This window comes from Rhinolophus sinicus, chromosome 17 (assembly GCF_057876585.1).
Source record: "Rhinolophus sinicus isolate RSI-liver-muscle chromosome 17, RSI-T2T, whole genome shotgun sequence".
Classification (NCBI taxonomy): Eukaryota; Metazoa; Chordata; class Mammalia; order Chiroptera; family Rhinolophidae; genus Rhinolophus; species Rhinolophus sinicus.
In genome coordinates this window covers 104,246,233-104,390,411 of record NC_142517.1, presented here as the reverse complement: position 1 = coordinate 104,390,411, position 144,179 = coordinate 104,246,233, and the positions used below count along the sequence as shown (strand labels likewise).

Genomic DNA, 144,179 nt, shown 5'->3' with positions numbered 1-144,179 from the left:
ACCTCAGGGACGGATTCCTTAATAACATCCTTCAGAATGTGGCCAGTGCCACTTCATAAACCAGGCAGAAAGCAAGTAGCCTTAGTCCTCTGGGTCTGAGGACTCTGCTAGGAATGGCCAAATCTCAGCCTCCAGAATTCCAAGCATGTCTACCGTGCCTGCACTCTGCCAAATTCTTTGAACTTGACTTCTTGTTTCCCTGATTGTCCAGTTATAAGATCAAGAACTTGCATGATGAAAACCTAGCTTCTGCCCTCCCACATCCCCTCACGACCTGATGCACACTTACTTACAGCCTCTCCCCATCACAAGTGTATGTATGTGTCTGTGTTTCAACTGCAAAGTCCACCTATCACTGCAGGTTACCATGACATTCACCCTTCTCTACTGAGAGTCAAAGTGAGGACTGTAAGACTTGTGTACAGCAAATGTTTCTTTGGGATTTTCAAAATAGCCAGATAACATTCATCTTTGTCTGAAAGAGCCCCAATCCTGAAACAAAATCCTTCCTGCCTTTTTATGTTTCCAGCTGTCTGCTGAACATCCCTATTTGGACATTCCACTGGCACAAAGTCCCAATGTCTAACTCAACAAATCCAGGTCCCATTCACAATTTCCTCATCTCTGTTAATGATACTGCTGCTCTCTAACTCACATAGCCTCAGACGTTTTCTATTCTCTTTCCACCTCCCACAACACACAGCTTGACACCATTTTTTTTCCCTTCAGATTTTCTCTCCATCTAATCTTTCCCGTTCTCACTGTCACCTCACTAATGCACTTCCGAAATGTACCCTAACTGTGCTGTTTGAACTGTTTCCTCCCTGTAAACTCTCCCTGCCCCCAGTACTACATACACCACTATATACCACAGCTAGATTCCTCATACTCAGATATCCTTTTGATTACTTCATCCCCAAACTCAAAGATTTCAAAAGCAATTTGGAAACAATCCAAATCTCTTAACCTAGAATTCAAATTTCTTTGCTATCAAACCAGTCACCTCTACCTATATCCTATATCCAACCAATTTGGTTTGCTTTGTTATCTCCCAAAGACTTTGTCATTTTTATTCTCTAGAGTTTGGGTAAGAATCACTGTCTTCATTTGGGTTCTTCCAAAGGCTAAACCTGAGCAAAGATTTAAAGACCAGCTGTTTGTTGGCAGTTTGAAGGAAAAGGGATAGTAGAGGGTGAAAAGGGAAGGCAGCCAGTAATCAATGCATCACTAAATCCACCACAGCAGGCGACTAGAGCTTACCTTTGTTCAAATTATCTTCCTCTCTAAAAAGCTGTTTTCCAAACCTCTCCTCCCTACCCTGAGTTAATGTCTGTCAGACTCAGGTGCCACCTCTCACAGGAAGCCCAACTGAGATACCTCACCCCACCATGTGCAAGCTTAGGTGTCGCTATTCCATGCTCTCTTTAACTTTTAAAATACCTTTCATTTTTACAGTGTTTCATTGGTTTTGTTTATTGGGGGAAGGTACGAGCCAATTCTTTTTCATCACTGTATACTAAATAACTGGCTTGCGTTTATTCATTCATCTGTTTATTCAGAAAACACTGTGTGCCTATTTTGTTCTAGATGTTGGGCAAACAAATATATCGGTGAAAAAACAAGCATCCCAATTTTATGGAGATTTTACTCTTATAAACATATAATAGTGATAAGTGGTAGAGAGAAAATGAATCTGGAAAGTTAATTAGATAGGACAAAGAAAGAGAGGCCATGCTGAAACTATGAATAGAACATCCTGGAAAGGCCTCACTGAGAAGGTGATGCTTAAGAAAATATCTAAAAGTGATGAGGGAAAGAACTGGTTGTTCTTATGGGGAACTGTGTTCTTGGAAGAAAAACACAGAAGTGCAAACACCCTGAGGCCAGAACCTATCTGAAGCATTGTAAGAAGGCAAAGGGCCAGTAAGCAGGAGTTCAGGGCCTATGAGTAAGATTGGGGGGACAGGGGGGTGAATCCCAAGAGGTAAAAGGAGGGGGAAGAGAGGGGTAAACTGATAAGCAGCCAGTGTGATTAGTGCAGAACCTGGTAACAACTTTGGCCTTGAGGACATTATGCTATAAGTAAAATATGAGATATGACAATTAAGTTTGGAAACTCATTCTAGAAAAAGTGCTACATAACTCATTGATGAATATCACTACAGTCACCTTCGAAGTACTCTCTTTGGGAAGCTATGCACCTACACCAGTGCCTAGCCCACCCATCAAAGCAATTTTGGAATTCTTTCTGGAATGGCCATCAGAGCTATCCTCGTATTACCCTTGATGTACTGAATGTCATCAAATGTCTTCCTTTCAATATTTCCTTTATCTTCGGGTAAAGAAAGAAGTCATTGGAGGCCAGATCAGGTGCGTAAGGAGGGTGTTCCAATACAGTTATTTGTTTACTGGCGAAAAATTCCTTCACAGACAGTGCCCTGTGAGCTGGTGCATTTCGTGATGTAAGAACCATGAATTGTTGGCAAAAAGTTCAGGTGGTCTAACTTTTTCACGCAACTTTTTCAGCACTTCCAAATAGTAAACTTGGTTAATTGTTTGTCCAGTTGGTACAAATTCATAATGAATAATCCCTCTGATATCAAAGTGGTTAGTAACATCGTTGCAACAACATTTGTGAACTTAATTTGCAGACCTCGTAAGCCAGTCACATGAGGATAAATCTGCATGATTCCACTTATATTTAAGTCAAACTCATAGAAGCCAAATAATAGAATGTTGGTTGCCATTGTCTGCGAGTAGCGAAGACGAGGTAGCTGCTAATCAACTGTTATAAATTCAAGGTTGCAGTTCAGAGAAAACTCAACGAGATGCAAGAAAACACAGAAAGGCAGTTTAATGGACTCAAAAACACAATCAAAGAAGAACATAAATATTTTACCAAAGAGAGTGCAATTTAAAAAAGAAACAAATAGAATTTCTGGAGATTAAGAACTCAATAGAAGAAATTAAGAACGAATTTGCCAGCTAAGGGAGTAGAGTTGACAAGATGGAGAAAAGAATCAGTGACATCGAAGGTAGAAACCTGGAAATGACACAGATGGAAGAAGAAAGAGACTTGAGACTTAAAAGAAATGACAGAACTCTACAAGAACTTTCTGACTCCATCAGAAAGAGCAATATAAGAATAATGGGCATACCAGAAGGAGAAGAAAGAGAGAAGGGAACAGAGAGTATATTCAAACAAATAGTCGATGAGAACTTCCCAAACTTGTGGAAAGAACTGGACCTTCGAATTCAAGAAGCAAATAGAACACCTAATTACCTCAACCTCAATAGGCCTTCTCCAAGGCACATTGTATTGAAGCTGTCTAAAATCAATGACAAAGAAAGAATCCTCAAGGCAGCCAGGGAAAAGAAGACATTAACCTACAAAGGAAAGCCCATTAGATTATCATCAGATTTTTCACCAGAAACTCTACAAGCCTGGAGGGAGTGGAACCAAATATACAAGCTATTGAAAGAGAGAAATTATGAGCCAAGAATAATATACCCAGCAAAGATATCCTTTAGAAATGAAGGAAGAATAAAGACCTTTCCAGACATACAGAAGCTGAGGGAATTTTCTAATACGCGACCTGAACTACAAGAAACACTAATGTAGGCTATTCAACCACCATCAACAGGGACAATTTGTGGAAACCAAGACATAAAAAAGGGGAGAGTAAAGGCCTGAATCAGAATATGGGAATGGAGAAAGTAAGCATGCTGAAGAAAATGGAGTACTCTAAATATCAAACTTTCTTTTACATAAACTTAAGGGTAACCACTCAAAAAAAATCCAGAACTGAAATATATACTGTACTAACTCAAAGTGAAAGGGTGGAAATTGACACTCCAAGAAACTGATATCCAGAGAAAATCAGGTGTAGCCATAATGATATCAGATGAAACAAACTTCAGGGTGAAAAAAGTAACAAGAGATAAAGATGGACATTTCATAATGGTAAAGGGGACTATACAACAAGAAGACATAACAGTCATCAATATTTATGCCCCCAGTCAGGGAGCACCAAAATATACCAAGCAACTACTGTGAGAACTAAAGGGAGAAATTAACCAAAGCACCATTATACTAGGGGACCTAAAAACAGCATTGACAGCTATGGATAGATCATCCAGACAGAAAATAAATAACGAAAATGACACAGCCCTAAATGTGTCAGCCCTAAATGACACATTAGACGAAATGGACATAATTGACATACATAGAGCACTTCATCCTAAAACATCAGACTATACATTATTTTCTAGTGTACATGGAACATTCTCAAGGATAGACCATATATTGGGACATAAAACTAACCTCAGCAAATTTAAGAAGACTGAAATCATACCGAGCATATACTCTGATCACAACGCTTTGAAATTGGATATCAACTGCAAAAAGAAAGCAGGAAAAGGTTCTGGGAAAATGGCGGAGTGAGGTGAGCCTCTGTAAAGCTCCCCTGGAATTTACAAAGAATCGAACAACAAAAACTCCACAAAGGACTCCCTGCACAGCAGACAGGCAAGACGAAGAGGCCCACTACCGACTGAAATCACCTACAGGTGGGAGATTCGCGCGAGTGGGGGGAGGAGGAAAGGGAGAAGTGTGCGGAGACGGAGCTGCGCGGGCACGGGACGCAGACCTAGCTCAGTGCTCCGAGCTCGCTGCTTCCCGAAACTACCACGGCTGTGGGAGAGGGAAGAACTTGGACTGCTAGGTCTCTGCCTGGGCTCCACAGGGCTGAGGGGACAGCATATAACATGGCTGAACCCAACGCTCACGGCAGAGACCTCGGAGAAAAGACTGATGGAAAAAGGCTGAAAACGGTGGTATAAGCACACACTGCCGAGCAGAGAACGGAGCCTTAGGCACTGGGACTAGCCGCCCTCTCCCTCCCCTCCCAGAGCTCGCCCTGCCCCCACCTGCCCGGTGCTAGAAGCAAAACAGTAGCAGTGTCAGATCAAAACAACAGAAAATTTGCTATATTTGAGAACTGTGGCCCACAGACACAAATTCACAGCCCAACTAGTTCCGGCAAAGGGGAGAGAGCTGTGGAAGCAGGACCGGCTGTGGTGGTGGTCGCCGCCATTGCTCTGGGCCACCTCTCACAACTCACCCCGCCCCTGGCCCCACCTATCTGGGCGGATCCCTGCAGGAGTAAACAGAACTGCTGAAACATACGGGCTCTGAATCAGGAGCTGGAAGAGCTTTGGAACATCAAAAGCTCTCCGCTAACCCACCGGGACACTGCGCCCTGTGACCTAGACGAACTATTAACAGAGGAGAAGCCCGTCTCCCAGGGAATCCCCACACTGTGAGAGAAGCTAGAGTAGTGCAGAGAAAACATAGCACTACCTTGTGAGAGAGGAAAAAAAAAAGCCTGCAGTTGGAGAAAAAGTAAAACATCCTACCAACAAGTACTGGAAAACAAAAGAAAGACCATTTCCTATCAACTTGTTGCAGAAGTCACTCCTGTAGATGTCTAGGAAGAGAAATAGTAAACCAGTAATTGCCATGAATAACCAAGGCAACAAGATAGCTCAGAAAGAAAGTGAAAAATCTCCAGAAAAGGTACTTAAAGATACAGAAATATGTGACTTAAATGACAAAGAATTCAAGATTACAGTTCTGAAAAAACTCAACGAGATACAAGAAAACACAGATAGGCAGTTAAATGAACTCAGAAACTCAATTAAAGAACAGCATGAGCATTTTACAAAAGAGATTGAAATTTTAAAAAAGAACCAAATAGAATTTCTGGAGATTAAGAACTCAATAGAAGAAATTAAGAATGAAATAACCAGCTTAGGTAGTAGAGTTGACCAGATGGAGGAAAGAATCAGTGACATCGAGATAGAAACCTGGAAATGACACAGATAGAAGAAGAAAGAGACTTGAGACTTAAAAGAAATGAAAGAACTCTACAAGAACTTTCTGACTCCATCAGAAAGAGCAATATAAGAATAATGGGCATACCAGAAGGAGAAGAAAGAGAGAAGGGAACAGAGAATATTTTCAAACAAATTGTCGATGAGAACTTCCCAAATTTGTGGACAGAACTGGACCCTCGAATCCAAGAAGCAAATAGAACACCTAGTTACCTCAATCCCAGCAGGCCTTCTCCAAGGCACATTGTATTGAAGCTGTCTAAAATCAATGACAAAGAAAGAATCCTCAAGGCAGCCAGGGAAAAGAAGACAGTAACTTACAAAGGAAAGCCCATTAGATTATCGTCAGATTTTTCAGCAGAAACTCTACAAGCCAGGAGGGAGTGGAACCAAATATTCAAACTATTGAAAGAGAGAAATCATGAGCCAAGAATAATATATCCAGCAAAGATATCCTTTAGATATGAAGGAGGAATAAAGACCTTTCCAGACATACAGAAGCTGAGGGAATTTTCTAATACACGACCTGCACTACAAGAAATACTAAAGGAGGCTATTCGACCACCATCAACAGGGACAATTTGTGGCAACCAAAACTCAAAAAGGGGGAGAGTAAAGGCTGAAGATAATGGAATACTCTAAATATCAAACTTTCTTTTACATAAACTTAAGGGTAACCACTCAAAAAAAATCCAGAACTGAAATATAAACTGAAATAAAAGAAGAAACAGAGGGAAACATCATGAAATACCACCACACAGAAATAATAGACAACAACAAAAAGGCAAAGAAACAATGGAGACACAGCCTTACCAGAAAACTAAAGATAGAATGATAGGAAATCTTCACATATCAATAATCACCCTAAATGTAAATGGACTAAACTCACCAATAAAAAGGCACAGAGTAGCAGATTGGATCAAAAAACTAAACCCAACCATATGCTGTCTCCAAGAGACCCATGTCAGCTACAAGGACAAGCATAGACTCAAAGTGAAAGGGTGGAAATTGACACTCCAAGCAAATGGTGCCCAGAGAAAATCAGGTGTAGCCATAATGATATCAGATGAAACAGACTTCAAGGTGAAAAAGATAACAAGAGACAAAGATGGGCATTTCACAATGGTGAAGGGGACTGTACAACAAGAAGACATAACAGTCATCAATATTTATGCCCCCAATCAGGGAGCACCGAAATACACCAAGCAACTACTAACAGATCTAAAGGGAGAAATTGACCAAAACACAATTATACTAGGGGACTTAAATACATCATTGACAGCTATGGATAGATCATCCAAACAGAAAATAAATAACGAAATAGTAGCCCTAAATGACACATTAGATGAAATGGACATAATTGACATTTATAGAGCACTTCATCATAAAACATCAGACTATACATTCTTTTCTAGTGTGCATGGAACATTCTCAAGGATAGACCATATATTGGGACATAAAATCAGTCTCAACAAATTTAAGAAGATTGAAATCATACCATACATATTCTCTGATCACAAGGCTTTGAAATTGGATATCAACTGTAAAAAAAAAGCGGGAAAAAACACAAATACATGGAGACTAAACAACATACTTTTAAAGAAGGACTGGATCAAAGAAGAAATTAGAGGAGAGATCAAAAGATACATAGAAACAAATGACAATGAAAATACATCCTACCTAAATTTTTGGGATGCAGCGAAAGCAGTTTTAAGAGGGAAATTTATCTCATTACAGGCCTATCTCAAGAAACAAGAAAAATCCCAAATAAATAACCTCATGTTACACCTTAAAGAACTAGAAAAAGAAGAACAAGTAAAACCCAAGGTCAGCAGAAGAAAGGAAATAACAAAAATTAGAGCAGAAATAAATGAAATAGAGAACAGAAAGACACTAGAAAAAATTAATGTGACAAAGAGCTGGTTCTTTGAGAAGATTAACAAAATTGACAAACCCTTGGCTAGACTTACTAAGATAAAAAGAGAGAAGACACTGATTAACAAAATCAGAAACGTAAAAGGGGAAGTTATCACGGACACCACAGAAATACAAAGGATCATACAAAAATACTATGAAGGACTATATGCCACCAAATTCAACAACCTAGAAGAAATGGATAAGTTCTTAGAAACATATAGCCTTCCAAGGCTGAACCATGAAGAACTGGAAAATCTAAACAGACCGATTACCAGTAACGAAATTGAATCAGTCATCCAAAACCTTCCCAAAAGCAAAAGTCCGGGACCAGATGGCTTCACTAGTGAATTCTACCAAACCTTCAAAGAGGATCTAATACCAATCCTGCACAAACTCTTCCAAAAAATTGAAGAAGAAACAGTACTCCCCAACTCATTTTATGAGGTCAACATTACCCTGATACCAAAACCTGGTAAGAACAGCACAAAAAAAGAAAACTACAGACCAATATCTCTGATGAATACCGATGCAAAAATCCTAAATAAAATTCTAGCAAATCGAATACAACAATGCTTTAAAAAGATTATTCATCACGACCAAGTGGGGTTCATCCCCGGGGCACAAGAATGGTTCAACATATGCAAATCCATCAATGTGATACATCATATAAACAAAATAAAGGACAAAAATCATATGATTATATCAATTGATGCAGAAAAAGCATTTGACAAGATACAACATCCATTTATGATTAAAACACTTAATAAAATAGGTATTCAAGGAAAATACCTTAACAAAATAAAGGCCATATATGACAAGCCCTCTGCTAATCCCATAATTAATGGAGAAAAACTGAAGCCCTTTGCTCTACGTTCAGGAACACGACAGGGATGTCCTGTATCACCTCTGCTTTTCAACATCGTGTTGGAAGTCCTTGCCAGAGCAATCAGGCAAGAGAAAGAAATAAAAGGCATCTGATCTCACTTATATGCGGAATCTAAAGAAAAGAATAAGTGAATGAACTAATCAGAGACAGTTTTGGAAACATGGAGGAAAAACAGAGGGTTGCTAGAAGGGTGGGGGGGTGGGGATAAGGGGAAGGTGAGAGGTTTTGGGAACGTACAGAGGGATAGTGGATGGGGGGAGGGGGGGTTCACACAGTGTGAGGGATATAAATGATAAACGTCTAAGTTTTGCTTTGTCTTGTGCACCTGAAACTAATTAAGAAACAAATAAATAAAAAAAAAAAAAGAAAAGAACTAAGGGGGGCGGGGAATGGGGGGTGGGAGATGATGGTAAGGGGGATCGAATATATGGTGATGGAAGGAGAACTGACTCTGTGTGATGAACACACAATGGGATTTATAGATGATGTAATACAGAATTGTACACCTGAAATCTATGTAATTTTACTAACAATTGTCACCCCAATAAATTTAATAAAATAAAATTAAAAAAAAAAGAAATGACATACTGTGAAAAGAAAAAAGGCATCCAAATTGGGAATGAAGAAGTTAAATTATCACTCTTTGCAGATGACATGATGCTATATATAGAAAACCCTAAAGACTCCACCAAAAAGCTATTAGAAACAATCAACGAATACAGTAAAGTTGCTGGCTACAAAATCAACGCACAAAAGTCCATTGCCTTCCTATATACTAACAATGAAGTCTGAGAAAAAGAAATACAAAAAACAATTCCTTTTGCAATTGCAACAAAAAGAATAAAATACCTAGGAATAAACTTAACCAAGGATGTGAAAGACCTATATGCTGAAAACTATAAGACATTTTTAAAAGAAATTGAAGAAGACACAAAGAAATGGAAAGACATTCCGTGCTCATGGATTGGAAGAATCAACATAGTTAAAGTGGCCATATTACCCAAAGCAATATACAGATTTAATGCAATCCCCATCAAAATCCCAATGGCATATTTTAAAGAAATAGAACAAAAAATCATCAGATTTGTTTGGAACCACAAAAGACCCCAAATAGCCAAAGCAATCTTAAGAAAAAAGAACAATAATGGAGGTATCACACTTCCTGACTTTGGCTTCTACTACAGGGCCACAATAATCAAAACAGCATGGTATTGGCAGAAAAACAGACACATAGACCAATGGAATAGAATTGAGAACCCAGAAATAAAACCACATAAATATGGACAGATAATTTTTGACAAAGAAGCTAAAAACATACGATGGAGAAAAGACACCCTCTTCAATAAATGGTGCTGGAAGAACTGGAAAGCGACATGCAAAAGAATGAAACTGGACTGCTATCTGTCACCATGTACCAAAATTAATTCAAAATGGATCAAAGACTTAAGCATAAGACCTGACACAATAAACTGCATAGAAGTAAACATAGGTACTAAACTTATGGACCTTGGGTTCAAAGAGCATTTTATGAATTTGACTGCAAAGGCAAGGGAAGTAAAAGCTAAAATAAACGAATGGGGAAGTAAAAGCTAAAATAAACGAACGGGACTATATGAAACTTAAAAGCTTCTGCACAGCAAAAGAAACCATTGACAAAATAAAGAGGCAACCAAGTGAATGGGAGATTTTTGCAAACAATGCCTCCGATAAGGGGCTAATATCCAAAATATACAAGGAACTCATGCCACTCAACAACACAAAAGCAAACAACCCAATTGAAAAATGGGCAGAGGACTTGAAGAGACATTTCTCCAAAGAGGACATACAAATGGCAAATAGACATATGAAAAAATGCTCAACATCACTAATCATCAGAGAAATGCAAATCAAAACCACAATGAGTTATCACCTCACTTCAGTTAGAATGGCTATCATCAACAAGACAAATAGTAACAAGTATTGGAGAGGCTGTGGAGAAAAAGGAACCCTCATACACTGTTGGTGGGAATGCAGACTGGTGCAGCCGTTATGGAAGGCGGTGTGGAGGTTCCTCAAAAAATTACGAATAGAATTGCCATATGACCCAGCAATCCCTCTCCTGGGTATCTACCCAAAAAATCTGAAAACATTTAGAGATAAAGACACGTGTGCTCCAATGTTCATTGCAGCTTTGTTTATGGTGGCCAAGACATGAAAACAACCAAAATGTCCTTCGATAGATGAATGGATGAAGAAGTTGTGGTATATATACACAATGGAATACTATTCGGCGGTAAGAAAACATGATATAGGAACATTTGTGACAACATGGATGGATCTTGAGAGTGTAATGCTGAGCGAAATAAGTCAGACAGAAAAAGCAGAGAACCATGTGATTTCACTGATATGTGGTATATAAACCAAAAACAACAAAAGAACAAGACAAACAAATGAGAAACAGAAACTCATAGACACAGACAATGGTTTGGTGGTTGCCAGAGGGTAAGGGGGGTGGGGGGTGGGGGGTGGGGGGTGGGGGGTGGGAGATGAGGGTAAGGGGGATCAAATATATGGTGATGGAAGGAGAACTGACTCTGGGTGATGAACACACAATGAGATTTATAGATTATGTAATACAGAATTGTACACCTGAAATCTATGTAATTTTACTAACAATTGTCACCCCAATAAATTTAATAAAGAAAAAAAAAAGAAAGCAGGAAAAAACACAAATACATGGAGAATAAACAACATACTTTTAAAGAACGAATGGGTCAAAGAAGAAATTAGAGGAGAGATCAAAAGATACATAGAAACAAATGACAATGAAAATACATCCTACCTAAATTTTTGGGATGCAGCGAAAGCAGTTTTAAGAGGGAAATTTATCTCATTACAGGCCTATCTCAAGAAACAAGAAAAATCCCAAATAACTAACCTCATGTTACACCTTAAAGAACTAGAAAAAGAAGAACAAGTGAAACCAAGGTCAGCAGAAGAAAGGAAATAACAAAAATCAGAGCAGAACTAAATGAAATAGAGAAAAAAAAGACAATAGAAAAAAATTAATGTGACAAAGAGCTGGTTCTTTGAGAAGATTAACAAAATTGACAAACACTTGGCTAGACTCACTAAGATAAAAAGAGAGAAGACACTAATTAACAAAATCAGAAATGAAAAAGGAGAAGTTGTCACGGATGCCACAGAAATACAATGGATTATCCAAGAATACTATGAAGGACGATATGGCACCAAATTCAATAATTTAGAAAATGGACAAGTTCTTAGAAACACATAGCCTTCCTAGGCTGAACCATGAAGACCTGGAAAATCTAAACAGACCTATCACCAGTAATGGAATTGAATCAGTCATCCAAACCCTTCCGAAAAGCAAAAGTCCGGAACCAGATGGCGTCACTAGCGGATGGATGCGAATTCTACCAAACCTTCAAAGAGGATCTAATACCAATCCTGCTCAAACTCTTCCAAATAATTGAAGAAGAGACAGTACTTCCTAACTCATTTTACAAGGCCAACATTACCCTAATACCAAAATCTGGCAGAGACAACACAATAAAAGAGAACTAAAGACCAATAACTCTGATGAATACAGATGCAAAAGTCCTAAACAAAATTCTAGCAAATTAAGTGCAACAATGCATTAAAAAGATTATTCATCACGAACAAGTGGGGTTCATCCCAGGGCCACAAGGATGGTTCAACATATGCAAATCCATCAATGTGATACATCACATAAACAAAATAAAGGACAAAAATCATATGATTATATCAATTGATGCAGGAAAAGCATTTGGCAAGATACAACATCCATTTATGATTAAAACACTTAATAAAATAGGTATAGAAGGAAAATACCTCAACATAATAAAGGCCATATATGACAAACCCTCAGCTAATCTCATAATTAATGGTGAAAAACTGAAGCCCTTTGCTCTACGTTCAGGAACACGACAGGGCTGTCCCCTATCACCTCTGCTTTTCGACATAGTGTTGGAAGTCCTCGCCAGAGCAATCAGGAAAGAAAAAGAAATAAAAGGCTTCCAAATTGAGAATGAAGAAGTTAAATTGTCACTCTTTGCAGATGACATGATGCTATATATAGAAAACCCTAAAGACTCCACCAAAAAGCTATTAGAAACAATCAACGAATACAGTAAAGTTGCTGGCTACAAAATCAACGTACAAAAGTCCATTGCCTTCTTATATACTAACAATGAAATCTCAGAAAAAGAAATAAAAATAAAACAATTCCTTTTGCAATTGCATCAAAAAGAATAAAATACCTGGGAATAAACTTAACTAAGGATGTGAAAGACCTATATGCTGAAAACTATAAGACATTTTTAAAAGAAATTGAAGAAGACACAAAGAAATGGAAAGACATTCCGTTCTCTTTGATTGGAAAAATCAACATAGTTAAAATGACCATATTACCCAAAGCAATATACAGATTTAATGCAATCCCCATCAAAATCCCAATGGCATTTTTTAAAGAAATAGAACAAAAAATCATCAGATTTGTTTGGAACCACAAAAGACCCTGAATAGTCAAAGCAATCTTAAAGAAAAAAGTACAATACTGGAGGTATCACACTTCCTGACTTTAGCTTGTACTACAGGGCTACAATAATCAAAACAGCATGGTATTGGCAGGAAAACAGACATATAGACCAATGGAATAGAATTGAGAACCCAGAAATAAAACCACATAAATATGGACACATAATTTTTGACAAAGAAGCAAAAAAATATACAATGGAGAAAAGACAGCCTCTTCAATAAATGGTGCTGGCAGAATTGGATAGCCACATGCAAAAGAATGAAACTGGACTGCTATCTGTCACCACGTACCAAAATTAATTCAAAATGGGTCAAAGACTTAAGCATAAGACCTGACACAATAAACTACATAGAAGAAAATATAGGTACTAAACTTATGGACCTTGGGTTCAAAGAGCATTTTATGAATTTGACTGCAAAGGCAATGGAAGTGAAAGCTAAAATAAACGAACGGGACTATATGAAACTTAAAAGCTTCTGCACAGCAAAAGAAACCATTGACAAAATAAAGAGGCAACCAACTGAATGGGAGAAGATTTTTGCAAACAGTGCCTCTGATAAGGGGCTAATATTCAAAATATACAAGGAACTCATGCCACTCAACAACACAAAAGCAAACAACCCAATTGAAAAATGGGCAGAGGACCTGAAGAGACATTTCTCCAAAGAGGATATACAAATGGCAAATAAACATATGAAAAAATGCTCAACATCACTAATCATCAGAGAAATGCAAATCAAAACCACAATGAGATATCACCTCACCCCAGTTAGAATGGCTATCATCAACAAGACAGATAGTAACAAGTGTTGGAGAGGCTGTGGAGAAAAAGGAACACTCATACACTGTTGGTGGGAATGCAGACTGGTGCAGCTGCTATGGAAGGCGGTGTGGAGGTTCCTCAAACAATTACAAATAGAATTATCATATGACCCAGCAAACCCTCTCCTGGGTATCTACCCAAAAAATCTGAAAACATTTATCCATAAAGACACGTGTGCTCCAATGTTCATTGCAGCTTTATTTATGCCAAGACATGGAAACAACCAAAATGTCCTTCGATAGATGAATGGATGAAGAAGTTGTGGTATATATACACAATGGCATACTATTCGGTGATAAGAAAAGATGAAATAGGACCATTTATGACAACATGGATGGATCTTGAGAGTGTAATGCTGAGCGAAATAAGTCAGAGAGAAAAAGCAGAGAACCATATGATTTCACTGATATGTGGTATATGAACCAAAAACAACAAAAGAACCAGACAAACAAATGAGAAACAAAAACTCATAGACACAGACAATAGTTTAGTGGTTACTACAGGGTAAGTGGGGGGGAGGGTGATAGATGAGGGTAAAGGGGATCAAATATATGGTGATGGAAGGAAAACTGTCTCTGGGTGTTGAGCACACACTGGGATTTATAGATGATGTAATACAGAATTATACACCTGAAATCTATGTAACTTTACTAACAATTGTCACCCCAATAAACTTTAATGGAAAAAAAAAAAAATTTGGTTATGCCAGATGAATAATGTGGATGGAAAAGGGGCCATAGGCTGAATGTGACAAGCTCAGGGTAGGCGAGCTTGGGAGGCCCTACAAACTCAGAGACTGAAAGTATCCACAGAGCGTAGTATTCACATCCTAGGCCTGTAACCCCTTTCACAAAGTTGAATGTTTACCTTAAGGGAGCCTGTCTATTGTCTTTTTGCATCTAAGATAACACACCTTTGGAATGTGAGATCAATACCTTTTTGACCCCCTCATGGCACAACCTCCCACCAGAGTTGGAGACCACAGAACCCCACATTGTTATTTTTTCCTCTGAATAACACCTCCTAGTGCTATAAATGTTAATTGTTAACTATTCTGGGCCCACCAATGTAAAAGAAGTATGTGTCTCTCTGTTTTACTCTTTATTTCCTCCACTTTGCTTTCTCCCACCCCCTTAATCTACCACCAGTGAATTTCAAGTAACCCCCCTTGTGTCTCTTCCTTTGATTCTAATGTATAAAATAAGCTGTAAAATTGCAATTCTCTGGAGCATTTTCTTAATCTGTTCAGATTTTGCTTCCTGGCAATTGTCATCAGTTTGGCTCAAACTTGTATAAGACTTTTTCTTAGGCTGGGACATTCTTTCATCAACAGTAAGTTGTAGATCTGCTGTACAACATTGTGTCTATAGATAACAATACTGTATTAACAACACTTAAAAAGTTGTTCTTACCTTAATTGAGAGAGAGAGAGAGAGAGAGAGAGAGAGAGAGAGAGACTTGGAGGGTTGTAATCAGTGCAGTGACCTGATCTTATGCAGGGTTTGAAAAGGGTCAGAGTCTAGATGCTGGGTTAGACTTTTTAAAACGTATGACAAGAGGTGGTCTGGAGCAAGATAAAGATCTGAGTCAACAAACCTCCACCATTTTAGGAAGTCACGCCCTCCTGTGGAAGAACATGCACCACTTTTCCCACCAAATCAATATGTAACTCCCTCACCCCACCCAGCAGACTATAAGTCCTTGGGACAAGAGCTCTCTCTCTCTCTCTGACCTTCGCTCTCTCGCTCTCTCCCTCTTTCTCTCCTCCTTTCTTTCTCCCCCTTTCTCTCTTTCTCTCTCTTTTACTCTCCCCCACCTCAGCTAGGCCCATTCTATTCTGACAATGTGTCACTAATAAACCTGCTTGCATGTTAATCAGCTTGCTGACCTTTGATTCTTCACTGAGTCAGCAAAAAGAACCGAGACTCTTGTAACAATTTCAACATGGTTGGTAGCAGTAAAAGCAAGTCAGTTTCTAAAATAGATTTTGATTGTAGAGCCAACAAAATTTGATGGTATGAATGTGGGTGTAAGATTAAAACAAGGAGTCAAGGTTATTTATTCAATGAATAGTTTTTGAATGAATGAGAGGCCTTGGGAACACATGTAATAGTCCTGGAGTGGAGAGGGAGAGAGAGGTTAAATGAAATAGATGAGAAGGAAAAACAAAACCAAACAGCCAAGAGCCAAAACTCGGAGAAGACAGACCCTTGGGGATGGGGTGGGCGGGTGGGGGAGACAGCAAAGGAAACCGATAAAGTCACACAAATAAGAATAATTCTATAGTGGAGACACTTGGGAAACAGGAGTAAGCCTAAGAAAAGGTCACTGGGAACAGGAGTTGAAGATCTAAACCTTAGCTGGGAGCAGAAACCACAGTAACTGTAACATGCAGACTGAAGGTGAAGGTGTCATCGTGGCAAAGCAGAACTTTCACTCTGTGACTCTTCATCTAAATCAGGCCTCCCTCCCCTGCAGTTGTCAGGGTGCCCTTTCTAATTGTAGGGTGAGCAAGTTGCCCCCCAGCTGAAGGTACCTTCTACACCTGAGAGGCTTGTAGCAGACTCCGTGAGCCCCTGCAGTATTTTGTTTTGTTTTGTTTTGTTTTTAAATCCTTTAAGCCACAACTTGAGGGGAACAGTGACTTTTTCAAGAGTTGGATAACCGAACAAAATCGGTATGAGAGAATAAAGCAAACTGCTTAACATATGGTAAGCAAAATAGCTTTCTTCACCCAACAAAAACAGTTATTTATCATAAGGGAAATGTGCATGGGTTATCTTCTGCACTTTTTTTTACTCCTCTGGTTTCTTATTGTCTTCAGGAAAAGACAATGCTTTATTTAGAAATTCTGGTTCTCATTCAGCACTTCCAGCCAAAGCCCCATTTTTTTAAACCTTCATTATATGTTTTAGTCATCTGAGCATGATTGTATAGAATCATCCCTCAGTAGATCTGGATTGTGAAACCCTTGTACCTAGCAAAATTATGTCAGCTGTAAAACTAAACTCAGACAAGTTCCAAGTATGAGAATCAGTCCAGGAGAGTAAAGCAAGCCAGAGCGCACACAGTATTCCAAAGATGATCCTAACAGATGTGTGTGACTAGTTGCACTGATTTGGACAGAGCTGTTCAGGCCATGAGTCACCCTACGAGGTCAGCAGCAGAAGTTTGTGGCTTCTGCATTTGGTCTTCCAAACATATTTTACCAAAGTTGTAAGCTATGACCTATTTGTTGGCATAGGTGACACCACAGTAACATTATGACTAACCCCAATACGGTGTCAAAGTTTTCTCGTTCAATAGTCGTTGCTAATGATTTTTTGTGGCTCTCTGACTTTGTGGTCCCTCCCTCTCCTGCTTCTCTGGACTATTTAACTTTAATTCCTTTACCTGGAATCATCTCTGCCCAGAGACAGATTGGTCCTGAAGCTAAGAAGGTTTACGTGTCATTGTCCCTCACTTGCAAGGGCCTCTGAGTGTTGGGAGTAGCTGGGAGTTGTACAATATCTTAGGTTGGGAAGAACGCTGGGTTGTAATTAAAAACAATTACTGAGAAGGCATTTCCTAGAAACTATCTAAGAGGACCTTAGGGAAAAAAGAGGCCAGAGCCCCAAGGATACAGTAAATTGCTAGACTTTCTTTTCTCTTCCTGAATAAGCACTCACTTTATTTTATATTTGTAACTCCCATCTTTTTTTTCTTAAAGATTCCTTAAAATGACATAAACTTCAGACCCCAGTAAAATTTAATTAGCTCCTTATGCTACCTCAGAAATCTAGACCCAATCCTTTCCACATGTATTGAGAATATAAGGAGCTTGTGTTCAACAGTTCCCAGGTGCAGCATGGAGTCGGACCTTCCTGAGTCAACTCTGAGCATAGGTTCCAGTGATGGCGTTGTTACCGTGATTCCTCTGGGACTGAGCGCTTCTTTATATACCTGAGCTTCGGCATCTTAATCGTTGTCTTAGATCCCTGTCTGGTCGTCTAGTGCATCTCAGACTGAGATCTTTCCCTGTCTGCTCATAAATCTGCAGAGAACGGAGTTTTACAACTTCAACCTCTGAACCTCCTCCAGACCTCCTGCTGGTACGACCTTACCGCCAGCCACTGGGTCCTTCCTTACGTGACCTGCCCTGAGTGGCTGGTCCCCTGGCTCTGGCCATCCCTGCTCTGACAGAGCTGAGTATGGCAGAACTATACTTCAAATACATTGATTGCAAGTGTTAGATTCAACCAGAATACTATGAGTTAGAGAATTGTATAATGATGTCATTTAGTGAGCTGTCTATGGATGCTAACAGGAAGTGAAGCCTAGCCTAAGAAAACACACAGATCCATTATGTAATAAAACAGATGTAAACAACTCTAACATTAGATGTTATAAAAAGAACAGAGAGGATAAAATAATAGAAAATTCTAAAGCTTTGGCTTTAAAGAAATTGATATTATTCAGGCATATGCCGTAAAAGTATCGGTGTGGTTTTTAATCCATCGTTCCTAAAATCTGGAAAATAAATTCTGTGACATATACTGAAGGAAATATTTCTGCACTATAACTGAAAGGAAGGAGAATTTACTTTACAGGGTGTGCCAATAGAGAAAAGCATGGCATCGGCCAACATGGCGCGCCGTGCCCCGTCTCTCAATACAGCACCCAGAATTATAAGTATTGTCTTCTTTGAAGCATTTTCCATTACAGGTTTCCAAAAGGGATGGTTAGCATCAGGTATAATTTTCTGTATTATAGGCCCTCATAATGCACAGAGCCCCTTCCTAGTTTTTGAAGCTAGCCATAATGATCATGCAGCCCATTTGCTGACTGCTTCCAAGGCTCTTTGTATCTTATGGGAAATGTTCACTGAATTCCCTGTAGGCATCACATTTGCAGAGTTCTCTGACATCATTACATCATTCTGGTATCTAAAGGTAGCCATTTGGTGACTGCCCTCTAATTTATCTTTTACTTCAATCACAGTGTTTCTCTTAATTACTGCTCTAGTGTTACTTTGTTAATGTGTGGCCTTCTTTTTTTTTCCAGTTGTTAATATGATTCTTAAAAATCACAATTAAAGATACAATAAATTTTAGCACAAAGTGGAAACACTATTTAGGTGCAAAGGAATATTAGTATTTTTTTTTTGAAATGTTTTAGATATAGACTATAAACTTAAAGATTAAGTTTGTAAACAAAAATTGTTTTCCCCTTATAAATTTAAAAATCTCTCAACGTGAGAAATATTATCAAATCAATTACTCTTGTCAACCTAGAGAATCCCCTTTTTAAAAACTTATTTGAGCCAAAAAGAGGATACACTTAGAAGCAAGATCTCAAGAGAATGAGATAAATGCCCCAGAAAATAACAGTTTTGTGGCTTCTTTTATGCATTTGAAATTAAGCGGGGAACATAAGGAAGATTATAGGGACGTGGGAGAAAGCAGGGCAGGGATCTGATTACAGGAGAGTTAATAAGACTATGTGCTCTTTTGAGGGCTTATTTCAAAGGTGTGTTAACCTTGATGCTCAGAAACAACAGGCAAGTCTCACTTAAAGCAAAGATAAACCTTTTACCATGTTTCCCTAAAAATAAGACCTAGCTGGACAATCAGCTCTCATGCGTCTTTTGGAGAAAAAATTAACATAAGACCCAGTATGATATGATATGATATGATATGATATGATATGATATGATATGATATGATATGATATGATATGATATGATATGATATGATATTAATTTTTGCTCCAAAAGACGCATGAGAGCTGATTGTCCGGCTAGGTCTTACTTTGGGGGAGACACGGTAGTAAAGAAGTTATAGGCCTGGGATGTGACTACCCACCATGACCTGCCCTGACTTAAATTTATGATCAGATCACCCTGTGAGGTTACTTTCCATAGAACCCCTTTTTCATCCACAGTATTATGCCTCTCTTTGAATTCTTCAGTTTTTCAATAATTCTAATGGATTGCCTAAATCAAAACAAATGTTACAAGTAGTATCCATATAGCAAAATTGCCCCAAATCACAAAAGTGGAAAATCCCTTTTTCTCTTTATAGCAGCCATGGTTTCCTCAAAGTAGGTACACAGTTGTTTATTCACTCAATCAACAAATAGTTCCTGTGTAGGCACCATTTCTAGATACTACTTTATCTTCGATATTCCAGGATGAATTAGATAATTCCCCACTTGAAATACCTCCATGCTTGTATAAGTCCTTGTGCTAAATAGTAAACTAAATTCTATGCATTTCGTTAGTCTCCTATATACCTACATAAAAATTTAGCAAAGAAAAATGGATGTTCTGAATGTTGGATACTAGATTATTTTGGAGAAATCTTAACGTCCCAGGTAAAATAATTCGAATCATGCTCTAAAGATAATATCTTTGTCATTTGTTGTTTTATAAGGATAAGGTATGTTGATTTTGGCATATAGTTAAGTAATAGAAGTATGAAATATGTGCTTTCATGCCTTTGTTTTTTTGGTCTCTGTCAATTCTCAGTATCAATCTTTTTGGAAAGTATCGTGCAGACCAAGGAAGTAATTTTGATACTTCGGTTACCTAAAAAAATAACAATTACCAAATATGTCATTATTTTTATTGAAAAAATAAAACAAGGGGGAGACCAGTTAGCTCAGTTGGTTAGAATGAGATGCTCAGAACACAAGAGTTGCCAGTTCGATCCCCGCATGGGCCAGTGTGAGCTGCAACCTTCACAACTAGAGTGAATCAACTACTTGACTTGGAGCTGATAGGTCCTGGAAAAACACACTTAAAATAAATAAAAGTTTTTTAAAAATAAAAAATAAAAATAAATAAAACAATAAAGGTAAGTAATTAGAGTTTGAATGTGGTTTTTACTCTTGACCAATAGAGCATGTCACCTAACTTTTTGTAATTTTCTTCTCTGTCACAAAACTGATTTTCATTTTTAAAGTATAATCTGAAAATAATTCAACAATGGCAATATGGCACTATGCTTATCTCAAATCTTTGACTCAGGCCAACCTGGGTTCCAATCCTAATTCTATCACTTAATACCTATGAAACCTTGACATGGTTTCTTAACCTCTTGAACTGGCTGAAATTTTTAAAATTTACTATTGAACATCTGAAGGTGTCCAGAAGTAAGGAGGTCCCCAGACATAGTGTGTTAGGTCTCCAGCTCTATTTCTTTCTGATGCTCTTGGCTTGCCCTACTCTGCAGAGCTCTTGGACTGGTAAAATCATGTGTGCAAGAGTTCTGGGCATTATATTAAAGGAAGATATTAAAAAACAAACAAAAAAACGGAACTGCTTTTTTCGTGTCTTTGCCCGGAAGCTACTCCAAAAACATGTCAAAAGACTTCCCCTGGTGTCATTGGCCAGACTGAGGTCACATGGTCATTCTTAAACCAATCATCGTGTGGAAAGAGATTGCCACTCATATTTAGCTGGTCAGACTTTTTCCCTAGAGCCATGGATAGAGTCAACTTTCTCTGACTTACATGGCAAGGAGTTTGTTTTGTAAATGTCAACAAATTTGAAAGCCATTAGGAAGAATGAGCAAATAGTTGATGGCCAACATAGGTCCTTCACTCTCATTTCCTTTCTTTCATGCTTTCTGCTTTTCCTAGAATTAATAATTATGTTTAAACAAATCTAAATGTTATGCTTTCAGTGTGGTGTCTTGTATTTATCTGATATGGATCCTTGAGTCCATGCTCCTCTGTTTCATATTCTGCAGAGAATAAATCTCCATGCTGCTGAGGGGCAGGTAAGGAGGAAGTGAAGGGAGGGATAATTTTCTGGCCGTGCCAGTAGGGGAACTGAGGCCCACGTACTTCCTTTACAGACCTTACGTAAGTCCGACTGTTGTAGCGCTACCACTTACGCTTACATTCCAAAGTATTTGGTAGCTCCAAATAATGAGCCTTTCTCTAAGAGCAACAATTGTTTTCTTTCTCACTGGAATCCTTGCCTTCAGGCACTCTGGGTTCAACTTCCTCCACCTTGCAAAGAGAGTTACCGAGGATCTATCGATTTCACCTCTTCCTATAAATGAATGATATTATCCACTCCAACCTATTCATATTGCCTCTCAGGTTTACCTATTTGGATTTCATCCCTTCACTTAATTTTAGCCGGATTCCTGGAGAAAGTAGACATAAACACATGTGTTTAATCACTATGTTTAACTAGGTGTCTGTCTTACCTATATTAAGCCTCTGTTTCTCCATCAGTAAAATAAGAATATACCTATCTCATGGTATGGTTCATGGGTTAAAGGAATGAAGCACCAAAATTGCTAGTATATTGCCTAATATATAGTAAACAGCAAGTTAATATTTATTGCTACTATTTTTATTATTAAGGTTATACAACAAATACATGAGGTGTGATCAAAAAATACAGTGAATGTTTAAATACAAAATTTACTACAGTAAAAGACACATTGCCATTAATCCCCCTTAAAATACTCCCCCTCTCTTCAAACACACTTATCCCATCGTTCTCACTACTTTCTAAACCAGTTCTGGAAGTCCTCTTGCGTGTCTTTACCTCATCCTCCATAAAGACAACGCTCCGTCTCACACTTCGCTTCTGATGGCGATTTCTCTCAAATAAAAACATTACGGTGTGTCCTTATCCATCTTATTCACTGGATCTGGCACCATGCGACTTCTGGCTCTTCCCCAAAGTCAAAATGATTCAGGACATTGAGGCTGCCAGACAGTGCAACTAAAGACACTCCCGAAAGAGGACTTCCAGAACTGCTTCAGTAAGTGGCAAGAATGATGGGATAAGGTATTCGAAGTGAGGGGGAGCATTTTGAAGGAGATTAATGGAAATGTGTCTTTTACTGTAATAATTTTTTTGTTTAAACATTCACCGTATTTTGTGATCACACCTTGTAAATACATTTGTATATAAAAAATATTCATAGGAAAATATATTTAATTCTCTCTATATTAAAAATTCCATAAGAATAGAAATGTTGCCTGTTCTTTTAAATATTAATATATACATCTAATTAAATTGAATTGAATTTTTAATACTTGCATTACAAGATCCTACTAATTTAGTAAATTAAATATCTTTGGTATGAAAATCATGTATTTCACAGATGGAGACATACCAACCTATTGGGCTATAATCATAAGAATGGAAGCTTAGAGACCCCAGAAAATAATTATCTCTTTGTTGTGGTTATAAATAATTATATTTTTTATAATCCTTTCCTAAGGGGAAACTATTGACTTTAATAGAATAATTTAGGGTAAGGAGGGACTAATGAGACTTGAAAATGGATTTATAAATATCTCTAATTCTGAAATTAGTTCATCAAAAACTGAGGGACTTCCCTAGTTTTGTCTGATAGAAACCAGCATCACTTGAGGAAGTATAAAATCCAAGCGATCAACATATTATTAAAGGCATATTCTTTAAAAACTGTATCATCAAGACGAACTTAGCCACTAAAGAATGAATTTGGTAGTGTCTTGACATTCCATAAAAAAGGGAATCAGTTAATCATTTTATCAGTAAAGGGCTTCCCTAATCCCTGCTGCTGCAAATGCCTGGCATTTCCTTCACATCCCTGCCTCTCGCTTGCTGTCTCAGAATGTTCTCAGACGACTTCCTGAAACGTGGGTGGCATTTTCCTTTGAATCAGGGCTGGGCCTCATTCATGTTTCTATTTCCCAAAGCCCTGGCATGATGCCTTGAAAATTGCAAGTATGCAATGAATATCTAGTGAAGGAATGCATTTACTTCTTTCCCTTCTTCTGTTACATATAAAGAACCAATTCATTGGTTCCCTTTTTCTAAGCAAGGTTTCCATAATTGATATATACTTGTTTTACTTACTATGCTGAGATTAATAAAACAGGATATTGACTCTTATTTTGTAATTTAGACCACTCACCTCCCACCGCTTATCTAAAAACTTTCCTGTTTTTAATTGAGTTTCTCTTTTGCATCCTTATATCTGAATCTTCACTTCTCCACTTCTTTTTGTTCAGACACTGCAGAGCTGGTATTAAGCCTGTCGTCTTGTGCTATCATTTTGGGAAGAGTGACTATGGAACATTGTACCTTTTCAGTCCAGTGAAGGATGTTACTTTGTAGTCTTATATTGTGACTTCTTGTGAATCTTATCAGAAAACTGGTATTAAAAATTATTTAAAAACAACTGTGATGTATTATCAGGTATGAAATAATAATATGTAAAAAGAACCAAAATGTTTTCTATAGGAGTATCTCTCCCATTTGGTAATAGAAGTCAATAGGAAAACAAAAGGTCACATAGAGGCAACTTTATAAAACTGTAACTGGTCGATAAAGTCTTCTGATTTTAATGAAATATATACCAGTACTTCATAAAGTCGATCAGTCTTGACTGGGCATCATTAATAACGTGATGTCATGATGAACTTCTCAGAAGACAGTCGTTGTCATATCAACAATAAAATATTTGTCATTTCACCAAAGTTTCCAATTATGAATATTTTAAGGACAATAAGTTATTTTGAAGGACTAAATTAAGTTTAACTTTGGGCCATGGTAATTTATTTTAACATATGCTTACTTTCTTATTGTGTAGATAAGTAGGTCTCTGTGTGCCTGTACCCGTCCTTAGACATATGATGATATAATTAATTGCAATTACGGGGCTAGAAATTTCAAAAAATGAGTACACTTTGTTGGATTAAATTTGAAAGCATAAAAAGTATTTGAAGAAATCATTTTTAAATGAACAATTTTCATTTATTTTTAAAATAATTGTTTCCCACATGCATATCTGCAAAGTCCGTGTGCCTTAGTGACAGACTATCAGCACATGCACGGTGATGCTGAAGAAAGCATCTTAAAATTTGGTTATTCATAGAAAATGAATCATTATGTGTGCTCTTTTGTGCCTGGCTTCTTTCACTCAACGTAATATTTTCAGGATTGATCCAAGTGGCTGCCTGTATCAGTTGCTCCTTTTGCGTTGCTGAGGGATAGTGTATTGGGCACTAAATCAGAAAAGTAGTGATTGGTGGGATAAGAGGGGGAGTGACTGGAAAGCAACATTAGAGAGTTTTCTGTGGCAGTGGAAATGCTCTGTATCTTAATTGGTGCACTCTTTACATAGGTTATATAATTGAGAACATGTAAGATTTGCACATTTGATTGTGTATACATAATTGTACTTCAATAAAATTTAAACTTGAGCTAAAGGAATGAGGTGATCTGGAGAGAAGTTTTTAAGAAGTTTTTGTAGATAGTTTGTGCTTCTTTTATCTATCCATAGAAACATTATTTGTGGTTCCCACTAAACTGCTCTGCTTTATTCGTGTTTCCCCTTGAAGAATAAAGTTTGCTAAAGGTGTTTTAAATCAATAATAGATGACTCCCAAAAAACATCTGGATGAAAACATCTTTTATTAAAATCATTTTTGATGCTTTATTAAACAGCAAATGTATTACTTCATTTGTAAAGCTTTGGGCATTTGTGTACATCCTGAGTCCTGGTAATAGAGTGTGTTGAATTAGAAAGAAGCATTTCCAGTCCTCCTGGAACAAGAGGAATGAAAAGCATGGTAAATGTCAGGAAAGAAGGGAACACAAAGTTCCTGGAGGTGGGTGAATAGAGAGCTAACCTAGTCAGGCAAGGCTTTGATGAGAAAATGATTAAACAAAGACCTGACAGGTGAGTGGGATTTCACTGGATGGAGGAGGAGTTGGGAAGGGGGTTTTCTGGGGGTTTGAAGGTCATGAGCAGGAGAGCGAACAAAATTGCTGACCAGTAGTGAGCAAGGGGTGTGTGAGAGGAGATGGGACTAGAGAGAGGATGGAGGATGGGAGGGGCCATGCTGGCAGAGGAGACTACACAGAGCATTGAAGGCTCAGGTGAAGATCTGACCTTTGGCCTTTGGTTGCCATCAAGACAATCCAAGTTAATCTTGTATCCTTCTTGTCAATTGTAGCTGAGACTTTTATATGTCCATCTATAAAAGGAATCAATGTGGCTTTTTGCTGCATCATTTGAAGAAAGTTTGTTTATATCTCATGACAGTGTGAAGAGATTGTTGTTGAACATGAAATATAGGTTTCACATTTCCCTGAATCATCGCAAGGCTCTGCTAATACAATTTCACGTCACTGATGGTGTTGCTGATCTTTTTGTGCAGTTCAGCAATAAAACATTTAGACTCTCTTCAAAGGATGTAGCTGATTGTAAGAAGTATGATGATTCCATAATGATGTCAAAGGTCACCTTTTGTGCCTTGAGATCATATGCTTCTTCAGTGAGTTCTCACCAGAAATTGCCTTGGCTCTCCTCCCGGGCCCTGACACTTGGCAGGGCCAGGGTTACACCAAGGTTTCCTCCTGCCTTGCAGCCTGAACTCTAACTCCTGACCAACTTTCCCCATAAAAAACTTATAGTCATTCTGAAATACGAGTTAAGTTGATGCAGCATTTTTTAATACTTTCATAGAATCATATGGAAATACGATAGAGATATGATTGAGAGATGGATATGTTGTCTTGGGTTGTCACAGAAATAAGAGCCCACCATATATTTTTTTAAAGTTATATCAACGCAATTCTGTTTTAGGGAACTTTGGGTGCTAGCTCCAGGAAGAGACTTTCGATCAGCTATGAGTTTTCAACCTTATAAATGGTACAACTCGCGGTCTATCCTTTTAAGCCACAAGCTAAATTTGAAATAGTCACATTGATTTTAAGCTATAGCGGACTTGCAAGAACATCGATAATGACTTTTCTAAAAGAGAAAAAAAAAAACATTAACCTGCTGTTCAGTTTAATAAGATGGAGAATTCTAAGACGTGATTATTATCATTTTTATAAGACAATGTTTTTTTTTTCATTGTTTACTCTTCATATGAGCTAAGGAAGGACTATATGAATGAACAATATTCAACAATGATAAAAAATGTTAAGTTCTTCCATGGGCAGTTTCAGGAGTTCAAAACTCATCTTTGATTGTTCGACCCATTATAAAATAAGGCTACGTGCTCCGGGAAGCGTCTCTGCTATTCCTGTAACGGTTTATAGAGATCTTAACTTCATTGCTCAAGATCTAAATGCCCAATCTCAATCTCAAAAGAATCCTTCGTTTTCCACTTAAGAGAAAAAGTGGAAGCCATCAGTATAAGGGTTTGAACTACCTTACCTCCCTGTCTCCACAGCTCCGACTGTCAAAGTACCTTCCCTCTTGGCTGACACTTATCCCTCAGTCAGGTCTCTCCACCTGTTCTCTGGGTCAAGTCGCTGCAACTCACTCACATGCTGCATGTACCTTGTCAGTCTCTTCTCTCTAGACCTTCAACCCCTCTCTAACTTTGCACTTTCCTGAAAGCACCTCTACACACTGCCAACTCTATTATAATAAAAATCAAAAGACCCTCTTCTTTGGCCCTACACATTCATCCACCCAATTTCTGGGCCAGAGACTCTCAAACTTTTGGAACACTTTACATCCTTAAAAATTATCGAAAATCCTGCTGTAGACTGAATGTTTGTTTCTCCCAAATTCATTTCTCCATATGCCAAAACCATAACCCCCAGTGTGACTTGGAGGTGGAGGAGCCTTTGGTAGGTTATTAGGTTTAGGTAAGGTCCTGAGGGTGGAACCTTCATGGTGGGATTAGTGCTCTTATAAACCTCTCCTCTGCCAAGTGAGGATAGTACAAAAAGGCAGCCATCTGCAAACCAGGCAGAGGGGCCCCACCAACCCCTTGATCTTGGACTTCCAAGCCTTTAAGACTGAGAGAAATAAATATTTACTGTTTAAGTCACCCAGTCTAAGATATTTTGTTATAGCAGCATGAACTGCCTAGAACAGGTCCCAAGACCTTTTGCTTATGTGGGTTATATGCATTGCTATTTATTGCATTCAAAATTAAAGCAAATTTTTTATTGATACTTATTTATTTTTGTATTGATACTTATTTTAATGTACCAGTGAAAAGCCCACTACATGTTAACATAAATAACAAATTTTATGAAAAATAGCTATATTTTCCATAATAAAAAAAAATACTGTATTTTACCATGTATAATGCACACCCACATTTTTGGCCTAAACTTTCAGGAAAAAAAAAATCTTTCATTTTAATTTTTTAATTCAAATTTTTATTTGTTTACGTTTAGGTACTTTTTTTTTGTATTATAAAGGAATTTTAGAAATTTTATGTAATAAATAATTACAAAATATAAGAACAGATATAAGGTACAAGAAATTTTATGTACCGGTAACAAATTTACAATATTTACGCATCATAGAAGGCCAAGAACTCTTCGTCGTTGCAAGTTCGTCGTAAGTTCAACAAAATTGATAATTGTATTCCAGGGTATTATTTTGTGTGCAGATATCGTTACTGATTTCTAGAGTTACACTTTTAATTCATAAGCATAAATAAAAGAATTAAAAACATTTATATAGATACAGAATTAGTACTACCCATGTATAATGTGCCTCCTTATTTTCCCCTCAAATTTGGGCCAAAAAGTGCACATTGTATATGGCAAAATGCAGTAATAAGAAAAGTGGAAAGTTTTTTTAGTATTTGGCTTAATAGAAAACTTCTGGATTCTCATAATCTTCTTCAGCATTCAATCTGTTGTGATGTTTTTCCTTTGGGTTGAAGTATATAAAGAATCTCATACAAATACATCCTCAAAAAAGACAGAATTATTGTAATAGTGATTTCAGATAATTGTAACTATTCTTCTTAAATGCCACACTAAAATTTAAAAAGCGCTACTTTCTGAAAGGTTAGTTGCAAAGTGAAACCTGAAACTATGTCAATGAACACTGGATATGCTGTTACATTAAAACCCATTCCTTTGAATGTATCTTTTACCCATGTATGATGTAACATTGTGCTTTTTAAAAAATATACATTGATTCATTGAATTATGCAGGTCTTCCAAATACACAGTGGAAAGATTATGACTGAAAAAAGTCAAATAAACTCAAACATTATTATGACACTAGTATTGACTATTTCTGGACAATAGGGTCTAGTGGTTAAGAAAGAAAGCAGGAGCTGGTGTATGACTCCAGGTTATGACTATCAGCTCTGCCACTTTGGGAAAAATCTGTGCATCCATTTATTATGGCGACAATCAAAATACCTTCATCGTTAAGACTGCTGCTATGTTGGAATGACACAATACATGTAACATACTGGCATACAGTAAATAACCAAGAATGACAGTACTTTTTACCTTTAGTTCCTAATTTTCTCCTGTGCTTTCCATTTCTATCCACGTTCTTTGCTTTTACTTTGTCTCCTCTTCTGAGCTCTGACATCCAGGGTATATGGCTCCTTGGGTCAAGCCTGTAGAAAATGTTCAGAGATTAGAATCTTCAGCTAAATCCAAATGTGAGTGCCAGGAGACAGGAGGGCAGGCTTTTTTAGAAAGTGAAAAGATTTCTAGAATTTGGAAGACAAACAAAAAGAGTTCTTTAATCCCAAGGATCCAAAATTTTCACAGGTAAAGGATATAATTTATAAAGAGAAATCTAATCCTATGGCCTCCTTCAACATCTCTGTAACAAGAAGCAGAGTTTCTCCTTCAGGCTGCGTGGGTTGATGAAACACTTGGGAAAGCATTGTGTCAGCATGAGGAGAATGGTTGTGTTTGGCTCCTGGGCCATAGAAAAATAGCTGACTTCAGCTTTCTGTCAGAAGTCTGATTCAAGTTGTGTTCAAGTTTCCTGTTTTGTTGCTATTGCTGTATAACAAAGTACCTCCAAATTTGGCAGCGCAATTTAAAACAACCATTTCATTAAGCTCACAGATTCTACCATCAGCACTGCAGACCCAGTGTTGTATGAACAGCCTGAGTCTTCTTCTCCACGTCTAGGGCCTCAGCAGGGACAATTTGAAGGCTGGGGGAACTGTACAGAGCTGAAATCACCTGAAGGCTCATTCACTCTCACTATTTGGCTCATGGTTGTTCCATGAGGTTGAGGCTAACTCACAGCATGACAGCCTCAATGTGGTCAGACTTCACATGGTGGCTGAGGGCTCCAAGCATGAGTATTCCAGAAAACAAGTTAGAAACTGTGTTGCCTTTCATGACCCAACTTCACACGTCACCTAGTATCGCTCCCCCCATACTGACTTCGTGGAAACAGTTTGTCACAAGACTGCCTGTATTCAGGGGGTGAGGACAGAGACCCCACCACTCAATAGTATCAAAGAATTCTGTGGCCTTGTTTTAAACCCACCTGAGTTCCAGACAAGGAAATTATTCCCTGGAGGTTAAGGTGAAGAACAGTCTAAGCCTGTGAGCTTGGACCCAAGGATGAAGAATGAACAGAAGCAAGAAAGCCTCCAGAGCCCAGTGAATCAGAAGTAGACCTGGACAGTTCAGGATTTGGCTGGATCGGGCTTGAAAAGGACCCCAGTTTCTTTGCTAGCAGAGCTGGGTATAAAGAGATTGAATGAGAAAACTTGGCAAGGAAAATAAAGTAGAAATAAAGAAAATAAAATCCATCATAATTTAGCCACCCAGAAATACCCAGAGTTTACATGTTAATGTGTTTCTTTCAGTGTTGTCTGAATGTTTGTGAGAACGCTCCCATGTGAGTTCGTCTGTGTGCACACGCGTATGTGTGGGATGTATGTGAAATGACATTACAATCATACCATATAATCAGTTTTGTGTTCTGTCCTTCAACCCAAGAAGTGGTTTGCTTCTCGGCATCCTGCTCTGAACAGATTTATATTTCAGCTTTATTCACTTCCACTTAGTCGGTCAGTCTGGATAGAGTTCCCTTGTGCCTAAATGTCTGCGCCCAGTGCAAACAACCCAGCACTGAGTTTTGTTGTTACCAATTTAAAGAAGCCTTTCCAACCTAGAGATGAACAAAGTCACTAATTATTCCTGTCCATAAATGTAAGGGACAAGACTCAAATACAATAAAGCTTCTGCCCTACAGACCAGACCTCCATTATCTTCAATTCATGTGCCATTTTTGATACAACAGCAAGAAAGATAGGAAAAAGTTGCTATAAACCAATATCGCTCCTCCCTTCCAGTAATTACTGACATGGCCCAGGTTGACCATTTGACCAGCTGAGATCTCTATGTTCTCTCCTTATAACAAAAGGCCAAACAATTCAGTAAATTCCTATCTCCTCCACTAATAGCTTCATGTACCAACAACCAGCTGTTCTGAGATGAAAAGGAGTCTAACTAACATCTCCCAGGCTCCTGTGCCTACTTGTGAAACACCTTTTGGATTTCTAACCTCAGCCACCAGGCAGAGCAGATGCAGAAAATCTCTCTGCAGAACAAATTGGTGAGGATAAATTAGCCCCAGATTTGTATCCCAGGAAAGAAGCTAGAGCCACAAGTAAATATTTCTTGCCAGATGGCTTAGAAGAACCTAAGAGCAGGGAGTCAAGCTGAGTATATATATATATATATATATATATATATATATATATATATATATATATATATATATATATATATAACGGTATTTTTAAACAAAACAAAAAATTTTATGGCCAATGGATATTTTCAAATAAGTGGTGTCTTCTAGGGACACAATTACTCTAATGATTTAAAGTCTTCTTTTGAAATTACCTTTATAGAGGCCATCATATTATTTTGCCTATAGTCAATGGCATTTATTCAACATGTATCTAGTCATTGTTATGGGCAGTAAGATATAGTGATAAATATGATGCACAAAATCCCTGCCGTTTCACAAATTATTATAAACAAACAAACAAATAATATTTCTGAGGGTGCTAATTACTGACAGGAAGAAGAGAGTAATTTGGGGGACTGGAAGTATTTTAGATAGACGGGTCAGGGCATGGCTCTCTGAGGTGGTGAACTCTGAAGAAAAGGAGTAAGCTGCCTTAAGATCTGGGAGAAACAAAGGACCCTGATCTAGGACCCGGAGAAGGAACAAAGTTGCATTCTGACATATGGGTAAATGGAAAGTTACTGGAGCATTTTCAGAAGGGAATGACTTAATTTGGTAAATCTTTGAGAGTGGACTTAAGATAAGTGGGTGAATGTGGTGAGTGATTCAACTGAGTCATAGAGTTTGTGGTACAGACTGAGTTTTCTAGTTTGGGCGTCATTTTAAAAGATGATTTCCAAAACTGTGTTAGCAACAGAGACCTTAGAAGTTTCCTACACATTGGCCTCCTGTAGTGGGGGCGTCCGGCGGGGTCTCTGCTCCCGCTCCCCACAAGAGAACGCAGGACATGGTGAGGCCAAAAAGGAACACCCACGGAGCCATAGATAGGGGAGTCATACTAGTATATTCTTGCTGGCGACACTATACTCTCACTGGAGGCTGGAGCCGCACTGTCCGCAACCCACCTTCCTAACTGCAATCCACTCTTGCTAGCTCAGCCACCATCTTCTTGCTAGCCCCCATTTTTTTCTGCTAGCATAGCCACAGCTGTTATATTAGTGGCCAATGGCTCACTGGTTACAGCTGACGGCCAACTAGCCACAGCTGACGGCCATCCAATCACAGTTGATGGCCATTTACTACCTGAGCCAACACCTTTCTATGTGAGGCCGAGAGCCTGGAAACTGCTTTCTGGGGCTCTGTCCCCACACCTCCCCCAAACTAGGTTGTTAGAAATAGTAAATATCTCATTATCAATGGATATGAGGGCAGCTACGTTTGTAAAGAATTCAGTGTATTTAAGAATTGAACAAATGAATTATAGGTAGGTCAATAATATGGTTACTTATGATAGGGTAGGTAGATAGATAGAAATGAGCAGGAGAAGGAGAGACTTAGCCCAACTCAGAAAGCCCCTTGTTGCAGCTCCTACTTAGTTCCAGACTCCTGGCAGCTGCCCTCACTTAGGGCCCCAATACCTTACTGGCCCAACAGGATTCCAGGCTCACACATGCCCCCCAATGAAAGGGACGTGTTGTTAGAAACCAGAGAAGAGAGAAGACATCCCACTTATCAGAGTATATATCCTGCTTATCAGGACCATTTTAGTGAGCTTCTCAAACAAATCCCAAAAAGAAAATTGACAGAAACTCCTTTGAGAACCAAAAGCGAAGACTGGGTACCTCAACAGGAGGGAGAGAGATAGAGAGAAGGGAGAGGAGGACGCAATTCTACCCATAGAAATAAAAGCCTTCATGCAATGTAAGGAGAAGCCTTTTGTCCTCTTGGGATCGGTCCGCTCCACATCTGCCTCCACTAATAAACTTCTTACCACCCTGTACCTGCACAAAACACTGTCTCTTGACTGAATTCTTTTCTTGAGAAGACAAAGAGCCAAAGAATATTATCATAACCCGGTAGCGTTTACATTGTTTTTCTTTTTTGGAGGAGAGGACTAAATATGCTGTTTGATTTTTTTTTTTTAATTCTTCGTGGAAACTGTAACAGTGTACTTGATTCTGCAGCTTGTCGAAATGATCACACATTCAGGCTTCGAGGAGCCTGATGTAATGCAGTGTCCTTGAACTCTGAAAACATAAATGGGTTCTGGTTCGTAAGGGGAACTTAAGCGAGCGAATCTTCTTAGACATGTGGAAACATGGCATCCATACACATTTTTTCCATTTCATTTACGTTACCACTCAGACTTTGGGGATCTTCCCATAAGTCTGTCTGTGACTCATCCTTGGTTCAGATGACTTAATCTAACCAAGGGAAGGGAACATGCGTATTCCACAAATCCAGGATCTCCAGTTAGCATGTCAGGGGCTAATCTTGTGGCTTGGCACTTTTCATCCTTTCTTCTTCCTTAAAAATCTCAGTGCTCATATTTGGTCTGCTAACTGGCATTTCTTTTATCACATAAGGGTATTTCTGGGTCAGCTTGCTTTGATAGTTCAGAGGGGACTATATGAGAGCCTGGCTAAGTTTCCTTGTATATGCCAAACAAGCTCAGTACCTACTTTGCCTTCTTGTCTTTTACCCGGTAAAAATGGTAACGTTTACCCAGTAAAATGGTAATAGTCCAATCTTATCCTCATCCATTATCTCATTGGAATTCTCACAATAACAGTTATCAAAACAAGTAGGCATTATGGCTTTAATTTTACAGAAGCACAAGTGGAGAAGCATAATGGTTTCGTTTCTAGAGTAAAGGGCGGCTGCCGGACTCCACATGAATTCTGGACCTCACCAAGTGTAGTGCTCTCTTTCTGATAGGTAACAGGTCTCTGCAGAAAACATCCAGTAATCACTAGATGTGTTCCCCACCCCCAACTGAATATTAGACACTCTCACAGTTTAAGCCTTCATTGTTCTCTTTTCTTAAATGTGTTATCTATAGTGGTGATTTGTGTGGTTAATGGAGAATTCTAGAGAACAGGAGTTTACCAGTTGGCAGAGATAATAGTCTTTCTTTCTCTTCAATAGACCATTTACTGACTCTGGTTTATGTTTGAAACTGACACTGAAAGCAGCAGTTAGGAGATAAATTTATCCAAATTTCTAGTTTAACACTGACAGGTTATACTGCAAAGCTTACATTTCCCCATGAATTAAAGCAAGATATCTGAAGAAAGGGTCCTGATATTCTCTCTCTCTCTCTCTCTCTCTCTCTCTCTCTCTCTCTCTCTCGTACGCGCACACACAGGCCAACTCATCTGTGGTTTTTTTTGGTTTAGACCTTTTCTGTGTGGTGTAAATTCTCAGAGTAGGTTGGTTTAGTTGTTTAAAGGGAGGAAGGATTGAGGGTGGGTGGGAGCGATAGGAGCAGAGGTTGGCAGTGATTTGCTTAATTGTTGAGTTGGGTTGGGGAATCCAGCAAAGACACTGAGCCAGTTGTTATAAAACCTAGGACTACTGGGGAATAGAGATCAGTAAAGATGACTTGAAGATGTTTTATTGGGCATTAGCAAGGTGATCGCTCTTTGCTTCCTCCTCAAGTATCCAATTGTGGGGACAAAGCCCCAGAAAGTAGTTTACAGGCTCTCGGCCTCACGTGGAGGGGTGCTGGCTCAGGTGGTGGATGGCCGTCGGCTGTGGCCGGTTAGCCGATTGGCCGCTAGTATAACTGCTGTGGCTGCGGAAGAGAGGAGAGGAACAGAGTCGAGGAGAGTGGATGCGAGTTGTCGGTTGGTCGGTTGGCAGAAAGGCGGACGGCAGGTCGCGCGTCCAGTGAACCCAGCCTCCAGTGAGACCGTAGTGGTATGACTCCCCTACCTATGGCTCCGTGGGTGTTCCTTTTTGTCCTCACCATATCCTGCGTTCTTATGTGGGGAGCGGGACCAGAGACCCCGCAGGCCGACCCGCACGACAAATGGCGCTGTCGGCAGGATCTCCTGCACAACACCAAGCGCCTAAAGCTCCTTTACATACAGAGATCTATATTAATCTTCTGTGATTTTTGGAGTACCATTTGTGTTTGGTTTGTAGGGTTGCCAGATTTCACAAGTGAAAAAGACGGGAAGCCCAGTTAAATGTGTTTTTCACATAAGCAATGAATAATTTTTGTGTGTGCAAGTCTCCAATATTGCGTGGGACAATCTTTTGTTATAAATTGGTATCTGTGATTCCATTTTAACCAGGCATTCTGTATTTCATTTAGCAACCCTATTCATTTGGCAGATAAAAGCAAGAATGTTTGTTTTATCACCTTACATGCAAACTGGAGGAAAGTTTCCTGGAGGCTTTCAGGCAGTAACCACTATTCCCCAAATTGGCTGCACATTAGAATCACCTGAGGAACTCTGGATGCTGGCACTCTCGCTCTGGGTTCCTGCCAGACCGCGGGCTCACAAAGCATTCCAGGTGATGTGACATGCAAAACCGAGAAGTCAACGACTGGTGTCCAATGGTTCTTTCTCATCCTGCTCTACACAAAACAAAGACCAAGGGACTTTTAAAAGTACCCATGCCCAGATCCCACCCCAGAGCAATTAATTAGTGTCTGCAGACCGGCCTCCTACATTGCAGTTAAGGAAAAGTTCTCAGTAGATTGTAATGTTTCTTCAAGTTTAGGAAGCCCTAAATTATAGCCAAAAATATGGCATCCTAGGGAGGGCCAGCTATAGGAAACTTTAAAAAGTTTACTTTAATTTTTTTTTAAAGTGTGAGATTAATATTTATTATAATGAATTCAAGCAATAAAGAAGCATCTAAAATAAAGATGAACTTCTTTCCCCAATTCTACTTTCCACAGGTACCCACTGTTAAAAGCTTCTCTGTTTTTCCTATGCCGTGCATACAGGGAGGAGGAGACAATCAACTAGAGACAAATGATATGTGTCAGTTACCTTTTAAAGAAGTTGCCACACTTCACGTTTTTTTTTTGTTTGTTTGTTTTTGTTTTTTTTTAAGATTTTATTGGGGAAGGGGAACAGGACTTTATTGGAGAACAGTGTGTACTTCTGGGACTTTTCCAAGTCATGTTGTTGTCCTTTCAATCTTGGTTGCAGGAGGTGCAGCCCACCATCTCTTGTGGGAGTCGAACAGGCAACCTTGTGGTTGAGAGCCTGCGCTCCAACCAACTGAGCCATCTGGCCCTGGCCATGTGGGAATCAAACCAGCAGCCTTGTGCGTTAGGAGCACGGAGCTCCAACCGCCTGAGCCACCAGGCCGGCTGCCATACTTCACTTTTAATGGATCAGAACTTTACCACGCCACCATGTCAAGGAAATGTGTTTATTTCAGGCTTCACTGTGAGTCAGTGAAATCAGAAGCTGTCGTAACAAGAGCAAAGAAGGAGAGAAGAGACTTGAGGGGACAAAACACACTCTACCACAACCATTTCCCACTGCTGACATTCCCACATAATGGCAGTGGCTTTGGAGAACTCTCCTAGCCATCCCTCATTCACCTGCCTCAGGGACAGGGATGATTTACCCAGCTAGTGAGTTTGAATAAAGGAGCTGGGCATAAGTAGTCCATTCCCTTCTTTTTGTCTCTTTTTGGAGAGGCAGCCTGTCTGCCATGAGCACACCCACCTGGCTCCTCCATGAGGTAAGTTTTGTAGGGCCTGCCTCCAACAGAGGTTTGTCTGGTCTTCCAGTTCTCCCTGAGACAGGAAGGGTAACTCAGATTCTACACCATTCTGTAAAGTTATTTTGGCAGAGGACACTGCATGTCCTTAAAACAGCCTTATAAGGATAAAATCATTTGTGTCTCCCTCCTTTGTCTATCTTGCAATTGATTTTATTCTCAGAGTAATCTATCAAAACACCAGTAATATTAATACAATTCTATAGTCTCACTTTGAAAGTTACACAGCTATCAGTGAAGAAAATAGCATAAGCTGTCTCTGATTTCCATGTCCAGGCAGGTCCTGTGGCCACACCTCAAACAAGTGGCATGAATGCATCCTAAACAGAAACGCACAAAGCCATGTAGAATGGGGAGAGATATACAAACACAGGAAACAGAGAGAAAAATATAAATTCCTAACTAGTAGAAAATAATAATAATAGCAAAGCAACTCAAAGGGACAAAATAGACACTTAGCATTGCCCGGAATAATGCTCATAGCTGACTCTCATCCCATCTGCCAGATCCCTGAATAAAATATTCCCATATCCGCAGCCATGTCATCTGTTTCTGTCATCTGTCGGGCCAACAGACATACTACGTTACATCTACCCAAGAGTTGTATTCAATTGCCCATTACATTAGCTGTGTTTTCCTTTCCTGCTCAGGACAGGGGGTGATTGTCTTCTTTCAGATGATTCTCCTTTTGAATTGACAATTACATTTTCCTCAAAGCAGGAATATCTATCAAACAATGAACAGTGTTTCACCAAACAACAATGAAACCTAAATATACATATTTTAATAAATAAATTGAACTCAGATGTGAGTGGTGATTACAGAAAATACCATTGCATAAATGGATGAATGAAATAAACTTCTATGTTATCCATCCATAACACACAAACACCTTAAATGTTTCTGTTGTTGTTTTACCACATAGTAATTTAGTTTTTTTATAGTGAGATGCCTGTGAAATTAGTCTGAGAAAGATTTTACAAGCATATGCATAACAAAGATTTAGAGCACTAAAAAGAAATTGAAACTAGGTTTTCAGTTTTTAAAATTTTCTTAAAATTTCAATGTTATGAAAGATGTTGCATTAACGTGTTTTAAATCACTGCTAAGTTTTGGGTGTGGTGGAAGGAATTTGGAATTCAATAGTGGAGATTTTTACTCTTACTTCTGGTTCTACTACTAATTCCCGATGTGACTTTGAGCACAGGACCTGGGTCTGTCTGAATTTCTTCATATGTATATTAGAATGTAGAGCAGATAGTCTTTAATGCCCTTTCTAACTCTAAAATCCTTTGATTCTATTCGTTAAAATTTACAGATTAGTACCAATATGTTCTTCTTAGCTGAAAGAGAAAAATGTACAGTTTACTGAAAAAATCCACGAGCTGCTGCTGCCCCCTATAGTAGACTGGCACGGAGGGGGGGGGCTGCAAAACCAGGTAAATATTTTGTCTTTCTAATTGCTTCTCTCTGCAGTCCTCTATGTGCCTATTGCTGCATAATCAAGGGTTTTTAAAACTGTCTAATTTCTAGCTGTCTGTTTTTAATCTGTCAAATGAAAACTATTGAAACAAATAAAATATATTTAATTCCTGTTAGCTAGGACAATTTGAGCAAACATGTTCTTAAAACTGTTCAAGGAAAGGATTGTTTCTGTAATTTCCCAAAATAAATTTATCTGAGCCTGGATAGCAGAAGAGCTGGCACCATTTTAAATGAGTCTCTTTTCACCTAACAACAGTATTAGAAACATTAAACATAGTTTAAGGGAATCTGGAATTCAATAATATGATGATAGGAAGATAACATATGCTACCTCAAATATAAAATAAAAATTTAGTTGTAAATTAGGTCTACCAAATAGTAGTGATTTACAAGTTCAAAATTATTTTAAATTTTGTATTTATGTTAAAGCTTATCCCCTGAATATTTCATAATAAAATTGTGTTCCATTTTTTTTAAAAAACTAGATTATTTCCATTGCTGGCAATGTTGCAAACTAGATCATCTTAAAAACCTTTTTCTATAGAACACCTAGAAAATCTGGCTAAAATATAACCAAAAGTTATTTAAATGTAAAAGTGTAGCTCCTAAGAGAGTAAGAGAATTTAGTAGGGGTCAAAACCAGGAACAATCTGAAATGTTGGACTATGAAGCCCAGGCTAAGACTTTCTTCGGCATCCCAGGTAGGAGATACCCATCTCCATTGGCTAAGGGTTTAGATTTCACCTACAAGATGAGGTAGAAGATGAGGTTTTGTGCTTAAGCAAGATAGACTGTTGAAACAGATTCCCAATAAAATGGGAACCCTTAAAGAGACACACTCCAGGGTAAATTCACCTACTGGCTAACAGATCAAAAAACATCTAGACTGGTTTGGCCTGTACCATAGGTAGAGAAACAATTTTTCACTGAGAATTCATAACCCAGAATTGTTCTCAATTGTTTTGGGGTTCATATTTAAAATACACTCGATTTGGGAAGCACCAAACTGACAGAATAACATAAAAGTGGTCTTCAGTTGGAAACACCATTGGGGTACCCACAGAAGCTAAGCAAACCTCTCAGAGAGCACACACCCTCACACAAGACCTTTTTGGAGCCCCATGGGCTTCCCGGCCAAAATCCTAAACTTAGAACATGTGAGGTAACACACCACCATTTTACTTTATTTCTATTTCCCTATATTTCTGTGTTAACACACAAAATACATATCGCGCAGAGATAAAAGCAGCACAGGGCATAGGGATTTAAGGTGTAGCCTGCAGAGCCACCTTCAGATAACGGTTTTGTGGAATAAGCTAGCTGGGTTACTTTGTGCAAGATACCCAAATCTCTTTTTTTGCATCTGAAAATGAGAATAGTTACAGTAATCTATATTATAATGTGAGAATTAGATCGATTAATAGACGGAAATTCCTTAGACAGAATCTTGTCTACCTTGCAGGAAGCACTAAAGAATTAGCTGGTATCATCATTGTCACCATCGTTGTTATTATAGGTAGTTGGTCACCTTATCCCACCTAGCTCATGATTAGGTTGGCTTTCCTCCATAATGCTCAGGTGTATAGCCTAGCCATCTGGCCTGGAATTAAATCTTGAGGTAAACCTAGCAACTACACATCTGAAAATTATAGGATTTCACACAACTGGCTCCTGTGTTGAAAAGCAGCCAAACTAAGACCTGTAGGAAAATGGAATGGACAAGCACAAAGCTAGCTCTAACTACAGAATGTTTTTAGAAATTGCTGTTTACTTTTTGTTTAGATATTATGGGCAGAGGCACTACCATCACCCCAGCCTTAGCACTTACCCCCGTCCACCACACATACTAGTGAATGCTCACCACCAACCACTCTGAACAACCAGGGAGGACAGTGGCTGCTTGACCAAGTCTCGAGCTGGAAAGCATTAGCTGAGCTCCAGCTGTGCTGCTCTCCCTCTCCCTAGCGCTTTCATATGTCTCACCTTTTACTCAATCCTTCAGTTCTTCATTACAATTACAGCAGACAGAAGAAAATCCTTTTCATTTGTCTCCTTGAACACCTAGCATGGTTTCAGATACAGTAGGGCTTTTTTATTCATTTTCAACAAATGTTCGTTGAGCATCATAGATGTATCACTCTCCTGGGCTCAGCGTTTACTGTAATAAACAACCAATCCCTACTTTGCTTGATGAACATGTATTTGAGATGTATTTTGAGATGTGTAGTTGCTAGGTTTACCTCAAGATTTAATTCCAGGCCAGATGGCTATGCATCTGAGCATGTATGGAGAAAATAAACCACCTGATCACGAGAAAGGTGGTATAATTTGAGCTTCCAATTGTATTTACCATGCATTCAGCCTGCAGACAAGACTGTAAAGTGCATCATGCATCTTATTCCCTCCAGCAGCGCCAAGAAGTTCACCTGGGCATATGACACAACCAGCCAGCCTAAACTGCTGATTAAATGGGACAGAAATACATAGCCTGTGAGAGGCTGCTAGTGACACGGCCTTTCCTGAATGGGCCAACATCCCACTGAACACACATGTCCTCAAAGACCACAATGTGTTTTGTTTGTTTAAATGTCTGTCTCATACATTAGCCTGGGAACCCTGAAGGTATAGATTATGTATTTTTCACCTTTGCATTCCCTCTGCCTTCAGAAAGAGCTCAAGTGCCTGAGGTTAGTCGATGCTCCATAAAGTAATCATTGATAGAGTCGAATAGTGGAGAGGAAGGTAAGATTTTTTTTTGACTGGCAACTATAACAAATATTTCGGTAACATATCCAGACTATGCTGTTAGTCATTAGGCAGATACTGTGTCGCCAAGGGCTATTATTACCCTCGCTAAGTGTTATCATGCTCCTCACACATTGTGCTGCCTCACTTTGACTACACCTGGAATGCAGCATCCTGTTTTTCTCTTTTCTGGGGGTTATAAACTTAAGAGGCCTAGGGGCAAATGGGAAATGCATTCTGGGTAGATCAATCAAGTTATGGGAAAATACCCATTTTCAATATTAGCTATCACTACCCAAAAAGCTGAAGTTGGTATTAGTTTGCTAAATCCAGACCTATGGGTTTCCCAAGCTTGCATCTTTCAATATAAATTAAACCTTGAATACTGGGTGTGGAGGCGAAGGGGGAGGGGGGGGGGTGCGGGAAGGCCTGAAAAGTAGCCAGCTGTCCCAACACAAGCAGAATGCCATTTTCTGTAATCACTTATTCTATACTTGAACTTAACATCTAGTTGGTTAAAAATTCAGATACTAAACTAGTCAGGCAACCAGGTTTTTGTGTAATTTCTGGCAAATCTGGTCATTAAAAAAAGCACTGTTTTAAAATGCATCCTTCACTGACATTACAAATTCTAGCAGCTTTCCTCCATGATATACTGGCATTGAAATCATACTTAAAATTTAAATGTGTTCTATATAAGTGGATTAAAAATAAGCATTTATAAATAGCATATATGTATCAGAAAGCTAGTTACTACTATGCAACACTACAGAAATGACTTTATTGTATTAAACTTATATAAGACATTTCTTGATAATTTGAAATTACTTCAAAAGTCCCTTTGGAAAAAAGTATCCTAAGACTGTCAGTGCATTTAGGCTTCTACAACAAAAATACCGTAGACTGGGTTGCTTATAAGACAACAAAATTTATTTCTCAGAGTTCTAGAAGTTTTAGATCAAAGCCCTAGCAGGTTCTGTGTCTGGTGAGACCCACTTCCTGGTTCCCAGAGGGGTGTCATCTGTGTCCTCACATGGCAGACGGGGAAAGGGAGTTTGCTGGGTTCCCTTCATAAGGGCACTTAGCCCATTCATAAGGGCTCTACTTTCTAACCACCTCCTAAAGGCCTCACTGTCAAATACCATCACATTGGGGGTTCGATTTCAACATTTGAATTTCGGGTGACACACACATTGTCTAAAGCATCCCGCCCCTGGTCAGGACAAAATTCATGTTCTTCTCACATGCAAGATATACGCATTCCATCTTAACAGCCAAAATGTCTTGTTTCAGGAACAACTCAAAAGCCTAAGTCCAAAGTCTCATATGTATATCATCTAAGTTGGATATGAGTGAGACTCAAGATATGACTCAGCCTGAGGCAAACTGCTCTCTGGCTGTGAACCTGTGAACCAAACAAATTAGGTGCTTCCAAAATACAATGGTGGGACAGGCATAGCATCAATATTCTCATTTCAAAAGGGAGAAAGAAGAAAGGAGTGACAGGTCCTAGGTAAGTCCAAGACCCAACAGGACAGACACTGTTAAACCTTAGGGCTCAAAAATAAGCTTTGACTCAATGCTCCGCCTTCCGGGCCCACTGGGGTGGCCTTATCACCCACAGGGCTGGCCAACATGTTCCTGCAGCCCCTACGCCTGGGTCCCATGGCTCTCCAGGGAGAGGGTTCTGAGCCCAAGGCTCCCCCAGGTAGCTGTCCTTTGAAATCTAGGTGGAGGCAGCCATATCCCCTTGGCCTGTGCAGTCTGCATTCCAGTGGAGAAGGGGTCATAGGGACACCACCAGAGTTGGCAGCCTGTGCCCTCTGGAGGGGTGGCCACTGAAGCTCGTGCCACACCAGGGCCCACCAGAGCTGCATGTGGGGTGGCGGAAGAGCATGGCCCCAGAGTGCAGAGCAGAAACCCCATGTGAGGGAGCACCAGGGATGTGCGGAGGTTGCCACAGGGGCTGGTGGCCCCCCTGAACGGCTCCACCCCCCAACCCCAGGACCTTGATAGGGGGCCTGGAATGAGTGGCAGCTCTGCTGATCACTGAATGGCCTTGGGGTCATTTCCCCATTATCCTGGAGAACAGCACTGGGATTCCCTTGGGACGCTGATCCATGTCAATCTCCTTGGCCACTCCCTGAGTCTTGTCATTTGTCCGCAATATGGATAGGATGAGAATTTTCCAAATCTTTAAATTCTGCTTCCTTTCTTGCTTAATTAATTCCATCTGTAAGTCATTTCTCTCTGCTCGCATTTTGCTATCAGCAGTCAGGGGGAGCCAAAGCGCATCTTAGACACTTAGAACTCACTTTAGCGAAACATCCAGTTTCATTGCTTGGAAGTTCTGCCTTTCACAAAATACTAGAATGCGGACACAATTCAGCCACGCTCTTTGCTACTTTATCACAAAGATGCCTCTCCTCCAGTTTCAGGAACCCGTTGCTTATTTCCAGCTGAGACCTCGTCAGAATGGCCTTCACTGCCCATATTTCTATCAAGATTCTGTTCGGGATTACTTAGTCTCTGAAAAGATTTAGCTACAGCTCTTCTCCTCTCTTTTCTTTCCGAGCTCTCACCAGAATCATCTTTAAAATTCTGTTCATGGCCATCTAGGCTTTTTCTAGAATGTACCTCAAAATTCTTCCAGTCTCTACCAGTTACCTAGTTTCAAGGCCACCTCCATATTTTTAGGTATTTGTTACAGTAGCACCTCCCTTCTCAGTGCCAATTTCTGTCTTAAACCGTTTGGGCTGCTTTAACAAAAATACCATAGATGCGTTTGTTTAACCAAAAAGCTTTTATTTCTGGAGGAGGGGAAGTCCACAGTCAAGGTGCTGGCAGATTATAAGGGCACTAATCCCATTTGTGAGGGCTCCACCCACATGACCTGTCACCTCCCAAAGGCCTCACCTACAAATACCATCACATTAGGGTAATTCATAAACTTTGGGGCAAATACAAACTTTCAGCCTACAGTAAAGACTCAATCATAAGTCAAAAAAAAACAAAAAAAACAACTATTATTTTACTGTAAGCCATATTATATTTATTTAAAAGCCAAAAACAATATGATGATGCATGAAGACACAAATTTCAGAGAATATCTTATTTTTTAATCAGTATCATCAATTTTACATAATGAAATACCATTAAGAAATATAGAACTTATAATATGAACTGTAGTATAAAAATATGGCACATGGTATTATTAAAGAAAAAGAAATTATAACTATAAGACACATGTTAATATCACAAAAACTTTAAACAGAAATTTAAAATGTCATACGTTGAAAATAATTTTTTCTTAGTATTATGCAGTAGATCTTGGAATGAGATGGAGGCAAGTAAAAATGAAAAGTTTATATAGATAAATTTTCTGAATACTATTTCTCATTTTCTATAGAAAATGTCAGACATTATTATAAGAAATAATACGTATGTCTAAAACTGCAACTGCATTTTCAAATATAAGGTAATTAGTATTTTAGAAAGCAGCAGCTTTTACATTTTTCTTTAAAAGCTAGTAGTCACGCATAAAAATGAACATTATAAGAAACTGAGTAAAACAACTTTTGCCATGAAAAAATGAATATAATTAAAAAGTGAGGCACCTTTCTTTCATTTCAATAAGAACTGTGGGTAGGGGCCCTCATCTCAGAATAAACAAATCTAAGGACACTCATGTTTATTTAACACTCCATGTTTACTTAACATGGAGCAGAAGAATACATTCCATCCTCTGTACTGCGTTGAAAGAACACGGTCCATGCTCTGATAGGAAGCTAAAGTGCACAGAAGCAACTGTAGATTGATCAGAGTGCATTCACTAACACATTATGCTGTTAATTAGTTAATACAAACAAGTACAATTTATACTTTAACTACGTTGATCCAATACAAATAAGTACAATTTATACTTTAACTACGTAGATCCTATACAATCTGTACTAATAAGCTATAGATCCCAGATAAGTAGCATGTTTACTGTTTTATTATTTTCTTTGTATAAGTACAGATTTATTTAAAAAGCAGCAAAGCAATATTAAGCAGTGTCAGAATTTATAGTTTGGGCATTTACAAAGTGCCACACAGACTATCATATTTCAAAATTTAAAAACAAAATTGCAACTCTTGCAATTAAAACACCACAGTGAATATCAGGGATCTTCTTGAAAGAAAAAAACAGTTATCTTCTCAGTGTCACATCAAACGAGATACAAAGTTTCAACAGGCAATATCAGAGATTTGGCCAAACATATTTTATACATAAGGCATCTGTGACCAAGCGAGGTTAAATGTATTAAATGCAAGCTGTTTATAAGGGCACTGATGTCTCTAAGTTGCTAAAAGATCTAGAATGACCATGGCCTTGTTCACCTCTCTTCTTGACAGTCGGACCTTGTCTTCATATAAGGCAGTGCCTGATTGTCCATACTAGTGAATAAAGAAACAGGCATGGAAAACATAAACCTTACAATAAAAAAAGTTTTATAACACAATCACATTGTCCATTCAAACTTTTATGAATTTTACAAAATGAGGCTTTGATAGATGTACACAAGTGAAATTTTCTGTACAATAAAACATAGTATTTTGGTCTGCCTTTCTTTTGTTTTAAAAAATGAAGAATATCATTCTTTTTACCTCAAATCAAATTTGTCTTAGGTAACAGTATGTCGATTGACGTTACCTGTTAATATGAGAGCTCTGGGATTCATTTTCCCCTATCTCATGCTAAAGTGTTTTCAAGCTCCTTGTATCTGTATTTATTTGGTTAATGAATCATAGCTTTTTCAGCATGACTGAAAGTCATAGCTTTTTCCTAGTCTAAGGAATAGACAAATAGACAGTCAATTGAAACACACATCAGATTGTGTTCTTACTCTCTCAGCCTACCTGTCAAAACTAACACCAATAAAAATAATCTGTAAAAGCAGATAAATGTACTTGCAAATAATTGAGGGTTGACTGTAAGCCCAATCCCACTTTTCTAAACATTTTTTTAACCATACTTCCTGATTTGCTGTGTCCATTTATCTTGATGAATGTTGTACTGGAGATCTTTCAAAATACATGAAGTCCTGAAATTGGAAAAAGAATTTTATATATATAATTGTATGTATATAAGTAGATAATTAGATGCAATGTATAAAATACTATCCTTTATAATTTATCTGGCAATTCTTCCATTCCAGTTAAGCATAAATTCTGGGGGTCCCCCAAAAATGTATCCAAGTGGACACTTTGGTCAACATTGCTCAGGCAGTAGTTTGCCATAATCAGAAGTATCTGGACACTGATGGTAACCACTTTGAGCACCTCTTGTAATTGCACAAGTCAAATGTGATTTGTATTCATCTTTTGTTGTCAGTATATATTGAATATACAATTTTAATACAGTTTTCCTTTCTTAAAATGTCTATAAATTTTTTTGGCATCCTCTGTAAATTTACAGAATCTCAGTCCACCCCACCCCCAGGACGTAAACTGAATCAGCATCTGAATTCTAACAAGATCCCCAGGGGATTCGTATGTGCAATAAAGTTTGAGAAGAACTGGAAGAAAAAAAGAGTAAATAAATCTAATAAATCTTTATAAAGTGGACCTAATATCAAAAGCAGGAATTACAAATTTAAAACTGTTGTTAGTCAATAAACTTCCCCTTTGGGGTACTAATTAACTAAATTTTTACTGTTTGGAAAGGGAGGAAAAACTTGATAATTAATATCAAATATGTTAAATATACCAATTATAATATGTTAATTAGATTTTTTGGGTAAGTACTGTCAATTTTATTTCTATTCTTTACTTATGAATATTAACAATTAGGCAGAAATAGAGCAAGGGAACTGCACCTAATAAACCTAAGGGAAGAACAACCCCAAGTAGAGGTACATGGACAGAGAGGCTGTAAGGCAGAGCGAGGGGAAGGACCTCAGCTTTAGAGTGATTTTCTTTCATTAAGACATCACAGGACAGACATTTTCAAGTAATGAGAATAATAAACATGCGGTGATGACAATATACCCACTGGATGCCTAATATGCACTCTCCTGGCCCTTTTCCTCATGATAATTAATATTCATAACCATGAAAAATACAAGTATTTTTATCTCCACGTTACAGACGAGCAGACTGCGGCTTCCAAGTATTAAACACTTTACAAAACACGTAACTAGTAAGTGGTAGAGACAGAAGTTGGTCTGATGTCAAAGTGTATTGCCTTTCTACTACACGACACGGCTTCTCATCAGAAAGATGATTCTCTCAAGATAAGTCAAGAACAAAAGGCTTACGATGAGGAAGCAAGCTCCAAAAATCATGGCTTTCATCTTCACGTCCAGGTCTAAGGGGAAGCGAATGTCAAAGTGGTCAGCATTGCCCATGCCTGACATCAACCCGTTCCACTTCCTGATGATGCTGCCGATGTTAGACACGCCGTCGAGGGAGGTGACCTGGACAGGTAAGGGTTTGACTTTCAGGGACTGAAAATATCATACTGCATGATTTATTCTGCTGGCAAGCAGCTTCCACTGAGATAGCATAAATACAGCACAGTAAATGAATACAGTAATAACATAATTTCAAACTGGAAATGATGGCCAAGGAGGATTCTGTGCTCTGCAACTGGTTAATAACTGAGCTAGGGTACATCTCACACTTCTCACACTGCTCTTTCCTCATCCTCAAATGAGTTACTAGAGAGGTCTAATTGATTCTGAAGTTCTGCTCCACATAGCAAAGGGTGGGAACCGGGGATTGGGAGGGAATCTCGTCCAGTCTAGGGAAACCCATGAGCAAACGCAATGAGGCATGGTTGTGTGCACTTCACAAACTCCACATAATCACTTAAGCTTTTGTGGGCCAAAGGAGCCTACCCCATCTTCTTAAATTACGCCAGGATCTGTAAGGACTTCAGCTTCTAAAGGGAGGACACTGGCACTTGCCAGAGGAAAACACTCAGATACTAACTTGGGGTGATCAGAATGATCCCACACATCCTGCCCCTGGAACTGGCTTATCTACATTTTCTATTGCGTTGCATGGCCTTTTAAACAATAAGCAGTGCTGGATGACATGGTGACGTAAGGAAGGTGTCATAGGAAACACCTGAATGAGCAATTTTAGATGATAAGCCTTGCCAAATTGCAAGGCATTTAGAAGGATTAAGAAGCTCAGGAAAAATGTTGAGGAATCTCCTTTGGCAAATTCACAGGATTATAAGCAATCATTTTATAGCCCGAGATAAAGGCAAAACAGAAGGATTTTTCTCTTTTTCCTGATAAAATGTTATAACCTATTATGAATTGCATCCATATGATCAGTGCTGTCCTGTTTCTTCAGGACACAGACAGAATTCTATCCTGCAATTAAGCAGTTTGCACAGCCTGCATGTTCTGTAATATGCTGGGCACATTCGTTACTCTGGACCTACTCTCTGATCCTGGAAACCTTTGATAAAAGTGTTTCATTAAATACAACCAAGAAGAAAATAAATAGATTATGTCTGGCTATTTCTTCTCTGGTTTAATGGCTTCATGGTGTCTCTTATCTTTATCAAACAGATCATTAAAAAGGAGCTCACATTGGGAAACATGAAGCAATCCACAAACCATAATTTGAAAATCATCTGCTGTCAGCCAGTTAACTCTTTCTTCATGAAAAAATCATCTAAAACCAAAATCATTCTAAAATCTGTTAATACATGTACATGTAGGAAAATAAAATAGTAGAAACACGGTTTTTACATTTGTTTACCTCAAAAACAGAATCTGAACCACAGCCATAGGTTGAACACGGCCCACGCACGCGCATCATGTTTTCTTTCTTTGCGTTTTGAATGCTGTAAACCGCCCTGCACAGGTTCCAGTGCTCCAAGACAAAGCCAATGGTGACACCAGGAGGACACTGCACCTCCAGCTGCAAATGAAGCAGCGATAGAGGTAAGGATGCTGCGTACATGTACACACACACACACCTAGATATGTTCTTAATCCATCTGAGGACTGGGGAAATTGTTACCGGGGAAGAGTCTTCCATTTTACCTGGGCTATTTCCTAGGCTTGTATTTCAGTGAACAGTCTAGAGAGATGAGGTCATGCTTCCCTTTGGGACACAGTTACTATTAATCATATAATGGCCAGAAGCTAGGTGTTTCTCAGCTATATATGGGGTATCTGCCTGGGCTCCTGAGTCAACCCCATAGGACCACGGACAAGGGGACCTAAAAACCCATGCTAATGTTCATGCTGCTTTCTGTGCTGTAACACGGATCTCTGTCTCTGATCGAGGTGTCTCACGTCTTCTGGCATAACCGACAAAAAAGCAACAAGCTAACTTCTTAGACTGACAGACATGACAATTATAATAGAAAACAAGAGAAAAGAGACATTCTGAAAACTGTATATTGGAAAAACAACAGGATGTGTTATGGGTATATAAAGCCACTTTTAAGAGTTTTAAAATAATGTCCACTACTCTCTTTTCAGCTAATTATCTTTATAACATTCCTTTGTGGAGAACTAAGATCTTCATATCTAATAATAACAAAAGTCACAAAATTGAATTATTTGGTAAAAGACCAAAGTAAAAGTTCTACAGACAACATTCGTGTCACATATACTTTCCTAAGAATTTTGATTCTCCTGGGTCTCATCATCAGGCAGGACTACACAGCTCAAGAATTGTCAAACCAAGGTACTATTCATATATATACAATCACACATATATACAAACATTGAAATTTAATAGCTTCTGAGGATTGAGAGTTCACATAAATTTACACTTAAGATAAAAAAACATCAAAACTGTATACAAATATATTTTAAAAGAATTTGCATCAAAATGGCAGGGTGAGGTGAGCCTCTGGAAATATCCCCCAGAACTTACACCAAATCGAACAACTATAACTCCACAAAGGACTCCCTGTACAGCAGACAGGCAAGACGAAGACTTTGACTGCTGAATTCACCTAAAGGTGGGCAAATAACGTGAGCAGGGGAGGAGGGAAGGGGGAAGTGCAGAGATGGAGCCGCGCGGGCGCAGGATGCAGACCTAGCTGAGTGCTCTGAGCTCGCTGCTTCCCGGAACTACCGCAGCTGCGGGAGAGGGAAGAACTCAGACTACTAGGGCTCCATTTATGGCCCTCAGGGCTGAGGGGACAGCATACACTACGGCTGAGCCCAGCACTCATGGCACAGGCCTTGGACCAAAGACCGAGGGAAGAGGGCTGAGGACGGTGGTTTAAGCCCTCACTGCCACAGAGAACTGAAGCCTAGGGCACTGAGACTAGCCGACCCCTCCCTACCCTCCCAGAGTCACCCAGTCCCCATCTGCCTGGTGCTAGAAGCGGAACAGTAGCAGTGTCAGATCAAAAGAACAGAATGTTTGCAGTTCTGAGAACTGTGGTCCACAGACACTTATTCGCAGCCCAACTAGTTCTGGCAAAGGGGAGGGAGCTGTGGAAGCAGGACTGGCTGTGGTGGTGGTCGCTGCCATTCCTCTCAGCCACCTCTCACAACTCACCCCGCCACTGTCCGCACCTATCTGGGCGAATCCCTGTAGGAGTAAACAGAATTGCTGAAACACACGGGCGCTGAATCTGGTGCAGGAAGAGCTTTGGAACTTCAAAAGCTCTCCGCATACCCACAGGGACACAGCCCCCTATGACCCAGGCGAACTCTTAACGGAGGAGAAGCCCACCTTCCAGGGAATCCCCCCGTTCTGTGAGAAGTTGGAATAGTGCAGAGAAAACATAACACTACAGCGAGAGAAAAAAGGGCTGCAGTCACAGAGAAAATAAAACATCCTACCAACACGTACTGGAAAACAAAAGAAAGACCTCTTCCTATCAACCTGTTGCAGAACCCACTCCTGCAGATGTCTAGGAATAGAAGTAATAAATAATTAATTGCCATGAATAACCAACGCAACATGACAGCTCAGAAAGAAAGATAGTGATAAGTCTCCAGAAAATGAGGTTAAAGATACGGAACTATGTGACTTAAACGACAGAGAATTCAAGATTGCAGTTCTGAAAAAACTCAACGAGATGCAAGAAAATACAGAAAGGCAGTTTAATGAGCTCAGAAAAACAATAAAAGAACAACATGAGCATTTTATCAAAGAGATGGAAATTTTTAAAAAGAACCAAATAGAATTTCTGGAGATTAAGAACTCAATAGAAGAACTTAAGAATGAAATAGCCAGTTTAGGAATAGAGTTGACCAGAGGGAAGAAAGAATCAGTGACATCGAAGATAGAAACCTGGAAATTACATGGATGGAAGAAGAAAGAGACTTGAGACTTAAAAGAAATGAAAGAACTCTACAAGAACTTTCTGACTCCATCAGAAAAAGCAATATAAGAATAAAGGGCATAGCAGAAGGAGAAGAAAGATAGAAGGGAACAGAGTATATTCAGACAAATAGTCAACAAGAACTTTCCAAACTTGTGGAAAGAACTGGATCCTCGAATCCAAGAAGTAAATAGAACACCTAATTACCCTAACTCCAACAGGCCTTCTCCAAGGCACACTGTACTGAAGCTGTAAAAATTAACGACAAAGAAAGAATCCTCAAGGCAGACAGGGAAAAGAAGACAGTAACCTACAAAGGAAAGCCCATAAGATAATTGTCAGATTTTTCTGAAGAAACTACGAGCCAGGAAGGAGTTGAACCAAATATTCAAACTACTGAAAGAGAGAAATTATGAGCCAAGGATAATATACCCAGCAAAGATATCCTTTAGAAATGAAGGAGAAATAAAGACCTTTCCAGATATACAGACGCTGAGGGAATTTTCTAATACACGACCTGAACTACAAGAAATAGTAAAGGAGGCTATTCGACCAGCACCAACAGGGACAAATTTTGGCAACCAAAACATAAAAAGAGGGAGAGTAAAGGCCTGCCCCAGAATATGGGAACGGAAAAAGTAGGCATGCTGAAGAAAATGGGATACTCTAAATATCAAACTTTCTTTTACATAAACTTAAGGGTAACCACTCAAAAAAAATCCAGAACTGAAATACATAGTGTAATAAAAGAAGAAACAGAAGGAAAAATCATAGAATACCACCACACAGAAATAAATAGACAACAACAAAAAGGCAAAGAAACCATGGAGACACAGCCTTACCAGAAAACTAAAGATAGAATGATAGGAAATCCTCACATATCAATAATCACCCTAAATGTAAATGGACTGAACTCACCAACAAAAAGGCACAGAGTAGCAGACTGGACCAAAAAACTAAACCCAACCTTATGCTGTCTTCAAGAGACACATCTCAGCTACAAGGACAAGCATAGACTCAAAGTGAAAGGGTGGAAATTGACACTCCAAGCAAATGGTGCCCAGAGAAAATCAGGTGTAGCTATACTGACATCAGATGAAACAGACTTCAGGGTGAAAAAGATAACAAGAGACAAAGATGGACATTTCATAATGATAAAGGGGACTATACAACAAGAAGACATAACAGTCATCAATATTTATGCCCCCAATCAGGGAGCACCAAAATATACCAACTACTAACAGAACTAAAGGGAGAAATTGACCAAAACACAACTTTACTAGGGGACCTAAAAACATCATTGACAGCTATGGATAGATCATCCAAACAGAAAATAAAGAATGAAATAGCAGCCCTAAATGACACATTAGATGAAATGGACATAATTGACATATATAGAGCACTTCATCCTAAAACATCAGACTATATATTTTTTCTCGCGTACATAGAACATTCTCAAGAATAGACCATATATTGGAACATAAAACTAACCTCAGCAAATTTAAGAATATTGAAATCATACCAAGCATATTCTCTGATCACAAGGCTTTGAAATTGGATATCAACTGCAAAAAGAAAGCGGGAAAAAACACAAATACATGGAGATTAAACAACATACTTTTAAAGATTGACTGGGTCAAAGAAGAAATTAGAGGAGAGATCAAAAGATACATAGAAACAAATGACAATGAAAATACATCCTACCAAAATTTTTGGGATGCAGCGAAAGCAGTTTTAAGAGGGAATTTTATATCATTACAGGCCTATCTCAAGAAACAAGAAAAATCCCATATAAATAACCTCACGTTACACCTTAAAGAACTAGAAAAGGAGAACAAATGAAACCTAAGGTCAGCAGAATAAAGGAAATAACCAAAGTCAGAGCAGAACTAAATGAAATAGAGAACAAAAAGAAAACAGTAGAAAAAATTAATGTGGCAAAGAGCTGGTTCTTTGAAAAGATTAACAAAATTGAGAAACCTTTGGCTAGGTTCACTAAGATAAAAAGAGAAAAGACACTAATAAAATCAAAAATGAAAACGGGGAAGTAATCACGGATGCCACAGAAATACAAAGGATCATCCAAGAATACTATGAAGGACTATATGCCACTAAATTCAATAACCCGGAAGAAATGGACCACTTCTTAGAAACATATAGCCTTCCTAGGCTGAACCAAAAAGAAATGGAAAATCTAAACAGACCTCTCACCAGTAACGGAATTGAATCAGTCATCCAAAACCTTCCGAAAAGCAAAAGTCCGGAACCAGATGGCTTCACTAGTGAATTCTACCAAACCTTCAAAGAGGATCTAATACCAATCCTGCTCAAACTCTTCCAAAAAATTGAAGAAGAGACAGTACTCCCTAACTCATTTTATAAGACCAACATTACCCTGATACCAAAACCTGGCAGGGACAACCCAAAAAAAGAGAACTACAGACCAATATCTCTGATGAATACAGATGCAAAAGTCCTAAACAAAATACTAGCAAATCGAATGCAACAATGAATTAAAAAGATTATTCATCACGAACAAGTGGGGTTCATCCCAGGGGCACAAGGATGGTTCAACATATGCAAATCCATCAATGTGATATATCACATAAACAAATTAAGAACAAAAATCATATGATTATATCAATTGATGCAGAAAAAGCATTTGGCAAGATACAACATCCATTTATCATTAAAACACTAAATAAAACAGGTATAGAAGGAAAATACCTCAACATAATAAAGGCCATATATAACAAACCCTCAGCTAATCTCATAATTAATGGTGAAAAACTGAAGCCCTTTGCTCTACGTTCAGGAACACGACAGGGCTGTCCCCTATCACCTCTGCTTTTCAACATAGTGTTGGAAGTCCTCGCCAGAGCAACCAGGAAAGACAAAGAAATAAAAGGAACCCAAATTGGGAATGAAAAAGTTAAACTGTCACTCTTTGCAGATGACATGATGCTATATATAGAAAACCCTAAAGACTCCACCAAAAAGCTATTAGTAACACTCAATGAATACAGTAAAGTTGTCGGCTACAAAATCAACGTACAAAAGTCCACTGCATTCCTATATACTACCAATGCAATCTCAGAAAAAGAAAAACAAAAAACAATTCCTTTTGCAATTGCAGCAAAAAGAATAAAATACCTAGGAATAAACTTAACCAAGGATGTGAAAGACCTATATGCTGAAAACTATAAGACATTTTTAAAAGAAATTGAAGAAGACACAGAGAAATGGAAAAACATTCCGCGCTCATGGATTGGAAGAATCAACATAGTTAAAATGGCCATATTACCCAAAGCAATATACAGATTCAATGCAATCCCCATCAAAATCCCAATGACATTTTTTAAAGAAACAGAACAAAAAATCATCAGATTTGTTTGGAATCACAAAAAACCCCGGATAGCCAAAGCAATCTTAAGAAAAAAGAACAATAATGGAGGTATCACACTTCCTGACTTTAGCTTGAACTGCAGGGCAACAATAATCAAAACAGCATGGTTTTGGCAGAAAAACAGACACGTAGACCAATGGAATAGAATTGAGAAGCCAGAAATAAACCCCCATAAATATGGGCAGACAATTTTTGACAAAGAAGCAAAAAACATACAATGGAGAAAAGACAGCCTCTTCAATAAATGGTGCTGGAAGAAGTGGAAAGCGACATGCAAAAGAATGAAACTGGACTGGTATCTGTCACCATGTACCAAAATTAATTCAAAATGGATCAAAGACTTAAGCATAAGACCTGAAACAATAAACTGCATAGAAGAAAACATAGGTACTAAAATTATGGATCTTGGGTTCAAAGAACATTTTATGATTTTGACTCCAAAGGCAAAGGAAGTAAAAGCTAAAATAAATGAATGGGACTATATGAAACTTAAAAGCTTCTGCACAGCAAAAGAAACCATCGACAAAATAAAGAGGCAACCAACTGAATGGGAGAAGATTTTTGCAATCAGTGCCTCCGATAAGGGGCTAATATCCAAAAGATACAAGGAACTCATGCAACTCAACAACAAAAAAGCAAACAACCCAACTGGAAAATGGGCAGAGGACCTGAAGAGACATTTCTCCAAAGAGGACATACAAATGGCAAATAGACATATGGAAAAATGCTCAACATCACTAATCATCAGAGAAATGCAAATCAAAACCACAATGAGATATCACCTCACTCCAGTCAGAATGGCTATCATCAACAAGACAGATAGTAACAAGTGTTGGAGAGGCTGTGGAGAAAAAGGAACCCTCATACACTGTTGGTGGGAATGCAGACTGGTGCAGCCGTTATGGAAGGCAGTGTGGAGGTTCCTCAAAAAATTACGAATAGAATTGCCATATGACCCAGCAATCCCTCCCTGGGTATCTACCCAAAAAATCTGAAAACATTTATCCATAAAGACACGTGTGCTCCAATGTTCATTGCAGCTTTGTTTACGGTGGCCAAGACATGGAAACAACCAAAATGTCCTTCGATAGATGAATGGATAAAGAAGTTGTGGTATATATACACAATGAAATACTATCCGGCAGTAAGAAAAGATGAAATAAGACCATTTGTGACAACATGGATGGATCTTGAGAATATAATGCTAAGTGAAATAAGTCAGACAGAAAAAGCAGAGAACCATATGATTTCGCTGATATGTGGTACATAAACCAAAAACAACAAAAGAACAAGACAAACAAATGAGAAACAGAAACTCATAGACACAGACAATAGTTTAGTGGTTACCAGAGGGTAAGGGAGGTGTGGGGTGGGAGATGAGGGTAGGGGATCAAATATATGGTGATGGAAGGAGAACTGACTCTGGGTGGTGAACACACAATGGGATTTATAGATGATGTAATACAGAATTGTACACCTGAAATCTATGTAACTTTACTAACAATTGTCACCCCAATAAACTTTAATGAAAAAAAAAAAGAATTTGATCATTCAACCATAAAAACGAATGAACTATTAACATATGTCCGAGTTGCATGAATCTCTAGGTAATGACATTTGAAAATAGCCAATCCTAAAAGATTCCAAACTGTGTGATTCTATTTTTGTCATTCTTGAAATGACAAAATTATAGATGGAGAACAGATTAGTGGGTTTCAGGGGTTAGGGATGAAGAGAAGGGAGGGAGATAGGGATAATTATAAAAGGGTTTGTTTGTTTGTTTGTTTGTTTGTTTGTTTGTTTGTTTTTGTGGTATTAGAACTATTTGGTGTTTGAATTGTGGTGGTGAATAAAGAAATGTACATAGTTGATAAAATTAAACACACACACATGAATACAAGTAAAACTGGAAAATCAGAAAAATATTTAGATAATGTTGTGGACAAAAGTTCCGTACATTGGACTACGGCTGTAATATTGATTTGCTTAACTCTATCCTGCCTTCCTATAATCTTGAAAGGCTGCACTTAGAGGCATTGATATGCAAAGCGCAACTCATAAATACAAAAAAAAAAATGCTTACTATACAAAAGCATCAAGGATAGAGGTGTAAATTCACCTCAAATATAAGGCTGTGTGTGTGTGTGTGTGTGTGTGTGTGCGTGCGTGTGTGTGTGTGTGTTTGTGTGTGTATGGTAAAGGTGTAAGATATCTGACAATAGCTAATATCCATTGAACACTATACTGTTTGCCAGGCACTGTGCTAAGCAGCTGAGATTCATTTATAATACTGCTCAATCCTCAAAATAATCATCGCATGAGATAGATACTATTAATATCTTTACTTTACAGGTGAATAAAGCAAGGCACAGAGAAGGATGTAAATAAATTACTACTGTAAATGCTGGTATTTAACATGTCACTTAAATATCCCAGTAATCCGAGGGGGTATTGTTCTGCCCAGTTTATGTACAACACTGAGGCTCAAAGAGGTTAACTAAATTGTACAAATTTAAGTAGGTGACATATCTAAAATTCAGATTGTCGCGGACCTCTCTCTAAACCAATTTTCCTTCCCTGTAGCAAACAACGTTCCCGGAGCTGCACCGGTTGCAGAAGAGTAATCAAACTGTCAATCAGAAAGCCTGCTGTCTAGTTCTAGCACTGCCTGCCACCTACCGAGTGTAACACCATCTGCAGGCATTTAGTCTTTTTTTCTTTATTTACAGCAAGGTGTAGACTGTGATGGGTAGAGTAAAAGGATCCAAAGTCACTTACAATTCTATAAGCGTATATTTACATTTAGCTTACTTTCTCTGGAGACACTTAGATAAATGTGTGTGACCACTGTAATAGGCGATAGGTTAATTTCTAATTCAGTACACAACTGATAGAACTGTGGTCACTGAATCAATAATTTGTGCTTGAACCACCAATTAGCACCGAAGAGCCGGAACCCACAAGGAAAAAGCCCTTTCTGATTTTCCTGAGGTGAGACAAACTGGCTTCCTCCATCCTCTCTATCTGCAGAGCCAGTGAAAAAACCCTCCTGTGTAGTTTGCGACGGAGCACAACTATGTTGGGAAGACCTGGATCAGGAAGAAACAATGGAAACTTCCATCCTCTGACCTCTTGCCTGGTGGAGGGACAACAGAAGCAACAGCAGGTGCATCTGAACGGTCTCTGCATTGTCATGATTTCACGGCCCATATAGTCAGTGACCCGGAGGACAAAGGGCCGCAGTGTCCGATAAGCATTCCTGGTAAAGTCGTCTGTATCTTCAGTTACAGTGTAAACCATCTGGTCCACGTTATTTTTAATATCATACTTATTATTAGTTTCAAAACGTGTCATCACTGAAAAACAAAATGAGATAGCCATCTTAAATTAGAAGTAGTTAAAATAGGCCTCAAGAGCTATAAGAGGTATAAACCTCCAGTTATTAAAAACAAAACAGTCATGGGGATGTAATGTAAGGAAAATAGTATTATCGTAATAACTATGTGTGGTGACAGATGGTGACTAGACTTATTCTGGTGATCACATTGCAAGGAATATAAATGTCGAATCACTATGTTGTACACTAGAAACTCAACTATACTTTAATAAAAATAATAAAAAAGAAGTCCTTTTAGGGGCTTAAAGCAAAATAGCTTTTTAAAAACTTCAGGTAAAATTAGAACACCAATATAATTCATATGGTCTATAAGTACTTAAGTAATTTTGAAAATTTAAAACATTTATTTTAAGAAGTTCAGTGTAAAATGATTTTTTAAACTTTTCCACATAACAGCAAAGATTAGAACTATATTCCTAGAGTACCTGAATTCAGAAAACATTAATTATAAAACCATTTACATGTGTAGATCTGGTACGATGACGGCCTATAATCTTGCAAGGATGAACTGAGAACAACAGGATTATGTTTCCTGTGATTTCTTACTTCCAAAATAAGGGAACTGGACTGGAACTCAGCAGATTAGATTCCATTTCCATCTCTGCCAGATTAGTTGACCCTGGCTAACTAATTTAGACCCTCGGCCCCCTCCTTTTCTCATCCATGAGCATTTAATATGGAGGAGCCGGGATGGGTAAAAGGTAGGGCGGTTGAACAGATAAAATGAAAATCCTTTTGAAGTCTGAGTTTACATATGATGTACAAATAAACAAAATAATTCTCTTTCTTACTTTCTTGAAAAGAGAATATCCTTTTCTCTTTGAACCACTAACAAGTGATCAATATCAATAAGGAACTAGATACTGGATAATGCAAATTTCTACCTGAGTCAAATACTGCTGAACACTACTGAATTATACATACTTTCCAGAGGTTCAAAATGCTGAAGAACATGTATGTTGTCCAGCTGTTGGGACAGAACAAAGAAATTAGGAGAGAGAAATAACAGAATTAAATCAAACTAGCATTAGAAAAGAAAACTGATAAGATAGATCAATACCAAAATATCTTTTTGAAACTGAGTGGAATAAAAAATATATTTTTTAATCCAGTGGAATTAGCCTATCTGCACCTCACCAGATGGTTATTAGGGGAGCTGTCCAGATAGGAAAAACACTTCTGCAGCTCCATTGTAAAAGATTGAAACATTTGTCTAAAATATCAGAAAATCACCTTCCTGCCACAGTAACAGCATCTAGGAGAAGCTGGTTGACATAGACTGTTCCTAGCTCAGTTCCCCTTCACTGGTCTCTCCGACATGTCACCCACAGATCGGAATGGCTCAGGAGGTTCAGGGTGGAATTAACAGCCCTGGCCCTGAGAAAGCACTTTCCTCAGTGGCTCAGGGGAGTGAATCGGCCAGGGTGCACTCCATACAGGAGTGTCCAGGTACTTCTAAGAGATTACTGTACTGATTTCCATCCACTTGAGGCCCTAACTGCCAAGACCTCCTCAGGGGCACACTGGAGTAATGGAGGGTCTGAGAGGGCAGGAAGCATATGAATAAGATTAGGGTAAAGGATGGGAAACTTTCTGGGGTGGCATCCCTGGAAAAAGGAGGTTGGGAATATTAAACTCTACCTTAACGTTACTTAGGAATCACTCTACAGAGAGACAGTTTAATGTGCCCATTATTTGTTATACTTGAGACGATTCTAGCGGAAGAGAAAAAAACTCCATGAGGACAGACTGATCACACCTATACAATTTTAGACACTGTAAGTCATTAGATCATTCCTAATTCCTGAGCCCGGAACACTGCCCAAAATGCCATTATTTCACCAAATTTTTGTTGAATACATTAATAAAAATACACTAAGGTAGTAATAAGTCAAATTTAAAATAACTACACATGAATGTTTTGTGATGTGATTGATTACAGGAAGGTACAGAGAGCATATAATCCTTCATTAAAATTTTTTCTTATATGAAAACACAATCAGGTGAGAGGGTCTAAACATGTCTTAAAAGATATCAAAAGTGGGCACTAAAAAAATCTAGAATGTTAAAATCTAGAACTAAGCAGTAAAAATATTCACTGCACCCACTTTCGGGCAAAATATTCTAAAGAAATGATATGCCCGTTAAGTGGAAGAGGTTTGCCCAGTAAGACACTCCAGCTGTTAAGGGGCAGCTCTCCAACAAACTGGGGAATCACTGGCCAAACCAATACTCCAGAAATAACACAATCCTGAAACGACTTGATAGTCCTGAAAAAGATTCATGTAATCTATAATCAGATTGCCAGAAGACTAGGATAAAGAAAATGATAAAAACATGACTGGCTCTGTCTCCCGCTGACACACAAGAACTAATAATATCCATACAGCTAGCTACTATCCATTGGGTGAGCCCCGTGTGCCATAAACATCAGGCACATTACAAACCTCCTTCAAGGTTGTAGAGTGAGGAGGGAGTAGAGCTAGAATTAAAAACCAGGTTTGTCTGTCTCCAAACCCGCTTTGTTTCTTTTTCACTTTTTTTTTTTTTTTTTTAGCGCAAAACATTCCTAAAAGGGAAAACAGAATTCATGAAATATGTTAATGTAACTTCCGTCAGAGTAATAGAAGAAACTGAAAAACTGTTATTTTAATATTTCAATGAACAATATTAAAGCTATACATTTTTAAAAGAGAAATGACTCCAGATCTTGTATTTCCAAGGACAATTTGTACTTCTCATCAAGTTTTAAAAAGACTTTGTAAACTTGACTAACTTATAAACATTTTATAAGTTTCTAAAATAATACAGGTGTTTATTCTAGCACTTTATCTGAATGACTGGCTTCACATTTTGTCAATAGTTTGCCAAACAATTTAATACAATTTTTGGCACACGTAAAATCCAAATTTTCCTGATCCAACTGTACTTTCAAATATCAACACTGTAACATTGTACCAATGGTTTTCAATGCACAGGATTAACAGGGTCTCTGTCAGCATAGAAAATTGAGAAGAGAAGCATGTCACCTCCAAGGAACATTTGGTTGTTTACATGGGAAGACACATACTGAATTGGCAAGTCCCTTATTGTAATGTATTTGTATGCTTCCTTTTTTAAAACGTGAAACATAACTGTTTCTAAGGGATTCCCAATACTAGCTTTATCTTACTTTCTTTAAGCAATCTTTTTGAGTTTCTGACACGGGTTTATAAACAATACCACTTGGTATACCAACTTGGCATGTTGCCCAGTTTCTGATCTGGATATCCTGGTAGCTCCAGGACATCTGTACAGATAGAAATTAGGGAGTCACTGTGTTGTGGGAAGGGGTTCTCTGGAACTTGGCCTGAAGCAATATCTTTGGTAAGTCCCCCATTTTTATTTACATTGCATGTTTTGGGGGATGATAGGCATGGATGATAAAAACTATGGGTGGTGAAAAAATGCAATGGGCTAAGTAAGGCAATTGGTAATTCACTCACTGTCCACTGCTCTGCTCTTTTTTTACGTTGCTTTTCTTGATGTTAATTCTACTTCTAAGCAAATGGCATGCTGATTAGCATATCTGATACTTTTTCTTATATTCATATTCCTATGTCAACTTTCTTTAACAGGCATCATAAAGCTTAAAATTCAACATACATCCCTTACAAAAACTCTACTCATCCCACCGATATATACCTATACTCTTTGATCTGCCTTCACATTTCCGAAATTAGCACCATCACTCACACAGTCTCACAAACTAGACATCTGTCATCACTGACCCTCACTTTATCCACTCAGTCCAGCCTTTTGTCTTTCACTGGCTCCTCAGTCATACTTCATGAGAAAACATGAAATGGATTTGTGTAGAGTACCTGGGTTAAGTATTCCAGACCAGGAGGGCAGTCTGGCATAAGAGTTGGCCCTGGCATCCATGTTATTGGAGCAGATTGAACTGGCATTGGATATTTGCCAGGCTGGTACTGGATAGGATGCGTACCACCAGTTGGGTGGCTCAAGGGGAAGGTACTCGGCTGTTGTGGACGGTAGTACCCCGTAGGCAAGCCTCCTGGGTAGCCCGCAGGTGGAGGGACAGCTGCTCCAGGGGGCCCTGCGTTCAAAAACATATGGAAGTGTTATACGTTACTAACACTACAGTGTACTGGAAGTCAGCATGACTTTTTACATGATGATATGGATCACACGACACCCATTAAAAATAACAAGGTTTTCCAATTTCTGAGTGTGTACCATTACCAACAATGTACTACTGGTACTACATATCAACTCATTCAGTCTTCTTACACTTTACGACATAATTATTCTCATTTCAGTGCTGCAGAAATAAGGTTTGAAATATCAAGTAACATGTTCAACGCTATGCATCAGGTTCCTCTTCTGGGGCTATACCTACTTCATTAGGTTATAGCAGGATTAGCACAAGGCTAGCACATAATTAGCATTGTAAATTGTTGTTGTTATTATTATTATTATTGTTTAAGGTCACAAACATAGTAAGGTCTACTTAACTTCAAAGGAGTGCTTTTAATGACTGCTATGTAATTCCAGAACAGTTTCATCACCCCATACACATTAGCAGTCATTCCCCATCTTTCCCCCGCCCCGGGAAACAAAGGTCTCTACACACTTGCCCAACCTAGGTATTTCATATAAACGAAATCGTATAACATGCAGCTTTTGTGTCTGGTTTCTTTCACTTAGCATAATGTTTTCAAGGTTCATCCATATTGTAGCAGGGATTAGTACTTCATTCCTTTTTATGGCCAACGGATATTGCCTTGTATGGATATGTCACATTTTATGTATCCATTAGTCAGTTGAGGAACATTTGGATTATTTCTACTTTCTGGCTATTATAAACAACACTGCAGTGAACATTGGTGCACAAGTTTTGGTGTGAATATGTATTTTCAGTTCTCTTGACTATATTCCCAGGAGTGGAACTGACCGGGGCATATGGTAACTCCCTGTTCAACTTGCTGAGGAATTGCCAAACTACTTTCCAAAGTGGCTTCACCATTTTACGCTCCCACCAGAAGTGTATGAAGGTTCTAATTTCTCCACAGCCTCACCAATGCTTGCTATTGTCTTTTATTTTAGTTATTTTACTGAGTATGAAGTGGTATCTTATTATGGTTTTCATTTTCTTTTTTTGTTGTTGTTTTTAAAGCAAAAATAATTTATTGAATAAAGATCTACACCATAGCCAGTTTTTTGATAACTAATGACGTTGAGCATCGTTTCGTGTACTTACTGGACATCTGTGTAGCTCCTTTGTAGAAATGTCTACTCAAATCCTTAGCCCACTTTAAAACTGGATCATTTCTCTCTTTATTGTTGGATTGTAAGTGCTGTTTATATGATTTGGATAAAAATTTCTTGCCAGACAAATGGCTTACAAATATTGTCTCATTCTGTCCAATATCTTTTCACTTTCCTAATAGTATTCTTTGACACAAAAGCTTTTAATTTTTATAAAGTTCGATTTATCTATTTTTCTTTAGTTGACTGTGCTTTAGGTCTCTAAGAAACTTGTTTAATCTAAGGTTATGAATACTTATATTTATTCTATAAGTTTTATAGAATATTCTTACATGGTCTTTCATCCATTTTTATTTATTTTTGTATATAGTGTGATACAGAGGTTCAAATTCATTCTTTTGTATATTGATATTTACTTATCTCAGTACCGTTTATTTATTTTTCTTTTTTAAAAATTTTTTCCCCTTCCCCCCTCCCCACTGCCCCCCTCCCCCCGCAACTGTGAGTCAAGCCATTGTTGTTCTCAGTCTCGTTGTGGAGGATGCAGCTCTCTGGCCCATGTTGGTATTATGAGCATTGGGCTCTACCCGACTGAGCCAGTCAGTCGTCAGCCGTTGGCCGGCCACACACGGCAGCTCTCACCCGCTGCCGGCTCCTCGCGGCAGCCCACGGCACCCAGCTCCAGGTCAAGCTGTTGTTCACAAACCTAGATGTAGAGGGCACAACTCACTGGCCCATGTGGAAATCGAACTAGCGACCTCGGTGTTAGGGGAACGGCGCTCCAACCACCTGAGCCATGGGGCTGCCCCTCAGTACTATTTATTGAACAGACAATTCTTTCCCCAATGGACTGTTTTGGCACATTGTCGAAAATCAATTGGTCATAGATGTTTGGGTTTCTTTCTGGACTATCAATTCCATCCTATTGGTTCACATGTCAGTACTTAATGCCAGTATTGTATGGTCTTGAGTACTGTAGCTTTGTACTAAGTCTGGAAATTGGGAAGTGTGAGTCCTCCAAATTGGTTTTTTTCCCTCAAGAATGTTTGAGCTATTTTGAGTCCTTTGCATTTCCATATGTATTTGAAGATTAGCTTAGCAATTACTTCAAAAAGGCGTACTGCATAATTGATAAGAATTGTGTTGAACCTGTAGACCAATTTGGGGAGTATTGCCATTTAACAATATTTACTTTTGAAATCTATGAACATAGGGTATCTTTCCATTTATTTAAGTCGTCTTTAATTCCTTTCAACAATAGTTTGTTTTCAGTGTTCAAGTCTTACATGTCTCTTATTACATTTATTCTAAGTACTTTATTCTTTTTGATGTTATTAAATGCAGAATTGTACTATTACTTTCTTTTTTGCTTTTATTTAAATATTATTTCAATTACAGTTGACATACAGGATTATATTAGTTTCAGGTATACAACATAGTGATTAGACATCTATATAACCTATGAAATGATCAGCTGATAAACCTGGTACCCATCTGACACCATACATAGTTATTACAATATTATTGACTACATTCTTTGTTATACTTTACATCCCCATGACTATTTTGTAACTCCCAGTTTGTACTTCTTATTCCCTTCCCCTTTTTCTGCCACCCCCAAGCCCCCTCCCATCTGGCAACCATCAAAATATTCTCTGTATTTACCAGTTTCTGTTTTGTTTATTTTGTTCTTTAGATTCCACATATAGGTGCAATCATATGGTATTTGTCTTTCTCTGTCAGACTTACTCCACTCAGCAAAACACACTCTGAGTCCATCTTCGATGTTGCAGATGGCAAAATTTCATTCTTTTTTATGACTAATATTCCATTGTATATATGTACCACCTTTTCTTTATCCATTCATCCACTGATGGGCACCCAGGTTGCTTCCATATCTTGGCCATTGTAAACAATGCTGCAATGAACATATGGATGCACATGTTTCTTCAAAGTTGTGTTTAGGGTTTCTTCGGATAAATACCCAGATGTGGGATTACTGGGTCTTTCTTTGTCTCTTGATATAGCCTTTGTTTTAAAGTCTGTTTTGTCTGGTATAAGTATTGCTATCTCAGCTTTACTTTTCTTCCCCCATTTTTATGAAACATCTTTTTCCATCCCTTTACTTTTCAGTCTGTGTGTGTCTTTTGATTGGAAGTGGGCCTCCTATGGCGAGCGTACGTAAGGGTCTTATTTTATTATCCATTCAGCAACCTTATGTTTTTTATTGGAGCATTTAATCCATTTACATTTAAATTGTTGATAGATATGCAGTTATTGTCATTTTATTATTCATATCTTTTATTTTTTTCTTCTTAAAGAAGTGCCTTTAATATTGCTGGTAATACTGGTTTGGTCGTGATGAACTCCTTTAGCTTTTTCTTGTCTGGGAAGTTTCTTATCTCCCCTTTTGATTATACATGATAGCTTTGCTGGGTAATCTTAGTTGTACGTCCATGTTTTTCATCACTTTGAGTATTTCGTGTCAATCCCATCTAGCCTGCAGAGTTTCTGTTGAGAAAGCAGCTGACAGTCTTATCGGAGCTCCGTTGTATATAACTGAGTGCTTTTCTCTTGTGTTTTAAGTATTCTCTGTCTTTAACATTTGACATTTTAATTATGATGTGTCTTGGTGTGGGCCTCTTTGGGTTCATCTTGTTTGAGATTCTGCATATCCTGGGCTTGTATGCCTATTTCTTCACCAGATTAGGGAAGTTTTCTGTCAGCATTTCTACAAATAAGTTTTCAATTCCCATGATGCAAATGTTGGTACACTTGATGTTGTCCCAGAGGCCCCTTAAACTCTCCTTTCTTTGGATTCTTTTTTCTTTTTGCTGTTCTGTTTGGATGTTTTCTGCCACCTTATATTGCAAATCCCTGATTTGATCCTCTGTTTCATCTATTCAATTGTTGATTCCCTCTAATGTATTCATTTCAGTTATTGTATTCCTCATTTCTGACTGGTTCTTTTTTATGTTTTCTATCCCCACTGTTATGTTTCCTATCTTTTTGGTTAACTTTTCACTTAAGATCACTGAGGATCCTTATAACCAGTATTTTAAACTCTGCATCTGGTAGATTGTTTATCTCCATTTTGTTTACTTCTTCTCCTGGATCTTTGTTCTGTTGTCTCATTTGGGACATATTTCTCCTTCTCCCCATTTTGTCTGCCTCACTGTTTCTATGTACTAGGTAGAGCTGCTATGTCTCTGTCTTAGTAGAGTGGCCTTTTGTAGTAGGTGTCCCATGGGGCCCAGTGGCGCAGTCTCCCTGCTTACCTGAACTGGGTGCTCCAGGTGTGTCCCTTGTGTGGATTGTTTGTGCCCTCCTGTTGTTGTTGAACCTTGGATGCTGTTTCACGTCAACGGGAAGGAAAGAACCTCAAGCTGATTGGTTGTAAGGACTGACCATGATTACAGTGGAGGAGCTGCGGCAGGGGCTCACTCTACAGAGCAATATTCGCTTTAGTGGGGTTCTGGTGCCTGCCAAGTTTGCCCTTTAGGTGCGTCTTTTGTGGAGGTGGTTGGGTGGTACTCTGGTATGATCTGAAGCTTGCCACTGGGTGTGTTAGTTCTGGGGACTCTTGGAAGGGACTCTGTTGCAGGCCAATGTCAGCCACTGCCTGTGCCCTATTTGGGGTCACTTGGTATGAGCTACAAAGTAATCTGCAGATGGTTGCCACTTATGCTGGGCTTGGAGGTGGCCCGAGAAAGGCAAAACTGCAAACCAAGGCTGGCTGCCACTTGTGCTGAGCTTGGGGCTGCTTAGCAAAAGCTATGGAGCTTGCTGACACTAGATGCTGCTTGTTTGGGTTTTGTGAACCTTTGATAGATTTTAGGAAATTCTGCAGCCTGAGACAAAACAGGCTGACTGTATAAAAAAGCCACTGGAAGTAGCTTGGGTGGACCCAAGAGTTGGGTGGGGCAGGGTGTCGGGGAATCACCAGGGGTGAATGTGTTAGCCAGGCTGATGGAGACTCAGGTATGGCGGCAACCTGTGTCTGCATGCTGGGTTGAAGGAGGGCTCAACAAAGAAACAATGGCTTCTGCTTGCACTTCTGAGAGAAAGCTGCTCCTCCAGCCCTCTCCTTGCAGCCAGACAACTCAGTTCCACCCTGTATGTCCCTGGCACCATTCGAGCTACTGCCCCAGTGCTGGAGCTCAGAGTAAGTCCATCAGCAAGAAAGTCCATGCATGGGCCCTTTAAGAGGAGCTCCTTGGACTCCAGCAGCCATGCTTCTCACTCAGTCACAATCTCATCAGGATTTCCCAGACAGAAGTTATGGCGACTTCTCTTTCTGGCACTCAAACCCTGTGCTGGGGAGTCTGGTGTGGGGCTGAGACCCCTCACTCATCAAGAGGGAACTTCTGCAACCAAGATATCGTCCCGATTTTTAATTGCCACACGCGACTTTGGGACCAGCCTATTCCATGTCTCTCCTTCTCCTACCAGACTCAATGTAGCTTCTTCTGTATGTCCTTAGCTATCAGATCTCTGTTCAGCTGGACTTCAGGAGATTTTCATTGATGGTTGTTCTGTAGTTTAGCTGTAATTTGATGTGGTTATTAGAGGAGGCACAGAGTTTTCCTACTGCACCATCTTGACCGAAACCCACAGATGCACTCATACTATTATTTTCTTTTGGATTGTTCATTGCTAGTATATAGATATGCCATTGGATTTTTGTATATTGATCTTGTATCTTACTATACTGCTGAATTTATTTATTAGTGCTATGTATGTATTCTTCAGGATTTTCTATATACAAAATCATCTCATCTGCAAATAGAGAGTTTTGTTACTGTCTTTCCAATTTGGATGATTTTCTTTTTTTTCTTCCTTAATTTCCTGGCTAGAACCTCTACTACAATGAAGAGAATAGCATGAGAGAACATACGCTCTTCTTCTTGATTTTAGGGGGAATGCTTTCAGCTTTTATTAAGTATGATGTTAGTTGTGCGTTTTTCATAATTTTTTTTTAATCAGGTTGAGGAAGTTCCCTTTCATTCCTAGTTTGTTGAATGTTTTTATTATGAAGGATGTTTCATTTGGTTAAATGCCTTTTCTATATCCATTGATGTGGTCATGCAGTTTTTGTCCTATCTTCTATTAAATGGTATATATTCCAAATAATTTTTTTAAATTAAATTTATTGCAGTAACATTGGTTAGTATCATTATATGTTTCAGGTGTACAACTTTATATCATCTATATATTCTATTGTGTGCTCACTGCCCAAAGTCTATATGACGCCCTTACCCTCTTCATCCTCCCCCAACACCTCCCCTGTGCCCTTTCACCAAAACATCATCTGTGTCTGAGTTTGTTTTATTTGTTCATTTATTGCTTTTTGTATAATATCCCACATATGAGTGAAATCATATGGTTCTTGTCCTTTTCTGTCTGACTTTACATCAACTAATTTTCATATGACAAACCAACCTTTCATTCTTGGGATAAACCCCACTTGGTGATGGTGTATAGTACTTTTTATATGTTGCTGAATTTAGTTTACTAGTATTTTGTTGAGCATTTTTGAACCTATATTTATAAGGGATACTGGCCTGTAGTTTTTATTTCTTGTGTTGCTTTTGTCTGATTTTGCTAATAAAGTAATACTGGCTTTGTAGTGTGAGTGGGAAAATGTTCACTATTCTTCCATTTTTTGGAAGAGTTTGTAAAGAACTGTTATTAAAATCTTCATTGAGCATTTGGTAGAATTCACTGAAAAGGCCATCTGGGCCTTGGCTTTCTTTTGTCAGAAATTTTCAATTACTTATTCAGTCTCTTTATTTGTTATTCATGTCTCTTCAGGTTTTCCATTTCCTCTTGAGTCAGTTTCAGTTGTTTGTGTCTTTCTAGGAATCTGTGTATTTCATCTAGATTTTCTAATTTGTTGGCATACAATTGTTCATAGTATTGCCTTATAATACACTTTAATTTCTATAAAATTGTTAGCAATGTTGCCATTTTCATTCCTGATTTTAATAATTTGTCTATTTTTTTCTTGGTCAGTCTCGCTTAAGTTTTCTTAATGTTGATCCCTTCAAAGAAAACTTTTGGTTTTCTTGAGTTTGTCTATTGTTTTTGTGTTCTCTATTTAATTTACTTCCACTTTAATCTTTAGTATTTCCTTCTGCTTATTTTGGGTTTGGTTTTTTCTGAAGGTGGAAAGTTGGGTTACCAATTTGAGATATCTTCTTTTTTAATGTAGCTGTTTACAACTATAAATTTTCTTCTAAGTACTGTTTTGGCTTTATCCCATAAACTTTAGTATATTGTTTTTGTTTTATTCATCTCAAAGTATTTTTAATTTCTCTTGTGATTTCTTTTTGTTCCTTTGATTATCTACAGGTGTGCTGTTTATCTTCCTCCTGTTTCTGATTTTCCAAATTTCCTTCTATTATTGATTTCTAATTTTATTCCACTGTGATAGGATATATTCTGTATGATTTCAGTTGTTTTAAATTTATTGAGACTTGTCTTATGGCCTAACCAGTAGGTCTATCCTAGAGAATGTCCTATGTACACTTGAGAAGAACATATATCTGCTGCTGTTGGGTAGAGTGTTCTATATATGTATGTTTGTCTAATTTGGTTTATAGTGTTGTTCAGGGCTTTTGTTTCCTTTTTGATCTTCTATTTAGTTGTTTCAGCCATTATTGTAAGTGGGGTATTGCAGTCTCCACTATTATTTATTGAATTGTCTATTTCACCCTTTAGTTCTGTCAGTTTTTGCTTCATGTATTTTGAAGCTTAGAGTACAAATAACTGTTATGTATTCTTGATGGATTGATACTCCCATTACCATAAAATGTCCTTTTGCTCTAGTAACAATTTTTGTCTCAAAGTATATTTTGTCTGATATGAGTGTAGCTATTTCATTAATTCTTATCAGCAACTAAGTTTGATATACTTAGTGTTTTACAAACTGTAGATACATTTGTGGGCTTTGAAATCAATTTAATGATTCATAATTTTAAAAAAAGAAACCAACTAGATTAGAATACAATAGAAAATATCAAACTGCATTGTCCTATACTACATATTCACTACATTATGTATTACTTGGTGAAATTTCTGTTGGTTATATATAAATACATATATATATGTATTATTTAGCGTGAGTCATAGTAGACTGTCATCAAGAATGTTTGACAGCCACTGATTTAAAGACCCTTTTCTTTAACCAATATAAAGAAAGGAAAGATTCTATTCTGGAGTGGAAATGATGGAGACAATGTTACAAAACTGTGATGCACAATCATGGAGCTTGTCTTCACCATGGTTAGAGATACTTCTCTATAGGTCCACAGGAAAAAAAATCTTACGAAAATATAGGTTAAATTGTAGTTTCTTTCTGAAAATTACTGTTTGTTCTTATAATGTATGTATGTGCATATATCTATTTTCTTATGTATCTGCTCATAAATTATTGGGATGTCAGCCAGACAGCATAAGATTTGCCTCATGTCCAGGTAAGTAAGCTAACGGGAACAAGACTGGATAGTAGAAGTCCAACTTGGGCTGTGATGTTGAAGCTCCACAAATGATGTCCTATTTCCCCAATATCCCAGGCTTTGGGCACCACCAGTCTATAGACTAGGGAATCTGGATCTTTTTATAATCAAAAAAGCAATGCTACACAGCTGTGCAGGGCAGGAACTGACAGCTCCTGAAAAATGTGGACAGTTCCATTGAAAAGGTCCCTATTGCAGAAGGAAAAGGTCACTACTGCAGAAGGAAGACTTAAAGAGAGAGTTGAGAGAATGGGATAAGGTAGAGATGATGCCCTCTCAGAGAACCCAAAGAAATGGGGTCTGGACACCATGTAGATCTGGAAGGAACTCCTGTTAGGAGAAGCTATCTCAAATATGAAAAAAAAAAAAAAAAAAAAGATAATAGCTAACTAACCCTTACTGAGTTCTTACTATGTTCTACATACTGTTACAACTACTTTACAAGTATTAAATGTCGTCATCATTACATCAACCCTATGTAGTAGGTACTACTATTATTATCCTTAATGTACAGAGGAGGAAACTGAGGCCTAAGGAGGTTAAGCAACTTGATGAACAGTCAATAGCTAACACGAGCATGGCAGAGTCAAAATTAAAAGTCAAGCATTCTGACTGCAGAGGCACCGCTAACTAAAGTATGACAATAGTCTCCCTAGTTCAGAGCCTAGGAAGATGAACATCCACAGTGGGATTCTGTGGAAGGCCCAGAACTGTAGACTGGAAGAGTAACTGTAGCTAGCAGCTATTTCCAAGTCCTTAAATCCTTAGTTTCTACACACCCTCCCACCTCCACAGGACATCACAGTACAGAAAAATCCATTCAGCCGGCAGAAAGTTGGTCTCAGGACAGTAAGAGGTGACCAACATAGAGCCAAAGCAGTGGCCAATGCTGAGAAAGCCAGCCACCGTCAGGAAAGGACACTGCCTGAGAAGTTCTTTGGGATGAGAAATAAAACAAAGAAGGCAATCTCTGTAAGGCAAATTAGACAGGCTCAGATTCTGGCGATTTGGGCATCAAAGGGAAGAGTGCCTTTTGAAGCTGATGAAGTCTGGGACATTTTGGTTACTCATAAAAATCCCACTCACGAAAGTCATGAGTTATAAAACTATTTCGCCTAATACTATCTGAGAACAGGCCATGAGATAAATCAACATTCCTTTATCAAGGAAACATTCCTCAAGCTCATTTCCACGACCAGCAGCCGTGCTTGCCACTAGGGACAGGAAGTGGTATAAAAACATGTCTCTCATCAAGGACATCCAGTTCTGTGGAGAACACACAGATTTGTAAGAAAAAGTGAATGGTCACGATGAAGTGAGAAACTGGTGTAATCAGAGGTAGACGAACAGTATGTGAAGGGATAAGAGAGGAGGGCAGCTGACACAGGCAGAGGAGGTCCCCTCTGATGTAAGTTCTGTCACATTAGACTGTGCAGACAACTCCAGGGTAGGCAAAGGTGTTACAGGGAGAAGAGGTGCAAAATGAGCAGTTGCACAGGGGAGGCTCAGTACTGCGGGAGTAAAGGCCACGGAGGAAGATTTAGGGGACAGGGCTAGAAAGGAAGGTGGGAGGGAGTGACAATTATGAAAGCCCTATGCTCTGTGCAAACAACTTGAACTTTATGCCAATGAAATGGAAAGTGGAGTGATTACTTTTACATTTAGAACCTTTATGAATAAGAAAGTTCGATTAGGCAGGAGGTGCTTACAGGAGTACAGTTAGAAGGCAAGGAAGTTTGACTGTGAGGAAAGGAGGAGAAAGTCCACAAATGATAATGTTTAACAATAGTACTGCCTTGGTAACAGATTGGATGTGAGGCAAGATTCTCGAGGGTCTGACTTGGGTCTCTGTGGGCCTCGAGAGTAGAGAAAAAAGAGAGGGTATGTGTTCGGGAGCATAATGTCAAAGATGGATTGAGAATCATTGAGTTTGAGATCCAGGATCATCCAGGGGAAGTGGTCTCTAGGCAGTTGGAAATGCCAGTTTAAAGCGCAGAAGATTAATATGGGGATAAGGGAATCATAAGTGGTTAAAGGTAAATGAAATAATGCGTATTACTAAGATAACATAGGAGAATGTGTAAAAGGACGGGTGAATGGAGAGGTTACAGAGGGAGAAAGGGGAGGGCCACAAAGGACAAGAGAGTGGACCAAGGAACTCTAGAGAAACCAGTTTTGAAGGGTAGGTAGAAGACAGTTCTTGACAGAGATTGAGAGTCAGAAAAGACTAAAGGCAAAATAATGGTAACTAGAAACAGTGTCAAATTAGAGCTAAGTGTGAGGAGGAAAAGGTATCTAGTATCTAGTATCTTTATCTAGTATCTTTAGAAAACAATGGAAGAAATTACATGTTTCAGGTTGTCATGGATTGTCTTTACTTCCTTTAAGAATTGTGTTTAAGGGACTCAAGTTGGACTGGAAATCAGCTATCCCTCCCTGCTCTTTTAGAATTGTCATTAAAAACAATGCAACTAAGAGTCATATAAACTATCTTAAAATACTAATTGTATCATTTCAATGAGTTGATGATCAATTCTTGTGATATTAACCGTGTGATTTTTAACATTAAATTATTTCATGTAATAATACTTAAAGACCAATAAATCAGAAAGAAAATTACAATTTAGATTATGGGGCTATTCAGTATAAAGACTACATTTCTAAGAAAAATTATACACAAATTTATGTAATCAAGTGCTTTAATATAAGCAGATATTATTCAGAGATGGTATGAGAAGTGAAGGAAAAACTGACAAATTGTGTGTGGGAAACCAGTATATTTATACTCCTTTTTGAGCTCTGAAATGCTATTAAGGGTTCCGCTTTGTTCGGCAGAAAAGCTAAACAAAACATGTTTAACTTCGTGTAACCAGTATAACTATAGTGTCCCACACTATTGAAAGAACGAAGTCTGTTATGGAGCATTGTCCCACCAACACTAGTGTGAGAAATACTGCCTTAAGGGATTTGTGTTTTCTTAGTTATTTTGAACATTACCATCCTTTTTGATTTCAAGAAATTATGTCATTTTCTTTCTAAATAGAATACATAAAACAAAAGCTTCTTTATTAACTATTTTTTTAAAACATATTTGGGACAAAATTATTTTGGGGAAGAACACATCTACAGTATTATAATGCAAATTGAAATTACATAATTGAATTTCAAGAAATTAATTAAAGCCAAATATTTCAAGTTCAAGTTCCTTAACGTGAATCACAGGGACATGATCTGTGTCACCATATGAAAGTATATAGTTCAGTCAGCAGGTGGCAATCACAGTAAATTTCTATTACTATTTTATAACAAAATTCATTAGTTATATGCATGATAATATTTTCCAACTTATGTAGTTATTTGTAGTAATTTGAAGGATGTCTCCTACTGTCTTGCTATATTTTTATTTAGAGAGGAATACACAAATACGCCCAGATGAGCAGAATATGATTTAAAAACCAGTGTTTGCTTCTTAGAAATGGTGGAACTTCTGTTCTAGTGGAATCTAGGTACCTGAATTCCACTAGAACAGAAGCTCCACCGTTCTTCTTCTAGGAATGATTGGTGAAAATAAGAGAGATTACATAGCTCATGTTAATAGTCACTGAAATAAAATGCAGAGAAATGGTCAGATACAGGAAGATTGTAATTGAGGATTGTCAATAACTTGGATTTAGCAGGGCTAAGCCAGCAGTGAGGGGTTATACTGGATCAGATCCACACAGCAGGCACACAAGAGGGAAAGGGGGAAAGGAAGACCTGCTGTTTTCAGAAAACCCTCCAGGGGCAAGGGCTACCTGATCTCCATGGATCATACGTCTAGAGCCAAAACAACATCTCTGCCATCATTGTGCGGGACTGGGCTTTCTTCTGCCTTTTCACAGCCTAACCCAATGGTTTCCCCCTCTAAATATACATAAATATATATTTAAAAAAATATTGCTAGAACATATCTATCATTTTCTAAGTCGTTACAATGTATTTGAATACAATCCTGATTAGAAGTATTTCCTTAGTCAAAAGTATAATTTTTATTTTTAAAATTTTATACATTGCAAAATTATGTTCTGAAAAGACTAAGTCAAATTTCCATTAGCAGTATGAGTATCTCTACTTCCTGAGTCACCAGCAGCAGTGCATTCAGATTTATTAAAATATCTGTAGAATTATGAGCTCCTTAATCAGCAGTCAGTGCCATTCACCTCCATTTCTCTTGACATTTGTCCCATGTATGCCTCATACCAGACCTTCATGACCGTTGCTTTTGGACATGTTGTTTTTCCTGTGAGCCATGGTCCCTTCCCCCTTTGTTTGATTGAGAAATCCCTTATCCTGCCAGCAACACGTGACTTCCTCAGTTAGGGTTTCCCTCAGATCCCTGGTAGATCAGTTACTGTCATCTGTGCCCCTACAGCACTCTTCACATTTTCATAATCAAGCAAAGAGAATGCTATCAATGTGTGTGCAGCTTACTTCCTCAGTAGCCTATAAATCCTGTGAAGATGGGACTACGTTCTAATTGATTTCTAGTAAACTCCGTGGCGCCCTGTAGGCATTCAATATTTATTCAATCACTCAATTAATTAATTTTATAAGCAATTTTAATGATTAGTATGGTTTTCTGCAGAGAGGAAAGATCTTTTCTGAATATTTAACCTACCTGGTACAAAGTGGGAATTGTAGTCAGGAGGGTCATCAGGCAACTTTATGTGATTTTCCACTTCATCTGCAGGTTGCTCGGGGGCTGTGGGCACTACACCTTTGTGGAGAGAAGTGACATGATTTACAATGGAAATGATAATATGATAATAAATTCATTTTTTCTTGTTGGTATGCATCCATGAATGTAACCAATATGATATACACTCATATTTCTTACAAAAAATGTAATTCATGAAGTGTATTAGACACTAACCTATTAATATATTTGATGAATTTTCAGGCTGAATATAGATTAAAAAATAAAACATGGTAATTATACCATGATCAAAGCAATGAGCTTTCAGTAGTTCAGCTGACTGGATGCTGATTCCTACCTCCATAAATTCCTTGCACAGTGTTGAATATTCTTTTTCCTATTATGTAATAGGAAAAAGTCATAGAGTGAATCTGATTTTTTTCCTGAATGCTTTTTGGAAAACGGCTTGTTTAGATAAATCCAAAACGTAACATAGTAAATACTAAATTCAAAACAGAGCACGATGAATACTAAAAGGTTTAAAAGCTAGTGGTGCCACACATAGCTCAATTTGAGGTGGTTTAGTCTACATTCCAGTGACTCACACTTTTACCGTATTCTTCCTAAAAGCAACCTAAGTCACTGCAATTGCTTCAAGGGAAGTACTGGAGTCACTTCTCATGATGTTGTACCTTGTCCTCTTGTTGAAATTAGAGAACCTTCTTCCTGGACTCACTATAAAGAGAAGTTTGGAACCTCTTAACTGACCAACTTTTATCTTATAAACCCACAAATCCCAGAAATGTGATGTTTCTCTCCTTATATCATCTCCTACATTGCTTAACAATGCAGGGGCTACTTCTGAGCCCTCCTCTATGAAGGCAGGCTGTCATCGCAGGCTTTTTATCACTATCATCTCTCTTTGCAGACTTACTTTCCTTACTTTACCCAAGCTTGCCCACAAACTTTAGATCTTTCAGTACATGTGTGCCACTATGAATCCCTTTACTCCTTTCTGTCAAAGACAGATAGGAATGTTCACACGTTTAAAGGAATATATATACATATATATGTATATATGTATATATATACACGTATATATGTATATATACGTATGTGTATATGTATATATACACATATGACTGAATGTGTATATTCTCCAAATACTAAACAATAAAAAGCTCCAAAATGAAATAAACTCTAATTTTTTAAGGAAAAGTAATCACACAATTCACATTTGAAAATAAAACATTAAAATTTATTCATAAAAACTTACCTGACATTTTGAAGAATTCCAATTAATCCTGAAAAATAAAACATTTCACACCTTAAAAAATACATATATAGTTACATTATTACTTAGTGATACATGTAACAAATTCTGGGATTCTTTCAGCCTCCAGTTACCTCTCACTCATTCTTCATTAATTCAACAACTATTTAGTAAACATGTATTATGTACTAGGTACTATTACAGATGTTGAAAATATAGCAGTAAACCAGATGGACACTCTACTAGACATCATATTTTAGTGGAGTGAGATACAAAAACATGTCAACAAATATTTAAGATTAAATTTAGATAGTACAGTTATGAAGAAACTAAAAGTTTAAGAAAAACATGAAGGGAGAGTTCCGAGAGGCTCAGCGAAAGCCTCTCCCAGGAGGTGGTCTTTGAGCTATTTGAATGATAAAAGGAGGCATTACACCAAAAATGTGGGAAAAGAGTTGCAGAAAGCCAGAAAAGTAAAGTCAAAGGCCCTGGGGTGGCAGTGAACCTGAAATATTCACGGGAGAGAAAGAGGTCAGGTGTGACTGGGACAGAGGGGATGAAGAGAACCGAGGTAAGGAATAGAGACAGCACCTGATCTTACCTAATGGCCGTGGCAAAACGGAATTTGTTGCGACTACAGTTGGGTAGTCTTTGGAGGACTTAAATCAGTGGAGCGATCTGATCGGATTCCTACTTTATCTTGAGGGGAAACCGTACAAGCAGGGAACAGTGACAAAGGATGGCAGCAGTGTTCCAGCTGAGAGCTGATGCTGGCTTGAACTGGGGTAACACTAGAGAGGGTTAGGTGTGGTCAGATGCATGACATGATTTAGAAGGAGAACCTACTAACGGCCTAAGAAGAAGGGAGGAGGAATCAAGGATGAGTCTCAGTGTTAGGCCAGGGTAACTGAGTTGATGACAATGCCATTAACTGAAGAGAGAGGAAGATGGTGCGGGAAATGGTGGGAACTAGGGAGGGGAGGAATCAAGGGTTCAAAACGGTACATTATGTTTAAGAAGAGGCCAAAAGAAGACATACTAAACATTTTTAAGTCAAAAATATGTGTGTGGGGGGCAGCCGGTTAGCTCTTTTGGTTAAGAGCATGATGCTTGTAACACCAGGGTTGCCGGTTCGATCCCCGCATGGGCCAGTGTGAGCTGCGCCCTCCACAACTAGATTGAAACAACTACTTGACTTGGAGCTGATGGGTCCTGGAAAAACACACTTAAAATAAATGTAAAAAAAAAAAAAAAAGAATCCGTGTTCAAAAAAATATATACTTGTGTTTGAACAGTATGAGAATAACTCAAAGAAGTAAACTAGAAGCTGAGATTTGAAACAAGAGGGGGGTGGATTTCATTAATTCAATCAAGAAAGAAAAAGGTTATCAGAGAAAGGAATTTCAGTATTTCAGCTTTCTGAGTGATGACAAATAACAAGGAGAACAACATCAACAAGACTAGTTTACTGAATGCTTATCAAATGTCAGGCAAAGTGTGGCACACTTTTCATATATTACCTCTAATGATAACAGCATTTCTCTAATATTTCTCAAATGGCCAACCTTGCTAAACTCAGTACTCCTAAATCCAAAGTCCATTTCTTTCCAATGTGTCATCCTGCTTATCAGAGTACAGAAGGTGGTCACTGTGTTGTTCAAGTAGAGTAGAAAGTCACCCATATGGAGTAGGGGTGCCAAAGAAGCATTAGAGCACCGTCTGAGTAGTCAATCTAGACGAAGAGCTGACTCAGTGAACGCCATCACGGCATTGGCCAGTGTATAGATGCCCAGCTATAACGGCTGCCTGGACAAGCCTAGGTCAGAATTCCAGCAGTCAGTCATGGACGCTTCCACTCACTTTTGGAGTGGAAGTTAGTTGTACAGTGTCCCATGTGTCTTAAAAGTGAAATAAGTTTTCACACCAAAATGCCAGACCCAACTGTAGGCCTACCAAAGGAGTTCAAAGCATTGATCTGATTCCTTTAATGATGGTAACTTCTGATATTCAGGAAAACAACACCACCTTTCTAGAACCTTAAATTCTGGACACTCTGAGGAATATACCCTGAAGTGACTCTTGCACATGTACACAAAGGTTATAGAGAAGAATATTCTTGACACGCTGTTCATATTAAAAGAAACTGAAAACACTCATGATGTCCATCAATGGTACACTGGATTCTGGTACATTCATATGATACCACAGTATAGTCAGTCCCCACTTAACGTCATATATAGGTTCTGCTACTTTATGCAAAATGACTCATAACAAAGCCAATTTTACCTTCAGCTAATTGACATAATCAAGAGTTAAGTTCTGCGCTTGTGCACTGTTGGTGGGAATGCAGATTGGTGCAGCCACTATGGAAAACAGTATGGAGGTATCTCAAAAATCTAAAAATGGAACTACCTTATGATCCAGCAATCCCACTCCTCGGTATCTATCCAGAGAAATCCAAAACTCTAATTCAAAAAACTTTACGCACTCCTATGTTTATTGCAGCACTATACACAATAGCCAAGACATGGAAACAACCGAAATGCCCATCGGTAGATGACTGGATTAAGAAACTGTGGTACATTTATACAATGGAGTATTACGCAGCCATAAAGAAGAAAGAAATCGTACCATTTGCAACAACATGGATGGACCTAGAGAACATTATGTTAAGTGAAATAAGTCAGACAGAGAAAGACAAATACCACATGATCTCACTTATATGTGGAATCTAAAGAAAAGACTAAGTGAATGAACTAATCAGAAACAGTTTTGGAGACATAGAGGAAAAACTGAGGGTTGCTAGAGGGGAGGGGGGGTGGGAATAAAGGGGAAGGTGAGAGGTTTAGAAAATAGTCGGTAACCACAAGATGGCCACGGGGTTTTGAAAATTAATTTCGGGAATGTAATCAATAATGTAGAGATTTTGTAGGGTATCCGATGGACACGTGTCCCATTTGGGAGACCACCTCAGGGATGATGTAGATGTTTGATCACTGCACTGTACACCTGAAGCTGAAGCTGAACAATAATGAATGCCAGCTATAATTATATATATATATATATATATATATACACACACACACACACACACACATATGTATGTATATGGTTACAGGAAGTGGAGTACAGCATTAGGAATAGAGACAGTGGAAATGTAATGGCTCTGTGCGATGTCAGAGGGATAGTGGATGGGGGGAGGGGGGGTTCACACAATGTGAGGGATATAAATGAAAAATGTCTAAGTATTGCTTTGTCTTGGGCACCTGAAACTAATAAAATTATATATATATATATATATATATATATATATATATATATATATAAAAGAGTTAAGTTCTGCAGCACCTCATCATCATTATAACAAAATGACATTGAATGAAAAGACATTATTTGAGAACCTGCTTTAATGTAGGGAAAACAAACTACAGCAGAACACATCAATAGGGATAAATCTCAAAATTACAACACTGAAAAAAATTAAAAGCAAGTCATCGGAGAATACACATGAATCCATTTAAGAATGTTCAAAACCAGGAAAATTAAACTTTTTTTCTGACACATAAATGAGGGAAAACTTGAAGAAAAGTTAGGGAATAACACAAAATTCAGGGAAATGGTCACATGTGTAGAAGTGATGTGTGCTAAGTGTTTAGCAGTGGCCCACGAGCGGCTTCAACTTCCTTCTAATGTTCTAGTTCAGAGTGGTGGGAACAGGGGTGATCGGTTGTTATTAGTCTTTAAAGGGTACATATATGTTTATATATGCATATTTATATGTATAATATTTTTAACAATAGAACCATTTGACAGTTCTATGTGGAATGAAACCTTCTAGCTAAACATATATTGTTGCTTTGTACATTAAACCTAGGGATTGCATACTGTCAAGGCACTGATAAGGAAACTAATTGGAGAAGATTATTAAGTGCCTTAGTGAAAGGGGTCTAATTACCATCCAACCACCCATCCATCCATCTATTTAATTATCAATAGTGGCAAATGGTACAGCATAGTGCAAAAGTGGCGAATTTTAACAATTTCTAAATCTAGGTGAAGACAGAGATCTGAATATTTTTTATTTTGAAAACAAAAACTTGAAGGAAAAAATACAGAATCCATGCGCCCAAACATGGGGTCCAGGCCTGGAAATCTCTATTTTTATCACAGTCCCAACTGCTCCTTATGATCAGGTATGTTTGTGACTGATACAGTATGAAGAAAAATAACAGTTGTCAATCATGCCAGGCAGAAATAGAATTCAAATCTGATTCAACTGATTGAATAACAACTTGAAAAAACAAGCCAATCTCAACAATTTTAAAATATGTAAAAATGTTTTTAAAAGTAGTATCAATGAATTTAAACAAAGTAAAATATATTTATACGTTGCCTTATAAGCTGCGGGTGTGAGAAGAGTTTTTTACTACCCTCCTCCTTCGAGCCACTAGTTTTTCTTTTTCACCACACTAAATTCCCTTCTCTTTCTTAGAAATTTTTGCAATACAGTTTTATCCAAAATGTTATATATAAGATAATTTAGTTAATACAAGCCTGAATGTTAACTTGACATTCATCCATAGTCAAATGGTATTTCCATGCTGCTGACTGCTGCATTCGACTTTACCCCATTCAGTGTTTCAGAAAGGAGGTTTAGGAAAGCAAATGTACATTTTTCTATATTTTTGTGTTTTTCAAGAATGAATACTGGTAAACTTTTATACTTTAAAGTAATTATTTATTTTAATAAAATGTAGCACCTTAACTGTATCTACTTAAAAATATAAATACTATAATTATTTTCTGTGGATTTTTGACACATTTTGGAGAACAAACTTGAAATCAATTAACACAGTGAAAAGTTTACTATTCAGTGAATTGTTTTCAGATTTCCCAATCATTCAGCAAGGGCAAAAGGTGCCATACTTTTGACTTTATATCACATGGAAACTAGAGTAGAAAACTGAAATGTACCTCTGTAATAGGTTAGCATGATATGATCCAGAGAGCTCTTAATTGCAGAGGCCTCGGCATTTTCAGGGCTTAGGGGGCCCACAGGAAAATCTAAGCCAATGGGAACATATAAAGAGCGAAAGGAGACACTCGGGCTGCACAGCACGAGGTTGGTAAAGCTGTGGTTTGCTGCTTTGCAAAACAGCCCTGGTATCGCAAATGGCATCCTACAGCAAAGCAGCATTTATATGGAGAACCCTTGCTGCATTCAACACTGCAGCTATGTTATATGCTCACTCTTCAACGTTGCCTTTGTAAACGGGGACATGCTAGCGGAGCTCAGTGAAACCACAAGCTCCAGGGCCACACCACAGATATTTAACACTTAATCACAAAACAGAGAATGACGGTTAGCTCTTTGCAGTTCAGTATTTACTGGAATCCGTCCTGGCCTCTTGACAAGGGAGCCTCTGGGTGTGAGAATCTTGTAATTCTCCAGGCACAAGGCTTAGAAAACTGCACATGCAATCTACAACCCAGTGCCTTCAGCTGTGAGAGGAGAAAAGCAAGCAGAGGTCCCTGTACAATTCCTTCTGCTTCTTAGTAAGGGCAGGAAAAATAGCTAGTCCATCTACCACACTCCCCCGTTTGGATTCAGCATGTAATTATTAAGAGATGACATCCTTTGTACAGAAGGTAGGATACTTGGAGGAGGGCAGATTTGGTGGCTGGTAAATGGTGTATGCCAGCACACTGCAGACAGCATGGGCAGTGGTTCAGACAGATTCCAGGTATGCCTGACAGCTGTGTGACCTTGAATGACCACTCTTCTTGGGTTATCCTGTGTCACAGGCATGGTGACAGTTAAATGCACCTCACAGAACTGCTGTGAAGACTAAAATGGTCACACTTAGATAGCACTTAAAACAGTGCCTGGCACAAGGGGTGGCCGGTTAGCTCAGTTGGTTAGAGTGTGGTGCTAATAACACCAAGGTTGCCAGTTTGATCCCCGCATGGGCCACTGTGAGCTGCACCCTCCTTAAAAAAAAACAAAAATAACAAAAAACAGTGCTTGGCACACAGCAAATCCTCAACAAATTATGCATTACTACAATTTCACCAGGTAAAAAAAAACGAACTGGTGAAGAGACCAAGAATAAATGTCTATATTCAAATGTAGCACATAAAAGAGCTGTCTGCCATTCAGTCATTTAACATGTATCCCGGAGCATCAATGAAGACTTTATACTGGGTTCCAAGCTGACACCAATAACTCCCATTTTTTACCACCAGTGAGTTTTAGCAGATGTGATTTTATAAGCATTGTTTGTAATGAGTTTCAAAATGGAAAGAACAAAGAGAAAGAAAATGGAGACACTGCTGGAGGGCTTTTTCTTATTTTGTAGCTAAATGAAAGACAATGAGTTAGAGTACAGCTTAAGTGTCTACGCAGTTTGCTTTTAGTTTAGGATAGTGACATTAATTATATTATTCAGACGGATTTATCTAGTAATAGAGTTTAAAAAGAGCAGACAATTAAAATTACATTAAAGACATCTAAAAACTAGAAGAATATAATATTCATTACATCTCCAAGATACAAACACAGGCATGTTTGGGAGATTCTGCAGGTTCGTTTCCAGAGTACTGCAACACAGAAGATCATAATAAAGTGAGTCATAAAACTTTTTTGGTTTCCCAGTGCATATAAAAGGTATGTTTACGTTGTAGTGTAGATTAAGTGTGCGACAGCATTATGTCTAAAACAACCCCAATGTATTTTAATTAAAAAATACTTTATTGCTGAAAAAAAAAAAAAAAAATAACCATCATCTGAGCCTCCAGCAAGTTGTAATCTTTCCACAGGAAGATCTTACCTTCAACTTGTAAAAAAATGCAGTATCTGCTAAGCGCAATAAAGTGAAGTGCAATAAGACAAGACAGACCTGTATTGAGATTTTAAAAAAAATTATCCTGCACTATGAGAAACCGAATATTGAAGTCTATATTAGTATAGTACTTCATGTATAAAATTCAAATGAGATAATATATGTGATTAGTATTACATTTGATTTGAAAGTCTTAGTAAAACTCTAATAAATGTAAATGTTGGTATTTTTCCAATGTTCAAATTTTATAAACTTCTTATTTCACAAGGATTCATGCTCGATGAATATAAGTTAATGTGCTAATAGTCCTAGGAATGTATATATACCTTGCTTAAAAAAGAAATATCTATTAGGCTTTGCAAATTGTCTCACGTATTATTAATAATTATTTTCTTCTATCTCCATAGGAAGTGATGGCTGCTCAATTCTAGTAGTTTCAAGTAACTTACTGTTATATAACAAAAGCTTTGGCCTTTGCCCCAGGTTATGGGAGAAACTTCTAAACCTTTGGAATTACCTGAGTGACAGGAGTGACTGTATTTGTAACAGCAGGTTCTTGGATCACACCTGGGTTTATGCTAACACGTCAAAGGATGGGAGCTGATCGTGCCAGAAAGATCACCATGGGATGAAGAGTTCAGGCTTTGGACCATGCAGTACTTGACTCATCTCCTGGCCATGGAAGATATGAGGGAGTATAAAGTGTAATTCTCTTAATGACGTACTACTTCTATAACCCTGCTACTCAGAAACAACTGAATATTTAAATTATTTATAACATGTTACTTAACTATATTTTATGTTACATACTTATATATATAATATTTACATGCTATATGAGGTCTGACAATTAAGTTCCCGAACTTGTTGCAATGATGTTGCTAACCTTTTTTTTGATACCGGAGGGATTATTTATTATGAATTTGTAGCAACTGGACAAACAGTTAACCAAGTTTATTATTTGGAAGTGCTGAAAAGGCTGTGTGAAAAAGTTAGATGGAGGAAAGACAAGATGGTGAGGCCATGCAGCCAGCAAGCTCAGACAGCGTTTTTTGAGGAGTCAGCTATGTGGAGAGTTGAGACAATTGGCAGCAGCAGGAAGGACATGTGATTATTTTTTAGAAGAGTGATGTCATAGGAATGGCGGCAGCGGGGCACACTTTCTGAGTTCTCCTCCGGATCTTATCAAAAACGGGACATCTATAACCCATCAAAGGTCGCTCTGCTCATCACGCAGAACAGCTAAGAGACTCGTGCAAGGATTACTTCAAGGTGGGCAAATCGGGAGAGCAGGGGAAGAGGAAAGGGAGTGAAGTAGAGACGCATCTGCAGCTATGGGGACGCAGCCCGCATCTGCGGCTGTGGAAACGCAGCCGGCATCCGCAGCTGCAGAGACACAGGGGATCCCAGGACGGAACAGAGAACACAAAAGCCAGGAGGTGGGCTCTTTCCCTGCGTCCCACAGCTGATCTCTCCCACCGAGTGGGCAGCATATCCAGCATTTGAGGCAATAACCTCAGTGAGACCTCCAGTTGGGCCCTACGCTGGACAAAGGACACAAATACCTGCCTCCACCACCAACCCCCCCCACCCACCGAACCCCGCTCTTTCAGATTTAAACTGGCCGATGAACTGAGGAGTAGTGTCAGATTACAGAGGAGCCTTAGTGCTCAGGCTCTGGGAAGACTGGCATGCAGCTCTGACCCAGGGAAGAGGCTGGGAAGAGTGTGATTTTTGCTGGGATAGGAGAGCAGAGACTCCTCCACCCCCAAACACGACCTTGACTGGCCTGTGGGAAGGGTGTGACACAGCTGGGCTGGGAGAGAGAAGACCCCTCCATCCCCAGCTCCCACCCTTTCTGGCCTGCCTAGGGCAGGGCAATTACAACTGCGGAGGCACTCCCAGGGAACAGCAGTAAGCGGCAGTCGCAGCTCCCAGCTTTCAGCAGCTCAGAAATCTCCCGCCCGCAACACACACACACACACACACACACACACACACACACACACACACACACACAGAAGAAGTGCCCTAACACTCAGGAGAACTGGAAACAGCGCTGGTGGTGCTACTCTCAGTATGCATATGTGCAGGCAAGGGCAGAAACTGCACTGCCTTCGTAGAAACTACCATCCAGACCCCTCAGCCCCACGCATCTAAATCTGCAGTTCCAACGTCACTCTGGGCACCAGGTGACCGGCTCTGCACGCACAATACACAGAGGACTCTTCAGTACAGCGGAGGACAACCTGGAGATTACTTGGTGGGCTTAAGCCAAGACTGGAGCTGATTTTTGTTTTGTTTTGTCTTTATGTCTTTGATATCTTTGCCTGTATTGAGTGGGGGTTGTTGGTTGTTTTTACATGTGAAGGTATTTGATTTTTACTTTGTTGTTGTTGTTGTGCTTGGTGATTTGCTTTGTTCTGAAATTGCCCGACCAGAGCCCAGCTTAAGAGGCACAAGATTCAACATACCCACAGACCAACTCCAGACCAAACCAGAGTACTACCGGGTTTGACCTACAAGTGACACACACAGAGGGAATTCTCTACAGGCACAAGAGCCCACAGAGGCCAAACCACATTTAAATGGTCAACCCTCACACAACAGAACACCCTGTGGTGGGCAGAGCCAAGTCTCATAACTAGTCAGCCTAGGAGTTAACCCCACCTACTCACAAGGGAAAAGCAATTAAAGATCTTCTTTAACAGGACAATATATACAACACAAGAGTCACCTTTGGAGCACACACAGAGGAGAAGAACGAAGTAGTGCAAGTCAAATATAAAGGACACATACTACATAAGATACCCCCGCAAGAACTAAGAAATCTAGGGGATCTACCTAATACATCGAAGCAAACACAGAGAGTCAGCCAGAATGGGGAAACAAACAAACATGTCCCAAATAAAAGAACAGAAGAAACCTCCAGAAATGGAACCAAATAAAACAGAAGTAACCAACCTATCAGAGACAAGAGTTCAGAACACTGATGATAAGAATGTTTAAGGAGCTTAGAGATTACATAAAGAAGGATGTAGAAATCATAACGAACAACCAGTTAGAACTAAAGAACACAATTACTGAAATAAAGAACTCACTTGAAGGAATTAACAGCAGGTTAGATGAAGCAGAGGATCAAATCAGCGACTTAGAAGACAAGTTAGCAGAGATTACCCAAACAGAACAACAGAAAGAAAAAAGAATAAAAAACAATGAAGATGGTTTAAGAGACCTCTGGGATAACATCAAGCGCAACAACATGCGCATCATAGGAATACCAGAAGGTGAAGAGAGGAAACAAGGGATTCAGAGCATATTTGAAGTAATAATGTCCGAAAACTTCCCTAACCTGATGAAGGAAACCAACATACAAGCCCAGGAAGTGCAGAGAGTTCCAACCAGGATAAACCCAAACAGGCCCACACCAAGACACATAATAGTTAAAATGGTGAAGGTTAAAGACAAAGGGAGAATCCTAAAAGCAGCAAGAGAAAGACAGAGGGTTACATACAAGGGCACTCCCATAAGACTATCAAATGACTTTTCTACAGAAAAAATGAAGGCCAGGAGGGAGTGGCAGGAGATACTCAAAGTGATGGAAAACAAAGGCCTACAACCTAGATTGCTTTATCCAGCAAGGCTATCATTTAAAGTTGATGGCGAGATAAAGAGTTTCCCAGAAAAGAATAAGCTAAAGGAATTTATTACCACCAAGCCAGCATTGCAAGAAATACTAAAAGGACTTCTGTAAATAGAAGCAAGATGAAAACAATCTAACTACAAATTTAAAAATGGCAATAACTATGTACCTATCAATAATCACATTATTGATTATTGTATATGCTGTATACAAGACTCACCTCAGATCAAAAGACACACACAGGCTGAAAGTGAACAGTTGGAGTAAGATATTTCATGCAAATGGAAATAAGAAAAAAGCTGGAGTTGCAATACTTATATCTGACAAAATAGACTTTAAAATGAAGAACATATTAAAAGACAAAGATGGGCACTATATAATAATAAAGGGATCAATCCGACAAGGGGATATAACCCTAGTAAACATCTATGCACCCAACATAGGAGCACCTAAATATATAAAACAGATATTGACTGACATAAAGACAGAGATCAACAGTAACACTATCATAGTACGGGACTTCAACACACCTCTGACAACAAGGAACAGGTCTTCCAGACAGAAAATCAATATGGAAACAACCGCCTTAAATGATACATTGGACCACGTGGATTTATCCGACATTTTCAGAGCATTTCACCCCAATACTGCAGAATACACATTCTTCTCAAGCGCACATGGAACATTTTCCAAGATAGACCATATTTTAGGCCACAAAACAAGTCTTGATAAATTTAAGAAAATGGAAATCAAAACAATTCTCTTCTCTGACCACAGTGCTATGAAATTATAAATGAACTACAGGAAAAAAAATAAAAAGGAAAACACACCAATACATGGAGGCTGAATAGCATGTTACTAAATAATGAATAGGTCAACCAGGAGATCAAGGAAGAAATCAAAAGATATCTCGAGACAAACGAAAATGAAAACATGATGACCCAAAATCTATGGGATGCCGCGAAAGCAGTCCTAAGAAGGAAATTCATAGCATTGCAGGCCTACATTAACACCACATTAACAAAATGAAAAATAAAAATCACATGATCATATCAATAGATGCAGAAAAAGCATTTGATAAAATCCAGCAGTCATTTATGATAAAAACCCTTAAGAAAGTGGGAATAGAGGGATCATATCTCAACGTAATAAAGCCCATATATAATAAACCCACAGCTAACATCATACTCAATGGGGAAAGCTAAAACCATTCCCCTGAAGATCAGGAACAAGGCAAGGTTGCCCACTTTCTCCACTTCTATTCAACATAGTGCTGGAAGTTCTAGCCACAGCAATCAGACAAGAATAAGAAATAAAAGGCAATCAAACTGGAAAGGAGGAAGTAAAATTGTCATTATATGCAGATGACATGATACTATATATAGAGAGAACCCTAAAGACTCCACCAAGAAACTATTAGAGCTGATAGATGAATTTAGTAAAGTAGCAGGATACAAAATTAATATTCAGAAATCAGTTGCATTTGTATATACCAATAATAAAACATCAGAAGGAGAAATTAAAAAAACAATCCCACTTACAATTGCTCCAAAGACTATAAAATACCTGGGAATAAATTTAACCAAAGAAGTAAAAGGTTTGTACTCAGAAAATTATAAGACACTGAAGACAGAAATGAAAAAAGATACAAATAGATGAAACACATACCATGTTCATGGATAGGAAGAAATAATATAGTTAAAATGTCCATACTGCCTAAGGCAATATACATATTCAATGCAATTCCTATCAAACTACCAACGATGTTTTTCACAGAAATAGAACATATAATCCTAAAATTTATATGGGACCATAAAAGACCCTGGATAGCCTCAGCAATCTTGAGAAATAAGAACAAAGTGGGAGGTATAACAATATCTAACATCAAATTATACTACAAGGCTGCAGTAATCAAAACAGCATGGTACTGGCATAAACAGACACATGGATCAATGGAACAGCATAGAGAGTCCAGAAATAAATCCATGCCTATATGGCCATTTAATCTTCAACAATGGAAGCAAGAATGTATGGTGGGGTTAAGACAGTCTATTCAATAAATGGTGCTGGAAAACCTGGAGAGACACATGCAAAAAAATGAAGCTGGACCACCTCCTTACACCATATACAAAAATAAATTCAAAATGGCTTAAAGACTTAGATGTAAGATCTGAAACCATAAAATTCCTAGAAGAAAATATAGGAAGAAACTTCCCCGACATAAGACATTACCCAGAGTAAGATTTTTACTGATATATCCCCTCGCACGAGGGAAGTAAGAGAAAAAATAAACATGTGGGATTACATCGAACTAAAAAGTTTTTTCACAGCAAAGGAAAACATCAATGAAACAAAAAGGGACCCTACTAAATGGGAAAAGATATTTGCCAATGATATATCTGATACGGGGTTAATATCACAAATTTATAAAAAACTCACTCAACTCAACTCCAAAAAAACAAACAACCCAATTAAAAAATGGGCTGAGGACATGAAGAGGCATCTTTCTACAAAGGACATACAGATGGCAAACAGACATATGAAGAAATGCTCAACCTCACTAACCATCAGAGAAATGCAAATAAAAACCACAATGAGATACCACCTCACCCCAGTCAAAACGGCTATCATCAATAAATCAACAAACAATAAGTGCTGGCGCGGATGTGGACAAAAGGGAACGCTTGTGCACTGTTGGTGGGATTGCAGATTGGTGCAGCCACTATGGAAAACAGTATGGAGGTATCTCAAAAATCTGAAAATGGACTTACCTTATGATCCAGCAATTCCACTCCTAGGTATCTATCCAGAGAAATCCAAAACTCTAATTGAAAAATCTCTGTGCACTCCTATGTTTATTGCAGCACTATACACAATAGCCAAGGCATGGAAACAACCAAAATGCCCATCAGAAGATGACTGGATTAAGAAACTGTGGTATATTTATGAATGCAGTATTACACAGCAATAAAGAAGAAAGAAATCTTACCATTTGCAACATGGATGGACCTAGAGACCATTATGTCAAGTGAAATAAGTCAGACAAAGAAAGACAAATACCATATGGTCTCACTTATATGTGGACTCTAAAGAAAAGAATAAGTGAATGAACTAATCAGAAACAGTTTTGGAGACTAGAGGAGAAACAGGGTTGCTAGATGGGCGGGGAGTAGGGATATGGGGGAAGGTGAGGGAATTAGAAAACAGGCAGTAACCACAAGATGGCCATGAGATTTTGAAAATTAATTTGGGGAATGTAATCAATAATGTAAAGATTTTGTAGGGTATCCGACGGACACTTGTCCCATTAGGGAGACCACCTCAGGGATGATGTAGATGCCTGTTCACTGCATTGTACACCTGAAGCTGAACAATAATGAATGCCAACTATAATAATATATATATATATATATATATATATATATATATATATGGTTACAGGAAGCGGAGTACAGCATTAGGAATAGAGACAGTGGAAATGTAATGGCTCTGTGTGATGTCAGAGGGATAGTGGATGGGGCGAGGGGGGTTCACACAGTGTGAGGGATATAAATGATAAATGTCTAAGTATTACTTTGTCTTGTGTACCTGAAATTAAATTAAAAAAAAAAAAAAAAGTTAGACGACCTAAACTTTTTGCCAACAATTCATGGCTCTTGCATCACGACAATGCACCAGCTCACATGGCACTGTCTGTGAGGGAGTTTTTAGCCAGTAAACAAATAACTGTATTTGAACACCTTCCCTACTCACCTGATCTGGCCCCCAGTGACTACTTTCTTCACCTGAAGATAAAGGAAATATTGAAAGGAAGACATTTTGATGACATTCAGGACATCAAGGATAATATGATGACAGCTTTCACAGCCATTCCAGAAAAGAGTTCCAAAATTGCTTTGAAGGGTGGATTGGGTGCTAGAGTTGGTGCATAGTTTCCCTAACGGAGTACTTTGAAGGTGACCGTGGTGATATTCGGTAATGAAGTATGTAGCACTTTTTCTAGGATGAGTTTGTGAACTTAATTGCCCAACCTCATATAACACGATCTGTATATTATATACTTATATAATACTAAACCATAGGGCTGGAAACAATAGGCACACCAGTCAAATTTCTAAATTCTCAAAGAGATAACTGTTGTTACATTTCAATTTAAAACTAACTTGAATGAGACCAAATAGAAATCATGATTCCTTTAAGCAAAAATTTTAAGATTTTACCTACTGATTCAGACCTCAAATGTACTGCTATGATATGCTTTAAAAAACACTCTTTTTATTGGGTTTCAGTTTTAGATATTAATTACTAATTATCTACAAGGTGCTAGAAACTTTTTATATTTTGAATGAAATGGACATTATGATTTTCATTACATAGGTAAGGAAAGAGAAGCTCAGAGTTTAAATAAACTGTTCAAGGTCACAGTTTTATAAACTGGGGAAACTACAGTTCAAAATGCCATCAGCACAAGCCAGATTACCATGCTAAACCCTAGTGAAAATTACCTTCTTCATCCTTGCGGCCCTCTCTCTGCTATCCCAACTTCCTCATATTGCTTTCCAATTATTCAGTTCTCTTTACTATTATACCCTAGATTATGAACACACGCCCTTCTTTTAAGCTCCCTTCTAAGTTCCATTTTGTAAGGTTTTTGAAATACATGCCTAATTTAGAAAGAAATTATCTATAAACCCAGAAAAAAGTAAAAATCATAATAGATCTCAAGTTCCAGTTCTGGGTAAGCTATAGTAAACCTACACCACCCTGTCTCTCCCAATGAATGCAGTTAATAAACCCAGACAGAACAACTGGACAGCTATCTGAAGACCCTGGAAATTTAACAGCAGCAAGAACATGGGAGAAGACCAGAATCGGAAATACATCAAACCAGAATCATTTTTCTAATTTTTCTCTGCTACCCCTGCCCTGATACTATTTCAAGGCAGCCTAAAACACACAAGGAGGTGCCATATGCCAGGAGAGCTCCAGGCGAAGACCTCTGGTTCTTGCCTGAGCAGGGGGAAAGCAGAATTCGTAAAGCTCAGGAGGTGAAGAACTCCCCAATATTTTTTTTTCTTGTACTCCATTCCCTCATGTTCCAGATCCTGGCAATGCCACTGTGGAGAAAGGAACAATTACACTTAAAAAAAAAAAAAAAAAGCTCACAAGCGCCTAGAATACTAAGGGAAGGAAATCTTTCCCTGGATACAATGTGCTGTGGTTCCAAGAGGATGGGGGTGAAACCCATCTCCCACCCCCTTGATTTTTTTTCTCTCTGCCCTCCTTGAATGCAAGTGAATTTGTGGGAAGTACACAGCAAAAAAAAGGTAAAACAAACCTAACTTTTCTAGCTCGAAAACTGAAAAGGAGACACCCAGAGTATTGGTACGGAGATTGTGGAGAAGAAAGTGTCTCAGTAAAGTTATTTATGAACTTCCAGGTTCATCTCTGAGTAGTGCATGCATGGACCTGATCCTAAACATCTGATTCTAATAAAGTCTTTGAGAACTGAAGTAAAGGAGACTACTGCCCAGGTCTGACTGGCCACTGGGCTGCATACATACAAGAGAGATGTGAAGAGTCTGGCAAAGACTTTGAAATGAAATTGACACTGAAATCACAACACACAGAAGGCTGGTCAGAACTTGTGGCCTGAATCCAACTGGGTCAATGCCAGCTAAAACAGTAAGAAAATTATTTTCCTCCATAGCATCTAAATAAGATTCAGAATCTCATAACATGATATTGAAAATGTCCAGGATAAAGTACAAGCTTACTTTATATACAAAGAACCAGAAAAGTCTCAACTTATGGGGAAAAAAAAAAAAATCAAAAGAAGCCAATCCCAAGATGACACAGATGTTGCAGTTAACCTGACAAAAATTAAAGCAGCTATTTAAAAAATGCTCCAAGAAGGGAAAAAAAGTGGAAAAATTAAGTCTCTGCAAAGAAATAGATGTAAAGAAGCAAATCAAAATTTTAGAAAATAAATAAATAAAATTTACTAGATGGGCTCAATAGAAAAATGGAGACTACGTGGCAAAAGTTACTGAGCTTGAAGACAGGTCAATAGAAACTATCCATTCTGAAAAATTATTGAAAAAAAATCAGCAAAACCTTAGGGATCTGTGGAACAATACCAAAGGATCTACTAGTTATGGCATCAGAGTCTCAGAAGAATAGGAGAAACAGTGTAGTGCAGAAAACATTTTTTGAAAAAATAATAGTGAAAAGTTTCCAAATTTGGCCAAAAAACAACAACAAAACATCCATAAACCTACATATGATCTCAGTAATGTGGAATCTAAAGAACAAAATAAACAAAAGCACCAAAACAGGAACAGATTCAAACAAACAGAGAACAAACTGATATCAGACTAAAGGGGAGGTGAAAAAAGTGAAGGGATTGAGACGTGCAAATTGGTAGTCACAAAACAGTCACAGAGATGTAAAGTACTACATATAGAATATAGTCAATAATATTATAATAACTATGTATAATGTCAGGTGGGTACTACACTAATTGTGAGGATCACTTCCTAAATTATATTAATGTCTAAACACTTCATTGCACACCTGAAACTTACATAATATTGAAGGTCAACTAATGGGGAAAAAATATCATAAACCTACCCATGCACTCAATGAATCCCAGACAGAATAAAGTAAAGATATCCACTCCTACACACATCATAAACAAACTGCTGGGAACTAAAAAGACAAAAAAATCCTGAAAGCAGCCAGAGAAAAACAATACATTAATTAAGAGAATAACAATTACAGTGATTGTGGATTTCTCATCAGAAAATCATGAAGAGCAGAAGAATATTTTTTAAGTACTGAAAGAAAACAACTATCAATCCAGAATTCCATTTCAGGAAAAATGTCCTTTACAATGAGAAATAAAAATATTCAACTGTGGGGGCAGAGCCCCAAAAAGCAGTTTCCAGGCTCTCGGCCTCACATAGAAAGGTGTTGGCTCAGGTAGTAAATGGCCAACTGTGATTGCATGGCCATCAGCTGTGGCTAGTTGGCCGTCAGCTGTAAGCAGTGAGCCATTGGCCACGATATAACTGCTGTGGCTACGAGAGGGAGAGAGGAGAAGAAGGAAGGAAGAATGGGGCTAGCAAGAAGATGGCGGCTGGGCTGGCAAGTGTGGATGGCGGTTTGCGGACAGTGTGGATCCAGCCTCCAGTGAGAGTATAGTGCCGCCAGAGAGAATATAGTGGTATGACTCCCCTACCTATGGCTCCGTGGGTGTTCCTTTTTGGCCTCACCATATCCTGCGTTCTTGTATGGGGAGCGGGAGCAGAGACCGAGCAGGGTCCCCCGCATGACATCAACCATAAAGGAAAATGAAGGAATTCATTGCCACCAGACCTGCTGAAGAATTCATAAAGAAAATTTCCATATATAAGGAAAATGAAATAGCAGAAGGAAACCTGGAACATCTGAATTGAAGGAGGATGAACAGAAACAGTAAACATCTGCACAAATCAAATACTGATCTTCTCTTCTTAAATTCTTTAAAATAGAGAACAGACTTCCGGAAAAATGGCGGCGTGAGGTGAGCCTCTGTAAAGCTCCCCTGGAATTTACAAAGAATCGAACAACAAAAACTCCACAAAGGACTCCCTGCACAGCAGACAGGCAAGACGAAGAGGCCCACTACCGACTGAAATCACCTACAGGTGGGAGATTCGCGCAAGTGGAGGGAGGAGGGAAGGGAGAAGCGCGCGGAGACGGAGCCGCGCAGGCGCAGGACGCAGGCCTCGCTCAGTGCGCCGAGCTCGCTGCTTCCCGGAACCACCGCAGCTGCGGGAGAGGGAAGGACTCGGACTGCTAGGGCTCCACCAGGGCTCCACAGGGCTGAGGGGACAGCATATAACACGGCTGAACCCAACGCTCACGGCAGAGACCTCGGAGAAAAGACTGAGGGAAAAAGGCTGAAAACAGTAGTTTAAGCCCGCACTGCCGAGCAGAGAACAGAGCCTTAGGCACTGAGACTAGCCGCCCCCTCCCTCCCCTCCCAGAGCTCGCCCCGCCCCCACCTGCCCGGTGCTAGAAGCGAAACAGTAGCAGTGTCAGATCAAAACAACAGAAAATTTGCTGTTTTGAGAACTGTGGGCCGCAAACACAAATTCACAGCCCAACTAGTTCCAGCAAAGGGGAGAGAGCTGTGGAAGCAGGACCCGCTGTGGTGGTGGTCGCCGCCATTGCTCTGGGCCACCTCTCACAACTCACCCTGCCCCTGACCCCACCTATCTGGGCGGATCCCTGCAGGAGTAAACAGAACTGCTGAAATATACGGGCTCTGAATCAGGAGCTGGAAGAGCTTTGGAACATCAAAAGCTCTCAGTATACCCACCGGGACACTGCGCCCTGTGACCTAGACGAACTATTAACAGAGGAGAAGCCCGTCTCCAAGGGAATCCCCGAATTGTGTGAGAAGTTGGAATAGTGCAGAGAAAACATAGCACTACTGTGTGGGAGAAGAAAAATAAGTTGCAGTTGGAGAAATAATAAAACATTCTACCAATAAGTACTGGCAAACAAAAGAAAGACTGCTTTCTATCAACCTGTTGCAGAAGTCACTCCTGTAGATGTCTAGGAAGAGAAATAGTAAACCAGTAATCGCCATGAATAACCAAGGCAACAAGATAGCACAGAAAGAAAGTGAAAAATCTCCAGAGAAGGCACTTAAAGATACAGAAATATGTGACTTAAATGACAGAGAATTCAAGATTGCAGTTCTGAAAAAACTCAACGAGATACAAGAAAACACAGATAGGCAGTTAAAGGAACTCAGAAACTCAATCAAAGAACAGCATGAGCATTTTACGAAAGAGATTGAAATCTTAAAAAAGAACCAAATAGAATTTCTGGAGATTAAGAACTCAATAGAAGAAATTAAGAATGAAATAACCAGCTTAGGTAGTAGAGTTGACCAGATGGAGCAAAGAATCAGTGACATCGAAAACAGAAACCTGGAAATGACACAACTAGAAGGAAAAAGAGACTTGAGACTTAAAAGAAATGAAAAAACTCTACAAGAACTTTCTGACTCCATCAGAAAGAGCAATATAAGAATAATGGGCATACCAGAAGGAGAAGAAAGAGAGAAGGGAACAGAGAATATATTCAAACAAATTGTCGATGAGAACTTCCCAAATTTGTGGACAGAACTGGACCCTCGAATCCAAGAAGCAAATAGAACACCTAGTTACCTCAATCCCAACAGACCTTCTCCAAGGCACATTGTATTGAAGCTGTCTAAAATCAACGACAAAGAAAGAATCCTCAAGGCAGCCAGGGAAAAGAAGACGGTAACTTACAAAGGAAAGCCCATTAGATTATCATCAGATTTTTCGGCAGAAACTCTACAAGCCAGGAGGGAGTGGAACCAAATATTCAAACTATTGAAAGAGAGAAACCATGAGCCAAGAATAATATATCCAGCAAAGATATCCTTTAGATATGAAGGAGGAATAAAGACCTTTCCAGACATACAGAAGCTGAGGGAATTTTCTAATACACGACCTGCACTACAAGAAATACTAAAGGAGGCTATTCGACCACCATCAACAGGGACAATTTGTGGCAATCACAACTCAAAAAGGGGGAGAGTAAAGACCTGAACCGGAATATGGGAATGGAGAAAGTAAGCGTGCTGAAGAAAATGGAATACTCTAAATATCAAACTTTCTTTTACATAAACTTAAGGGTAACCACTCAAAATAAATCCAGAATTGAAACATATACTGAAATAAAAGAAGAAACAGAGGGAAACATCATAGAATACCACCACACAGAAGTAATAGACAACAACAAAAAGGCAAAGAAACAATGGAGACACAACCTTACCAGAAAACTAAGGATAGAATGACAGGAAATCCTCACATATCAATAATCACCCTAAATGTAAATGGACTGAACTCACCAATAAAAAGACACAGAGTAGCAGATTGGATCAAAAAACTAAACCCAACCATATGCTGTCTCCAAGAGACACATGTCAGCTACAAGGACAAGCATAGACTCAAAGTGAAAGGGTGGAAATTGACACTCCAAGCAAATGGTGCCCAGAGAAAATAAGGTGTAGCCATAATGATATCAGATGAAACAGACTTCAAGTTGAAAAAGATAACAAGAGACAAAGATGGACATTTCATAATGGTGAAGGGGACTGTACAACAAGAAGACATAACAGTCATCAATATTTATGCCCCCAATCAGGGAGCACCGAAATACACCAAGCAACTACTAACAGAACTAAAGGGAGAAATTGACCAAAACACAATTATACTAGGGGACTTAAATACATCATTGACAGCTATGGATAGATCATCCAAACAGAAAATAAATAACGAAATAGTAGCCCTAAATGACACATTAGATGAAATGGACATAATTGACATTTATAGAGCACTTCATCCTAAAACATCAGACTATACATTCTTCTCTAGTGTACATGGAACATTCTCAAGGATAGACCATATATTGGGACATAAAATCAGTCTCAACAAATTTAAGAAGATTGAAATCATACCATGCATATTCTCTGATCACAAGGCTTTGAAATTGGATATCAACTATAAAAAGAAAGCGGGAAAAAACACAAATACATGGAGATTAAACAACATACTTTTAAAGAAGGACTGGGTCAAAGAAGAAATTAGAGGAGAGATCAAAAGATACATAGAAACAAATGACAATGAAAATACATCCTACCAAAATTTTTTGGATGCAGCGAAAGCAGTTTTAAGAGGGAAATTTATCTCATTACAGGCCTATCCCAAGAAACAAGAAAACTCCCAAATTAATAACCTCATGTTACACCTTAAAGAATTAGAAAAAGAAGAACAAGTAAAACCTAAGGTCAGCAGAAGAAAGGAAATAACAAAAATTAGAGCAGAACTAAATGAAATAGAGAACAAAAAGACAATAGAAAAAATTAATATGACAAAGAGCTGGTTTTTTTAAAAGATTAACAAAATTGACAAACCCTTGGCTAGACTTACTAAGATAAAAAGAGAGAAGACACTGATTAACAAAATCAGAAACGTAAAAGGGGAAGTTATCACGGACACCACAGAAATACAAAGGATCATCCAAGAATACTATGAAGAACTATATGCCACCAAATTCAACAACCTAGAAGAAATGGACAAGTTCTTAGAAACATATAGCCTTCCAAGGCTGAACCATGAAGAACTGGAAAATCTAAACAGACCGATCACCAGTAACGAAATTGAATCAGTCATCCAAAACCTTCCCAAAAGCAAAAGTCCGGGACCAGATGGCTTCACTAGTAAATTCTACCAAACCTTCAAAGAGGATCTAATACCAATTCTGCACAAACTCTTCCAAAAAATTGAAGACGAGACAGTACTTCCTAAGTCATTTTATGAGGCCAACATTACCCTGATACCCAAACCTGGTAAGGACAGCACAAAAAAAGAAAACTACAGACCAATATCTCTAATGAATACCGATGCAAAAATCCTAAATAAAATTCTAGCAAATCGAATACAACAATGCATTAAAAAGATTATTCATCACGACCAAGTGGGGTTCATCCCCGGGGCACAAGGATGGTTCAACATACGCAAATCCATCAATGTGATACATCAGATTCAATGCAATCCCCATGAAAATCCCAATGGCATATTTTAAAGAAATAGAACAAAAAATCATCAGATTTGTTTGGAACCACAAAACACCCTGAATAGCCAAAGCAATCTTAAGAAAAAAGAACAATAATGGAGGTATCACACTTCCTGACTTTGGCTTGTACTACAGGGCCACAATAATCAAAACAGCATGATACTGGCAGAAAAACAGACACATAGACTAATGGAATAGAATTGAGAACCCAGAAATAAAACCACGTAAATAGGGACAGATAATTTTTGACAAAGAAGCAAAAAACATACAATGGAGCAAAGACAGCCTCTTCAATAAATGGTGCTGGGAGAATTGGATAGCCACGTGCAAAAGAATGAAACTGGACTGCTATTTGTCACCATGTACCAAAGTTAATTCAAAACGGATCAAAGACTTAAGCATAAGACATGACACAATAAACTGCATAGAAGAAAACATAGGTACTAAACTTATGGACCTTGGGTTCAAAGAGCATTTTATGAATTTGACTCCAAAGGCAATGGAAGTAAAAGCGAAAATAAACGAATGGGACTATATGAAACTTAAAAGCTTCTGCACAGCAAAAGAAACCATCGACAAAATAAAGAGGCCACCAACTGAATGGGAGAAGATTTTTGCAAACAGTGCCTCCGATAAGGGGCTAATATCCAGAATATACAAGGAACTCACGCAACTCAACAACAAAAAAACAAACAACCCAATTGAAAAATGGGCAGAGGACCTGAAGAGACATTTCTCCAAAGAGGACATACAAATGGCAAATAGACATATGAAAAAATGCTCAACATCACTAATCATCAGAGAAGTGCAAATCAAAACCACAATGAGATATCACCTCACCCCAGTCAGAATGGCTATCATCAACAAGACAAATAGTAACAAGTGTTGGAGAGGCTGTGGAGAAAAAGGAACCCTCATACACTGTTGGTGGGAATGCAGACTGGTGCAGCTGTCATGGAAGGCAGTGTGGAGGTTCCTCAAAAATTATGAATACAATTACCATATGACCCAGCAATCCCTCTCCTGGGTATCTACCCAAAAAATCTGAAAACATCTATCCATAAAGACACGTGTGCTCCAATGTTCATTGCAGCTTTGTTTACGGTGGCCAAAACATGGAAACAACCAAAATGTCCTTCGATAGATGAATGGATAAAGAAGTTGTGGTATATATACGCAATGGAATACTATTCGGCGGTAAAAAAAGATGAAATAAGACCATTTGTGACAACATGGATGGATCTTGAGAATATAATGCTAAGTGAAATAAGTCAGACAGAAAAAGCAGAGAACCACGTGATTTCACTGATATGTGGTACATAAACCAAAAACAACAAAAGAACAAGACAAACAAATGAGAAACAGAAAGTCATAGACACAGACAATAGTTTAGTGGTTACCAGAGGGTAAGGGGGGTGGGGGGTGGGGGGTGGGAGATGAGGGTAAGGGGGATCAAATATATGGTGATGCAAGGACAACTGACTCTGGGTGATAAACACACAATAGGATTTATAGATGATGTAATACAGAATTGTACACCTGAAATCTATGTAATTTTACTAACAATTGTCACCCCAATAAATTTAATAAAATAAAATTTAAAAAGAAAAAAAAAGAAAAAAGAAAATACCAGAGTAAATCTTCATGACTTTGGGTTAGCCAATGGTTTTACAGCTATGACACCAAGCGGAAGCAATGAAAAAGAAATCAATACACTGGACTTCACCAAAATTAAAAAGTTTAAAGTGCAAAGAATACCATCAAGAAAATGAAAAAAAAACAAACTCAGCGTAGGATAAAATATTTGCAAATCATATTTTATCCTACAAAGGTCTGGTGAGGGACTTTTATTGAGAATATATATGTAAACAAACAAACCCAGAAGTCAATAATAAAGACAACCCAACTGAAAAATAGCAAAAGGATTTGGACACTTCTCCAAAGAAGCTACATGAATGGCCAATAAAGACATAAAAAGATTCTAAACATTATCAGTCATTAAAAGACATGCACATCAAAACTACAATTAGTTACTTTTCACACTTATTAGGATGGCTATAATGAAAAAGACAGACAATAACAAGTGTTAGCAAATATGTGGAGATACTGAAACCCTCCAACATTGCTGGTATAGCTGCTCTGGAAAAGTCTGGCCGTTCCTTGAAAGATTAAACACAGAGTTTAATATGGTTAATACAATTAAACATATTCCCCAGCAATTGTATTTGTCAGTACATACTCAAGAGAAATGAACATTGTCATAAAAACATGTTTATAGCAGCATTATTCAAAATAGCCAAAAAGTAAAAACAATTCAAATGTCCACCAATTAATGAATGGATAAATTTTTAAGTGTGATATATCCCTACAATGGAATAGGTGTGATCAAACAATATGGTGAATGTTTAAATTAAAAAAAAAATTATTAAGTAAAAGACACATTGCTATTAATCCCCTTCAAAATATTCCCCCTCGCTTCAAACACACTTATCCCATCATTATTGCCACTTTCTGAAGCAGTGCTGGTAGTCCTCTTTCACGAGTGTCTTTAGTTGCAAGGTCATGACTGCCTCGATGTCCTGAATCCATTCAAAATGTTTACCTTTCATGGCCATTTTGACTTTGGGGAACAGCAAGAAGTCACACGATGCCAGATCCAGTGAATAAGGTGGATGAGGACACACCGTGTTTTCATTTGACGGAAACTGCCATAGCAGAAGTGATATGTGACACGGAGCCTTTCCGTTGTGATCACAAAATACGGTGACTACTGCTGCCAAGTATCATCCAACGGAAAGGCAGGCATCTTCAATATGGAAAGCGGCGCATCGAACCTTAGTAACAATCTGTGACAAGTTTCAACTTGTTTGGTGCAGTCAGTTGGGTGTGAGCTATGTTTGAGAGAAAGTGTATTTTAAAGTGTGCCATAAATCATCCTCCATCATGACAATGCTCTATGTCATACATCACTTCTTGTACAGCAATTTCTGTCAAATAAAAATATTACAGTGTGTCCTCATCCACCTTATTCACTGGATCTGGCACCATGTGACTTCTGGTTCTCCCCCAAAGCTAAAATGATTCAGGACATGTAGGCAGCCATGACAGCACAACTAAAGACACTCATGAAAGAGGACTTCCAGAACTGCCTCAGAAAGTGGCAAGAATGATGGGATAAATGTGTTCAAAGCAAGGGGGATTAATGGCAACGTGTCTTTTACTGTATTTTTTAAATTTAAACATTCACTGTATTTGTTGATCACACCTCGTTATTATTCAGCCATAAAAAGTAATGAAGTACCGATACGTGCTACAACCTGAATGAACCTTGAAAACTTTAAGTGAAAGAAGTCAGTCACAAAAGATCGTACTTTGTATGATTCTCTTTATATGAACTATCCAGAATAGGCAGGTCTCTAAAGATATAAAATAAGTTAGTTGTTGCAAGGGGTTGGAGGAATGGTGACAGTAATGTGAAATGACTGCTAATGGGCATCGGTCTTTTTTTCTTTTTGGAATTATAAAAACGTTCCAGTATTAGATTGTAGTGATGGCAGCAAAACTGTGAATACAGAAAAACTCAATAAACTTTAAATGGATGAATTTTATATGTGAAGTCTATCTTCATAAATTTATTGAAAGGAAGGAAGGAAGGAAGGAAGGAAGGAAGGAAGGAAGGAAGGAAGGAAGGAAGGAAGGAAGGAAGGAAAGGAGGGAAGGAGGAAAGGAAGGAGGTGGGAGGGGGAGAGAGAGGGGGATATTAACATTCCACAAGTATACTTCAGAGCAAAGAAAATTACCAGATAAGAGGTCCATCATTTAAAACTGGGAGTCGATACCAGTAAGACACAGCAATCCTAAATATTATTATACCTAACATGACCATCAAAATACATGAAGCAACAACTGACAGAACTGAAAGAAGAAACAAGTCCACAATTATAGTTGGAGACTTGAACATCTCTTTCAGTAATCCACAGAAAAGGAGAAAATCAGCAATTACACTAAAGAACTAGAACATCATCAACCAACATTAATATCTGTAGAACATTCCACTCAACAACATCAGAATACCTATTCTTTCAATGCATGCAAACTTCACCCAACAAGACCATATTCTGGATCATAAAACAAACCTTTAAAAATTACAAAGAGTTAAAATCAAACAAAGTTTGTTCTCTGACCATAATGTAATATAGCTAGGAATCACTAACTGAACAATAACAGGCAAATCTCCAACCACTTAGAAACAACACACTTCTAAATAATTCAGTCAGAGGATATCTCAAGAAAATTAAGAAACTATTTTGAACTGAATGAAAACAGGTCATAAATGTGGTGAACTCTCCAGAGTATGTATCTTTCAAGGATCTTATAAACTGAAAGGAATTCATAAAGCAATTTCCCCAAGACTGACCTTATCATAATGCTGGATTCCAACTGTTAATGTAACTTCCTATATAGCTGAAATCTTACCAGTACCATCTTTTATTCTCTACTTGCAAACTAATTGATTTATGTTGTCCATGATTTATGTTGTTCATTTAAATTTAGAGAACCATTAAAATAAAAATAGAAGATTTCCTTCTCCTCTTAAAAAAGGTGATTGCACCATGTAAGTTTACCAAGTCAATAACTTTCTGGGATTTAGCTATTGCAATTATCACATATATTAGAGTGCAACTGCGTGGGGTCAATTCTTCTCACAATGATGAAATCTGCTGCAAACTTACTGCACACATAGTTTACATTAAGAACTTTGCATATGAATCATAAAGCATCATGAACCCAGAAAAATCCACCTCATCTCCTTTCATTAAAGTCATCACCTGTTTAAATACATCCTATTATTCCTTCCTTGGATAAGGGCCTGTCACAACCACCAAAACCCAGTCGGGGAAGAAAGTGTTTTTTTAAGTAATTAAGTATCTATACTACGGTGCATATTTAAGTATTCAAATATAGAAACATATATTTATGTACATTATAAACTAAGAAAACGATTCAAAAAATCTGGAATGTGATCAAATTTGCAGAACTGTTCTACTGGGCAAACTTTTAAAACTTTTATGAGTATATAAGCCTGCAACATTAAAACAATATAAAAACAACTGAGAAAATAAAAATTAACACCTTTGGTAGCCAAATCTGAAAGTGTGTACTTTTAAATTGGGCCGAGTTGCTAAGATATTTTTAAAGAAAATATTCTTTGACTATGATATTAAATCAAGTGTATGTTTGGTTGTGGTTTTTTTTTTTTTTTGACTTTTGTTAAAAAAGCTATTTGACTATTTTGAATAGGGCTGCAATAAACATAGGGGTGCATATATTTTTTTCGAATTAGCGTTTTGTATTTCTCTGGATAGATACTCAGGAGTGGAATTGCTGAGTCATAAGGTAGTTCCATTTCCAGTTTTTTAAGATACCTCCATACTGATTTCCATAGTGGCTGTGCCAATCTGCAATCCCACCAACAGTGCACCAGGGTTCCCTTTTCTCCACAACCTCGCCAGCACTTTTTGTTTGTTGATTTATTGATGATAGCCCTTCTGACCGGAGTGAGGTGGCATCTCGTTGTGGTTTTTATTTGCATTTCTCTAATGATAAGTGAGATTGAGCATTTTTCATGCCTGTTGGCCATCTGTGTGTCAACTATAATTTAATATGCACAGTGTCACAGGATATAGAGTACAGCATAGGGAATAGAGTTAATGGAATTGTAATAGATATATACGATGTCAAGGAGTAATAGATTAAGGGAGAGGAGTTATCACTTTGTGAGGGGTGTAAATGTCTATTACACTGTTTTGTACACCTAAAACTAATATTTTTTTAAAAAGCTATTTGAAGGTACTTGAGATAGTAGAAATTTTTTAAAGTATGATGAATAGAATATGCAATTTTCTTACAAGGATTTTGCAAATATTAGCTCACCATTTGATGTTAATATTTCCAAAACGAATGTATACTTATCTGCCTTCTTAAACACTCCGATATTACCAAGAATATTTAAGAATACATAGTCAAATATGCTTAATATAGTATTAAATAATACGTTTGAGTTTCTTCCTGCGACATTGTAAAAATTACAAAATTTTCATTGTGTCAAATAAAACTGAAGGAAACCTATGTAAATGTTTCATAGAGAGAGCTGCAATCACATACAGAAGGCGGACAAGTATGTGTCAAGTATGTAAGTATGAAAGTTCAAACTAATTTACGCATATTTCCAAAGTTCCTTCCTGCTCAGCAATCAAGTACAATGATTCTCAAGTAAGAGGGTGGAAGGCGTATAACAGAAATTTGGAACCGTTCTACATGTGCCTTGGACCATATCAGACCAGGTAATGCTGATGGTGCTGGCTCAGGGTCACACTTCGAGAACCACTAATGAAGGGGACTTCTTTCCCTAAGTATATGAGGTTTGAAACCATTTCCCAAAGAATTTTGATATACCCCTCACCACCACCCACCACCCCCACAATTACAGATCTGTGACATCCCTTCTCCATTCAAATAAAAGTCCATCTTCTAAAGGAATCATATTTTAATAAACTCAATTAAATCTTCAATTTACTAATAAAATACCTAAATTTTTCCTCAAACCTCATTTGTAAAACCAAGTGAATTTCCTCTAAAGTTCAAAAGAAATCCAAAATATGTTGTAAGACTCTCAAATGATACATTCTCATTCTCATAAAAGGAATAGAGAATAGAAACAGTAATAATTGTAAACTACACAAATATCTAGCACAATGGTTAAGAACACACATTACAGTAAAACCTCATAAATCATATTTCTTTAAAAATATGGATATAGTTTTGTAAAAATCATTAAAATGCTTATAATAATCTGAAAAATTACAATGTACTTTGTTAAAAAGTGCTTAAAACTTAGAGAATATGCTAAAATATAAACAATGCTTCCTCTTCAAATTTTGTACCAAAATGTATATATTTTATAGTCTGATTTGAAAAAATAAACAGTAATAAATCGAATTGGCAATCTCTCTTGCAGTGAATCTGTGACTAAAAAGACCCTGGGTTCATCAAAGATGAAATGTTTCACACACCATTATAAGTACAATTCTTTTTATAAGCTTTAAGCCAAAATCTTGGTTCCTATGGTGTACTGTGTTGAGTAGTTTTATGGATTTCTTGGTTACCAGGGAACTGGAGAGTTGAGTGGGCTCAAGATGAACGGATTAAAGTACAACGACTATGAAGGATTTCAGTCATTCCTGTTTCTCTCCTTGGCAACTTAATAGGTTGCTGTCACAAAGGGTGGAATTAAGAAACCATCTTACTTCAAAAAGCAATTAGAGAGGCTTGCACTAACAAGATAAACCTAGGTCTGTTACTTTGGGATAAAATATGCAGAAATGTCCCAGATATCCATGATCTTTCATTAGAACTATATGTGGAATATGTATTTAATTGTATCTTTGCATGAAATCAATGCCACAAGAAACTTGAGAGAAACAGATTTTCACTATGAACAAATGAAAACGTTGGCAAAACCTTTTCAACTGGTATTGTGAGGTTTTTATAACCTATATAAACATACTTCTTATTTTAGTCACACCATTTCTTCCAAACAAAAGGTCTATGGTTGGCTCTCTCCTTCTTTTTAACAAATATTAAGAATTTTGGAAGTTGGTTATTTGGATCTATTTTAAAATAAAAGAATGAGATTAAATGGGAGCAAACTGATAGATAACTTTTTTAAACATAATGCATCAGTTTAAATCGTTCAAAGAGACTATCAGGTCTCTCCATGTTAGCTCTCAAGGGGGAAAATGATATTGTTACTTGGAGTCTCAAAAATTATCGAAATAATATTATCATGATGTTCCTACAATACACTTAAGGAAACATTACCATGCCAATTATGATATCTGGAAGGTTGCCAGATAATACCTTATTGTGTCATTTTCTGGCTAGTCTTCTAGTACTAAAAACTGGCAAAACAGGATGTCATGTGACCTATAATTAAACCATTTGGATAAGAAACCTTACATTTATAAAAACAGATATCTTTAAATGGGTGTTAGTATCTGCAAACACTGGAATAAATCAGTAGAGCAGTACACACATTTATACAACAAAAAAGATGGCGTCCTACCTAGATCCCCATTTTCCATCTCAAAAGACAACCAGACAGATATATATATATATATATATATATATATATATATATATATATATATATGCCTTTTAATACAAATTGCTGTTTTCTACATACTTTTATCTCGGTTTGATGTTGATCACATTTCAGTTTACATAACCTAATTCTTTTTTTAATAGCTGCACCCTAATTTATTTAACTGTCTGCTTAATGATGAAAATTTAGATTGTTCCTGAATGTATGCTGCTACAAACAATGCTGAAATTAACATATACTTCTTTATGTACCTAAGTATTAAATTCCTGGAAGCAGAACTGCTGGATCAAAATTTTGTGCATTTTCATTTTGACATATATTGTCAAACTGTACTCCAAAACATTTGAATCAATTCACATGCCAGACAGAAATGTGTTACACTACTGTGATGTTTTATCAAAACTTTTGTAATTGCCAATCTGAAAGGTAAATACATTTGTTATATTTTCCACATCTTATAATGAAAAAGTTGAGTTTTTATTACGTTTCATCAGGTGTATCTCCATTTCTGTGAATTACCTGTTTGTCATCTGTCCACTTTTCTGCTAGCTTTTTAATTTCCTTTTTGTGTTCTTTATATGAATGGTATGAGAACTTTAAGAATTCTTTTCAAATGTCATTTATTTTTACTGCATTTTTGCCATGCATTCTTTATTTTTTTAAATTCAGTTTTAGCTGTTTTCCTTTTTAAAGGCTAGCATCTCTCCCTCATCCTCAAGAATGAGTACTTTAAAGGTGAATTTTAGTACAATGCTGCTAAAATACAGAGTATGAACAATTCTGCATTTCCAGTTAAGAGATTGTGAAATCCCTCAGGCAAAACTTTTCAACTGTGTGCCTAAGAGAAACATCACAGCAATCATATTAAGGGACGAGATGGAGGTATTTTCAAAGAAAGAAGCTGAAAAACGACACTTAAAGAAAAAGTAAATGAAAAGAACACTATGAAAGCTTTGTGAATACATTTCTTTTACAGTTAATGACAACTAATACATCCAGAAAGGAACTGTTCTGTATAAATTACTAATTATACTCTCAGGGTCTTTACTATTACTTTTCCTATTGTAACATCATTTTTTTCCTTATAAACATATATACATTATAGAACTATGTAACAGAACATGTATACATAATATAATTCAGTCTTTTTTACAAAAGTATTGTTACTGTATGTTTTATATAAACAGTATATATGCTTATATAAAACATATATATACTGTTTAAACTTGGTTTTTGTGTTTGTTACAACTTATAATGTACTTTGGACATATTTCCAAGTTACATTTAGAGCTATCAAGCGTTTTAAACTACATAGGAGTACTTTTCCACCTTTGAATGTACCATAAATTACATAACCAAATCTCAATCAATACTTATAGAATTGTTTCCAAGTTACTATGTTACCAAAAATCGTACTGTGAACATCTTTGACATAGATTTTTATTTGTATACTTAGAAACATGATAAATTCCAGTAAGTGAATGAATATTCAAAAAATTTAATACCACATTTTGCTATGTATAATGCACACTTTTTTGCCCAAATTTGTGAGGCAGAAATAAGGATGCACATTTTACACGGGTAGAACTAATTCCATATCTATATGAATGTTTTTAATTATGTTATTTATGCTTATGAATTAAAAGTGTAACTCTAGAAATCAATAACGATACCTGTATATAAAATACGATCATCGGTTTTGTTGAACTTACGATGAACCTGCAACAACAAATAGTTCTTGGCCTTCTATGATGTGTAAATACCATAAATTTGTTACCGGTGCATAAAATTTCTTGCACCTTGTATCTGTTCGTGTTTTATAATTATTTGTTACGTAAAATTTCTTATACCATATGTTAAAAAATAAATGCTAAAATTCCTTTATAATACAAAAAACAAGTACCTAAATGTAAACAAATAAAAATTTGAATTAAAAAATTAAAATGAAACATTTTTTTCCCAAAAGTTTGGTCCAAAAATGTGGATGCCCATTACACAAAGGAGAGCATTATACACGGCAAAGTACGGTAGTTATCACCATATAAAAGTTCTACCAATACATTCCACAAAGAGTTTGTAAGAATGTATTTCTCTTCTCACATTAACAATACCGAGTATGATCAGACTTTCAAAATTACCAAAACAGGAAAATGCTGTCTCACTTTAATTGCATTTTTTTGATAATTAGTGTGACTGAGAGTCTTCATACTGCTTCATAGCATTTCTCTTGCTATGAATTGACTTGCTTTAGGTTTTGGTATCAACTTCAGAAATGCTTTTCTCATATGCCATGCTCACAAATATTCATTCAGGTTTTCTTCTTTTACTTTTAGGTTTCATATATTTAAATTAGTAAATCATCTAGATTACATTTGTGTGTTTAGAGTGGGGGAAAGTTCCAGTTTTATTATTAGTTTTCCCAAAGAAATACCTTATTGGCCAACCATAATTAAATATTATTTCTTCCCCACCCACTCATTTAAAATGTATGCTAATCAAATGTCAGCTTTCCTATTATTCTCAACTATGTCTCTTCAGTTTCACTGATTTGTCTAGCAGTAGGTCTATTCCCTCTTCCATTGCCTTTTAATCACTATAGCATTATAATACCTTTTATTATGCAGTGAAGTTCCCACATATTTGAACATTTTTCTTTTAACTGAAATCTTCCTGACAAGTGTTTTTCTACATGAGCTAAACAGTTGCTTTGAAAACAAACACACAAAAATGGTGAGGAATTCAATTAATTTATACATTCTTGTAGAGAAATGATATCGTTACCTATAAAAAATATATTTTATTGTATTTTTACCTATACACACTCATATATATATTTGATGCATTTTCATACGTCCCTAGAGTTTTGTATCTTTTTTAAATATGTTTTTCAATTTACTGTTATTTCATGACAAATTGAACAGTTTATTTTGTTCTATTGCATTTTCTAGTTTATGTATGTAACATCTACTGAGATCTGTAAATTACGGTTAGAAGCAATTGGACACGATCAAATTCTTATTTTTTTCCTATGAGACTTTCAGTTCTTTCCTGTAGACATTCAAGGTATACAATCACATTATGGGTTAAAGTGATCATTCGGTGTTTTTTGCTAAAGAGAATGTTAATATCCTCTTCCGTGTAATTCACAACAATGGCACAGGTGATGATGAGCGGTCTTGGCTTTTCCAGATTTAATGGAAATAATGCTGCTGTTTCAAGATTAACCATGATAGATGGAGGTCATCTTTCTATTCCTAATGTAGCAACACCCAATTTAAAATACTGAATCTATACTCTTGTAAGGAGGTGGGAAATCAACCTTAGTGCGTTATAGTTGGGGTGGCTACATTTGAAACATGCAATACAAAATTAAAAACTCAATTAAATTCTGGATCCTGAGAAGATAAACAAGACCAGAAAATAAATGAAAGAAAAAATCTAAGTCTTGAATACATACGTTTTATTTTAAGAAACAAGTCAAGTACACCCTGGAATAAATCCCATCTCCCCAGTGTGCCCTCATGGCTAAGGTGAGACTGATCTTCTCCGCAACCCCGCCCCTCCGCCCTCCAGCAGGTAAAGAAGTTACGGTAAACCCTTTGACCTGTCAATCGGCCGGGCTCCAGCCCGAGAGCTGCACGGAGGGGATGCCTGCGAGACGCAGGCGGAGCCCACCAGCGGAGCCACCGCGGACAGAGGCGAACGGGTGGCGAGGGCGGCCGCGCCCGGCGCGCCTTCCTCCCGCCGCAGAAGCCGGAGGGGGGCGCGGGGCCGGGCGCGCAGCCAGCCCCCCAGAGCGCCTGTCTCTCGGGCCCAACGGGCTCCCCAGCAGACAGCCTTCGTCCAGGAGCCACTGCCGGGGGGGTTAATAACCAGGGGCCCAGGTCCCCAACCTAGACTGGACGCGCCTCGCCTGCCGCGTCCCCCTGCAGACGCGCGCCGGGAGCCTCGAAACGTCCGCAACCACCTGAGGATGCGGCGCCGCGGACCGGGCACTGCGGGGCCAGACGCCGCGCGCCCCCCGCGGACACCCGCCTCCGGCCTCTACCCGAGTCGCCGCCCGCCCGCCCCCACTCACCGCCCGGCCCGCCGTCGGCTCGGCTCCCGCGACGCCCGGCCTCGGCGCTGAGCTGATCCACGCAGGAGCGGGAAGTGGGGCCGGGAAAGGGAAGAGAAACAGGAGGATGTTTCCAATTAAAAACAAAGGAGGGTGCGGAGAGGAGGGGGCGGTGCGGGGCTCAGACTCAGGGGCGTGGCCCTGGCGCGGACACTCCCCCGGGCGGAGGGTCCCCGGCCTCGGACTCCGCCCCCCACGCTGGGAGTGGGCGGGTCGGTGGTCCAGGGGGCGGGGGCACGGCTGTGAGCACCGCTCTGGGCGGATTCCAAATAGAAAACGAGAGGGAGGGGGAGATAAAGCTAACAAGTTGTCAGGGCTCCGACGCGATGTGACAGAAAAAGAGCAAGTCGACAGTTGCCTCTAATCAGGGACAGGCAGTTTCCAGAGCTGTGCTGAGGGGATTACTGAGCACGGAAACGAAGCCAAGAAACCAGTCTTTCGCAAGAGCTGGCTCGCTTGAGTCTGCTCCCACCCCACCCTCTTGGCTTGGGCAATGGACCCTGGCGAAGCAATGCTGATCGGAGACACTCAGGCCGGGGCCCAGGCATTTTGTTTCCTATTCGACAGCATTGGAGGGAGGGGCGAGGGGGGCCAGGAAAGAGGGGAGACCAGCAGGTCTTTGTGCTCTCTGACATTGGAACAAAAACGCCATTTGTTAATTACCCTTGTTAGGCACTAAACCCTTTTTCAAACTAGTGGGGTTCAGGTCTGAGGCCCACCGGGAAGAGTACGACCCACTGACAGGAACTGGGAGAAACTAAATGTACCACACCTTATTATAAAGAATCGGAATGGGACTGAAGTAAATTAGATTAACCTGGGAAGAGTGCCTGGAAGTGCCCCACTATGGGAGAAGTTTGGATGGGGAAGTTTGGAGAGGAGTTCTGGAATTTTCTGTTTTCCTTTTTTTTTTTTTTAAGCTCTTTGTTTAAAATATAGTTAGCATAAAATATTGTATTAATTTCAGGTGTACACCATAGTTATTCAACATTTACATACCTAAAGAAGTGATCACCATGATAAGTCCCGCAACCATCTGAAACCGTATGGTGCTATCACAGTATTATTGACTATATTCCCTATGCTTTACATTACATCCCCGTGACTTATTTGTTTTATACCTGGAAGTTTGGGCCACTTATTGCCCTTCACTTTCCCGCTCCTTTTAATTTTTCAGTTACAGTTGACATTCAGTATTACTTTGTATTAATGTCAGGTCTACAGCAGTATGGTTGGACATTTACATAATTTAAGTGACTCTCCCTGACTAGTCTAGTACCAAACTGGCACGACACATAATTATTACAATATTATGACTATATTCCTTATGCTATACTTTACATCCTCATGACTATTCTGTAACTACCAATTTATACCTCTTTAATCCCTTTCCCTTTTTCACCCACCACCCCAAGCCCCTTCCCATCTGGCAACCATCAAAATGTTCTTTGTATCTATCAGTCTGTTTCTGTTTTGTTTGTTTATTTTGTTCTTTAGATTCCACATATAAGAAAAAATCACATTGCATCTGTCTTTCACTTTCTGACATACTCCACTCAGCACAGTACCATCCAAGTCCATCCATGTCACCGCAGATGGAAAGAACCCATTATATTCCATGGCCAAGCGATATTCCGTTGTGTATATATATACCATCACCTCTTTATCCATTCATTCATCGATGGACACCAAGGTTACCTCCACATCTTGGCCATTGTAAACAAGGCTGCAATGAGTATATGGAAGTACATGTTTCTTCGAAGTAGCATTTGGATTTCTTCAGAAAAATACCCAGAAGTGGGGTTACTAGCTCCTTCTTTGTCTCTTGTTATAGTCTTTGCTTAAAGTCTGTTTTGTCTGGTATAAGTTATTGGTACCCCAGCTTTTTGTTTGTTTGTTTGTTTCCATTTTCATGAAATAACTTTTTCCATCCCTTTACTTTCAGTCTGTGTGTATCTTTTGATCTGAAGTGAGTCTCTTGTAGGCAGCATCTGTAAGCGTCTTGTTTTGTTATCCATTCAGCAACCTTATCTTTTTTATTGGAGCATTTAATCCACTTACACTGAAAGCAATTGTTGATAGATATGTAGCTATTGTCATTTTATTATTCATATTTTTTTTTCCATCTTAAAAAAAGACCCACTAACATTTTGTAATACTAGTTTGGTAGTGATGAACTCCTTCAGTTTTTTCTTATCTGGGAAGCTCTTTATCTGTCCTTTGATTTTTAAATGATAGCTTTGCTGGGTAGAATAATCTTGGCTGTAGGTCCTTACTTTTCATCACTTTGAATATTTTGTGCCAGTCCTTTCCGGCCCGCAAAGTTTCTGTCAAGAAATCAGCTGACAGTTTTATGGGAGCTTCCTTATAAGTTACTAGTTGCCCTTCTCTTGCTGCTTTTAGGATTCTCTCTTTGTCTTTAAACTTTGCCATTTAAATTTTAATGTGTCTTAGTGTGGGCCTGTTTGGCTTCATCTTGTTTGGGACTCTCTGCACTTCCTGGCTTATATGTCTACTTCCATTGCCAGGTTAGGAAAATTTTCAGTCATTATTTCTTCAAATAGGTTCTCAATCAGTTGCTTTCTCTCTTCTCTTTCTTTTACCCCTATGATGCAAATGTTCTTACCCTTGATATTGTCCCAGAGGTCTCTTAAACTCACCTCATTTATTTGGATTATTTTCACTGTTTTGATTGGGTGTTTTCTGCTACCTTGTCTTCCAAATTGCTGATTTGATCCTCTGTTTCATCTACTCTGTTCGTGATTCTTTCTAGTGCATTCTTCATTTCAATTATTGTATTCTTCACTTCTGACTGGCTCTTTTCATGGTTTCTATGTCCTTTTTTATGCTTGCTATCTCTTTGTTGAAGTTCTCACTAAGTTCCTTGAGTATCCTTATAACCAGTGTTTTGAACTCTGTCTCTTGTAGGTTGCCTGCCTCCATTTTGTTTAGTTATTTTTTTGGAGTTTTCTCCTGTTCTTTCATTTTGGATGTATTTCTTTGTTTCATTATCTTGTCTGCCTCTCTGTGTTTGTTTCTATGTATTAGGTAGGGCTGCTATGTCTCCCAGTCTTGCCAGGTGGCCTTATGTAGTAGGTGCTCTCTGGGGCCCAGTGGCAAAGTCTCCCTGGTCACCTAAGCTGGGCTCTCCAGGAGTGTCCCTAATGTGGGTTGTGGATGCCGTCTTGTTGTAGGTGAGTCTTGATCGCTGTTGCCATGTCAGTGGGAGATATTGACCCTCAGGCTTACTGGCTGTGGAGTTTGGCCACATCCACAGCTTATGGGCGGCTGTGTGGGGAGCTAACTCCATGGAGCGGGATTCACCCCAGTGTGCTTTGATGCTTGTTACAATCACCCTTTGTGTGTGCCACTAGTGGAGCTAATTGGGTGGTCCTCTGCTATTGTCTGAAGCCAACCTCCAGGTATGTTGATTCTGGGGCCTCTTGGGAGGGGCTCTGATGTAGGCCCAGGTCAGCCACATCCTGTGACCAGCCGGGGAGTACCTGGTAGGAGCTACAAAGTGATCCACAGATGGTCGCTGCCTGTGTTATACCTGGAGCCACGTGGGAGAGGCCGCCACCACCGGTTCTGCGGTAGTTCCACAAAAAGCCAGGACATTCCAAGGACTGCTGGCTTCCATAAGGTTCAGAGGCTGATAAAGCCTCTTGGGAGTGAGGCAGAGTCTCAGTGTGTCAGCAGGGTGAAGCAGTGGAGCTCACCAGACCAATCAGATTCAGATTTGGCCTGCATTACAGCAGGGCCCCACACAGGGTAAGTGGGGACTGTGCCTCCAGTCCTCGTCCCAAAGTTCATAACTCATATGTCTCCAATGTCCCCAGAGCCATGGTCCCTCTGCCGTAGCCTAGGGTAAGTGCCTGTGTGGGCCCTTTAGGAGGATGTCTATGTTTCCCACAGCCTTCTGTCCCACCCAGATGATTAGAATCCACATTGTGTTTCACAGCCAGATGTTGGGGGGGGCTCTTCTTCCCAGCAACAGTACTCCAGGGTGGGGAGCCTGGTGTGTGGGGCTGGGGTCCCTCACTCCTTCATGGGGAACCTCTGTGCCTGAGATATCTCTCCCGATTTTCAACTACCACATGGAGGTTTAGGGGCAGCTCGTTTCTCATCTTTGGCCTGTTTACCCACCTCAATGTTGGTTCTTCTTTATATCTTTAGTTATAAAATTTCTGTTCAGCTGGACTTCAGATGGTTCTCCAGGTTGATTGTTCTATAATTTTGCTGTAATTTTTATGTGTTCATGAGATGAGGCAAGCACAGTGTTTATCTACTCTGCCCTTTTGGATCTCCCACCCATTTTCCTGTGTATGCGTGCTATTTGTCAGTATGTGTGTGACAATTGAATTTTAAAATCATATTGTATTTTTTATTAGAAGTTGCACAGGACATTTCTCAAGTGTAGAAATAGTGTGTTAAAGTATGAAAGAAAAAAACAGGTACCAAAGCTATAGTGAGCCAAACACAAGACTTAAAGTAATGATCTGGTGATTTTCCATCTTGAATAAGTCAGGTGATGATAACCGCATTACTTTTTTCCCCCCAAAGTATTCTATTTTACTTGTCTTCATGCTTTTCAGCTACATCTTTTCAAATTTTTATTATTGTTTTTCACTGGTTGTGCTTATGGTGCCACAGTCCACTAGAGTCAATATTATATCATTTAGTACAAAATTAAGAAATTTGCAATAGTACATTTCAGTTTCTCAATCTTTTGTGCCACTGTTGTAACATCTTACATTTACATGATATATAAACTACATATACATTGTCATATTATAATTTTGACTTAAAGAATCGGTTGTCTTTTACAGAAATTAAGAGAATGAAAAAATATATAGTTTTTCTGTATACCCACATATACACAATTCTTTCTTGGATCTTCCAGTTTTATATAGTGTCACTGCCCTTCAGACTGAAAAATTTCCTTTTGGATAACTTAAAGTGCAGGTCTGGCAATAAATTCAACTTTTATTAATCTGAAAATACATACTTTCTGAACAGTTTATCAAACTAAGTATAGTCGGAAGAAAATTGTAGAACATTTTTTCACTTTATCATAATTCTTATTCTCCCTTTAATTTTCCTTTTCCGTGTCTTGAACTAGAAAATTTCTTGGAATCATGTTAGAAGACTTACAACTTTAATAAGATAGTATATCACGGGCTGGCCCGGTGGCTCATGGGGTTACAGCTCCATGCTCCTAACTCCGAAGGCTGCTGGTTCGATTCCCACAAGGGCCAGTGGGCTCTCAACCACAAGGTTGCTGGTTCGATTCCCGCAGGGGATGGTGGGCTGTGCCCCCTGCAACTAGTAAGGGCGACTGGACCTGGAGCTGAGCTGCGCCCTCCATGACTAAGACTGAGGGAACGACAGCTTGAGGCTGAACGGCACCCTCCATGGCTGGGATTGAAAGGACAACAGCTTGACTTGGAGGGAAGGCCTGGAAGTGCACACTGTTCCCCAATAAAGACCTGTTCCCCTTCCCCAATAAAATCTTTAAAAAAAAAATAAAAAAAAGATAGTATATCACTTATTCCTTTCAAAGTATGCACCATGTCTTATTTGATTTTGGTGTTTCAAACAGAATATAACTATATCAAATAACAAAAAGTTTTCAGTGACAAGTCATCAAAAGCAAATGCTGTGTTTCACTATAGTCGTGGTCTACTTTTTCACCTCTTTGTTGTTCATTTAACAAATTCATTCCATTTTTTGGCTTTCTCCAGGCAACTTCCTGACTAGCCCCCTTTCTCCTGTGTTTACCCTCAGAGTAAAGTGTGGACTTAGATATATCTAGGATGAAATTCTGTTCTGAAGATTATTTTTCTAAATACGGTCTTTATATTTAGGTTTTAAATTTAGCCTGGAGTGCTTTATTTCATACACATCATATATTTCACCTATGTATGTTTTACTGTATACAATATAAACATATTACCCAGGGGACAGATAAAAGTTATTTCAATTGAGTATGTAGGGTATTTTGCAAAGAGGAAGAATCTAGAACTAGAAACTAATAAAGTTGTACAAGGTTCAGAGCTCAATTTATACAGTTAAGAATATCAGCTAGATCTAAGAATTTGAAGTTAATGAATTCAGTTTTTAGATAAGCACTAATGGAACAAAGAAACTGAAGCACATCAGGTATCTATTCTGATATAATTTCATTAACTAGATATTTTTGAGTGTCTACTATGAGCCATGTATTTGGGTTTCTTGGATATTGAAATAAGGATGAATAATGAAATAGCACTTTCTTTTGAAAGCATAGACTTAAAAAAATATTTTGTGATAAAACATAAATAACAAAACTGACTCGGTAGCATGTGATCGCTGTCTTACACTAGTGAAGATCCGAGTTATAGAGGCTCTGGGCTGGGTACAAGTGATACACACTCTATAAGCAATAATTGCTTCCCACCTCCCTCCTGATAGCCACCACCTACTCCCATTCTTAAAGATACACAAGGCCGGACACACTAGTTAAAATGGTAAGATCAGATTTTAATTAGTAATATATTGCTGCAATAGGGAAAGGATTTCAGGTTAACCTTACCTTCAATTTGTATAAAGGTGACCGGTATTTTAAACGGTGTACAAGGGAATAGGAAGAGGGGGTGTGTGGGGACTCAGTAGAGTCAGGAAAGTGAAAAATTACAAAAAGCAGGGAGGGGGGAAATTGTCCATGCGAAACCTGTCTGTATTTGTTTTTTAAAATGAGGCTTCTGCCCTCTCAAAGAGGCTGGAAGACGGGGTCCTATCTTCAGGTATTGGCTGGAACAAACAGTAAATTCTTATGGCAGTCTTGAGTTTTTTCAGGTAGGTACTTTAAAGCGGGGGTGGGGGGTTAGAATCATCCCAGGAATATGACTTTGGTCTGTTAGAAATTATGTTAGTGTTTTGATCAAGGATTTATAGGTTAAGGTTAAGGCCTAGTCAAGAAGTAGGCTTAGAGGAACCTGACTAGTTTGGTCAAGGAGAGAATCTTTGTCACCACTGCACCACGGCATTTTGACATGTTCATTACATTGTATGAAAGAGACTTTGGAGTGGATGGGTAACAATTTTATAGTGGAGAGGAGATAATGTGCTTATATTGGGCCAAAGCGTGGAGATATCACTTAATGTGTGAGACGTCGTTTGACAATGCCACAGACGCAGGGACACTACAACTTTATAAAGGTAAATGAACAGAGCTCATGACATTCAGCTTAATTAGGATGGAATGTAACTGTTAGATGCAACAAGAGATGAAAACAGAGGAAGAAGGATTTAGTGAAACGAATATCCTGTCAGGTTCTAGAAAGTCTATGCTGGCTCTTTCATCATCTTGGAAGAAGTTGAAGTGAAGCCAAGCATAGTAGATGATACATATCTGCCACTAACTTGTTTGTAGGATGAAGGAATGAATCCAACTAGGGAGCAATGGGTAGCTGCCTTGGAGAAGATGTTGTTTCAAAATAAGCAACCAAGTTACATTAATTCAGAGTATAAAAAGAACCAAAACAAATGGTTCCATTTCCTGTATTGTCTTTCTTTATTTATTCTTGGTATCTTGATACCAAGATTTTTAAAAATTACAGTAAATTTGCATTGTTATATATTGGAAAACCTCAAAAAAAGAATGTGAAGATTTACATTCCAGTTTGACTCTGACTATTGAATATTTATTCATATCTGTTATTGACATAATAATGCTAAACCGCAGGTTTCAAAGAATCCTTGTGAAGATTAAAAGAGAAAAGGCTGCAATAGCCCCCTACCAATAGCTTCTTCACATCTGTGTCTAGGGATTAGTACAGTCCTGGCCCAGGAGGTGATTAATAAGTACTTGCTGAATATTTCATAATTAATTGAATGGTTATTCGAATGAAGGCTTTTTAAAGTAACATTGGAAAGAACACTTCTCTTTTGGATCTTTCTAGGTTGCCAGTTTGACTACTTTTGTGTTTTACTTGTTTAGATTACCTGCTCATCTTCTTTCATCAAGAAGATGAAAGAATTCTGTCATGTTTACTTCTCTAGTCTTCGAAAATAAACAAATAAAGGTTTGCAGAAGCTCATAAAGTTTCTGACACATTAAAACTGCATCAGGAGAGAAATTGTAGTTCTTGGAAAATCAGGACAGATTTAAGATGGGGGCGGGGGAGGAGGGGTAGTGGGATTAATTCTGGAGTACAAGCTATTAGAATGAGGCAATGAAAAAAATAATAGCAAAACTGAAAAGCAATGGGGGTCTATGACAAAAAATTTTTCATGAGAAAAGTAAAATGTTGCATGATCCCACTGTGGTGTTCTAAACAATCTTGAGAACTGAGAACAAATTTTCTTTGCTGTTTTTTATGGCAGATTCTGGAGAATTGAAATGTATATAAAACGAAAACAAAAGAAAAGAAACCTACCAACTAAACAAAACATATAAGAACTATATTTCAAGAAAGAACAACTAACTGTGATGACTCTGATTTGAATGTACATGTGTTTGTAGTAAAAGTTGTTATTCTGATGGACAGCTACACAGCCAGAGAGGACCTTGAAAGGCAACGTACCTGGTTTCTGTATTAATGTGAGAAAAAAGAACACACTCATTAGAGAAAGGAGACATTGTGACATTTTTTATCATTTGGATTAAGGAAATGTTGGGGTGACTGACTATACCAGTGTGATTATCTTCATGACCAAGCAGACTGGTGGGCACAGGCATGATCTAAGTATGTGCAGATGCCCTTTGCATATGTAACTGCAACCGTTACTCAGCAGAGGGGGAAGAAGGCAATGATGTATTTAACAATGTGAGTGATGCAGTAATGTTCCTTCCTACTTTCGATGGAGAGAATTCTGAAACAAGTTACCATCTTTTGCCATATATAATGTGCACCCACATTTTGAGCCCAAACTTGCAGGGAAAAAAATCTTTCATTTTAATTCTTTTAATGCAAATTTTTATTTGTTTACATTTAGGTACTTGGTTTTTATTACAAAGGAATTTTAGCATTTATTTTTTAACATATTATGGTACAAGAAGTTTTATGTAATAAATTATTACAAAACACAAGAACAGATACAAGGTACAAGATATTTTATGTATAGGTAACAAATTTACGATATTTACTCATCACAGAAGGCCAAGAACTCTTCATTGTTGCAAGTTTGTCATAAGTTGAACAAAACTGATTATCGTATTCCAGGGCATTATTTTGTATATGATATCGTTATTGATTTCTAGAGTTACACTTTTAACTCATAAGCATAAGTAAAAGAATTAAAAACATTCATATAGATATGGAATTAGTACTACCCATGTATAAAGCGCATACTTTTTTTCTCCTCACAAATTTGGGCAAAAAACCACATTATACACAGCAAAATATGGTAAATAGAAGGACATTATAAAAATAAGATAAAACGAAACTGTCAAAGCTGGTTAAATCCTCTAGTGTATACCAAACATGAGACCAAATGCTAGGAAAAAAAATACAACAGCTCATCAAAGAATAAAAAATATAAAAATTTAGTCTAAGGCTTGAAAGGGGGGAAAATAAGCCAAAAGAAGTTTTCAAGCAAATCTAACAAAATCAACACTTGGAAGATGGTTCTTTCCAGGAAAAAGAAAGAAAAAGGGTAAACTTAAAAATAATTTTATAATGTTCATTTTCCCCAGAGAGTGTACCCTATGAGAGTATATGGGGTTCCCACATATAGAGCAAGTAAATTTGATGAACATATCACTTTCATCAACAACTGAGAAAACTAATAGTGCTTAGGAAGTAACTGCTGGTTTTGTTCTCCGGAGAAGTATGCCTGGGAATTACTGTATTGTCTTATACTCCTGGAGGGGGCAGAAGTAAATTGTTGGAGGAAGAACCTGGAAATCTCTCATCTCTGTTGAAATTCCATGGGGACAGATGCTCTGATTAATGAGAAAAAAAAATATTCAAAGCTGAAAAAAACAACTAGATAAGGCTGATGCAAAGGATGGAGAATAAAAGGAAAAATAGATTTAAGATCCCATATATTGTAAGTATATTTAAATGAAAAGATATACAAATGCTTTGCTATGAAAGCATTAGGATCAGATGAAATAGTATATATGAATGTATTTTGGAAATGTATTGAGCCTACACAGATTTGGATTCATTGAACATTAACCTGAAGTTGAATTCTCTGCTGAGCTAATAAGGACCAAAGAGAATATTTATTTTCTTCTTGTATTCCCCTCTTTGTTCTTTCCTCATGTAACTTTATCTCTAAGATAATGTGGACAGTGAATAAGAAAGCAGATAAAAATGTAGGCTAAAGATAATATAACACGTCCCCCAACTACTTTCCCTTTATAGCCACTAAGCATGTAAAGAGGGTTTTCTGTTAGGACTGTGCCGTTAACTTATTAATATATTCTGAACTCAGGCAAGTTTTTTATAGAATGAGGTTTATCATGCCTTGGGCCTGAAACTCAGACTCCTACTAAACCAATTCAACTATATATATTTTTTGTGTGTTCATATAGAACTACTAGGTCTTTTCCCTGTGTTTTAAAACCCCTGGTCAAAAGATACACTGTAGATATATGACAAATTCCTTTTTGAACCAACTTACAAAATGTAGCATTGCATTGAAATGGTATATATAGGGGGCAGACGGGTGGCTCAGTTGGTTAGAGTGCGAGCTCTGGGCAACAGGCTGCCTGTTCGATTCCCACATGAGCCAGCGAGCTGCGCCCTCCACAACTAGAATGAAGTCAATGAGCGGCTACTCAGCTCCGGGTGGCCAGATGGCTCAGCTGCTTGGAGCGTGAGCTCTCAACCACAAGGTTGCTGGTTTGACTCCTTGACTCCCACCAAGGGATGGTGGGCTGCGCCCTCTGTAACTAACAACGGCAACTGGACCTGGAGCTGAGCTGCGCCCTCCACAACTAAGAATGAAAGGACAACAACTTGACTTGGAAAAGTCCTGGAAGTACACACTGTTCCCCAATAAAATCCTGTTCCCCTTCAAAAAAAAAAAAAAAGGTACATATATTTGCTGTTTGCTTTGCTATCTCTCTCTGCAGCACTCTAAAATTTTGGAAGGGAAATTATATTAGAGTAATTTATTGGATGGCTACTGGGGTATCTTTCAAGCTCCACATGGGAGATGCATTTGAGCCTCAGCATCTGTCTAGAAACACGATTCTCAAACCTAGCTGCCCCTTAGTCTGGGGTATTTTTAAAATTCCCGGCTCCATCCACAGAGACTCTGACTTCATTGCTCTGATGCAGGGCCCAGAAACCAAGTCCTGCTTCCAGCTATTGTACTTTGGTGGAGCCAGTGTATCTCCTCTCTCTGTCTCTTTCCTCTGCTTCTCTCTGTTCTATTTATTATCTAATTACAGGCTGACTTTTTCTGCCTCAGAGTTCGCATGGCAGAAAATGGTCCCTAAACTAATTGACTACGAAGAGAGGGGAAGGTCATCTTTTAAGAGCTTCGTTACTTCTGCAGGAACCTCTAGATGAAACGCGGTTCTTGGTAGATGTCCAGTTTCCAGAAAAAGAGGCCCGGAGCAGGAAATATAATCGTGTCCACTTATACAGGGATTACCTAGGGCTTTCATTTCTCTTTCCCCTGCTGACATGGGAAATAGAACATTGCAACAAAACTTCTCTAGCTACATTTTCTTATAATTTTTTTGGTTGAAGTATCTGCACTTTGATAGGTAAAGTGAATTTTTAATAATGGGATTATTTTTCCTTTAAACTGACTCAATTCTGTATTTATCGGTTTTCATAAACAGGCTTTTTTCTTCTGTTGTGCAGATGTGTCTGCCACTTGGTGGCAGCTATCATGTTCTTGAACTTCACTTAGTTGTTCTGATGGAGTGGGTGGCGATATGTGAAGGGAGTTTTGAGAATCCTTTTATAGTCTATGCTTCTTTGTTGGATATGTGGTTTGCAAATGTTTTCTCCCTCTCTGTAGCTTCCATTTTCGTCCTCTTCCTTCCTTCTGCTTTCATTGAGCTTATTTAGCCTCGGATTTCTTGAGCTAGAAATTTAGATTATTGACATGAAATCTTTCCTCTTTTGTAGTGTAAGAATTCAATGCTATAAAATTTCTTCTCAGCACTGCTTTAGCTGCACCTCCATATTTTGATATATTGTATTTTTATTGTCATTGATTTCTGTGTATCCTCTTTATGCTATCTTTCACCCATGGGTTAGTTAGAAGTTTGTTTTTCAATTTCTATGTGTTTATAGGTTTTCCTCTTGTCTTTCAGTTTCTGATTTCTAGTTTGATTCCATTATGATCAAAGAACACATTCTGTATGATTTCAACTCTTTTTAATTTTTTGAGTTTTTTATGATCAAAGATACCATCTATCTTGATGTGTATTCCATGCACTTGAAAAAACACTGGCTTTGCTGTCATTTGCCTGAGTTCTTTGTAAGTCAATTGTGGCCTGTTGGTTGTGTTCTTCAGGTCATTTACATCCTGGCAGATTTTCTGTGTAGTAATTCTCTCAGTTGCCGACCGAGGTATGTGGGACTCCAGGCCTTATTTAAATATTTTATGTTTAGCAGACAAACACCCTGTTTAGTTTTGGCAAGTAGGTCCTGGCCTACTGTTTTGGATTGTGGTTCCAATAATTATTTAAGATTCAGAAACTTTGCGGTGTTACTTTTCTTTGCTTAATTGACCCGGTGCTGATGGAGTCACCTAGTCTGTGTTCACAGTCCTGGAGGGTGAAGTAGAGGTATCCCCAGGCTGGGCTGCTGGGCTGCCAGGTGTCAGCCAGATGGGGAAGGAGTCTCAGGCCAACAGGATGAAAGAGGTTTCTGGGGCCAGGCTTCTTGTGGCTGAGTCCCAGTTGCCAGTTCTGCTTGCCAGCCTTGGTAGCTCCCTGTTGGGGAGGGGAGTCCCAGGTCCACAGATCAACAAAACATGTATTGTTTTAATGTTAACACTTTATTGTTATTCACACTTGTTACCACAACCACTAATTCTGAATTCATTAGATAATTTGGCTAGAAGCCTCTCCTTTCCTCTTAGCCCAAACCTACCATCAGTTCATGAGCATGGTGGCTAGTTTATTTACCTAAACACACAGAGACAAAGAGGAGAAAAATAGCACATCTATATATGTGATATTTATAACATATTGACTCCACCAACCACTGAATGCGACCCAAATGGCACTTTGAAATTAAAACAAATCAAATTAGCCACCCCTGGATGTGGTGGGACAGAAGGAGCAAGGAGGTGACTGGCGTAGGGCGGTGATTTCTTTCTTCTTATCCCTGGATGTGCAGTTACATTCAAGCAAACACACATGGAATGCATGAATTTGTCTACAAATTGCACACGAAGCTGTCGGGTACTGCCGTATGCCAGGTGCTTTGCATTTCTCACCTCATTTAATGCTTAAACAAGCACATGATGTAGGCCTTATTATTCCAATTTTATTGATCAGAAAGCCAAAGCTTGGAGAAGATACACTTGCCCAGGATTAGGCAGAGCTGAAGCAGTCAGCTACTTGCATTTCATTGTATGATACAACCTTGAAGACAAGGAAAACTAGAGATAAGGTCAGTACAGTAGGAAAGTCTGAACACTAACAGATCATTCATATATGAATGATTTAATGTTAGCAGGAGGGAATTACGTACCTGCAAATATCTATATTCCATGCATCATTTTCATTATACACTCATTAGTTTTCGTCTACCAGTTAGTTAAATAATCATTCAGTTAATAATTCTTCAGAAAATGAGTAAGATTTTAGTGGAGGTTGGGCAGAGTACTTAGTGAGGAAACAGCCAGATCAAGGCCTGGTCTCTGCTCTTGATCCGTTCCCAACAATACTCAGAAGGATGGCATTCTAGAAAGGACTCAAATTTCAAGTCAAATTGGGTTTGCCCAGGACTTTCTGACTAGGAAAACTGCCAGGCCCAGGCAAACCAGACGGTTGGTCTGCCTAGGCCATAACTACCTTTGAGCTTCAGTCTTCCGATTTTAAACCTGAATCTCATAGTTCACAGTGTTGTTTCAAGAAATACATGGAATAATGATCATGAAAACCTTTTAAGAACTGCAAACCACAATAACAGCAGGGATGTTCATATTTATTAGTGGTTACCATTTGTTATTCATTGTTCTAAGTGAGTCCCTGAATAATGGATTATTACATTTTATCTTCCCAGGACTGAAATTAAGTAGGCTCTCTTATGACACCCAATTTACAAATGGGTGAATCAAAGTGCAGAGAGGTTACTAGGCTACCCGCGATCACATTGTAGCCCTGGGAGGGTCAGGATCTGAAGCCTCACTGCAGAGCCTGTGTGCTGCGCCACAGCCCATCACTTGTCCTTCGTGATGGACCTTAGAAACACCTGAGGACTTTTTCATCACTACTGATGTTAGGGCTGCAGAAAAATGACAGAATCTCAGGAGATGGGGCCCAGAAATTAGTACTTTTTAAAGAAGTTCCCCGGGTAATTCTCATGTGCAGTTGTGTTAAGAACCACTGCTCCATTCCTTCTCTTTTATAGTGATTAACAGGTGTTAGAAAACGTTAAAACTGGGGTCAAATACATGGTGATGGAAGGAGAACTAACTCTGGGTGGTGAACACACAACTTGATATATAGATGATGTTTTACAGAATTGTACACTTGAAACATATGTAATTTTACTATCCCTTGTCACCCCAATAAATTTTAATTAAAAAAAACCAAAATGTTAAAACCTGGGCCTGGATTCTTGGTCCACTATTGACCAGCTGTGTGACCTGAATCAGGTCACTTCTCTTATGCTCAGTGTTTTTGTCTTTACAATGGAGAAAACGATACTTTCTTTATACACTTTATTATATTGTGAGATCCAAATATGATAAAACACAACTATTTTGTGAATATTGCATATCCTAAAACCCAGCGTTATACTGTTTATGAGTAAAACTTCAAGGGTGCTAGTGAATTTTCAATGAATGAAATGGGAGTCTTGAGGCTTAAAGGTGAGGAGTGTACTGGGGACAGAATAAACCCAATGGGACCTGCAGCACCCTGGGCTTTTGTCTTAAGCTTATGTCTTTCTTTTTAAAAGGCTATTGTTGACCCTGAGCAAGTGAGCCTGGCTGAGTTTATATTGTTTTGTCTTCAGTTTCGGCTGAGAAATAGTTCATTTTCAGTGGGAAATGTATCCAAAGCAGCATATCAGTCTATGATCTCAACCGTCTCAAGGGTGCTCAGACTTTAGCTTAAAAACATTAGTTGGCTAATGCAAATTTTGTCATCTCTTATGGCTGAAATCAAAAGCAGCCCTTACCAACTGCATTCAGTGACAGTCAGGAGAGAATTCCTGGAGGATGGAAATTCTCTAGTTGTGTTTCTGACCATAAGCAGCATTGATAAAGTAATGTACAAAACAGCTGTGGAAATATTAAGGGATCTTTTTAAATAAATGATTAAATAACCTACTAGTTTGGGGTTGTGTCCAGAACTTTATGATGCTTTAATTCTTGTTCCAAAGGTAGTCATAATTTCCAAGAACCAGTCATGTAAGTCATATATTTATATCTGAGTAATAGAAATTCAGTAATTGAAATGGAAATAAACAAACAAGTCAGCCGTCTCATATGGCTGCCAAAGAGATTGATGCCAACATAATCTATGCTAGTAAATTAGTACACCGCACAGATGAGAATGTAGTGGGAATATCATGTTTAGTTCTTGGTGCCTCATTTCAAATGGGGTTAGGGGAGGTGAGCATGACTTTAAGAATAGCCATCAGAGTAAGAGAGCACCAGGAAATGGCTTCATTTGAAAAACTGCTAAATTCAGGGAAACGTAGCCCAGAAAAAGGAAAGTTTAATGTAGAGGATGAGTGGGATCATTGTCCTGAAGCATTTGAAAAATCTCTTAGAAGTGTCTTTGCATCTCAGTGTGTTAGAGTTGAAAACAGAAAATAATTTTCAGGGACAGACAACAGATTTTCACTTGGTGTAAGATGTCACTTCCTAATCATTATAAAAGCTTTAAAGAGCTACCTCACTTGCAGTCACAAAAGGCCTTTTGGCAAGTGTATCATATAGAAAATTCCAGTCATGCATGTTCCCTGCCCAGCCCTCAGCAATTTAACCTGAGAAGAGGTTCACTTCTTAGCACAAGTGATCATACACAACACTTGAATCATGGAGGTTCTCTACAAATATCATGAAGATGATAGTGATAATCTTAAATTATGCAGAATCATGTACATTTGGGCTTGACGGTTCCTGAAAGCTAGGGCTCACATAGCATCACCAATAAGAACTTGACCTTCATGCCCCTCTGTCTAGGAGAACTCTAGTAGATTTGAATATTGAGTCTTCCTCCAGCTGCCTCAGAAAAACACAGGTGACTTGCCTACTTTTTTTTTTCTTTTTTAATATTTTAAACTATTTTTTTAAATTGAGTAACTGTTTCTTCCAATACCCATCAGCTCCAAACCAAGTTGTTGTCCTTCAATCTTAGTTGCAGGGGTTGCAGCTCACCATCCCACATGAGAATCAAACTGGCAGCCTTGTTGTTAAGAGCACGCACTCTCACCAACTGAGCTAACGCCCTGTGACTTGCCTACGTTTATCCCACCAGTCCACTCAAAATATATACCAAAGTCCTTATAATGATGTGTACAATCTGGCAGTTCAACCTCATCTCTTGTTGCTTTCTCACTCTTGCTTTTACTCAAAAACACTGGCCTCATTCTGATTTTTGAACATCTAAGGTACACTCCCACATCAGGATCTTTGCAAATGCTGCGACCTCTGACTGGAATATTCTTTCCCAGAGAGCCACCTGTTTTGCTCTCTGACCCCCTCAAATCTTTCCATAAATATGAAGCTTTTCTTGATTATTCTATTTAAAATTGTAACCCCACGGTATACTTTTTATCCCAAATCCTTGATCTTTTTAAAATGCATTTATTAATTTTTCAAATACTTGTACTTATTGTTTTGTCAAATACTATATATTTATTTTACTTATTTACAATTTGTTTAGTTTATTAATATATTCATTAAATTTATATTCTGCTTCCCCCAAGGAATATGAGCTTCAGTAGTTTTAGAAAAGTAAAAAAATATATATATTTTAGAATTTTTAAAAATTAAATGTATTGAGGTGACAATTGTCAGTAAAGTTACTTAGATTTCAGGTGTACAATTCTGTAATACATCATCTATATATCACATTGTGTGCTCACCACCCAGAGTCACATCTCCCTCCATCACCATATATTTGACCCCTAAAATATTTTTTAAAATCCTTGTACAATATAGACAAATTTAGGATTTAAGAATAAATTTTAAAAGAAAGGTATAAATATTCATGAGAAAGACTAAAATTTTAATGAATGTTGCAAAACGTAGAAAATGCTTTTGGATGGGATAACTTAACACAATTTATCAAAAATTAATGCATTGATACACACAAAAAAACACAAAATTCTAAAAAATTGCCCAAAATAATGTTCAAATTGTGGGGAAAATAAGTGCCCCCAAATAGGCAAGAAAAATGTTAGAAACATAATTTACATGATTATTTAAAGTAATGGGATAATTGAATATTTTGTACAACAGTGTTTCCTCATAAGAAATGATTTTTCCAGTGCATACTCCTTGACTTGCAGAGTGTAACTTCCCTGCTAGTGGCTCAGTGCTCAGTGTTCACAAATATATGACAATTGTTAAGTTTTGATAATCTATTTTGTACTTTTGTCTGTTCAACCCTCTTAGTGTATCTCGTTCCGTCATAATTATATGGTTATATGTTTTGAATTCGGGGAAGGTACGACCGCTAGAAATTGTTCGTCTATAGGCTCTAAAAAGAAAGAGTGAAAATGATAGAATATTTTGAAAAATATTTATTACCAGTGAATTTGTAGAGTTTGGTTCCTTTCCATTTTGGGATGTATTTTTTTTCAGATTTAGCATATGTTACCTGTGGGTTTAGTGCCCTCTAAGTTAATGTTACAAAGAAAGAAACTTTATCCATTTCTTATTCATTAGTCACATGTTTTTCTTCAACTTCCCTAACCCATTGATTCTTGTTCCATCATAATGTGTATTAATCAGGGTTCTCCAGAGAAACAGGACCAATAGGTTATCTATCTATCTATCTATCTATCTATCTATCTATCTATCTATCTATCTATCTATCTATCACCTATCTATCTGTCTAATCACCTACCTATCACAACTGGTTCATTGTAAGCAATTGGCTCAGGTGACTGTACAGGCTGGCACGCCCCAAACCTGCAGGGTAGGCAGTAGGCTAGAGGCCCAGGGAGGGGCTGACACAGTAGCACAGGCACTGTGGTCAAAGACATATTGTTTGTTCCATTTTTCTGATTTTCACTTCGTTTTAATTATATTAAAATGAAGAACCATTTAAAGTGCATGCTGAAGACTAAAAATACCCTGAATGTATCTTTGTTAAGTGTTTCTATGTCAGTTGGTAGGGATAATTTTCTCTTTTCTGCCACAATAATCATCCAAAGATAAGGTTCCTTTTCACGTATCTTCAAGGGGCTCCACCAAATAAGAATGTTCGTGGACACAGAAAAAATATGAGCAATGTTATTGCATCTTTCGCAAAATTAGACCAAGTTTCAGCTTTGTCTTGACAATATCCATTACATGGTATTTGTTTCCCTTTTGAATATTTACCTGTGTTGTGCAAGGCCTCACCAAGTCTTAAAAGTCACTTGTTTGGGTAAATCAGGAGGTGACTGAACTTCATGCTGGCAAGAAAATAGTGGGAAGTATGAAAGCTACAAAATACATGTGTTTAAAATTAATTATAAATGAACAACATTTTATACTGCCTTAAAGGAAATGTTTTATAAAATCTTATTAAATTCGTAAAAATACGAATTTTTAGACTATATCTTTGGTATTTCTAGTGACTCTGAATACATCAGGATAGAAAATATACTCCTTACTTTCAGAAGCCAAAGGTATTAGCATTATGCTTTTCAGACCGGGAAACCTTGTGTAATGCATCTGCTCCTCGGTCAGATCTCTGCTGCCTGGATCTCAGACTTCTGACTGTGCTAGTATCCATGGCCGGGAGCTGCTACTGTACTGTGGGTTCTGCATATCCACAAAGATGTTCTGTTAACATTTAAGGATTTGGGAGTGCCAGGTGCACAGTCTTACAACTGAAGTATTTGTTTTAAGTGTGTAGTCTAGCTCTCAATTAATTCCAAATAGGACTTCGAAATACAAAAACTCGCTGGGACACAGGTTTCCTGGATTTCCCTGCACACCAACCTGAACTTCAGTTCCCTCTCTTCAGGATAAACTGGTTATGTGACCTGGGAACAGACACAGCTGGGCAGCTCTCCCTTCACTGGGAAAGGGTTCCTGAGCAAGCATGGAAGTTCAAATACATCTCGAAAGTAAGTGCATGAACTGTGGACCCAGATCACCTGGGTTTAAACTCAAGCTTTGCAACTTGCTAATAGTTAAAATGTCTTTGAGAAAAATCACTGAATTTCTTTTTGCCTCAGCTTCTTCCACTCTAAAAGGGAGCAATAGTATTACCTGTTCTAGAGGTTTGTTGCAATATTAAGTGTCAATAAATGTTTGTGCAAGAATCTGACACAGAGTAATATATTACCTATTTTATTTGGAAGCCTATATCACTGATGTTTAACTTGGAATAGGGAGGTCAAATGCCACATGAATGCTGACTACTAGATTTCTGACTGTGTGTATTTCACGTCATTCATCTGACTTTATGTTTCTCAGTAGTAAAAGGCGATGAATTGTTTCTGCCCTGTTATCCCACAGTGACTTCATAAGGGCTGTCTTGCAAAGGTTTGGGCACACAGCAGCAAGCATCACACGATTTTCATTAGCAGCACAAGTCCCCTGTTATTGTAGTTTCCTAGAGAGATACGTTTAGACTATGGGGCTGGGTGCTGGCCAGGGTTCTCTGTCCCCTGCTGCTTTCTCTTTTTAATGGGGAGATACAGTGATCTTGTTTAGAGGAAAGATACTTGTGCTTCCAGTTTTTTAATGATATGCTGGGAAAAAGCCAGCTGTCTGATACCTACCAGGGGTTAGTGAAGGAAGTTGCCAGGCCACCCAGAGCAAGAAGTCCACAGTCAAGAACCAGAACTCCTGTTTTTTTTGGTACAAGAATGAAAGACAAAATGTAAGTAGATAATAATTATTTTTTGGTTCTTTAACTTATTGAGATATAATTGACATATCACATTATATTAGTTTCAGGTGTTCAACATAATGATTGGATATTTGTATATGTTGTGAAATGATCACTACAATAAGTCTAGATAACATCAGTCATCATAGATAGTTACAATTTTTGTGTGTGTGGTAAATTTTAAGATCTACTCTCTTAGCAATTTTCAAATATGCGATATAGTATTATTTATTGTAGTCACCATACTGTACGTTATATCCCTAGGACTTATTTATTTCATGACTAAAAATTTGTACCCTTTGACCCCTTTCTGCCATTTTGCCCCTTCCTTCTGACCCCAACCACTTATCTGTTCTCTGTATCTATGAGCTCATTTTTTTTATTCCACATATGAATCAGATCATATGATATTTGTCTTTCTCTGTCTGAGTTACTTCATTCAGCATAATGCCCTCAAGTTCAACTATGTTGTCACAAATGGCAAGGATTCATTATATATTATGACTGAATAATATTCTAATAAATGTGTAACATTTTCTTTATTCATTGATGGACATGTGGTTTGGTTCCATATCTTGGCTATTATAAATAATTCCGCAATGAACGTGAAGGTTCATATATCTTTTGGAGTTAATATTTTTGTTTTATTCAGATAAATACCTACCCTGTTTCTCTGAAAATAAGACCTAGCCAGACAATCAGCTCTAATGCATCTTTTGGAGCAAAAATTAATATAAGACCTGGTATTATATTATATTAATTTATTAAATTAAAGACTGGGTATTGTATTATATTCTATATTATGTAAGACCCAGTCTTATATTATAATAAAATAAGACCGGGTCTTATATTAATTTTTGCTCCAAAAGACACATTAGAGATGATTGTCCAGCTAGGTCTTACTTTTGGGGAAACACGGTAGAAATGGAATTGCTGGATCATATGGTAGTTCTATTTTATTTTTTTCAGGAACTCATACTATTTTTCATAGTGTCTACACCAATTTACATTCTTTTTTTGTTTGTTTGTTTCAGATCTTTAATTTCTTAAAGCCATAAAATATTACAGATAAAGTCTAAGGTTGTGTTCCATCCATAATCCCATTCCCCTCATTTCCTCCCCAGATACAACTAATATGTATTTGGTGTATTTTAATACTTCTGTTACATTAATTTTTTTTATTAGTTTCAGGTGCACAAGACAAAGCAATACTTAGACGTTTATCATTTATATACCTCACACTGTGTGAACCCCCCTCCCCCCATCCACTATCCCTCTGACATTGCACAGAGCCATTACATTTCCACTGTCTCTATTCCTAATGCTGTACTCCGCTTCCTGTAACCATATACATACATATATATACATATATATTTATATATATGTATAAAATTACAGTTGGCATTCATTATTGTTCAGCTTCAGGTGTACAGTGCAGAGATCAGGCATCTACATCCTCCCCGAGGTCGTCTCCCAAATGATCGGATACCCTACAAAATCTTTACATTATTGATTACTTTCCCCAAATTAATTTTCAGAACCCCGTGGCCACCTTGTGGTTACCGACTATTCTCTAAACCCCTCACCTTCCCCCTTATCCCCACCCCCCCTGGCCATCTAGCAACCCTCAGTTTTTCCTCTATGTCTCCAAAACTGTTTCTTATTAGTTCATTCACTTATTCTTTTCTTTAGATTCTGCATATAAGTGAGATCATATGGTATTTGTCTTTCTCTGTCTGATTTATTTCACAACATAATGTTCTCTAGGTCCACCCATGTTATTGCAAATGGTGAGATTTCTTCCTTCTTTATGGCTGAGAAATACTCCATTGTTTAAATGTACCACAGTTTTTTATTCCAATCACCTACCAAGGGGCATTTCGGTTATTTCCATGTCTTGGCTATTGTGTATAGTGCTGCAATAAACATAGACGTGCATAAAGTTTTTTGAATTATTGTTTTGGATTTCTCTGGATAGATACCTCGGAGTGGAATTGCTGGATCATAAGGTAGTTCCATTTTCAGATTTTTGAGATACCGCCAGACTGTTTTCCATAGTGGCTGCACCAATCTGCAATCCCACCAACAGTGCACAGCGTTCCCTTTTCTCCACATCTGCGCCAGCACTTGTTGTTTGTTGATTTATTGATGATAGCCATTTTGACTGGGGTGAGGTGGTATCTCATTGTGGTTTTTATTTGCATTTCTCTGATGGTTAGTGAGGTTGAGCATTTCTTCATATGTCTGATTGCCATCTATATGTCCTTTTTAGAAAAATGTCTCTTCATGTCCTCTGCCCATTTTTTAATTTTGTTGTTTTTTTGGAGTTGAGTTGAGTGAGTTTATTATACATTTGTGATATTAACCCCTTATCAGATATATCATTGGCAAATATTTTTTCCCATTCAGTAGGATCCCTTTTTGTTTTATTGATGGTTTCCTTTGCTGTGAAAAAACTTTTTAGTTTGATGTAATCCCACATGTTTATTTTTTTCTCTTACTTCCCTCGTGCCAGGGGATATATCAGTAAAAATCGTACTCCGATTAATGTCTGTGAAGTTTCTTCCTATATTTTCTTCTAGGAATTTTATGGTTTCAGATTTTACATTTAAGTCTTTAAGCCATTTTGAATTTATTTTTGTATATGGTGTAAGGAGGTGGTCCAGCTTCATTTTTTTGCATGTGTCTCTCCAGGTTTTCCAGCACCATTTATTGAATAGACTGTCTTAACCCCACCATACATTCTTGATTCCATTGTTGTAGATTAAATGGCCATATAGGCATGGATTTATTTCTGGACTCTCTATTCTGTTCCATTGATCTATGTGTCTGTTTTTATGCCAGTACCATGCTGTTTTCATTACTGTAGCCTTGTAGTATAATTTGATGTCAGGTATTGTTATACCTCCCACTTTGTTCTTATTTCTCAAATTGTTGAGGCTATCCAGGGTCTTTTATGGTCCCATGTAAATTTTAGAATTATATGTTCTATTTCTGTGAAAAACGTCATTGGTAGTTTTATAGGAATTGCGTTGAATATGTATATTGCCTTAGGCAGTATGGACATTTTAACTGTATTAATTCTTCCTATCCATGAACATGGTATGTGTTTCATCTATTTGTATCTTCTTTCATTTCTGTCTTCAGTGTCTTATAATTTTCTGAGTACAGATCTTTTACTTCTTTGTTTAAATTTATTCCCAGGTATTTTATAGTCTTTGAAGCAGTTGTAAATTGGATTGTTTTTTTAATTTCTCCTTCTGATGTTTTATTATTGGTATATACAAATGCAACTGATTTCTGAATATTAATTTTGTATCCTGCTACTTTACTAAATTCATCTATCAGCTCTAATAGTCTCTTGGTGGAGTCTTTAGGGTTCTCTATATATAGTATCATGTCATCTGCATATAATGACAATTTTACTTCCTCCTTACCGATTTGGATGCCTTTTATTTCTTTTTCTTGTCTGATTGCTGTGGCTAGAACTTCCAGCACTATGTTGAATAGAAGTGGAGAAAGTGGGCAACCTTGTCTTGTTCCTGATCTTAAGGGGAATGGTTTTAGCTTTTCCCATTGAGTATGATGTTACCTGTGGGTTTATCATATATGGCCTTTATTATGTTGAGATATGATCCTTCTATTCCCACTTTCTTAAGGGTTTTTATCATAAATGGCTGCTAGATTTTATCAAATGCTTTTTCTGCATCTATTGATATGATCATATGATTTTTATTTTTCATTTTGTTAATGTGGTGTATCACATTAATTGATTTACAGATGTTGCATACCAGGGATGAATCCCACTTGATCGTGGTGTATGATCTTTTTAATGTATTGCTGAATTCTGTTCGCTAATATTTTGTTGAAGATATTTGCATGTATGTTCATTAGAGATATCGGCCTGTAGTTTTCTTTTTTTGTGGTGCCTTTGTCTGATTTTGGGATCAAGATAATAGTGGCCTCGTAAAAAGTGTTTTGGAGGCTTCCCTCCTTCTGGATCTTTTGGAAGAGCTTGAGGAGAATAGGTGATAATTCTTTTTTGAACGTTTTGTAAAATTCACCTGTAAAGCCATCTGATCCAGGGCTTTTGTTTGTTGGGAGATTGTTGATTATTGATTCAATTTCCCTGGTGGTAATCAGTCTATTCAGGTTTTCTGTTTCTTCTTGAGTTAACCTTGGAAGGTTGTACGCCTCTAGAAAATTGTCCATTTCTTCCAGATTGTCAAATTCGTTGGCATATAGTTGCTCATAGTAATTTCTTAAAATTTTTTTGTATTTCTATGGTGTCTGTTGTCACTTCTCCTCTTTCATTTCTGATTTTATTAATTTGGGTCCTCTCTCTCGTTTTTTTAATGAGTCTGGCTAAAGGTTTGTCAATTTTGTTTATCTTCTCTAAGAACCAACTCGTGGATTCATTGATCTTTTGTATTGTTTTTCTGGTTTCTGTTTCATTTATTTCCACTCTGATCTTTATTATCTCCTTCCTTGTATTCCCTTTTGGCTTATTTTGCTGTTATTTTTTCAGATCCCTTAAGTGTGAAGATAAACAGCTGATTAGTGATTTTTCTTGTTTCTTTAGGTAGGATTGTAATGCTATGAATTTCCCTCTTTGGACTGCTTTTGCAGCATCCCATAGATTTTGGGTCACCATGTTTTCATTTTCGTTTGTCTTGAGATATCTTTTGATTTCCTCCTTGATCTCCTGGTTGACCCATTCATTATTTAGTAACATGTTATTCACCCTCCATGAATTGGTGTATCTTCCAGTATTTTTCCTGTAGTTCATTTCTAATTTCATAGCACTGTGGTCAGAGAAGACAACTGGTATGATTTCAATTTTCGTAAATTTATCGAGACTTGTTTTGTGGCCTAATATATGGTCTATCTTTGACAATGTTCCATGTGCGCTTGAGAAGAATGGGTATTCTGCAGCTTTTGGGTGAAATGCTCTGAAAATATTGATTAAATCGAAGTGGTCCAATGTGTTATTTAAGGCTGTTGTTTCCATATTGATTTTCTGTCTGGAAGACCTGTCCCTTGTTGCCAGAAGTGTGTTGAAGTCCCCTACTATGATAGTGTTACTGTTGATCTCTGACTTTATGTCAGTCAATATCTGTTTTATATATTTAGGTGCTCCTATGTTGGGTGCATAGATGTTTACTAGGGTTATGTCCTTTTGTTGTATTGATCCCTTTATTATTATATAGTGCCCATCTTTGTCTTTTAATATGTTCTTCATTTTAAAGTCTAGTTTGTCAGATATAAGTATTACAACTCCAGCTTTTTTCTCATTTTCATTTGCATGAAATATCTTACTCCAAACCTTCACTTTCAGTCTGTGTGTGTCTTTTGATCTGAGATGAGTCTGTTGTATACAGCATATACAAGGGTCTTGCTTTCTTATCCACTCAGCCACCCTCTGTCTCTTAATTGGAACAGTTAATCCATTTACATTTAAAGTGATTATTGATAGGTACATAGTTATTGCCATTTTTAAATTTGTAGTTAAATTGTTTTCATCTTTCATCTATTTACAGAAGTCCTGTTAGTATTTCTTGCAATGCTGGCTTGGTGGTAATAAATTCCTTTAGCTTATTCTTTTCTGGGAAGCTCTTTAGCTCTCCATCAACTTTAAATGATAGCCTTGCTGGATAAAGCAATCTAGGTTGTAGGCCTTTGTTTTCCATCACTTTGAGTATCTCCTGCCACTCCATCCTGGCCTTCAATGTTTCTGTAGAAAAGTCATTTGATAGTCTTATGGGAATTCCCTTATATGTAACCCTCTGTCTTTCTCTTGCTGCTTTTAGGATTCTTTTCTTTGTCTTTAACCTTTGCCATTTTAATTATAATGTATCTTGGTGTGGACCTGTTTGGGTTTATCTTGGTTGGAACTCTCTGCACTTCCTGGGCTTGTATGTTGGTTTCCTTCATCAGGTTAGGGAAGTTTTCGGACATTATTACTTCAAATATGTTTTGAATCCCTTGCTTCCTCTCTTCACCTTCTGGTATTCCTATGATGCGCATGTTGTTGCACTTGATGTTATCCCAGAGGTCTCTTAAACCATCGTCATTGTTTTTTATTCTTTTTTCTTTCTGTTGTTCTGTTTGGGTGATCTCTGCTAACTTGTCTTCTATGTCGCTGACTCGATCCTCTGCTTCATCTAACCTACTGTTAATTCCTTCAAGTGAGTTCTTTATTTCAGTAATTGTGTTCTTTAGTTCTAACTGGTTGTTCGTTATGATTTCTACATCCTTCTTTATGTCATCTCTAAGCTCCTTAAACATTCTTATCATCAGTGTTCTGAACTCTGTCTCTGATAGGTTGGTTACCTCTGTTTCATTTGGTTCCATTTCAGGAGGTTTCTTCTCTTCTTTTATTTGGGACATGTTTGTTTATTTCCCCATTCTGGCTGACTCTCTGTGTTTAGGTAGATCCCCTAGATTTCTTAGTTCTTGCTGGGTTATCTTATGTAGTATGTGTCCTTTATATTTGACTTGCACTACTTCGTTCTTCTCCTCTGCGTGTGCTCCAAAGGTGACTCTTGTGTTGTGTATATTGTACTGTTAAAGAAGATCTTTAATTGCTTTTCCCTTGTGAGTAGGTGGGGTTAACTCCTAGGCTGACTAGTTATGAGATTTGGCTCTGCCCACCACAGGGTGTTCTGCTGCATGAGGGTTGACCACTTAAATGTGGTTTGGCCTCTTTGGGCTCTTGTGCCTGTAGATAATTCCCTCTGGGTGTGTCATTTGTGGGTCAAACCCGGTAGTACCCTGATTTGGTCTGGATTTGGCCTCTGGGTGTGTTGAATCTTGTGCCTCTTAAGCTGGGCCCTGGTGTAGGGCAATTTCAGAACAAAGCAAATCACCAAGCACAACAACAACAAAGAAAAAATCAAATATATTCACATATAAAAACAACCGACAACCCACACTCAACGCAGGCAAAGATATCAAAGATATAAAGACAAAACAAAACAAAACAAACAAACAAAAAAAGCAGCGCCAGTCTTGGCTTAAGCCCACCAAGTAATCTCCAGGTTGTCCTCTGCTGTACTAAAGAGTCCTCTGCGTATTGTGCAGGCAGAGCCGGTCACCTGGTGCCCAGAGTGATGTTGGGACTGCAGATTTAGAGGCGTGGGGCTGAGGGGTCTGGATGGTAGTTTCTACAAAGTCAGTGCAGTTTCTGCCCTTGCCTGCACATATGCGTACTGAGAGTAGCACCACCAGTGCTGTGTCCAGTTTTCCTGAGTCTTAGGGCACTTCTTCTGTGTGTGTGTGTGTGTGTGTGTGTGTGTGTGTGTGTGGCGGGCGGGAGATTTCTGAGCTGCTGAAAGCTGGGAGCTGCATCTGCCACTTACTGCTGATCCCTGGGAGTGCCTCCGCAGATGTAAGTGCCCCACCCTAGGCAGGCCAGAAAGGGTGGGGACTGGGGATGGAGGGGTCTTCTCTCTCCCAGCCCAGCCGTGTCACACCCTTCCCGCAGGCCAGAAAAGGTCGTGGCTGGGGCTGGAGGAGTCCCCTCTCTCCTAGCCCAGCAAAAACCACACTCCTCCCAGCCTCCTCCCTGGGCCAGAGCCGCCCGCCAGTCTTCTTAGAGCCGAAGCACCAAGGTTCCTCTGTAATTTGACACCACTCCTCAGTTCAGGGGCCAGTTCAAGTCTCTGGAAGGGCGGGGGTAGGATTGGAAGAGCAGGGGTGGGAGGGGCCCAGTTATGGAGTCTGTGTCCTTTGTCCGGCCTAGGGCTTAACTGGAGGTATCAGCTGAGGTTACTGCCTCAAATGCTGGACATGCTGGCCCCCTCGGCGGGAGAGTTCAGCTGTGGGATGCAGGGAAAGAGCCCACCTCCTGGCTTTTGTGTTCTCTGTTCCGTCCTGGGATCCCCTGCGTCTCTGCAGCTGCAGATGTCGGCCGCATTTCCACCACTGCAGATGTGGGCCGCACGTCCACAGCCGAAGGTGTAGGCCACGTCCCCACAGCCACAGGTGCGGAGGGCGTTTCCACAGCCGCAGATACGGGCCGCATCTCCACTCCGCTCCCTTCCCTCTTCCCCTGCTCGCCCAATTTTCCCACCTGCAAGTAATCCTTGCACAAGTCTCTTAGCTGTTCTGTGTGATGAGCAGAGAGTCCTTTGATGGGTTATAAATGTCCCGTTTCTGATAAGATCCAGAGGAGGACTCAGAAAGTGCGCCCCGCTGCCGCCATTCCTATGACATCACTCTCCAATTTACATTCTTATCAACAGTGCACAAGGGTTTTCTTTTACCCACATCCTCGACAACACTTATTATTATTTGTGTTTTTGATAGAGTCATTCTAACTGGCATGAGGTGATATCTTGTTTTAGTTTTGATTTGCATTTTCCTGATGATTAGTGATGTGCACATCATTTTATGTACCTGTTAGGCATCTGAATATCTTCTTTTGAAAACTGTCTATTCAGATCTTGTAGGGAAAATGGAGTCAGTCAGGCTCCCTCCCCGGCCAGCTGCTGGCCCTGACCCGGCGACCTGCTGGTCAGAGATGATGGAACACAGCGGGGCACCGTCCATCTTGCAGACATACTGTAGATACTCTTATGTAAGCACCCTGGCTGTGAGCCACCTTTGTCTCTGTATGGTATAAAGGGGCCCAGCCATTGTACGAGGGGGGCTGCTGAGACATGACGGGGGCTGCTGGCTGCAACCAATGATGGGGCTGATTATGCCCCATAAGCCTGAATAAAGTATGTTACTTTGCTTACGGCTCCACACATCTTCTTCCAGCTCCCAGAGCTGCGGACCCCTTACCCCAGGACTTCTACCCACTCAGACAGATCCTCTACCCATTTTTAATCAGACTGTTTGTTTTTTACTATTGACTTGTATGAGTTCTTTATATGTTCCAGATATTAACCCCTTATCAGATATATGATTTGCAAATATTTTCTTCTATTCAGTAAGTTGCCTTATTATTTTGTGTTGGTTTCTTTTGCTATGCAGAGTCTTTTTAGTTTGATGGAGTTTCACATTTTTATTTTTGTTTTTATTCCTTTGCTTTTAGTGTCTAATCCAAAAACCCATCATCAAGACTGATGTCAGTTTACCATCTATGTTTTCTTCTAGGAGTTTTATGTTTTTAGGTCTTATCTTCAAATCTTTAATCTATCTTGAGTTAACTTTTGTGTATGATGTAAGATAGTAGTAGTCCAGTTTCATGTTTTTGCATGTGGCTGCCCAGTTTTTCTAACAGCATTTATTGAGGGGACTGTTCTTTCCCCATTGTATATTATTGGCTCCTTCGTTGGGAATTAGTTGATCATATTATGTGTGGGTTTATTTCTGGGCTCTCTGTTCCACTTCTCTATGTGTCAATTTTTGTGCCAATACCATACTATTTTAATAAGTGATTTTTTTAAATTATTAAAGACAATGTAAACTAAAGTAACCTATCTATGAATACTTCAAAGTAATGGTGAAATATTACAATAAAGAATATAATACGCAGAATATATAATGCACAGGACATTATGTTCTTAATCTTAAATATGTAATTTTTATTTAAATATATTTTTTAAAATCTGATCTTAAAATCATCTTTGAATCAAACTTGTGATTGGTAGTTCACAACTGAGATGAGGGATGCCATCAATGGACAACAAAACTGGGAAAAAAGAAATCAAAAGATTGTTTTCATTTAACATAATAATTGTTCTAAAACCAACAGCAATATTATAAAGCCACTAATTTGTACAAACTCTTTTTTTTTATTATACACTCCATTTTTTTTGTAAATTTCCTAGAAGAAAATTTATGTCTATTTATATATATCTTACTGGAGCTTGCAATGGTAGTTTAAATTTGTATGGCCACATTTCAGTGAGGAAATGGAAAATTTCATAACTTGTCTAACATCTAGAAGGTGACGGAGGTAGGATTCCAACTTGTATTTCCTGTATTTCAAAGCTTATGTTTTCTCAGTTTAGACCAAATGAGAAAGATTTAGCTTCTTTAATATATAAAGTTTTACTGCCCGCTGGGCATGGCTGGCTTCATGGTCCCGGAAGCTGTGCAGTCATACAGGGTCCCATGCTTGGTTCAGTGTGCTTCTGTTGCCATATTGAAATTTTAATCATATTTGAACAAATGGCACAGCATTTTTATTTTGCACTGGGCCCCACAAATTATGTCTCTGTCCCTGCTTCTGGAAAATATCTCAACTGCTCTTTTAACAGTCTTCATGTTTAAAGATACGATAAAACATACCTTAGTCAACAAATAAGATTGTTCTTTGACAATTTTGGGACTGATCCACTCTTCATTATTAAAACAGCTTTACCTCTCGAATATCAGTTTTCTCATTCCTGAGAATGGTACTCATTGACCCTGAATTTGCTCTTGTTGGTGAAGTGCTGTCCACCCATGGGGAGGCTTTTGGAGTTCTCCAAAGGAGGGGGCGTTCCCACTGGGAATGAATGCTCCTTCATGTAGGTTGAGCAAACCTCTTAGCAAAGCACAGGACTTGGAACAAAAGTGACTTTCTCTAGTTTACTAAAGCGATACTTTGACCCTTCTTTAAATTTATCTTTGAAATAATAAATCTCTGTGAGGGGGAAAAGGAGGAAGAGTGAGAGTGAGCTTGAGAAGCAGAAGCAGAAGGAGGAGGAGGAGGAGGAGGAGGAGGAGGAGAAGGAGAAGGAGAGGGAAAGGGAAGAGCAGAGGGAGAGGGAGAGAGTGAGGGAGAGGAAGACTATAATGCTGTCAATAGATGTTGTCTTCCACCTAGAAAGAATGGATTGCTCTCTTCTTGTGTTTCTATAGCACTTTGTATAAATCTCTTTAATTGTCCTTATTACCTGGTAGAGTTGTTATTGGTTTGAATGTGTTACTCGGCTCCTTAAATAATGGAATAGAGCTTTGTTTATCTTTTTTTATCTGTGGAGTGCTAAAATTTAGTCAGGTTTTTGATGGAGTATTTGGTAAAATAAAATGCCAACTTCTTCTTTTATTCAGATTTTGGCAATTATATATCTCAGTCAGTTATGCATTTTTCAAGTAATTTATGTAAAAACTTGCCCGAACTAAAACTTAATGAATCCCCAAAATTGATGTATAAATGCTTCATTACCTGAAAGCAATGTTTCCAAGTAGGAAACATTGGTTTTTATTTTCTGTCTCTGGGTTTTATTTTCCCAATGTGATTTAGCTAATGTTTTGGCTAAAGAGAAAGTGAGCCACTGATTAAACTAATCTTAGCATAAGACAGAGTGCATCATTAATTAGCATAAATTTTTCTTCAATAACATTTGACAAAAACCACTGCTAATTATTTAGCCAGCTACAAATATACTTGACAGGCAGTAGGATCATAAGGTTCTTTTTATTTGGTTTTCTTTTTCCTGGAGTATGACAATATGGTACTTACATATTAAGTAAGAGCTTCTCTTGAAAGGCACAGTGCAACTGTGGACATGTTCTTTGTAGGAGAAGGAAATACTTTTAAATTAATAAAAAGAAAAACTATATATATCAATTTCAGAAGTGATAAGATTAATGTTCAAATTCATTCATTAAAACCGTGTGAATGCTAACAAAAATTTAAAGCAGAAGTAGAAATACTAAAATTACACCAATTCTTTCAGAATACAAAGCATGATAGAATAATTTCCCCCCTTTGTTTAGGTCAGAACAGTAATATGCTGGAGCCAGTTTGCACAAACCAGGAAGAGCCAGTTGTGAGCATCTCTTCCTAACTCTGCATTCAGTGATATCACATTGGTAGATTGAAATCAACTGCAATGGGAGTATGTTCACCAAGGTAATACTTAATCATTATAAATCGAAGCCTTTTATTCCCCTGGAAAGACAATGATTTAATGTTTACCAGCACATCACTGAGGTAGGTTAGCCCTGTCCATAATTCTTCAACGATATTACAAGAAGAGGAAATTATAGACTAAAATCACTTATTAACATAGATGTAAATATCTTCAACGGAACATCAACTATTACAACCCAGTGAAAACAAATAAAAGATGATCAAGTGGGATATGGAAATATAATTTATATTTTAGGAATTCAAAGTTAGTTAAGTAATCCAAAATCAATTGATGTAGTTCATCAACTTATTAGAAGAATAAGGAAAAAAAATATGACTTTATTACCAGATGCATAAAATTCCTTAAATTAAATTAAAATTGGTAAAAAATTTCAGCCGTTTAGGGACAGAATTAAACTTCTTCAGTCTGATTAAGCATATCTATTAAAAAACTAGAGTTAACAACTTATATAAGAGTGAAATAGCAAAAGGTTTTTTCCTTAAAGAAAGTTGGGAACAAAGCAAAGATGTCTACTATCAATACTTTTATTCACCTTTAAGTATTTATTTATTTATTTATTCATTCATTCATATTAGTTTC

The 144,179-nt window shown here is 38.2% G+C and overlaps 1 protein-coding gene across 4 annotated transcripts; it reads right to left on the bottom strand.

The window, feature by feature from the left end:
• Positions 1 to 44,329: 44,329 nt before the first annotated feature.
• Positions 44,330 to 111,776, bottom strand: PLSCR4 (phospholipid scramblase 4). Of its 4 annotated transcripts, XM_074333982.2 has the most exons (10): positions 111,543 to 111,776; positions 77,152 to 77,179; positions 75,858 to 75,956; positions 62,273 to 62,508; positions 59,334 to 59,376; positions 58,142 to 58,368; positions 49,068 to 49,229; positions 47,606 to 47,764; positions 46,322 to 46,390; positions 44,330 to 45,743 (listed from the first exon to the last, which is right to left on the bottom strand). In XM_074333982.2, exons 2-9 carry the CDS (start codon positions 77,156 to 77,158, stop codon positions 46,343 to 46,345), a joined length of 981 nt encoding a protein of 326 aa, XP_074190083.2. In that variant the 5' UTR covers positions 77,159 to 77,179; positions 111,543 to 111,776; the 3' UTR covers positions 44,330 to 45,743; positions 46,322 to 46,342. The 4 variants fall into 4 exon arrangements, with proteins under 4 accessions (XP_074190083.2, XP_088650825.1, XP_074190088.2 ...); XM_088794699.1 differs by having other exon boundaries at positions 44,330 to 46,390; XM_074333987.2 differs by lacking the exon at positions 111,543 to 111,776 and adding an exon at positions 111,069 to 111,212 and having other exon boundaries at positions 44,330 to 46,390.
• Between the last annotated feature and the right edge of the window lie 32,403 nt (positions 111,777 to 144,179).

Bases quoted from the DNA above. Each gene is read 5' to 3' on its own strand.
- PLSCR4 (XM_088794699.1), bottom strand. The intron at 47,765-49,067 runs GTAAACAAATGT...TTACCTGTCCAG, and splicing joins GTTCAGATTCTGTTTTTGAG to GTCACCTCCCTCGACGGCGT. The intron at 46,391-47,605 runs GTAAGCCTTTTG...TTCCAATTTCAG, and splicing joins TTGGAGCTTGCTTCCTCATC to GACTTCATGTATTTTGAAAG.